This window comes from Cornus florida, unplaced genomic scaffold (assembly GCF_030987335.1).
Source record: "Cornus florida cultivar Cherokee Brave unplaced genomic scaffold, ASM3098733v1 CherokeeBrave_3.0.0_Hap2_Chr03, whole genome shotgun sequence".
In the NCBI taxonomy this organism is placed as follows: Eukaryota; Viridiplantae; Streptophyta; class Magnoliopsida; order Cornales; family Cornaceae; genus Cornus; species Cornus florida.
This window is the reverse complement of record NW_026775573.1, coordinates 6788575-6911577: the sequence shown is the minus strand read 5'-3', so window position 1 is coordinate 6911577 and position 123003 is coordinate 6788575. Positions and strand designations below refer to the sequence as shown.

General features: G+C 33.6%; 7 protein-coding genes across 9 annotated transcripts; 4 read left to right on the top strand and 3 right to left on the bottom strand.

Annotated features, from left to right (window-relative positions):
• Positions 1-9173: 9173 nt before the first annotated feature.
• On the top strand, positions 9174-12662 carry LOC132301008 (probable methyltransferase TCM_000331). The gene is made up of 3 exons (XM_059798306.1): positions 9174-9518; positions 12094-12174; positions 12522-12662. Exons 1-3 carry the CDS (start codon positions 9174-9176, stop codon positions 12660-12662), a joined length of 567 nt encoding a protein of 188 aa, XP_059654289.1.
• A 1408-nt stretch (positions 12663-14070) lies between these two features.
• LOC132298628 (uncharacterized) lies at positions 14071-14872 on the top strand. Its single transcript, XM_059795030.1, has 2 exons — positions 14071-14459; positions 14523-14872. The coding sequence occupies exons 1-2, from the start codon at positions 14078-14080 to the stop codon at positions 14870-14872; spliced, it is 732 nt and encodes a 243-aa protein (XP_059651013.1). The 5' UTR covers positions 14071-14077.
• A 30669-nt stretch (positions 14873-45541) lies between these two features.
• Positions 45542-47063, top strand: LOC132301007 (uncharacterized). Its single transcript, XM_059798305.1, has 4 exons — positions 45542-45728; positions 45886-46035; positions 46150-46208; positions 46725-47063. The coding sequence occupies exons 1-4, from the start codon at positions 45542-45544 to the stop codon at positions 47061-47063; spliced, it is 735 nt and encodes a 244-aa protein (XP_059654288.1).
• A 3143-nt stretch (positions 47064-50206) lies between these two features.
• LOC132299243 (benzoate carboxyl methyltransferase-like) lies at positions 50207-52296 on the bottom strand. Its single transcript, XM_059795749.1, has 5 exons — positions 52138-52296; positions 51921-52019; positions 51335-51742; positions 50990-51244; positions 50207-50820 (listed from the first exon to the last, which is right to left on the bottom strand). Exons 1-5 carry the CDS (start codon positions 52186-52188, stop codon positions 50458-50460), a joined length of 1176 nt encoding a protein of 391 aa, XP_059651732.1. The 5' UTR covers positions 52189-52296; the 3' UTR covers positions 50207-50457.
• Positions 52297-56985: 4689 nt separating this feature from the next.
• On the top strand, positions 56986-59889 carry LOC132299239 (heavy metal-associated isoprenylated plant protein 4). Of its 2 annotated transcripts, none has more exons than XM_059795744.1 (5): positions 56986-57070; positions 58114-58246; positions 58476-58630; positions 59086-59173; positions 59254-59889. In XM_059795744.1, the coding sequence occupies exons 1-5, from the start codon at positions 57050-57052 to the stop codon at positions 59688-59690; spliced, it is 834 nt and encodes a 277-aa protein (XP_059651727.1). In that variant the 5' UTR covers positions 56986-57049; the 3' UTR covers positions 59691-59889. The 2 variants fall into 2 exon arrangements, with proteins under 2 accessions (XP_059651727.1, XP_059651726.1); XM_059795743.1 differs by having other exon boundaries at positions 57001-57063.
• A 32704-nt stretch (positions 59890-92593) lies between these two features.
• LOC132298626 (AT-hook motif nuclear-localized protein 23-like) lies at positions 92594-93590 on the bottom strand. Its single transcript, XM_059795029.1, has one exon. It carries the CDS (start codon positions 93478-93480, stop codon positions 92677-92679), a length of 804 nt encoding a protein of 267 aa, XP_059651012.1. The 5' UTR covers positions 93481-93590; the 3' UTR covers positions 92594-92676.
• A 10017-nt stretch (positions 93591-103607) lies between these two features.
• Positions 103608-107632, bottom strand: LOC132299238 (putative F-box protein At3g16210). Of its 2 annotated transcripts, XM_059795742.1 has the most exons (3): positions 107335-107632; positions 105645-106690; positions 103608-104994 (listed from the first exon to the last, which is right to left on the bottom strand). In XM_059795742.1, the coding sequence occupies exon 3, from the start codon at positions 104992-104994 to the stop codon at positions 103858-103860; it is 1137 nt and encodes a 378-aa protein (XP_059651725.1). In that variant the 5' UTR covers positions 105645-106690; positions 107335-107632; the 3' UTR covers positions 103608-103857. The 2 variants fall into 2 exon arrangements, with proteins under 2 accessions (XP_059651725.1, XP_059651724.1); XM_059795741.1 differs by lacking the exon at positions 105645-106690 and having other exon boundaries at positions 107335-107628.
• Positions 107633-123003: the final 15371 nt, after the last annotated feature.

Genomic DNA, 123003 nt, shown 5'->3' with positions numbered 1-123003 from the left:
TTGCTTTTTATCCAAGAGAAAACTGCATTGTTGCAAAATGATCTGTCTTAGCTCTACGTTACAAGAATAATCTATCAATTTATCATATTTCATTTCATGAATTTTTCTACATTTCTGAAAAATCAGGTAATGCTTACCTAAAAATTAGGTACTGGTGACCTAACAATCAGGTAGATAACTTATCTCAATCAAGAGAGAGAATTTGTTATCTGCCATGTGCATATGGATTTGGATTTGATTTGGACGAGGACAAAGTTGTCACTAGCTTGAAAGTTGTCGCTAGCTTGGTTCCTCAACATTGCTGCTCATGTCATGTAGGGTTATAATGCTGTAGCAAGCCACTATACCTAATTTAAACCCAAAAGAACAGCCAACTAGTTACCAACTCTCTTGTAATAATATGACATCTATGGTGCAATCAATGGATAATAAATTACAATTCCTAGAAAGACATCTATAGTACAATTCAACCCCAAAATAACAATTTTTATCCCTCTTTAGCTATCCAACATGAGAAACAGCTGCTTGGTTCCATATAATAATTTGAAATAGCAATTGAAGAAAAGAAGATGAAGAAACAAGAGCTTGGTAGTTAAACCATACCTTGTCAAGATGAACTTGCAACATTATCTTCCCAATGTAATCCTAGTCCAGTAATCACCAATGGCCCTTTCATATAAACCTGTTTCCCTAAACTAGGGAGTCCTGGACTGGTTGAGAATATCCATCACCATATTGCTGTCAAACACCAAATAAATAAAAATGGCAGTCACAATGGGCAACACAATAATACCAGCCAAATTTAATTTACAGCTGAATTAGAACACGTGGTTAATATGAATAACAAGTGTGAATCAATCTTGAACTAAATTTCGTCCAATTCCAAATTCAAGCCACTAATTCGGTGCTCCCAAACATTGCTAGATATTTCAAAGTGACTCTATGTAACAACTGACAGGTCATTTCCAGTACCACAACCTTGTTTTCCTCTCTTTAAGGAAGAAAAAAAAAAAATGAAAACCATAAATTTCATACTGTTGACCCTAAAATCGGTTGGTTAGAGCCGATCTTAAATTGATGAGTTGCGGGCGTGCCAGAACCAAATATATGGTTCAATTGTGAGTTGTCAACTTATAGTCTCTTAGAGAATGTTGACTTCAGGCGATTATTGTAGATAGAGAACAAATAAACTCCTAAATGAGTTCAATATAGCCTTAGTTAAAAGGACTTTACCAATGAATAAATTATAGTAATAATATGAGAATAGAAATGGGAGAAAAACAGATATAGAAGGTGATAGGGAGAAGAGATAGAGAGACTGAGATATAGAGAGAGAAATAGAATGAGACTGAAATAGAGAGAGATAAAGATAGCAAGGATGTTATTTGAGGAAAGTGCTTGAGAAAGCAAACAAAATAATAATAAGAATTCTGAGGGTGCTGGACCCCTTGTACATCATGCCTCTCTGTTTATTTATAGAATAAATGGTAAAACAAATTCCTAAATGCAAGCATCCTAGTTATATTCTAATACAACCACATAATTATTCAAATTAAACTAATCCTAACTAAATACTAATTCCAAATAAAATCTAATCCTATCGATAAACCAACTAAAAATAAATTCAAACTAAACATTCCTAGATAAACACTAATTCAAAAATCAAGTAAACACATAAATCTTATCTAACATAAAGTTCAAGAACATTCTATCCATGTAGCATCCTTGCATACAACTTTATTTTGTATAAGAACTACCACGTCACTGTTCATGTATAACACTAATGGATTTTATTCCAACTAAAATGCTATTCCAAACCACATTCAATCCAATCACCTTCCATGACCCAGATATCCTTCTCGGCCCAAACTCCTAGCACATCATCACTGACCAGGCTTTATGTTCTTCGCCCATATTACTATGTCATTGGTCATCAAGTCCAATTGAAGCCCAAACCCAATTACCAAAATGGGTGTCAACAATGCCCCCCAATTTTGGTAGCCGTTTTAACCCTTCGGCTTCCAAAATTTAAATTACACCCATTGTATCAAGTTAATATACACACCATAGAACCACCCACTGTCATCATTATTCCAGGTTCATAAATAGCTTAAGCTGAACACTCACCCTCTATATTTGACTTATTAGAGGCTTTCTTTTCCTCCAAAAGTTCAAAAATAGTGGGTTGATACTTCTTCAAATACCTTCCATTTATTGGTCTTTCATGCACCTCACCATCCAAATCCTTCAACTTTATATGCACTTCTATGCAACACCAGATGAACTATATATGGTCCATTCCATGTAGGTGACCACTTGCCATAAGTTCTGTCTACTTTCTAGGTGGGAGAATTGTTTGCCAAACCATATCACCCTCTGCAAATGACTTGAACTTCACCCTTTTGTCGTAAGCCTTTATTACCTTTGTTGATTTTATATTTAACTCCATTGGCAACACAGCATCATGGCTAAAGGTTAACCTATAAGGAGTTATTCCTGTACTTGTTCGCTTTGAATTTCTATAAGACCACAAGGCTTCTGAAAAGGTTCAATGCCAACACCTCGGCTTGTCCTTTATCATTTTTTCAATGATTTCAATTACAACTTTATTCGAAACCTCAGCCTGGCCATTCTCTTGAGCATAATAGGGTGTTGAAGTTACTATTTTTACTTGCATATCACAACCGAGTTGCAATATTTCTCCTGCTCAAAATACAAATCCATTATCGGCAACAATTGTTTCTGATAAACCAAATCGGTAAAAGATATGTCGCTCTAAAAACTGTATAACAGTATTACTAGTTACTGATACATATTCCTCGGCTTCTACCCTTTTGGTGAAATAATCGGTAGCTAAAATAATCCAATGATGACCTTTGATGAAGGAGGATTAATCTTGCCGATTAAGTCTATGGCCCAACCTCTGAAGGGCCATGGTTTGACTAATAATTGCATCTTTATTGCTGGAATCCACTGCATTGGGCCATGCTTTTGACAATCTGTACAACCCTTTGCATAGGTAATGCAATCTTTCCTCATTCCAGGCCAATAATATCCATATCGGCGTATCAACCATTTCATTTTGATGCCGGCTTGGTGAGCTCCACATATTCCTTCGTGTACCTCTGCTATAATCTTTAAACCTTCAAACTTGCTAAAACATTGAAATAGTAGACCATCATCAGCCGATCTTCTATAAAGATCTCCATCCATAAGTACATAATCGACTGTACTTCTTTTTATTTTTTGATCGGCTTCTGGAGTTGGATGTGGTAAGAAAAAGATGTAAGGAATCCTCCAATCATCATCATCTAACTCGGCAATATCAGCAGCGAAGACCTCTTCTATAATTTTTATTTTTGAGGGATGCCGATTTTGGGAATGGAATCGGCTAGATATATATTCTAGCCGATTTTATTTTTCTGCCTTTACACGACTGTTGCTAGAATTATCCTGCTGAGACTCTTCACCAGGCTTAATTGGGAAGGTAAACTACTCAATAATTCTTTTCTTCTTTAGTTGAACCTCATACCGAGAAGCTCTGTCTGCCAAATCGAAGAGATCTTGAAACTCGACCCCATCAAACCTCTTGCGATGTTCAATGTCTAAACCGTTTAATGCCAACTTGATGCATTCTGGTTCTGGCAAACTTACTCGACATTTAAGTTTAGCTTTTCTGAACCTGGCCACGAAAGTTTCAACCGATTCGCTCGGCATCTGAGATAAACGGGATATGTCTGCCAGCATAGCCTCTATCTCTGTTTGGTAGAAATGGGTATGAAAGGCTTTCTCCATTTCATCCCAAGTCTGACTAGAGTTGGCTGGTAAGTTGCTATACCATTCAAACGCCGCCCCGGTAAGAGAACTAGAGAATAATCTCATCCTCAACCAAGGACTTGGGCCTGCTTCACCACATTGTGCTGTGAACCTCGCAATATGTTGCACCGTAGAAAAATTCTCTTCACCACTATATATAGAAAAATCAGGATACCGATAATTTCTAGGCAACTCATGGGCATCGACATGATCAGGATAGGGCTTTCTGTATACTGGCCGACCACGTTTGCGACCCTGTGCCACTTCGGCCTGTATTAAAGCCAAAATCTGAGCCCTATCGATCCCTGCATTTCTTCCTAGAGGATCATTTGGGTGCCGCGGAATGAATAGATTAACCCACTCTCTTTGTGGATCGGCATTTACTTGCCCCCCGGCAGCCGCTAGAGGTATCAATGGATTAACACTACCTTGGTTTAGGTTTCCTACCACTTCTTGTTGAGTCCTCACTGGTGGAATCGGCTGCACATGTGGATGTTACACATTTTGATTATGCTGATTATTCACTGGTGGATGATATACCGGCACAGTAGTTACTGCCGGCGGATCTGATAAGATTGGTGGATTCTCAATCGGCATGCCGAGTGTATGATTTGGCACATTGCCGATTATAATACCAAGTCCTGCACTTGGCGGTATAATGCTTGTTCGAGGCCCTTCGGATATATGTATCAATGGTGCCGTCATACGCTAGAATATGGACTCATCGATATAAGATACTTCAGCTTGATCATGCTGATTGTCTCGGCTTTGATTTATTGATATACTGGTATGATTCGGCACATTGCCGATTGTAATACCAAGTCCTGCATTTAGCGATATGATGCCTGTTCGAGGCCCTTGGGACATATGTATCAATGGCGCCGTCATACGCTGGAATATGGACTTATTGATATGAGATACTTCAGCTTGATCATGCCGATTGTCTCGTCTTTGATTTGCTGATATACTGGTATGATTCGGCACATTGCCGATTGTAATACCAAGTCCTGCACTTGGCGGTATGATGCCTGTTCGAGGCCTTTGGGATATATGTATCAATGGTGTTGTCATACGCTGGGATATGGACTCATTGACATGAGATGCTTCAGCGTGATCATACCGATTTTCTCGGCTTTGATTTGCTGGTACATTTGTTTCAAGTTTCTGACTCATCTTCTCCAACTGTGCATACATCATTTGGTTTAACTCCCCTGTCATCGATCTCATCTCATGAATTTGAGAAACCAAAAGCTGATTTGATTCTCCCATTTGAGATCTCACCTCACCGATCTGTGCTTGCTGGGCATCGAATTTTTGCATAATCGATTTCAGTACCCAATCTAAAGGAACGTTGGATGGAATAGAAGAGTTGGCATCATCGCCTACGCCGATCTGTGGATTTTCTTCGTCAGTATTATCTTCTGTATTCACGCCTTTCGAACCTCTTAGCTTTGGAGGCATCTTTACTATAACTTGCTCACCTGATGGGGTCCCACCGGGCATGCCAAAAATGTTGACACTAAAATTGGCTGGTTAGAGCCGATCTTAAATTGATGAGTTGCGGGCGTGCCAGAACCAAATATATGGTTCAATTGTGAGTTGTCAACTTATAGTCTCTTAGAGAATGTTGACTTCAGGCGATTATAGGAGATAGAGAACAAATAAACTCCTAAATGAGTTCAATATTGCCTTAGTTAAAAGGACTTTACCAGTGAATAAATTATAGTAACAATATGAGAATAGAAATGGGAGGAAAACAGATATAGAAGGTGATAGGGAGAAGAGATAGAGAGACTGAGATATAGAGAGAGAAATAGAACGAGACCGAAATAGAGAGAGAGAGATAAAGATAGCAAGGATGCTATTTGAGGAAAGTGCTTGAGAAAGCAAACAAAATAATAATAAGGATTCTGAGGGTGCTGGACCCCTTGTATAGCATGCCTCTCTGTTTATTTATAGAATAAATGGTAAAACAAATTCCTAAATACAAGCATCCTAGTTATATTCTAATACAACACATAATTATTCAAATTAAACTAATCCTAACTGAATACTAATTCCAAATAAAATCTAATCCTATCGATAAACCAACTAAAAATAAATTCAAACTAAACATTCCTAGATAAACACTAATTCAAAAATCAAGTAAACACATAAATCTTATCTAACATAAAGTTCAAGAACATTCAATCCATGTAGCATCTTTGCATATAGCTTTATTTTGTATGAGAACTGCCATGTCACTGTTCATGTATAGCACTAATGGATTTTATTTCAACTAGAATGCTATTCCAAACCACATTCAATCCAATCACCTTCCATAACCCAGATATCCTTCTCGGCCCAAACTCCTAGCACATCATCACTGACCAGGCTTTATGTTCTTGGCCCATATTACTATATCATTGATCATCAAGTCCAATTGAAGCCCAAACCCAATTACCAAAATGAGTGTCAACACGTACTTGAATAGGAGTTGGTCCTTGGTGTTCTCCCCTCATGAAGCTAACAAAGCTAGTCATGCGCGCTTTTGTCTCTTATGTTTTCTCTTGTGACCTTAGTGATGGTGGCACAGAGAACCTCCCCTCGGCTGTGAGGATGGAGATTCTAACTGATTGTAGCTTTTCTTCCAATTGATCTTCTCCCCAAAAAGTAAAAAATAAAAGTCTTAGAGTTATTTAATTTAATTCTAGGTGGAAATGGAATAGACATTTGTTAGATTAAGATAAGAAAAGGAATTCTCATTCTAAATTTTCGCTGGAATGCTTATTCCAACTTTAAAACCACTCCCCGAAATTACAAAAAGGAATAAAAGAAAAATGGAATGGTCATTTTATTTCATTTCTGAGTACCAATGGCAGCCTTAAGATTTTTTTAGTGTTTATGTAATGAAGAGTAATTGTATAACATAAACGGGAGGAGGTAAATGAAACCGGACCTCATGAGCTTGTCCATGTGTAATGCATTGGTTAAAATGAGCTGTGATAGATTCACCAAACTCGAATGCCGAACAAGAAAAATGGTTGATGGGATGTGTAGTTTCAGCAGTCAGCATTCAGAGTGCGGGCGAGGAGTACAAATCATAATAAACTGTGGTTGAGGTAGGGGACTTGTATGTGTGTGTGAGTGTCCATATATACAATGATCAGAAAGCAAGAACACAACGCAAGGATAAGATGGCAGTGGTAAACATTCTTCCCACAAATGCTGGTATGGGAGAAACTAGCCATGCCAGTAATTCAATCGCACATTCACATATAAATAATGTTTACAAGGTTTCATTCTTTCACCAGTTCTTGGAGTTGGCGTAAGATCCTCCAGCTGAGACCACTAGCTAGAAGACTGATCATGCACAAAATGGGTGATGTCTCCCGCACTCGACTCTGGAGTGATTAATGGCTGCACAATGGCCCATTGTTGGGTAGAATTTCCGATACAGCAATTGATACCAGGGTCAATCATTTCATCATTCCAAACTGATCAATCATCATTTCTTGCCCATTTGTTTCACCAATTTGGAGCTTCATACAGAGTAAGTGTCGATTCTACACACACAGCAACAATTGGGAACTTTTTTGTCACTTGGGCCAGTGAACATTGGAAGAGTAACTCACCCAAGAACACGAGCAGTAAGATTGCTCTCTCCGCTACAGTGTATCAAAAATGGCGCGAAAGGAATGCAAGAAGCTTTTGGCAATCACCATCTTCCCAAAATACAGTCACGAGACGGATCCACTCGTCATCCATTGTTGAGAAGCTCCACTATTCCAGTGCACTTCCTGATAATGAAGAATCAGCTGAGTGAGTGAATGTAGCCTTCCCATCCGATCCCGTCCGCCACCAAGACCGCCGTAGCGTGCTCCCAACGGCGATGCTAGGTCACCGGAGTTAATTGGAACATCCATTACCATTTATCAATGCCTAGCCCAAGATGTCACTGATGGCCTTAGTTGAATGGGCTGCAGTTGGATTCATGGTTGGGCCTGGACCTAGGTTCTGTTCAATGTTTGGTCCTAGCTATTGCAATCTGTTTGGCCTTTCCCTGTTTTGGGCCTTCTCCCTTTGGCCCACTCCGTAAATACTTTACATTTACATACAACATCCTTTATTAGTACCAACGACAAATCACGAGGAAGATTCCAAATTCATCCATGTATACAGTGGTTGGTTGAGTAGGGGGCTTGTAAGTGTGTGTATCTATGTATAGGCTACCTAGCTAGTTATATACAATGATCAGACAGCATAACGCAAGGACAAGATGATAGTGGTAAACATTCTTCCCGTGAATGCTGGTAATGGAGAAACAAGCTACACCAATAATTCAATCCCTCAGGTCTCTCTCCCTCTCTTGCACGCACAAATGTAATTAAATAGTACAATGCTACAAGCACGTATGAAAATTTTCACTTAACTATTAGAAAGCATGTCCATTTTTTCAGAAAACAGGGATACTAAAGGCTCGTCAAGTACTAGAAGAAATCCTCAGGGTTAGTTTGGTGTGACGAAATGAAATCAATTAAGAGGGAATGGGAATGGTTTTTATTCCATTCCCATATTTGGTAAGTTAAATTAAAGTTGGAAAGAGAATCAAGAGGCATTCCCGGGAATGACCATTCTCGCTATTTCATTCCCTCTCTTTAACAATGGAATGAGCATTCCATTCCCACATGGAATAGAATTAAAAAAATTATGACAAAAAAAAAAAAAACCGTTCATCATCTTTTCTATCACGTCTTTGTTCTTTTCCAATCCACCCCTTCATATCAAATCCGTTATACTCCTTTCCATAATTCAGTAACTTTTATATATATATATATATATATATATATATATATATATTATTCTATGCATTACGTATTGTACAAAAAATACTTTGCAATATAAATAGATCAAGAACATTTTTTTCCCTATATGATAATCACTGTGTGTTTTGAGGTAGTATTCAATTAATGGAAGGGGTGAATCAATTCCAATAAATAAATAAAGGAAGGATTTTTTTAAGTAGGAGATCTGTTATACAGTAACTTATACTCCTCTCCATAATCCAGCCTTCTTCCCCATCGCCATCATCATCTTCTCTAACACACAACCCAACCCAACCTCCAACACTTCCGTTCACTTACATTAATTTTTTAGTTAATTTTTTTATTAATGATAAAATTTATTTGGAGAAAACAATATAAATTTATTCCATTTTAGTTTTTACATTAGTCAAACTATTTTTACGCATTCCATGTTTGTAACCAAACAAGAGAATGCGAATGATGGGAATTACTAGTTTCATTCCCATTCCATTCCTAGTTTCATTCCCATTCCATTCAATTTCATTTACGCATACCAAACTAACTCTTAATGAAATGTACAATGAAAACTTCCCCAAGTGCTTTAAAATAGCAGGCTTGGGTTGCTCTTCAGGTCCAAATACCCTTTTGGCCATCTCCCAAATCATCGACACAATTCATGGTTTGTGCCAGCAAAATAATTGCAAAGCACCTGAATTTCAAGTGTATCTAAATGATCTTCCAGACAATGACTTCAACACCATTTTCAAATCACTGCCAATATTCTACGAGAAGCTCAAGAAAGAGAAAAGAGAAGAGTTGATGAGTCATTGTTTTGTATCAGGATCACCGGGTTCATTCTATGCCAGGGTTTTCCCAAACAGAAGCATACACGGCTCGGCCAAATCTGGATGCCGACTGGTGGACCCCCATAACCCGCCAACCCCCTTTCTTCCACCCCCCCCCCCCCCCCCCCCCCAAAAAATTCGGCAAATTTTCAGTACTAGTTACTAAATATATATATTAATAATTATTTTTTTATATAAAAATTAAATTGGCCCCCCATATTTTTGTAAAATATATTTATGGTACTAAATTATAGTTATTAATAGTAATTTTTCTAAAAACTAAAGTTGGTTCTTCAAAAAATTTGCAAAACTCTATTTATGGTACTAAATTATAGTTACAAATGGTGATTTTTATATAACTAGTTACTAAATATATATATTAATAATTATTTTTTTATATAAAAATTAAATTGGCCCCCCATATTTTTTGTAAAATATATTTATGGTACTAAATTATAGTTATTAATAGTAATTTTTCTAAAAACTAAAGTTGGTTCTTCAAAAAATTTGCAAAACTCTATTTATGGTACTAAATTATAGTTACAAATGGTGATTTTTATATAAAAATTAAAGCTTGTCTCTCTCAAATTCTTAAAAAAAAAAAAAAAAAAAAAAAAAAAAAAAAAATCTATTTATGGTTTACTTTATGATTATTGAATGTAGTTTGCGAATGAAATTACTTATAACACTTCAAATTCGATTTGACCTATGGACGAATATCCAAAGAGTCACGTATGCTTAACTCACCTAATATTTACCCAATCTGAAGAGACCCACAGTAGGCTATTTTTTAATGCTTACTAAGATGCGTACCTAATTTTGATTTCCCAATTAAATGCGTACCTATTTTTTAATGCTTACTAAGATCTTATAACTCTTCAAATTCAAATAAAAATTCTTATGATTATTGAATGTGGTTTATGAATGAACTTTGATTTTTTTTTTTTTTTTTTAGATATGGTTTGTGAATGAAATTACTTATAACTCTTCAAATTTGAATAAACTTATAAATTCCAAATATAGTAAATAATAATAATAATCATCATTATTATGATAATCCTTATTGTAACATACTTTATTTATACATGCAGTCACACACATATATATATTATTTGTTATGAATTAAAGAGAAGAAAAAAATACTCAATTGTTCTTAATTTGTTTTATTTTTCTTTTCATATCATTTATAAACAGATGCTCTTAACTAAAAAAAGTACTAAGTATTTTTATTTTTTATTTTTTATTTTTTAAATTTAATTTTATATTAATTAATTTGCCCGCCTCCCCTCAAATATTTTTTCCTGGCTCCGCCCCTGGTTACGGGGATGGAGCAGTTATGAGGATGGAGCAATCATGTGGGGAGGCAATGAAAACCTGTGTGGATTTCAGGCAAGGTCAACAAAGATAGATTAGCTCATGCCATTTTTATTACACAATTACTCCTCGTCACCTAAACACTAAAATCTTAAGGCTGCATTTGGTACACTGGAATGAAATAAAATGACCGTATCCAAAAAAAAATAATAATAATAATAATAATAATAAATAAATAAATAAATAAAAAATAGTAAGTTGGGTGAACGATATTAAAGTTGGAATCGGCATTCGAACAAAAAGTCAGAATGAGAATTCTTCTTCTCAACCTAAGAAATGCTATGCTATTGATTCCACCATAGATGTCATATTATTACAAGATAGTTGATAACTAGTTGGTTACAACTATGATTAGAGAAGCCCAAGGCAACTCAATGAATGACATTCATGTTCAACACACTTATTCCATGGGCTTTGGTGCAACTCAATGAAGTACTTCCTTTTTCATCTCTCTGCTTATGAAGTAACCTTTCAGTTTCAGCCAATCACCTCCTGCCACGTGGTGCACAATTTTGGGGTTAACACAACTAAATTAACCTCTTGGATTTTACTTCTGGTTTTGCTAAGGGTTTTGGGTCAATGTGGTTGGTAAAAGGGTAGAAAGGGAAAGAGAGAATATCATAACACTATTCACTCTGTTACACATTCATTCCCTTGGGTTTGTAATTTGGGTTTGGGATTGGGATTGTGAATTTGGGTTGCCTAAATGGATTCTACATCCCTTGTACAGTTACAGTTACAGTTACATACATCTATACAATCAACTTTACCTTTCCGAAAGACAAAAAGAAATTTGATTAAAATTGGTAGCTTATTTTTGCAAAAATGTAGTTTTCTCTTGGATAGAAAGCAAACACCCGAAAATTCTACGCTTCACCACCTGCCCTTTAAGATAAACTATAGAAGTCATAAACTTAGTTTAATTTTGACATTATTTAATGATTATATTCATCAAAGTATCAAGCACTGCTACATTTTTGCAAAAATAATCTACCAATTTTAATCAAATTTCTTTTTCTTTTTTCTTTTTTTTTATTTTTTTATTTTTTTTTAAATATAATAGTTTTGCATACCACATGCACAACATTAATGTTCAACACTGATACATTTTCTTATATTATGGAGGGGCATAGCATATGCCTACTTTTATTGTGCCAGAAGAACTTCATATAACATGTTAACATTGCAATTTTTTCTATTCATATTTGCCCCTTGTGAATGGTCATTCTTTGTTAAGGAACTGACTATGTTGAATTACTTCGTTTTCTCCACAGACAGATGCTCAGCCACATGACAGTGTCTCCAAAATGACAGTGTCTCCTCTCATAGTCAAACAGCAGTTTGTCAATGACAGTGTCTCCAAAATGACTAGCGAAAATTGGCTCCATAACAGCTCTCGTACGACTAGCCACATATTGCCCACTCTTATATGCTTGTGAAAAACAAAATGTCTGTCATCAACTTTGTTGCTGCAGTCCCAATTGACTTCAAAAACTTCTAGCTTGTCAAGAGTGAAGGACCCTTCCTTGTGAATCATAGCCATCACTAGGGGGCATAAAAGAGTACATTGAATAAATCAACTTCAGCTTCTTCAATGAACCCCTAAAACCAGAAGTCCTGATGATTGTGATATTTTAGAGACCAAAAAAGATATTATGAAAAATGAAGATAAACACTGGTTTAGTTGTGTTTTTATTAAAAGGAAATGAGCTACACCTCAGCCCCCATGTCGAGAAGTAATTTTGCCAGGAGTTCTCTTCTCGACAAGCTAGAAGTTTTTGAACCTGGTGATGTCCTGATTAGAAACAGGGAATCAACTTCTCTTCTCCTTTCTGTTTCTTGAGCTTCTCGTAGAATATCGGTAGTGATTTGAAAATGGTGTTGAAGTCATTGTCTGGAAGATCATTTAGATACACTTGGAATTCAGGTGCTTTGCAATTAGTATTTTGTTGGCACAAACCTTGAATTGTGTCAATGATTTCCGAGATGATCAAAAGGGTATTTTGGACCTGAAGGGTATAAGTTTTCATTTTACTGTATACATGTCATTGAGGGTGTCTTCTAGGACTGGCCCCGCCTTTAGTATTATTGTTTTCGAAAAAAAAATAAGCATGTGCTCTCATTGTTCAGTGACAATTTTCATACATTGTGTGTGTGTGTGAGAGAGAGAGAGAGAGAGAGAGAGACCTGCCTGAAGGATTGAATTATTGGCCTAGCTAGTTTCTCCATTACCAGCATTCATGTGAAGAATGTTTTTGACTTCCATCTTGTCTTTTGCTCTTGCTTTCTGGTCATTGTGTATATATTGCTCTTCGAGAACCTTGAACTTTAACCATTCGATTTATAAGCTGACAACAATCTTGGTGGTCAATTAATTTATACAAAGTTTATCACTTATACGACCATCTTATGAGAAATTACCTCTCTCTCCTTAATGCCAGATTAGAAGAAAATATGTTGTGGGTCCACCAATTTGGTGAGTCGAGGTTAGACCCTCGAGGTTTAGTGACCTGTTATGTCGTTAGAGTTCGATGATTCGAGGGTTAGAGCATCCGCATCAGCCTCTTCGAATTTTGGCTCTCTAAAAACGCCACATCAGCTTTTCCAAGAGCCACATCAGCAATTCCAAGAGCCACGTCAGCAGTTTTCACTCTCCAAAAACATGCACTCCATTAGGCTCTCCGAATTTTCGCTCTCCAAAAATAATAATAATAAAAAATTAATTTTTTTTTTTTAACTTTTCCTAAACGGCTATATTTTTAACGGCTATATTTTTAAAATTTGAATTTTTAACCGCTATATTTGTAATGGCTATATTTTTAAAATTTGAATTTTTATCGGCAATATTTTTAAAATTTAAATTTTTAACGGCTATATTTATAATAGCTATATTTTTAAAATTTGATTTTTAAACAGCTATATTTTCATCTTATATAATGAAACTCATTTGCTCATTCGAAAATCATCACTATAATCATCTCTCTCCATTGTAGGAAAATATCATCATCCATCTTTTTCAATTTTGAAATTCGAATGGCTTCGTCATCACAAGCTTTTCCTCTGGCAGACTCTAATTCTTCATCTTCCTCATCATCCTCTTCGGAAGGTGATCCTTTTGGGGCGTTGATTCAACAAGATCAAGACGAATTCTATAAGATTATGAATTCAGTGAGGCCAGAGATAGTCGAGCAAGTATTTCAAGTCCGTAAAAAGAAGCGATACATTCATCGTAATCGAGAGGGAAGCCACTATCAGCTAATGAAAGACTACTTCAACGAGAATTGCACATATACACCGGAGTACTTTCACAGGCGATTCAGGATGCGACGAAAACTTTTTCTTCGTATCCTTAATGATGTCAAAGCTTATGATGACTACTTTGTCCAAAAAAAGATTGCAACTGGTCGTCTGGGATTGTCTTCTATACAGAAGATGACAACTGCTGTTCGTATACTTGCATATGGTTGTGCAGCCGATCACTATGATAAGTATATTAAAATCGGCGAGAACACTGCCATTAAATGCTTGAAGGCGTTTTGTAATGCTATTGTTGCTGTGTATGCAGAAAAGTATATGCGCCCACCCAACAAAGCCGACATAGCACGGTTGCTTGAAGAAGGGGAGCAGAGAGGTTCTCCGGGTATGCTTGGCTCTATCGACTGTATGCACTGGGAGTGGAAGAATTGGCCAGTGGAGTGGCAAGGCACACATAGGGGACGATCTAGTAAGAATACTCTCGTATTGGAAGCAGTTGCCTCACAAGATTTGTGGATCTGGCATGCATTCTTCGAAATGCCGGGTTCACACAATGATATAAATGTGTTGGATCATTCCTCGGTATTCAACGGCATCATCAATGGCCAATTACCTCCGGTTAATTATGTAATGAATGGACATCACTATAGAATGGGGTATTACTTGTCTAATGGTATATACCCTAAGTGGGCACCTTTGATGCAGACTATCCCGCACCCAACCACTACAAAAGAAAAATTATTTGCTCAGCGACAAGAGGCAGCAAGAAAAGATGTGGAACGGGCTTTTGGGGTATAGCAAATCAAGTGGGCAATTGTGATACCCCCCCCCCCCCCCCCCCCCCGGATTTCCGAATGGGGTTGGCCAGGCCCATGCCCGAATACCCGAGGATATCAAAACAAATTGATAATAAACGAACACAGAGTACAAAAGAATAAAGAAGAATAAATAAAATGCTGACAAGAAACTAAAATGATAATCTAATAATAAACCTCATAATTTATTTCCATTAATTAATAAACTCTTCTGATACAACTGATCCTCCAAAATACAACTCGGGAATCCATACTGTGTGGACCCCTAGAAAATCCAAACTAAACAAATGACAGTAATCTAAAACAGGAAACTGAATCATAAAGGAACTCCTATGTAGCATCGGAAGAATGAAGTAGACTGATCCCCACTCAGCACGAACAACCTCTACTCGTGACGAACACCTGAAAAATAATGGTGGGTCAGGCCCACAAACAAGTTATACTCTACTACAGTCCAAGCAGAGATCCGATACACGTATACATCCTAGTCAATCCAACAGTAACTAGTAGTCCGTATATATATATATATACACACTAAAGGAACCTCACTAGACTATAGGGTTGTCTCAACCTGAATAGTAGGCAACATGCAAAATGCACATATAGTGGGCATGAGTACCTAGACCTACCACGGTACACAACTACACTATATCTAGCTACACATCCCTGGCGATATACGCACCCTAACCACTGATCCTGAGACTTAAGCTCATATCATGGCACTATACTTATATATATAAAATCTAGTAACCATCCTATTCAGTATAAATTAATCCTCCATAAGTCATTCAACTTGTTCATCTGACCTGACTTGAATATAAGTAGGACTTAACATTTTAGTTAATCCATTCCCTTATATAATAAATTAATTCTCCATAAGTCATTCAACTTGTTCAGCTGACCTGACTTAAATATAAGTAGGACTTAACATTTTAGTTAATCCATTCCCTTATATAAAATAGGTAGGACTTAACTGATAAGTTAATCCATCCCTAAAATGCCACCGCCCCATACCGGTGCATTAAACCACACAATCCAACAATTGATGTAACAATTAAGGAAATATATCAAACATTCCATAAATAACTATGATAAATATGATATCAAGTTATCACATAATATGAATGACTTATTATTTCTTTAAACTTCTTATATCATATGTGCTACACAAACTGAATCTTATACATGATGATATTTTATTATACCGTTAAATAAGGATTCTCTATATCCAATTCATCCTACACATTTAATCTCAATTGCTAAAATATCTTAAAAGATTAAATCAATTCGTTTGTTTAAAATATTCAAATAGCAAGCATCATTATGATTGAGTCTATTTAAATTTATTAAAACCCAAACCTAGTCCCTATTTAATGTTCAGGAATCCTAGGCATGTTTCTACGTTCCATCATTCCACAGATATGAAAAATATATAATTTAAACATGTAAAAATTCACATAAGAAATTAAATCAAAATCATGCATTTTATCAATTCATAACACAAGAACAGATATGAACCAATTTCATAAAACCTATATTCTAACCTAATTAAACATGCATAATTATTTGATTTTATGTGTTTAATAAATCCTGAAATTTCCTAGGCATGTACAGAAACACGAATCAAAGGGAAAGAGATAGAAGAAGAACTTGCCTTAAACTTTCGGATTGAAAGTTAAACTTCTTCTTCCTTGATCTTCTCTCTAAATGGTTTTCTCCTCATTCCTTCCTCTTTTTCCTTTTCTCTCTAACTCTCTCTCTAACTCTCTCTCTCTAGAATATATTACGTGATATATTTTCACTCCCTTTTCAACCTATAGTTGTGTATTTATAGGCTAAATAATAAACCTATTCCTTTTTCCAATCCAAGTCAACTTAATAAAGAAAAATAAAAAAATGAAAATATTAAAAGGTAACTTAAAATATGTTACGTATATAATCTATGTATATCCTTATTAATTAAATAAAAGATATACATTAGATTATTTATTAATACTAAAGTTACCATAATATTAAAAAGTAACTTAAAATATGTTACGTATATAATCTATCTGTATCCTCATTAAATAAATAAAATATATACATCAGATTATTTATTTATACCAAAGTTACCATAATATTAAAAAGGTAACTTAAAACATGTTACGTATAAAATATATGTATATCCTTATTATATAAATATATAAAATATATACATCAGATTATTTATTAATATTAAAGTTACTATAATATTAATAAATTACTTTCCTTTTTATATATATGTATATACATATATATCTATATATATATATATACAACTATCCATGGGTAATTATCCATACCCATCCAACCTCCTATCCAAGAAGTTTATGGGACCCAATTAGTTAGCCCATTACCACTAACCATAACCATAAAATAAAATAAAATAAAACATTTAATCATTTAATTTACAATTAATTACAATTAATCAAATACATCATTTAAGCACATAATCTAATTAAACAAATAATACAAATAACACCTAAACAAAATACAAATAACACATAGATAAGTAGCCAATTAATCAAGTAACACTTAATTCAATTAAACACATAAACAATTAGTCAAATAATCAATTAAACAATTAAAAAAAATACAATAAAAATAAATAAATGAATACCGAGACTATCCTTTTAAAATTAGGGGTATTACATTCTTCCCCCCTAACAAAATGAATTCCGTCCTCGAAATTCGCCCTTACTTCCTTCCATTATTCTTCCATTATGCTTGGAAACTGTGAGCGAAAAACATCCTCCTATTTCCAAGTAGACGCAACATCACTATAAGGGCTCCACTTAACTCCAATCTACCAAATGGTATACAGGGTTCCTATATTTTAAGAAACACAATAATCATACAATGCATAGGTTGTATCAAACAATAACGTAATCCTCCCATGTCGACAAGGGAATGATCTGCATAGCTCCAAGTGCCATAGAATATACGAACAAACTCTTATGCACCTAGCGCTAATAATTTAGTAACGCTAATTCATAGGCGACTGCCTCAATTGCGAAACGCAATCCTCTAAAAGTCAATATAATAAGTAAAATTGACCTTTCTCCAAAAATCGTCTTTCTTCCTACATAGAAAACAGAACGAGCAAACTACTTCCTGATAGAAAAACTCTAGTATACGAGTTCAACTATTTACAACATCCCATTGTCGCCTCCCAACCGTGCGCAGTTCAATACAAAAGGAAGTATCTCTTTCCGACATATTTTTAAATGAAATCGAGGTCTGATTGTACAACCCTTACTTCCATTTCCAACCAACAAATGAGAGGTATGCATTGTGAAAGATACAAAACCTCCAAAGTTGTCACACTAACCTCCTTGTGCCAATAATATCACAGACAAAATTCCGATAAGTGAAGTAAACACTTCCAACTGTCCATGAAAATCTAGGATATACGCCTCAAACATATCCTTTATGGTCTAATTTAATCTCTCAATTAATTCCTCCGTCTATAGATATGAAGTAGAGCTACTGCTCCAAAATCTTCATAAAGCTTATTCGAAATAGCACTTTGCATCTACTAATATGGACATCCACATGCTATAACACCACTATCACTGTACTATAGAACTACTATGAAGTTCTAAAATAAGCATCACTCAAATTTATGTCCTCAAGCGATCTTTCTCAATCCACCACTCGAATTCCATATGAAAAATTGAAATACCAAATCAATGTCGATCCTTCCCACTGATCGTCACTCTTGTTTAGTTCAACTTCCATATTTGTTATAAGAAGTGGCTAAAGATTCCTATGATATCCGATGATCAACTTTCCACCTTTGTAGCAGGTTTTACACTTAGGGCAATTATATACACGTCCCTATCCGTACCTGTTCACCAAAATTGACATTTAATGTCGTGATGTACTTTCTAACCATTTGGGTGTACCAAGAAAAATTATAAATTTTTCAGCTCATTCGCCCGACCGTCATATCACTATTTACAGAAACTACTAAATCCTCCTCGAATACCTTAAACTCCATCTGAGTAAGGTAACACCGTCTCCAAGGTCAGCTCCAATATTCAAAGTTGACCTTCTCAACTACCTTGGTAATAACAAGTGTTATTATTACACCTGCTATACATTCAACTGATAACTCATCAACGAACCGAAAGATTTAAATATCCTATCCGTTGTTGAGAACATCCAATTCTATCTTTACTTCCAACAGACGGAACTTGATGATTCACACTTTGCATCCATCTAAGCCGTCTCGTGATCCGTTCTATTCGTATGAACTGATATCTTATCAGCTCGATCAAAATAGACAAAATGAAACTGATTTAATTTTATCAGTCAACCAATATCCCATCTAGAATCCTGACCTTTGCATCAAATCAGCAATCCCTTAACTAAATCCGTGAAAATGCTTTGTCATTTCCACTTCAGTATAGAAAATAACTGCAAGAATCCAGTGATCTCTGATGGTCCATCTCTACTATCTAATAAATATTAGACTTGGAGATAAATCACTATGTCCCTTCTCCTGTCTATCGTAAAGCATCATGTTTCCACCAGGATAAAGAACTAAAAGTTGTGAAACTCAGTCCGTGCATCCTCCATCCAATTTGTCTATAGAAAGTACCGTTAGTCTGGTACCACCAGCTTTCGTTTGTACCCAACGTTTAAATTGAAGCATCTTCAAAAGCGAATTCTGTAACTAAATCTATCCACCACTGATCCGTGATAAACTTACCGATATTGAAAATCAATCGGTAATTCCATTTCTATAGTCAACTATGACTTAACTCAACAAAAGTTAACAAACTACGACCTTTCCATACATACTATGCACCTCATCTTTATATAAGTATTTGGTCTCACCATCTTGTCTTTGACACACCCTGCTTCTTTAAGACAAGTTAATGGCAATCCGACTTCTTTGTCTAATTTCAAAAGAATATGAAATCTTTCCATCCTCTACATAAGTCATCAATTTCCTTGCAACAGCTAATTGTTGCAAATTGTGACTAAAAAAATATTTCCATATTATTTATGGAAATGAAGAGACTTAGTTTCCTCCTCCATGTGCAACACCGGCAAATTCCTTTTAATGACACACCCTCTTGAATAAATTCTTGATTAAGAATTTACTGATGAATATTTATTCAGTCTCCTATCCTCACTCGGTGTCATTCCAATAAGTACTTAATCCCATACTAAATTCTCCTTCTGACTTGGTAACAACTTCTGAAATTTTCAAGAAGATGTTCAACAAATCCAGCACCTCTGATATATCATCATGGCGTTACAGTGGTCTTTATTTACCACTACCTCACGCATACCGAAACATTAACAATCACCAATATCATGGCATTGTAATATGATACGAATCCATACCTAACGTAAAGTATATCAAACTAATCGTTCTAAATTGTTTGACTCGTAGTGATGATTTAATTATCCCATCTCAAAACACACCATAATGACACACGTCCAGGTCCAATAGATTGGCTAGATTTATGTGTATCTACCAAATCCTACGACCGTATGCTCACAAATCTAGCGTAAATAACGCTATTACACCATGTTATTAAAACAATAATTGGCTGATCACACCTTTATGTCCCCAACTAAACCACATACCAAATCCTGAGTAAATAACAAAAAAAATAAATAAAACACGTATGATAAACACAATAGAACAAAATACATTCCTACTTAGGACATCGTTCTTTCTAGAAAAGAAAGTCTCATTTGAAATCAACACTACCAAATTGTTTCACAATTTCCTTTTATAGTTTCGTAGGTAATCATCCAACCTCGAAACATATCTTTTAAACAGAGCTTAAAAGCAACATATGTTTGCCTAAGCAAATACTAAGGGCTTAACCCTCATCCTCCCTACACGCTGAATGTAAACTATCTAACTTAGCTTTATAAAGCGAATTAGAACGTCACAACATAATACCAATACCTTCCTGAATGTGATACAAAATCATACGTTTCGTTCTGATAAGAACTCCATCAAATCCCCAATCTTCTGAAGAGTACTTCTTATATATCTCTTTTAGAAATGATAAGACAGTTTAATTATAGTAGATTAATCAATACCAATTCTACAAATAACATTAGCTATATAACCAGCAAACAAGATCACCCTCGCGCGATCATCCATCTTCCAAATGTAGTACCCTCTCTCTTGGATACGCTGAAATCTCCTCCATTAGGATCCTCTTTGGACTCTTAATCCCCGCTTATCTCCTTTTTGAGATCAACTAAAGTCATGTCGGCCCCGATATGCGGTGACCTATCATGCACATCTAAATCTTTCCTTGCCTTATACTTTAAAGTAGCTCCAAACGAACTTAAACCTTCTATCCCTAATTCTGCCTTCGGGCAACGAAATCGATAACATACTCCTCTACTCCTTTGGGTCTTTATTGCTTTCGCCTTGAACCCATCCATTTTCTAGTGCCAACCATTCTATGACTACAGCATATAATTGAGATCAGCTCCTCCTAACAAACCGTAAATAGAGTACAATGAATCCTAATACGGGGCTCTAAGTTTTAAGAGACGCAACGCGGAAGTCACATAACGAAAGACACTCCTAAGGACACATGAACTTGGAGTGCTCTGATACCAACTGTGATACCCCTCCCGGATTTCCGAATGCGGGTTGGCCAGGCCCATGCCCGAATACCCGAGGATATCAAAACAAATTGATAATAAACGAACACAGAGTACAAAAGAATAAAGAAGAATAAATAAAATGCTGACAAGAAACTAAAATGATAATCTAATAATAAATCTCATAATTTATTTTCATTAATTAATAAACTCTTCTGATACAACTGATCCTCCAAAATACAACTCGGGAATCCATACTGTGTGGACCCCTAGAAAATCCAAACTAAACAAATGACAATAATCTAAAACAGGAAACTGAATCATAAAGGAACTCCTATGTAGCATCGGAAGAATGAAGTAGACTGATCCCCACTCAGCACGAACAACATCTACTCGTGACGAACACCTGAAAAATAATGGTGGGTCAGGCCCACAAACAAGTTCTACTATACTACAGTCCAAGCAGAGATCCGATACACGTATACATCCTAGTCAATCCAACAGTAACTAGTAGTCCGTATATATATATATACACACTAAAGGAACCTCACTAGACTATAGGGTTGTCTCAACCTGAATAGTAGGCAACATGCAAAATGCACATATAGTGGGCATGAGTACCTAGACCTACCACGGTACACAACTACACTATATCTAGCTACACATCCCTGGCGATATACGCACCCTAACCACTGATCCTGAGACTTAAGCTCATATCATGGCACTATACTTATATATATAAAATCTAGTAACCATCCTATTCAGTATAAATTAATCCTCCATAAGTCATTCAACTTGTTCAGCTGACCTGACTTGAATATAAGTAGGACTTAACATTTTAGTTAATCCATTCCCTTATATAATAAATTAATTCTCCATAAGTCATTCAACTTGTTCAGCTGACCTGACTTAAATATAAGTAGGACTTAACATTTTAGTTAATCCATTCCCTTATATAAAATAGGTAGGACTTAACTGATAAGTTAATCCATCCCTAAAATGCCACCGCCCCATACCGGTGCATTAAACCACACAATCCAACAATTGATGTAACAATTAAGGAAATATATCAAACATTCCATAAATAACTATGATAAATATGATATCAAGTTATCATATAATAGGAATAACTTATTATTTCTTTAAACTTCCTATATCATATGTGCTACACAAACTGAATCTTATGCATGATGATATTTTATTATACCGTTAAATAAGGATTCTCTATATCCAATTCATCCTACACATTTAATCTCAATTGCTAAAATATCTTAAAAGATTGAATCAATTCGTTTGTTTAAAATATTCAAATAGCAAGCATCATTATGATTGAGTCTATTTAAATTTATTAAAACCCAAACTTAGTCCCTATTTAATGTTCAGGAATCCTAGGCATGTTTCTACGTTCCATCATTCCACAGATATGAAAAATACATAATTTAAACATGTAAAAATTCACATAAGAAATTAAATCAAAATCATGCATTTTATCAATTCATAACACAAGAACAGATATGAACCAATTTCATAAAACCTATATTCTAACCCAATTAAACATGCATAATTATTTAATTTTATGTGTTTAATAAATCTTGGAATTTCCTAGGTATGTACAGAAACACGAATCAAAGGGAAAGAGATAGAAGAAGAACTTGCCTTAAACTTTCGGACTGAAAGTTAAATTTCTTCTTCCTTGATCTTCTCTCTAAATGGTTTTCTCCTCATTCCTTCCTCTTTTTCCTTTTCTCTCTAACTCTCTCTCTCTAGAATATATTACGTGATATATTTTCACTCCTTTTTCAACCTATAGTTGTGTATTTATAGGCTAAATAATAACCCTATTCCTTTTTCCAATCCAAGTCAACTTAATAAAGAAAAATAAAAAAATGAAAATATTAAAAGGTAACTTAAAATATGTTACGTATATAATCTATGTATATCCTTGTTAATTAAATAAAATATATACATTAGATTATTTATTAATACTAAAGTTACCATAATATTAAAAAGTAACTTAAAATATGTTACGTATATAATCTATCTGTATCCTCATTAAATAAATAAAATATATACATCAGATTATTTATTTATACCAAAGTTACCATAATATTAAAAAGGTAACTTAAAAGATGTTACGTATAAAATATATGTATATCCTTATTATATAAATATATAAAATATATGCATCAGATTATTTATTAATATTAAAGTTACTATAATATTAATAAATTACTTTCCTTTTTATATATATGTATATACATACATATCTATATATATACATATACAACTATCCATGGGTATTTATCCATACACATCCAACCTCCTATCCAAGTAGTTCATGGGACCCAATTAGTTAGCCCATTACCACTAACCATAACCATAAAATAAAATAAAATAAAACATTTAATCATTTAATTTACAATTAATTACAATTAATCAAATACATCATTTAAGCACATAATCTAATTAAACAAATAATACAAATAACACCTAGACAAAATACAAATAACACATAGATAAGTAGCCAATTAATCAAGTAACACTTAATTCAATTAAATACATAAACAATTAGTCAAATAATCAATTAAACAATTAAAAAAAATACAATAAAAATAAATAAATGAATACCGAGACTATCCTTTTAAAATTAGGGGTATTACAGCAATAACGCAAGGACCAGTGCGTTAATGGGAGAAAGATGACTTGCGCCTCATAATGAAAACGTGCATCATCCTTCACAATATGATCATTGAAGATGAACGTCATGCAAATATTGGAAGATGGACTCCGCCACCGGAGGATGCAATCCCAATTCCCACTTTAAGTCGATGCCCATCAATTTTAGCCGCACACATATCCTCTCACCAACTTCAGATTCGCAACAGAGAGACAAATACGCGGTTGAGGAATGATTTGATGGAAAATTTGTGGAACCGCTATGCTGATGAAGATGTTTAATTTATGTTGTATTTTGTTTGCATTTAAGATGTTATGACAATTCGTGTACTAGAATTTTTATTATGTAATGATTTTTTAAGATTAAAAATAATGAATAGGAATAAGAAAATAAGTATTAGAAAATTTTATCGGAATAAGTAGATGAATTTGTAATTTTAATTTTTTTTTATATACAAAAAGTGTTAAAAAAAAAAGCTTTTTTATTTATTTTTGGCCCAAATAAATAAGGATTAAAAATAATGAATTGGAATAAGAAAATAAGGATTACAATTTAAAGCAAAAAAACAAATTTTAAGGAAAAAAAACAAAAAAAACAAAAGCTTTTTCAATTTATTTTTGTCCCAAATTAATAAGGATTACAAAATAAGGATTAAAAATAATGAATTGGAATAAGAAAATAAGGATTACAATTTAAAGCAAAAAAAAAAACAAAATTTAAGGAAAAAAAACCAAAAAAAACAAAAGCTTTTTGAATTTTTTTTTGGCCCAAATAATTTTTTTTTTCTATAAATAGTGCCTAAACAATATATTTTTTTATTTAATGAATTTTTTTTTTTCCCAAAAAAAAGAGCTCATTTGAACCTACTTTTAGGTTTTTTTTTTTTTAAAAAAATCTGCGACACTGTTTGGTGCACGGTTACACCACTGTTACAAAGTGACAAAAGAAAGGCAACCAAACGGCGCCGTTTTGGACCCATGAAAAACAAAAAAAAAAAATACCCCGATCGCGGGCCGGCTCGCTGAATATCGCAAGCCTCAAATGGGCCCTACCATTTTGAAGAGGCCGTTGGAGGACCAAAAGCAGATTTGGCTCGCGGAATAAGGCTTCCGCTAGTGGGCTGCGGATGCTCTTAGACCCTCAAAGTTTAGTGACTTGGTTAGATGTCAGGATTTTGTTAACTTAAGGGTTGAACCTTCGAAAAATATTGATTCACTTTTGGGTAAGTGCCACGTGCTTACAACAATTTTTTATTTTTATTTTCTTTTATGAAGTGGAACAACAATAGATTACACGCATGTACGTGGCTAACTTTTTTTAAGCTACTTATATGCATGCATATACATCAATTTAACATAAACGTGTAACCTTGAGGGTTTAATTCTTGAGTCATTAAATTATGGCATCTCATCAGGTCACCAAATTTCAAAGGTCTAATCCTCGAGTCACCAAACTCTGTCATCAAACTTCAGGGCCAGACACTCGATTCAACAAATTTTAATACTATACCAGGTCACTAAGTCTCGATGGTTCAACCATCGAGTGCCAAACTGATTACGAGTAACAGAGCCGAACCAATGTACGGTGTACCTCGAGCATGCCCAGACTTTTAATTCAGTGTTGACGGGCCTTCTCTCACTCTTACGACATTACTATTGGGATACTTTGAAAAATCTTTGATTGGTGAATGAAAATCTAGAAGATGCAACACACGTGTGGGGCCTCATCAATAAGATGGTGGATGTATGTTGTGACCGAAAGTCTTATCGTTAGACTTAATGTTCGGCAAAGTTATCGTAAGTTGTTAAATAAAGACAAATACATTTAATGCTTAGGATAAAGAAGTCCAAAAGACCTCTCTCAACTCTCGAGCTTGCCCCTCTCTCTCTCTCTCTCTGTGCAACTGCTAACTTGTATGTATGGATTTTAATTTTTTTCTCTGTAATTCTATTTTGTGATGAAAGTCTGTAATTCTATGTTTTTTCTATAATTAAGGTATGTAATTCTTGTTTTGCAAACTAAATCCTATTTGGTGAAATTTTTTATGATCTTTTTAAAATATATTGTAACGTTACCGATTTTTCCCGTTTTCTAATTTCTGAAATTTATTTAATTTTTATGGATTATTTTAATTCTTATCTCATTTTGCGTGCCACACGGGCCCCGAGGGGTGTTTTGTTCATTTGTTGAGCCGAGGGTTTTAGAAGTGTATCTTTAATCATTTTAAGTCAATTAGATATGACAGTATTATTTTTAGATTTTTGGAGGTTGAAATGATTTCTAGACTCGGGGACTTCTCCCGGTTTTGTCATTTTAAGAAAGGGGTATAATGAACTTTTCTCACATATATGTATACATCTATATCTATATTAAAGGTAGATATTTTGGGGGTGAAAATGTTATTACAATGGAAGACCATGGGCAAGGAGGTAACTTTGCCCAAAATTAGTTGTCCACAAGAATTGGACACATGGCATTTTTTTGGCCTTAGAACCAAATTGAAGATGAGCCAAACCCACCCTTTCCTGCTCATTTCCGGAATCTTCTTTTCCTCTCTAGTATTCTCTATCTCTATCTTTCTCTAAATCTCTATGTAAGCTTATATATGTATTACATGCTTCAACTCATTTTTTTGGGGGGTTTAAAGTGAGATTTGGCTATGATCATGAGGATAAAGTTGCTCATCATATTTTAGGCTTTCATTTGAGACCACTCTTGCTTGCATTTGGAAGGATTTCGAATTTTAGGAGGCCTCAAGCCTTGTTTGGCTTGCTTCATTGAGGTAGGGGAAGTCTAACTTACAATTTCCTATGGTTTTAGTGAGTTTCTATATGCCATGTTGCATGAAAATTTTAAGGTTATGAAGCATGCTTAGTTTGTTAAAAATTTTGGTTGTGATGTTGAGCATGAATTATGATGGCTTAATTGTTGAAGAATGAGAAAATGATAGTTTCTTGTATTTGTGCCAAACATGCTACTTTTCTATGAGAAAATGTAAAAGTATGATCTATGTTATCAATTTCTATGTTTGGATGTTTGATATCATAACTTAAAGGTAAAATATGACTTGTATAATGATGATTAGTTGTATGACATGCATATTCATGGCATGAGGGTGAGTTGAGAAGATGAAGATTAATGTGGAAAAGAGGGTTAGAGAATGAAATGGGGGTTTGTGTGGTAAGCCAAGGTGATGGTTAGGAAGGTGGTAGTGAGGTTGGGTTAGAAAGAAAGAAGGAGACATTGCATTTCATATTTGCTGGTACAATCTGTGAAATTGTGAATTTCATAAATGTTGAAATGATTTAATCCCATGATCCCTTTTTCTTGAATCCCATTCTCTGGTTGTGGCTCACAAGATTTTTAGGAATGTGATTTAGGCTTTACTCTACTGAGCAGTTGAGCTCACCCTATCAACATTAACATTTTTCAGGGACTTGGAAATGAGCCGGTAGTTGATGTGCATTCATGGACATTGATGTAGTTAGGAAATTCACTTATATCTCGTTTATATTAAAGTTTTGTGAATATTGGCTATGGAGGCCCCAACCTTGTATTTAATCCTTGGAAATTGTATAAAATGAGACTTATGTAATTCGATCTTTAAATGATGTATTGGAACTTGTTATGTATCCTACAAAATTTTTGTTATCAATATGTATTATTTTTGCAACATGTAGAATGATTGGATTCATTTTGTGTATGGCCCTTGGAGTAATGTAATTAAATTTTACTTATATTAAATCCTTTAGTGGGTTTTAAGTAACGTGTTACGATTTATGTTTTTAATGGTTGTTGTATTTTTATTTGATGTTAAATGTGAATAAAATTTCACATAAGTGTAGTGACGTGGGTGGTTGAATTACCAATGTTGGTGTATTTGGGTTATCACTGGACAGTGGGAAAAGAAGTGTGAGTTTCCCAGAACAGGTCGATGTGTAGCTTCCCATACGTCGACCGGTATCTTCACAATGTGGGTCATTGTGGCTCACGTTGCAAACCAGTCGACGTATGGCTTCCCATACGTCGACCGGTATCATGTCCCAAACCAGTCGACATATGCCTTCCCATACGTCAACCGGTATCCATTGTAACTCACGTTCGAAACCAGTCGACGTATGGCTTCCTATACGTCGACCGGTATCTCAACAGTGGGTATCACTACTGTTCACGTCCCAAACCAGTCGACGTATGAAGCATATACGTCGACTGGTTTCTGTTTCATATGTTATTGCTATTTTAAATTCTTAAATTACACTTTGGTACCCAAGTGAGGTTACAAGTAATTATTTTATAACCCAAATAAATGCAATAATTATGTTTTGACCACCGAAAGGACTATATTGCCCCGAACCTCTTTTTATCTATTATGTGATGCAAGTAAATGACTGTTTTACCCTTTGAGTCTCAATATATTGAATTATGGCAAATTGCTATCTTGCCCTTTTTGGACTTTGATATTTAAATTTAGCGTGAAATGACCCTATTACCCTCGGATGTTTTTGGGTCAGGTAAGGAACCGTTTAATGATCCGGATCCATGAGGAGCTGGGTCATTACATATATATTGTGTATATATATATATATATATATATATTGTGTGTGTATATAAATATATGGATCTGAAATCCACCCTCTCTCTCTTTCCCTGAAATAGTTACTGTTATTTTTTGTGCTACAATTGGCATCAATTTTGGAAAAGTTAAAATTTGGCCGACAATATAGTTTTGCATTAGAGAGCTCTTTTTCAAGCCCACATGCTATATTTTAGAAATAGCATGCAATATAACATTGCATCGGAGATGCTCTAATCTTAAGGGTTTAATTCTCAAGTCACTAAACCATGGCATCTCACCGAATCACCAAATTTCAAAGGCCTAATTCTCTAGTCACCAAACCCTGTCATCAAACCTCGAGGGCCTATCGATTCAAAAAAATTTAGTATTATACGAGGTTACTAAGTCTCGATGGTCCAACCCTCGAATGCCAAACTGATTACGAGTAACAGAGCCGAACCAATGGCGGATCCAAGAATTGTCAATGGGATGGGCTAAAATTAAACATAAATTTAATAACACAATTTCTTTAAGTAATTTTTTTTTTTATATAACATAATTTAGATAAATAAATATCTATCTAAGTTGTGCTCAACGAGTTTTTAAAGACTTGAATTCGTCGATAATAAACTCTAAGTCAATTTTACAAACAAGGTCCCGTTGAATGATGAGTTAAATTAAAAATACCTAAATCAAAAAATATAAATTAAAAATGCCTAAATCAAGCTAAATTGTAATTATGACTTAGATAGACTTCTCTAACTTTCTCTTTCTGTTAAGTTGCAATTTTAAAAAGTAAACCGACCAAAAATGAAAACAAGTTTAATTCTGTTTGGTAGCTTTGGATTCGTTAACAAACATATATAAATTTTTGCGCTCTCCTTAAACCCAAACAAGCAGTTTATATATATATATGTATATATATATATATGTGTGTGTGTATGTGTATGTATATATATATATATATATATATATATATATATATATACACACACACATAAATTTTACTTAATTTCTCAAAAAATATATATATATAAATTTCTGAGAAAAAAGAAATCAATGGGAGAATCTGGGAATTCAGAATTCCTCTCTCTAGAATACCGAACTGTGAATTGTGATTCGAGAATGATATTAGGACTAGGACTTAGCACTAGTTCATGTATTAGGGTTTGTGAGGCTTGGCTTGTTTTTTGGATTAGACTTTTAGTTTAGTATTGTAGCTTAATTGATTTGGACTTATTTGAGTGGACTATTATTAATAATAATTTTTTATTTTTTTAGACTGAGTTAAAATTACCCATAATAATTAAAAAATAATAAAAAATTTGAGATGAGTTGGAATCTAGCCCAACCCTACCCTGAATTCGCCACCTTTAATTCAGTGTTGACAAGCGAAATATGAAATAAGATAGGCTCCACATGTGTTGCATCTTCTAAATTGGAGATAGCATTTTTATAGCCCTAGGACCCTTTGGGTATTACCAAATGGTCCTTGTCATGTCACGTACTTTGTATTGTAGCTATGCATATAGGCATAATGCCACTAGGCTAAGAGGTCATTTGGACTTCCTTATCCTAAGCATTAAATGTATTTGTCCTTATTTAACAACTTACGATGACTTTGTCCGAACATTTAGTCTAATGATAAGACTTTCGATAACAACATACATCCACCCTCTTATTGATGAGGCTCCACATGTGTTGCATCTTCTAAATTGGTGAATGCCCAAACTTTTAATTCAGTGTTGACGGGCCTTCTCTCACTCTTGCGACATTACTATTGGGATACTTTGAAAAATCTTTGATTGGCGAATGAAAATCTAGAAGATGCAACACACGTGTGGGGCCTCATCAATAAGATGGTGGATGTATGTTGTGACCGAAAGTCTTATCGTTAGACTTAATGTTCGGCAAAGTTATCGTAAGTTGTTAAATAAAGACAAATACATTTAATGCTTAGGATAAAGAAGTCCAAAAGACCTCTCTCAACTCTCGAGCTTGCCCCTCTCTCTCTCTCTCTGTGCAACTGCTAACTTGTATGTATGGATTTTAATTTTTTTCTCTGTAATTCTATTTTGTGATGAAAGTCTGTAATTCTATGTTTTTTCTATAATTAAGGTATGTAATTCTTGTTTTGCAAACTAAATCCTATTTGGTGAAATTTTTTATGATCTTTTTAAAATATATTGTAACGTTACCGATTTTTCCCGTTTTCTAATTTCTGAAATTTATTTAATTTTTATGGATTATTTTAATTCTTATCTCATTTTGCGTGCCACACGGGCCCCGAGGGGTGTTTTGTTCATTTGTTGAGCCGAGGGTTTTAGAAGTGTATCTTTAATCATTTTAAGTCAATTAGATATGACAGTATTATTTTTAGATTTTTGGAGGTTGAAATGATTTCTAGACTCGGGGACTTCTCCCGGTTTTGTCATTTTAAGAAAGGGGTGTAATGAACTTTTCTCACATATATGTATACATCTATATCTATATTAAAGGTAGATATTTTGGGGGTGAAAATGTTATTACAATGGAAGACCATGGGCAAGGAGGTAACTTTGCCCAAAATTAGTTGTCCACAAGAATTGGACACATGGCATTTTTTTGGCCTTAGAACCAAATTGAAGATGAGCCAAACCCACCCTTTCCTGCTCATTTCCGGAATCTTCTTTTCCTCTCTAGTATTCTCTATCTCTATCTTTCTCTAAATCTCTATGTAAGCTTATATATGTATTACATGCTTCAACTCATTTTTTTGGGGGGTTTAAAGTGAGATTTGGCTATGATCATGAGGATAAAGTTGCTCATCATATTTTAGGCTTTCATTTGAGACCACTCTTGCTTGCATTTGGAAGGATTTCGAATTTTAGGAGGCCTCAAGCCTTGTTTGGCTTGCTTCATTGAGGTAGGGGAAGTCTAACTTACAATTTCCTATGGTTTTAGTGAGTTTCTATATGCCATGTTGCATGAAAATTTTAAGGTTATGAAGCATGCTTAGTTTGTTAAAAATTTTGGTTGTGATGTTGAACATGAATTATGATGGCTTAATTGTTGAAGAATGAGAAAATGATAGTTTCTTGTATTTGTGCCAAACATGCTACTTTTCTATGAGAAAATGTAAAAGTATGATCTATGTTATCAATTTCTATGTTTGGATGTTTGATATCATAACTTAAAGGTAAAATATGACTTGTATAATGATGATTAGTTGTATGACATGCATATTCATGGCATGAGGGTGAGTTGAGAAGATGAAGATTAATGTGGAAAAGAGGGTTAGAGAATGAAATGGGGGTTTGTGTGGTAAGCCAAGGTGATGGTTAGGAAGGTGGTAGTGAGGTTGGGTTAGAAAGAAAGAAGGAGACATTGCATTTCATATTTGCTGGTACAATCTGTGAAATTGTGAATTTCATAAATGTTGAAATGATTTAATCCCATGATCCCTTTTTCTTGAATCCCATTCTCTGGTTGTGGCTCACAAGATTTTTAGGAATGTGATTTAGGCTTTACTCTACTGAGCAGTTGAGCTCACCCTATCAACATTAACATTTTTCAGGGACTTGGAGATGAGCCGGTAGTTGATGTGCATTCATGGACATTGATGTAGTTAGGAAATTCACTTATATCTCGTTTATATTAAAGTTTTGTGAATATTGGCTATGGAGGCCCCAACCTTGTATTTAATCCTTGGAAATTGTATAAAATGAGATTTATGTAATTCGATCTTTAAATGATGTATTGGAACTTGTTATGTATCCTACAAAATTTTTGTTATCAATATGTATTATTTTTGCAACATGTAGAATGATTGGATTCATTTTGTGTATGGCCCTTGGAGTAATGTAATTAAATTTTACTTATATTAAATCCTTTAGTGGGTTTTAAGTAACGTGTTACGATTTATGTTTTTAATGGTTGTTGTATTTTTATTTGATGTTAAATGTGAATAAAATTTCACATAAGTGTAGTGACGTGGGTGGTTGAATTACCAATGTTGGTGTATTTGGGTTATCACTGGACAGTGGGAAAAGAAGTGTGAGTTTCCCAGAACAGGTCGATGTGTAGCTTCCCATACGTCGACCGGTATCTTCACAATGTGGGTCATTGTGGCTCACGTTGCAAACCAGTCGACGTATGGCTTCCCATACGTCGACCGGTATCATGTCCCAAACCAGTCGACATATGCCTTCCCATACGTCAACCGGTATCCATTGTAACTCACGTTCGAAACCAGTCGACGTATGGCTTCCTATACGTCGACCGGTATCTCAACAGTGGGTATCACTACTGTTCACGTCCCAAACCAGTCGACGTATGAAGCATATACGTCGACTGGTTTCTGTTTCATATGTTATTGCTATTTTAAATTCTTAAATTACACTTTGGTACCCAAGTGAGGTTACAAGTAATTATTTTATAACCCAAATAAATGCAATAATTATGTTTTGACCACCGAAAGGACTATATTGCCCCGAACCTCTTTTTATCTATTATGTGATGCAAGTAAATGACTGTTTTACCCTTTGAGTCTCAATATATTGAATTATGGCAAATTGCTATCTTGCCCTTTTTGGACTTTGATATTTAAATTTAGCGTGAAATGACCCTATTACCCTCGGATGTTTTTGGGTCAGGTAAGGAACCGTTTAATGATCCGGATCCATGAGGAGCTGGGTCATTACATATATATTGTGTATATATATATATATATATATATTGTGTGTGTATATAAATATATGGATCTGAAATCCACCCTCTCTCTCTTTCCCTGAAATAGTTACCGTTATTTTTTGTGCTACAATTGGCATCAATTTTGGCAAAGTTAAAATTTGGCCGACAATATAGTTTTGCATTAGAGAGCTCTTTTTCAAGCCCACATGCTATATTTTAGAAATAGCATGCAATATAACATTGCATCGGAGATGCTCTAATCTTAAGGGTTTAATTCTCAAGTCACTAAACCATGGCATCTCCCCGAATCACCAAATTTCAAAGGTCTAATTCTCTAGTCACCAAACCCTGTCATCAAACCTCGAGGGCCCATCGATTCAACAAATTTTAGTATTATACGAGGTCACTAAGTCTCGATGGTCCAACCCTCGAATGCCAAACTGATTACGAGTAACAGAGCCGAACCAATGGCGGATCCAAGAATTGTCAATGGGATGGGCTAAAATTAAACGTAAATTTAATAACACAATTTCTTTAAGTAATTTTTTTTTTATATAACATAATTTAGATAAATAAATATCTATCTAAGTTATGCTCAACGAGTTTTTAAAGACTTGAATTCGTCGATAATAAACTCTAAGTCAATTTTACAAACAAGGTCCCGTTGAATGATGAGTTAAATTAAAAATACCTAAATCAAAAAATATAAATTAAAAATGCCTAAATCAAGCTAAATTGTAATTATGACTTAGATAGACTTCTCTAACTTTCTCTTTCTGTTAAGTTGCAATTTTGAAAAGTAAACCGACCAAAAATGAAAACAAGTTTAATTCTGTTTGGTAGCTTTGGATTCGTTAACAAACATATATAAATTTTTGCGCTCTCCTTAAACCCAAACAAGCAGTTTATATATATATATGTATATATATATATATATATATATGTGTGTGTGTGTGTGTGTGTGTGTATGTGTGTGTATATATATATATATATATATATATATATATATATATACACACACATAAATTTTACTTAATTTCTCAAAAAATATATATATATAAATTTCTGAGAAAAAAGAAATCAATGGGAGAATCTGGGAATTCAGAATTCCTCTCTCTAGAATACCGAACTGTGAATTGTGATTCGAGAATGATATTAGGACTAGGACTTAGCACTAGTTCATGTATTAGGGTTTGTGAGGCTTGGCTTGTTTTTTGGATTAGACTTTTAGTTTAGTATTGTAGCTTAATTGATTTGGACTTATTTGAGTGGACTATTATTAGTAATAATTTTTTATTTTTTTAGACTGAGTTAAAATTACCCATAATAATTAAAAAATAATAAAAAATTTGAGATGAGTTGGAATCTAGCCCAACCCTACCCTGAATTCGCCACCTTTAATTCAGTGTTGACAAGCGAAATATGAAATAAGATAGGCTCCACATGTGTTGCATCTTCTAAATTGGAGATAGCATTTTTATAGCCCTAGGACCCTTTGGGTATTACCAAATGGTCCTTGTCATGTCACGTACTTTGTATTGTAGCTATGCGTATAGGCATAATGCCACTAGGCTAAGAGGTCATTTGGACTTCCTTATCCTAAGCATTAAATGTATTTGTCCTTATTTAACAACTTACGATGACTTTGTCCAAACATTTAGTCTAATGATAAGACTTTCGATAACAACATACATCCACCCTCTTATTGATGAGGCCCCACAGGTGTATTACATCTCCTTATCCTAAGCATTAAATGTATTTGTCCTTATTTAACAACTTACGATGTCTTTGTCCGAACATTTAGTCTAATGATAAGACTTTCGATAACAACAGACATCCACCCTCTTATTGATGAGGCCCCACAGGTGTATTACATCTTGAAGATGTAATACACCTGTGGGGCCTCATCAATAAGAGGGTGGATGTCTGTTGTTATCGAAAGTCTTATCATTAGACTAAATGTTCGGACAAAGTCATCGTAAGTTGTTAAATAAGGACAAATACATTTAATGCTTAGGATAAGGAAGTCCAAATGACCTCTTAGCCTAGTGGCATTATGCCTATACGCATAGCTGCAATACAAAGTACGTGACATGACAAGGACCATTTGGTAATACCCAAAGGGTCCTAGGGCTATAAAAATGCTATCTTTAGAGATTGTCACAAATTCAGCAAGATTCCTCTACTTTCACCAACATTTTTACTAATCACTCTGTTTTATAATATTCTATTGTGGTACAAAAAGAGCCCTGCAATATGAACGCATATAGGTGGCGACATAAGCATTTTCAAATAATTAATTTTGTTTTAAGTTTTCACTTTTTACCTAATGTTCGCTGCTCCCTATCTCTACTCTCTTTTCATCTCTCACTCCACTTGTATCTTTGATTTGTGATGTTAGTTGATTGTCATGCAAATGTTCTTTTATAACGAATTATATTGAGAAAATGAGCTACTGAGATGCAAATGTTTTTTTTGTTCTAATTGTAAAATTTTATTCAGTTATAAATTGATTGAGATGTAAATTACCAAGATTTATATCTTTAATTTCTAAATTCAGTGTTTCGGTAATTTGAACAGGGCCGATAAACCTGTCAATGGATCGAATTCTGATAAAATCGGATCGATCAAATCTACATTCATATCCGATTTGTTAAACAAACAGATTATCTGATTCGAATCACTAACGGATTCTCAAACTGAATGTCGTAATCCATATCCTATTTAGCTCGGATTCGGATCGAAGTCGGATTAAAATCATATTTACTAACATATATAATTATAAATCACCGACATGGTTAGGCAGAAATTACTTTCACAAAACCTAAAGGACTCACCTTTTGCAAGGAGGCTGGCGTTGGATTGGGAGCTTTCGGCTTCGATATTGAGGCCGCCAGTGGAACCTCCGGACTAATTAGCATAGGGTGATGGCTTCGGCATCATTTTGCCCTTCGTTATACACCGGAACGATCTTGATCACAGACAAAGACAGTCTTTGCTTTGCCCAAGACTAAACATTGTCTTCGTATCTGTTGGGCTTGGCCCAGTGTTCTAATTTCATTGTTTGCTTTTGTTTGTTGGGCTTGGTCCATCATTCGTGGGCTAGCCCTATACTTTTGGAAAGCCTTTTAAAGTTATTTCATCAATACAATACTTACTTACCTTTCGGAAAAAAGAAAAAAAAATTGAGAAGTATAAGTTATTAATTATATTTGATTTTTGTGTTAGTATTTAAAAATTATATTTTAAAAGAATTTTTAAAGTCAAAAGAGTTTTTCGGTCTATTTGACAAAACATTTGGTGAAAGCTCTTATACTACTCAAATAACAATTTTGTCTCTGAAGGTTTTCGAGATTGGAATCGATATCCCAATGGTTTCGGTATAAAAAAAATAATAATAAAAATAAAAATAAAAAAAAGGGAACGGCATTACAATGAGATCCTAATCTCAAAACGAAAAAGGGGGATATGGCGAAATCGGTAGACGCTACAGACTTAATTGGATTGAGCCTTTGTATGAAACCTACTAAGTGATAACTTTCAAATTCAGAGAAACCCTGTAATTAATAAAAATGGGCAATCCTGAGCCAAATCCTGTTTTTCGAAAACAAACAAAGGTTTGGAAAGCGAAAATAAAAAAGGGATAGGTGCAGAGACTCAATGGAAGCTGATTTAACACGTGGAGTTGACTACGTTGTGTTGTTGTTGTTGTTTTTTTTTTTTTTCACTATTACTTTTATTTTTCCTATTTTTTATATTTCTTTTTTTTTTTAGTACATCCAAATAAGCATTCAATATAATCAAATTTCATTCAATATGTGATATATAAAAACTGTACATTATGCTTAAAAAAACACTCACCAATTTCATCTCATTAATACAACAAAATAAAATATATATCAAAGTATGTTTATCAAAGCATCAACTCTGCAACAATTATATTAATAACGTCAAATAAATTGTTTTCACCATATGCTTAAAATTCCAAGTCACAATAGCCCTATGAATGAAATTTGTGATCGAACAAAATCTGTCACATATTTACCCTGAATCGATCTCATGGATAAACACATAATTTGTGATAATATGAATAATAAACGTATAATTTTTTATAGAACAAATTTTTTAACAAATTTACCATGAATCTCAAGAATAAATTATTATTATTATTTTTTTTTCACATTGTTACGTCGATCTATAAAATGAGCTAAATAACAAACTGAATTGTATTAAAAGGTTTCTACAGTGAATTGATAATAATTTGAGATGTTGGAGGAAATTAAATATTAACTGCTTTTATATATAAGTTCACCTATTAATCTAATTCAATTTACGGTTAAAAAAAAATAAAAATAGGAGATTTGTTTTCTTAATTTTTTTTCCTTTAATTCCCTTTATAAATTCAAATAGACAGATGTTAAAATAGTTGAATGTGGTTTGCCGGGTATAGTGTCTACAAATTCTGGTTTGATAGGGTTTCTGATTTGATTAAATAAATGACAAAACAATGTTGATGTGTAGGGCTTCTAATTTGATTAAATAAAGGAAAAAACAACCTTGATGATGGAATTATTGGATGGATATGAATCTTCTTTGCAATCTCTTGTTTGATTTAATTTCTTATTTGATTAGGTAGGGTTTTTAATTTGATTAAATAAAGGATTGGATGGATATGAATCATCTTTGCAATCTCTTGTTTAATTGATTTGATTTCTTAATTGATTAGTTTTGGGAATTGGGTTTGGAGCATGTTATACAAGGACGGGGTTGGAATAAATTTTTTTTAATAATTAATTAAAAAAAAGGTGTATTTGAGTTTTTAAAAGTTTTACAAAAACATTATTTTGGCTTCCATGTTTTTTTAAAAAAGCTTTTGGAGAAGTTAGGGGGCACCAGCTTCTTCAAAATGCACTTTCATGATCCAAAATATCTTTAAAAAATTTAGGGTTAATTTCACTCACACCCCCTCAGATTTGACCAAATATCACCTTCAAATATATTTCGAAAATAACTCTCATTAACATTACAAACTTTTTCTCCAATTTTCACTCACACCCCAACCGTTAATGGAACGAATCTGACACAATATAAAATGACTTAAATACCCTTTGCATTTGTCAAAACAACCTTCAGCATAAATAATAAAATTAAAAGACTAAAATAACCTAAAAAATTTGTAAATTTATAAATTACATAAATAGATATACACAGAGACATAGATACACACAAAACATTTGCCATCACCGTCGCCGCTGCCCACATAACCCCAACCCATCACCAATATATACACAGAGATATAGATACAAATAGAGCATCCACCATCGTGGTCGCTCACACAATCCCAGCCCATCACCAATATATACACACACAGATATAGATATAAACAGAGCATCCGCCATCGCTGCAGCCCACACAATCCTAGTCTATCACCAATATTTACACACATAGACATAGATATACACACAGAGCATCCGCCATCGCCGTCATTGCCGCCGCTGCCCATACAATCCCAGCCCATCACCAATCGTCGCCGCCTCCACCCACACAATCCAAATCCTAACCCATCACCATTCGTCGCCGCCGCCACCCACACAATCCCAATCCCAACCCATCACCAATCACCGCCGCCACCACAATCACCACTGTCCTAACCCATCACCAATCTCATTGCCAGAATCTGCAAGACTCATTAAACTCTTCTTTCAGCATCTTCAACTCAAGTTTGAGAATCTCGCTTTCTTGGCCGATGAAGTCTATGACACGTTTCGGTTTTGTGTCTATCCAAACATTATTTTTATCATATGTCGTCGGAATCTGCAAGACCCATCTGCCGCCATCACAACCACCACTAGCAACACCATCCGTCATCGAATTCTGCAAAACCCATCCATCGTCGTCCTCGGAGTGTCATCGGAATCTACAAATGTCGAAGTAAGAGTTACGAGTCTCTGTTAAACCAGCGGTGGCCGTCCTCGAAGTGTTTGTCCCTGCGTTGTTGGAATTGTACGCCTGGCCCTCTATTAATCTAATCCAACAAAGATTGATATGGTAATCTGATATGGATTGATATGATAATCTGATTGATATGGTAATCTATGACTTATCCTCCTCTGTTTGCTATAATTATGGAGGCGTGGAGGGATGAGAGAGAGAGAAAAAAGAAAAGAAAAAAGAGACAGAGAGAGAAAGAGAGGCGAGTGTGTGGGTCACTGGGTTGTGGTGGTTGGTGGGTGAAATAATAAGGGGTATATACGGTAATCTGATAATTGAGATTAAATGAGATTAAAAAATTAGGGGCAAAAATGTTTTTTATATATTTTTAACGGATTTTGTGACGGAAAAGTGAGAATGAACCTAAGTGATACTTATTTTTGAAAGATATTTGAAGGTGATATTTGGCCAAACCTGAGGGGATGTGAGTGAAATTAACCCAAAAATTTAGTCAAACACTACTCAAAACGGCTTCCAAACAAAACAAAACAAAATAAAACAAAACAAAAAAAAAAAAAAAAAATCCAAAGTAACATTCGAAAAGCCAATCCAAACGGAAACTTTTGATCGAATAGCTTCTGCTTTGAAAAAACAACTTTGCAACCATCATTTGTGCATTTTCAATTTTTAGGTTTCACGATCCTCTGTACACATGATATGTGGTTCTCTAATAGTGTAAGGGGTTCGATTCATAAGCTCCTTGGCTGCCATCGGTGTTGTGGTCCGGTGTTGTGTGTTTTTCTTTTTGTGTCAAATTCGGATCTTGTCTCTCATCATGTCTGTTGCTTGTGGATTTTCTCAATTTCGAATAGCCCTCGGTAAATTAATTATCTTCTGGAAGGTTTGGTGGTACTCTATACCGTTAGTTAATTTCTTGCTTATGCTTATATGTTTGTCTGTGACAATCTTATCTTCTCTTGTTATTATGGGTTGTGGGTTTGTTTTGATGTTATGCTGGATGTTTATATAATCTGTTGCTTTTCTTTTTTGGGTTTTGAGAGTGATGGATTATGTAGGCGCTCTAGTATGCTACGGATTAAGGAATCCGATGGCTATTGTGTATATAACTAAGGCTGGATTTGTCCAATCGGACCTTTTTGGAGCTCGTCCTTAAGGGTGGTTTTGTGTTTGGTGCATGAAGGGCTTGTTGATCATTTGGATACTTTATGTCCGACGAAAGATCAGTGTGCTTTGTTTTTTATCCAGGAGTTCGGTGGCCATTGTGGATACTGTTTTACGGTGGTTGGTTCATCGGCGTGTCGGCTACTGTGGTCGGGATTTGGGTTTTCGGCCTGGGTAGGCATGACGTCATGGATAATGTCTTAGACCTGTCCTTTGGAAGACTTCTTTGGGAGTTGGGTGGGCAAGGTCATGTGTGTATGGCAGTGCTATTTCAATCTTTTCTTGACACATTTTTTACTGTGGTGTCTTCGCTGACGTCTTGGAATTGTATTGCACAAGTTCTTTCTTGGATGTTTATGGGTGATGGCCACGTGTACCCTCGAGCCTTGTGTCTGATGCTTATCATTACTGTGTTTCTTGTGTTTCGTATCCCATGGGAAGCTAACCAAGTTTATTTGTTTTATGGGTCCCTGTGTTTGATGCATAAGGCCTTTGCTTCAAGTTGTGCTTATCATGGAAGCTAGCCAATCCAAACTTCTTAATACCCATTAAAGTTTTAGGTTGTTGTTAACCTTGCTGTTGGAAGGCTATTGTGTTTGGAAGGCTATTGTTGTTTTGGTGATGCTAGTACTTGATGTTTTTATATGGTCCTTTCTTTTTGCCCGTGTAGATGTCGTATGTCGATTTTTTGCCAGGATAAAATAAATAAATAAATAAAAATTTGCCATTTTCTTTCTAGTCCCCTCTCTCTCTATTTATATATCACATTTTTCTATTTTCTAATCGCATCTCTCTCTGTGTATATAGATATGTAAAAGAGAATCCGCTTGAATTATACCTAGTGATTAATAATTGAATTTTTTAGTTTATAAAAATAGAGTCAGACCTTATCGAAATATATTTTACTAGTTGTTTGCTATCGCTCACCATCTTCTACTGTTTTTGTGGTAAGGGCCTATCCAAGTTCCAACAACAATGTCTTGCTCCAAGTCTTTGATAGATTGCGAGGTAAGATTCTCGAAGGATTTAATAATTTTCAATAATAATAATAATAATAGTATTAGGCACAGACCTACCTGGGGACTAAGGGGGGCAATGCCCCCTCTGGAATTTTTTTTTTCTTTTTTGTATTATATACTACACTTTTTTTAAAATTTAAACAATCCCCCCCTCCCTGAAATTTCACAAATGCCCCCACTATATAAGTTCCCAAAAATATTATTTTATCTCCTAACTTTACTCTTTCACACTTTGGTTCTCTCAAGACTCTCATCTCTGCCTCCTGAACGAAAATTAGGGATTCAACCTTCAAAATTCATTACGGTGATTTGGTTCTCTCAAGACTGATTTCAGCACCACAGTACGGTCACTACGGTGAGTGTGATATACTTAATTTTGACCCTATTGTTTCATCCTTTGACCCACAAAATTTTATTTTTTTAGAATTATCCCAATTCCCATATATAAATGCATACACACATAAATTTATATAGAAAAGAGAGAGATTACCAGTGATTTGGTTAGATGATTAGTTTACTGTATTTTTTTTTTTTTTTTTTTTAAAGACGGAGGATTGAGATTCCGGAAAGGAATATAATAAGGTTTTGTAATTTGTAAAAAGTTCTCAAAAAGGGACTTTATCTATAAAAGGAAATTGTTTGTCGCCTCTAAAATTATGGTTGGATGATTGGATCATAACTTGTTTAGTTGCTTTAACTTTTAAATCTATAGAAAGTAGGACATTCTGTTCCTATTGTAGTAGCCATGTAATGACCCAAATCCGAGGGTCCGAATCACTAACCGGGTCCTTACATGAACACGAGGTCAACTAAAGACGTTACCATCATTTCCTGTGTCAATACTTAATATACATGTCATCCCAGGGTTTATAAATAAAATAAAATAAGTAAATAACAATAATAAAATGAGATCATGGTTACAAATATGTCAAAACAGTCCACTAACCCATCAAAACCTGTGGAGAAACTTCGTCCGCCACTTCCTTTCCGTATCCTGAAAAATATTAAAGTAATGGGGTGAGTTAAACGCTTAGTAGGAAGTGTCTGAGACACACTTCTTACGACCCCGTGAATCCACATAAGAAATAGAGTACAAGTAAATGGGATCATGCCTCGAGGAAAACAAGAAAAAACAATGATAATATCAACAAATATATACGTAAGTCGTTTAACCACCAAATGTACAATGTATGCCAATAAAATGCCTTGCCATGCCATGTCGCTATCCATTTATGAAACAATACCGTTTCAACTTCCAAACTGTTAGTGCAATCTGACCCAAGGCACCTCCAAGACATCACGAATGGAGGGTTGACTAACTATCCATGACCACAAGGCACCTCCAAGGCGTCGTATCCAGCCTAGTTAGCTCAACCATACTCCCTTCTAGACTACACTAACAACACGAACCGCTAGGCGTCCGGTTTTCACAAACACTTTTCAAAAAAAACTTTTCCCAAAAACAATTTCATTTGTTTTTAAAACAAACTTTTCTCTTTACTTTCCCAATGGTAATGTATGAATTATGCAAATCCTTCAATACCATAACAATATAGAAATTTCATACATATCATCCACATCATTCAAACATGTTTAAAACATGAATTTCCACAACTTCAATACATAAGGCATAAAATAAAGTTATTTATTTTCATAACTACAACATCACTTTTCATAGCAATTTAAAATCATAGGACATATAATACATCAACACTAAGCATGCTTCTTCACCACGAGAATTTAAACACATTCATAAGCTCACTTAACGCATAGCATGCCTTTATTACCTTAAATACCAACAACCATAACAAACATTGTCAAGATAATTACAATTAAGCATGCTTAGAGTCAAATTAAAGGAAAAATTCACAAGAAATTTAAGAAATTGTGAATTAGAGCACCCCTACCTCAAAATAATGAAAACCCCCAATTTGAACCCTAGATTTCAAATTTCCTAGGGTGCACCAAATGATAAATTACTTACACCCACTTGAAGATCTCGCCGAACTCTTCGATTTGCCGCAAACGGCACCCAAAAATTCCTAATGATGAAGAAGAAATCAAGACTTTAGTGTAAGAAAAGAAAAAAAAAAAAAAAATGGAAACTAGAGAGGGAGCTCGCTGCTGGCTGCGTGAGAAAGAGAGGAATAATCATACAAGGTCATTTGTAATGACCATTAAAATAGCGGGTCCCACAGCAATTTAAAATATTTTCTTTTCCTTTTTTTTTTTTTTTTTTCCTTTTCTACACCACACAATATATATACACATTTAATAATTCACATCCACATAAATATAATAAATAAGATGCATAAGGTGCAAATTGACCCAACTAAAAATCCCTGTACGGAATAGTTCCGGTAGCGGGTCCCACACGGGACCATCCGACCCGAAAAACAGATAAATGCAAAAATGACAATCCTTGCATTTCAAAGAGTTCTGAACTCAATGAAATGCCTCAATCAACTCTCGGACACACCCGGCACACCCCACGGTGTCTGGCACGTAAAATGAGAAAAGACGATAACACCATCGAAAAATTAGAAATTTCCAGAAATTGAAAAATAGTAAAATTTGGAAACATTACAAGCCAGTAGGAACTGTAGGATGTATGTAGCACATGGAATTAACTTTCTTTAATCTTTGGGTAAAGTAGGTTCAAAATTTTGCAATAAAGTTTTATTAAAGTCAAATTAAATACTGAAAAATTCTGTGAAATTTATTTATTCATTCATTTTTGTTATTTACAGCTATTTCGATTGATTGTTGGTGCATGTTGAGGCCCTTTGTACAATAACAACAATTTTGAGGAATTGGGAATGTTTAGTGTTACAACTTGCAAGATCAAGTTCTGGTACGCCCTTTGATTTATTTTTTCTAATAGCAATGCATATGCAATTTCTAATTTTTTTTTCTGTTTTTTTTTTTTTTTTTTGGTACAATGAACAACAACACAGACGCATAATTATTTTCTTATATGAAATTTCTTAATATTTAATTTCTTTTTTTTTTTAGTGCAATGCACAACAACATAGGCGCACAATTTGTTATAATATGAAATTTCTGAATTTTTTTATTTTGTTGATGGGAAATTGATCACTAAGAAACCAAACTAAAATGTCGTCACTCTCTATAGAAATTGATCAGTAATGGACAAATTTGTGACAAGAGGGTTGCCACCATCTCTAAGAAGAGATGATGGCTCTTCAAAGATATGTGATGTAGAGATCAACCTTGAGGATCTGGCTGCAGATCCTGGACTACGAACTCCGATATTGAATTACCATCCCGATATCCGAGATCAAATTCGGAGAGCATATATACTAAAGGCTCCTTGCCAACCTAAAAAATATCATTTTTCTTATAAGAGTTATGGGCAATGTTTACGACGATTCAACCCGGCATGGTTTAATGCATTTTCTACTTAGTTAGAATATAGCATAAATAAAGATGAAGCATATTGTCTATGTTGCTATCTTTTTAAACCAAAAATTGGAGAACAATTGGGTGGTGATACCTTCATGAGTGAAGGATTTTCTAATTGGAAGAAGGGTTTGGAAAAATTACAAAGCCACGTTGAAGGTACGAAAAGTGCCCACAACCAATGTTCCAGTATGTGCTAAGCATTAATGAAGCAGAAGCAACACATTCAGTCAAATTTCTTCAAGCAATCGGACAAGACACGAATTGCATATCAAACACGATTGATTGCATTATCTTTTGCGACAAGGTCTTGCATTTCGTGGTGACGTTGAATCTGAGGATTCAAGCAACCAAGGGAATTTTCTTGAAGCATTGCGATTTCTTGCGAATCATAATGAAGATATTAATGCGGTTACATTCCAAAATGCTTATGAAAATCACAAATTAACGGCACTTAAGATCCAAAAGGACATTGTTAATGCCATTGCATTGGAGACTCTCAATGTTATTATCGAAGATATTGGCAATGCTTTTTTTTCTATTCTAATTGATTAATCTCGGGATATATCAACAAAGGAGCAAATGGCTTATGTTTTACAGTATGTGGACAAGAATGAGCATGTAGTTGAACGTTTTGTGGGTCTAGTGCATGTTTCTGATACCACTTCCATCTCACTCAAGAAGGCGATTGATGTTTTATTTTCTAGACATGGGTTGAGCAATTCTAGATTACGAGGGCAAAGTTATGATGGGGCTAGTAATATGCGAGGTCAGTTCAATGGTCTCAAAACTCTCATCATGAAGGAGAATGAATGTGTTTGGGGCTAGTAATATGCGAGGTCAGTTCAATGGTCTCAAAACTCTCATCTTGAAGGAGAATGAATGTGCTTTTTACATTCATTGTTTTGCCTATTAACACCAATTAGCTCTCATGGGTATGGCAAAAAAACATGAGGATATTGTTTCTCTTTTCACTTTTGTTGCTAATCTTATAAATGTAGTTAGCGGTTCATGTAAACGTTGTGATATTCTTCGAGAGAAGCAAGCTTCTATAGTTATCGAGGCACTTAACAATGGTGAGATTTCAAGTGGGCAAGGCCTAAATCAAAACACTTCTCTTAAATGAGCTAGTGATACACGTTGGTTTTCACATTATGACACTTTGATTAACGTGATTACTTTGTTTTCAGTTATTGTTACTGTACTTGAGACACTTACAGATGAAGAGTCATCAAAAAAGAAGTTTAAAGTAAATCTTTTATTAGAATTTATACAATCCTTTAAATTCATATTTTGTTTGCATTTGATGAAAGCTGTTTTGGGAATTACAAATAATTTGTCAAAGGCACTTCAAAGGAAAGATCAAGATATTGTGGTAGCTATATCCTTGGTCAAATTAAGCAAGGTCCAATTACAAAGGATGAGAGAAAGTGGATGGGATTCTTTACTCAATGAAGTTTCTTCTTTTTGTGTGAAATATGACATTACATTTCTACTTCGTGGAAAACTATGACGTAAAGCTCATGACAAGTCGAATTTGCATCATTATCGTGTTGATTTGTTTTATTCCATCATAGATATGCAACTTCAAGAGCTAACTAGTCGTTTTACTGAAATAAGTTCCGAGTTGTTGCTTTGTGTGGCTTGCTTGTGTTCGGATGATTCATTTTGTGCTTTTGAAAAGCAAAAACTAATTCGTCTTGCTCAATTTTATCCAAAAGATTTTTCTCCACATGCTCTTATGAGACTTGGTGATCAACTTTAGAATTATATTGCGGATATGCGTTCTAATAGCGAGTTTGAAGGATTAAAAGGGATTGGTGACCTTGTAAAAAAATTGGTGGAAACCAAAAGAGACAAGGTACATTCACCAGTTTATTTGCATGTGACATTAGCGTTGATCCTACCAGTTACAACTGCTAGTGTAGAGAGGGCATTTTTTGCTATGAATATCATGAAGAACCGATTGCGCAACAAGATAGGAGATGAATGGATGAGTGATAGCCTGATAATATATATTGAAAAGGAAATATCTAGTGGCATAGATAATGAAGTTATCATACGATGTTTTCAAAATATGAAAAGTCGTCGGGGACAATTGTGAGTGTACTCAATGGAATGATTCAATGAACAAAAAAAATATTTTTGCTTATTATGATGATTTGAATTGTAAATGTACTCAATGGAATCCTTTTGTTGTTTTTGGGACGCGTTCTCCTTTTAAATGCCTTTAATGAATTTGCTTAATTATCGAAAAAAAAAAATTGTAAATGTGCTCAATGGAATTATCAATGAATGGAAATTTTCTTTTTGTTTATTAGGATGGTTTTATATATATATATATATATATATATATATTATTTATGTTGTTATTAAAAGGCCGCCTCCCTTATAAAATTTCTTGGATCCATCACCGAATGGTATCATACCAATTTAAGAGGACCCAAAGAGACAATTTTATAGATATGTTATTATTTTTTCCGTTCACAAGTCTCTGTATCTGCCATACGATTCACATATGAGCTTCACTCTATCAATTATGGGACTACTGAATAATTCCTGCTGACTAATAATTATGTAGCCATCGCCAACTCATCTAGAATTTTAAATAAGGGATTTTTACATCTAAATGGAGTTAGGGAGTCATATTTACTCATGGATGGAGTCAAAGTCTTATATTTTCACAAAAATGAGTTTGACGTAAATGATGACATGGCACATGAAGTTTTACTGTTTAAAATTTTTGTTACCTAAAATGCCCTTCTCCCTATTCCAATGCATTTACCTTATCACCCCTGTTTAGAAAACATGGTACCTGGAGGCCAAAAAGTGGTACCTTCAGTTAAAAAACGTGGTACCTTTAGAACAAAAGTGGTACCTTCGTAAAAGTGACTTGTTTTTGTAATTGAAAATGACATTAAACCCCACACCGCTAATTAAGTTGCACATTACATCCATAAACAGCTCCATTAGAACTAGCTAAGCGAGTGTTTAGAAAACATGGTACCTGAAGGCCAAAAAGTGGTACCTTCAGTTCAAAAACGTGGTACCTTTAGAACAAAAGTGGTACCTTCGTAAAAGGAACTTATTTTTGCAATTGAAAATGGTATTAAACCCCACACCGTTAATTAAGTTACACATTAGATTCATAAACTACTGCTGAAAAATTTATAAACCTTCTTATTAAATAGAAGAGCCTAACATGTATTTATTAAATAGAACAACCAAAATCCATTACTTTTCATTAAATCAAAATCATCAAGTGAAGTACCATGTCTACAAAATACTTTAAATCACCACGAATGTAAAAAAAGTTATCATCCATCCAATCTAATAAAGTCAACAAGAAATAAAAAACTAAATCACTAAATTTAAAGGAAGCAATCATCTTTTGCAAAATAAGAACACAATTATTAAGTTTGAACATTTATTAAGCCCCACTCATCCATACAAAGTCTTGATTGCAATATTAGCCCCCACTCATCCATACAAAGTCAAAAAAAAAAAAAAAAGGGGGGGGGGGGGGGGGGGGGGGGTTACTACATTTAATTGTATCACATTAACGAAAAAATTAACTAACCTTAAAGAAGTAAGCGAAACGGGAAAGGTGAAGGAGAGGAAATGAAAACGTGGACAAATTTTCAAACTCTTAAACAAAATGAAAAAACATAATTAAATGCATAAGATGAGGCATTCTAGAATTTTTAAACTGGGGCATTCCAAAATTTCAATAACACATCAGTATAATTATAATTGTATGTAAAGAAAAATATGATTCTAGACTGGGGCATTCCAGAATCTCAATAACACATTAATCTCTTTAAGTTATAATGTATAAGATGTATGTTTGAATTCATGATAAACATTATATTCTCATCATACAATTAATATATATATAAGTAGCATTCTACAATTAATTAGGACCCAGATCGATATCAAAATTCTAAATGGTCTTCATGTATAAGAGGTCTAGAGACCAAATTGTCTCTCTATTATCATTGAAAAATTCTAAAGATTTAATTATGACCCAGATCCATATCAAACATGATCTTTGGATACCATAATTTTTTTAACAATTGCATTATTGAAATAGTTATTCAAAAGTCCCAAACAGCCTTGCCGATTAAAATGGTGCGAAAAAAAAAATCTACCATACTAACTATTTAGATGTAGTATATGATAATTAAGAAATATTTGTGTTATTTATAGCGCTAATGGAGCGGTTTATGAATCTAATGTGCAACTTAATTAGCGGTGTGGGGTTTAATACCATTTTCAATTGCAAAAATAAGTTCCTTTTACGAAGGTACCACTTTTGTTCTAAAGGTACCATGTTTTTAAACTGAAGGTTCCACTTTTTGGGCTCTAGGTACCATGTTTTCTAAATACTCGCTTAGCTAGCTTGGAGAATATTTTGTGTTATTCATGGCGCTAATGGAGCTGTTTATGGATGTAATGTACAACTTAATTAGCGGTGTGGGGTTTAATGCCATTTTCAATTGCAAAAATAAGTCCATTTTACGAAGGTACCACTTTTGTTCTAAAGGTACCACGTTTTTGAACTGAAGGTACCACTTTTTGGCCTTCAGGTATCATATTTTCTAACTAAGGGTAATAAGGTAAATGCATTGGAATAGAGAGAAGGGTATTTTAGGTAACAAAAATTTTAAACAGTAAAACTTCATGTGCCATGTCATCATTTAGGTCAAACTCATTTTTGTGAAAATATAAGACTTTGACTTCATCCATAAGTAAATATGGCTCCCTAACTCCATTTATATGTAAAAATCCCTTTAAATAACACCGGTTTACTTGCTTGACTGTTGGTTTTTGAATCACAAGCTCCGATCAATAATTAATCAGCATGTAAATAATAAATTAAATAAAGTTGACATATTTATTTACGTATCAATTAGTAATTGATTTCTGCTCAGAGAACCTTTGAAAGTTGTGTGCATGTGTACTATATCATGGAAAAGCAATTTTAGTAGGGCTATTTTTTTGGTTGGAGTTTTCTAATTTGACCTTCAAAAGCTGTTTCCTATTTTATTGAAGCTATGGGAGGTCCTCTCCATTTTACTAGTGTTGCAAGACATTCTTCTTGTAAAATAGCTGTTTTTTCTTGGATACTGAGCAAACACCGGAAACTCTAGGTTTCATCACCTGCATGCCCTTTAAGAGATGAAGTATAGAAGTGATCATAGAATTAGTTTTTTATTTTAATTTAATGATTATCAAAGTATCAAGTACTGCTAAAATAAATTTTTTATTTCAAAGTACCACACGCACAATGTTAAAATACTGATACATATTCTTAGATCCTAGAGGGGCAGAGCATATGCCTGTTGTTATTGTGCCAGAAAAACATCACACACACACACACACACACACACACACACACACACACACACATATATATATATATCATACATGTTAATTAACATAGCATATTTCTAAATCCTAAATTGCAACACCATTTATTTGCCCTTTGTGAATGGTCACTTCTTTGTTAACGAAACAACTATGTTGAAGCACTTCAGTTTATCCACGGACTGATTCTCAGCCACATGATGTGCAAATCTTGCAAAGAGTTTGTCAATCACAGTATCACCAAAATGACTAGCCAAGATAGGCTCCATAGCAGCTCTTATGCAACTCGCCACAAGTTTCCCACTCCTATATTTGTCGAAAACAAAATGTTTGTCATCATCTTTGTCACTGGCGTCCCAATCCACTTCAAAAACTTCTAGCTTGTCCAGAGTAAAGGATCCTTCCTTGTGAATTATAGCCTTCACCTCATCCTTGTAGGGTGCATGAAAGGGCAAATTGAATGAATCAACTTTAGCTTCATCGATGAGCCCCTAAAACCAAATTAATGTGATTACTATGAGATTTTAGAGATCCAAAGGAAAATTATTGAATGACGATAAACATGGGCTTAGTTGTGTTTTTACATATGATTATTATGTATACATGGAGTCAAAGTCATGACGTTTCGAAAAAATGGATTTGTTTGTAGGGTCTACACACCTCAGCCACCATGTCAAGAAGTGATTCTGCTAAGAGCTCCCAGAGACAGCGACAATCTTTGCTCGTAGGATCTGCAATGCTTCTACAACGGAATGTTAGAACCATACGCCCTCCGGGTACTATTTCCTCTGCGCGTAAGCTTAGAAATGTTGAGAAATCGCTTTGAAATTGATTCAGGTATGCTTCAACCACATGGGAAGGACTTGTATTCGCCAAGTATATGTTGCCCTTGTTATTGTCCAGCCTTTCAGGAACCTGTCTTTTAGTTACATAGTAAAGCTATAATTATGTGACATAATTGACATTAATGCATGGTTATGGATTTTGAATGAAGATGCTAAGTACCTTAGAGAGCCAATGAACACTGCTAGAGGAATGAATGAAGTGTAAGCTTCTGCTCGGGAAAAGCCTGCCATAGAAAGAGCCCGGCGTTCCCGATACAAAACAAGGACTCAACTCTTCTCCCTTCCGTTTCTTGAGCTTCTCCTCGTAGAATTTCGGTAGTGATTTGAAAATGGTGTTGAAGTCGTTGTCTGGAAGATCATTTAGATACACTTGGAATTCCGGTGTTTTGCAATCATTTCGTTGGCACAAACCTTGAATTGTGTTGATGCTTTGGGAGATGACCAAAAGGGTATTTGGACCTGACGAGCAACCCAAGTCTGCTATTTGAAAACACTTTGGGAAGTTTTGATTATACATGTCATTGAGGGTGTCTTCTAATACTGGCCACGCCTTTTGTATTATTGTTTTCTGAAGAAATTAAGGGGGACACAGTAAATTGTCCAAGTGGAAAATAAAGAGTTATGATATATAGTCTGAATTTAAACTGTTCGAAAGGAAGGCAAGTACTGTTTAATTTAATTATATGTGAATGTATTTAGGAATATATGTGTGTGTGTGTGTGTGTGTGAATGTGTAAGAGAGAGACCTGAAGGATTGAATTATTGGCGTAGCTAGTTTCTCCAATTCCAGCATTCATGTGAAGAACATTTTTTGCTTCCATCGTGGACAGTTGTGCTCTTGCTTTCTGGTATGTCATTGTTCAAGAATGAAACCTTGTACTCTTTAATTATATATGTAAATGTATTTTGGAAAAGAAAAAAAAAATTTAATTCTATGTAAATTAATGTGAGAAAGAGAGAGACCTGAAGGATTGATTTATTGGCGTAAGTAGTTTCTGCAATACCAGCATTCATGGGAAGAACGTTTCTTACTAGTATCTTGTTATTGCATTGTGGTCTTGCTCTCTGGTCATTGTGTGTATATATATAGGATACACAATTATGCAGTGGCGGCTTAACGTTAAAACAATAATTCAAAGTGATCTCAATATATTACCCATGTATATATATATATATTTAGTGTATATTAAATATGTTTTTTTGTATTCTATTAATTTTTAAATAAATATAGTAACTGTTACTATATTGGTCAATTAAAGTTTCTTTAATGGGAAGTTTTATTTGATCAATACTCCTTTAAATTTTTCTCTCAACAACCTCACACATCTTCTAATTTTTAAATTTTCTTACATATCAACAATTATTCAACATTTAACCAACAAAAAAAACAATTGTTCAACATTATATTTCTTTTTGGATTCTCTCACACATCAATTGAGTACACAAATTGTTTTGTATGTTTCCTTAAATAAATAAAAAAATATTAATTTTATATTAAATATAAGAAGACCTATTTGCTTTAGTCCTCACACAAGACCATTATTATCAAATGAGTGTTTTATATATGTGTAGAGATAAAACATATATGTGCGTGTATATATATATATACATAGCATGCAATAATTAAGGTGGGAGTCTACATACTCTCCACCATAAATGTGCGAGAGACATTTATGGACAGTTTTGGACATGTGCCCAGCATTCTTAATTTAAAAATAATTTATATATTTTCGAACACCTGTACAAATTTTGACCAATTAATCAATGAGCAATTTTTAATTTATTTTGTTTGTTTTGTCAAAAGATATATAAAATATTAAAAATTATAAATAAAAGAGAAAAAATATGAAAGAAAAGTTGTATTATTTAAAAAATAATAATTATTTACTTATAAAGGTAAAGTTAGAATTATTATTTTATTTAATATTGTAATGCAAATGTTGAAAAGAGAATTGCGAATATCGCATTCCTTTCTTAAATAAAAAATATTAATTTTATTTTAAATATAAAAAGACCTAATTAATCAATTTGTTTTAGTCCTCACACAGGATCTAGGCGGCCTTGACCATTATTATGAAATGCGTGTTTTATATATGTGTAGAGATATAACATATATATATATATATAAAGTATGCAAAATTAAGGTGAGACTCGTAAGTTATGAGGAATTATTGACTAGTCCTGAACCATTAACACTTAGTGGACGAGTTAAATACAGACTCTCATATTGAAAAAATAGTCTCACAAGAGTGTATTAATAAATTACAAAATTTCATGATCAGTTAGTTTTCATTAAATTAGTCAACTACTATTTAATAATTTCTTGTAAATTACACACCATAAATGTGTGAGAGAAAAAATAAGTGTTGAGAGAGAGTGAGAGAGAGAGATGTAGCATGTGTAGGTAGGTTGTAGAAAGAAAAAAAGGGTAAACAGTGAAGGTGTGATTACTAATAATTCCTTAACAGCATCAATAAATAAGGAAGCCATGTAAATGTAGTGCGAAGCTGATAAAGAAATAGACATTAGAGAAGAAAGAAAGAAAACGTGTTTCTGTTCAGTTATAATCTCAATGGGGAACAAGAGATCTTATATAAAATAAACATACAATAATCTAAATAAGGTTTTGAGCTGTCATCTTGTGCTCTGCGTGGGCGTGACAGCATGTATATCGATAAGAATGTCATATATCTACCCTGCCATGCACCGCACCCATGGGGGCAATAAAATGGAGGTGTGGTGGTCAGATAGGGAGAGAGAATGAAAACCCGGCTTGGGACGGGTACGGGGATAGGTGCTCCAGCCCCTTTTATGTTTCATATTACCTTATTATCCTTATACATTATGAAATATACAAAAATATTTTTCATTACCTAAACACTAAAATTCTAAGGTTGCGTTTTGCACGTACGAATGAATGAAATGTATGATTTCTGGTCACATTGACGAGATTTAGACTTTCATTAAAGACAGATCTTATCACACACCTGCATGAGTAAACATTCCCTAAAAGAAAAGAGAAGGCCACGAATGAGCATTCCTTTTCTTAAGGAATACCATTTCAGTCCCTACAACGAAATAAAACAAGTCAGTTTTTTTAAAAGGAAAAACCTTCTATTGGTTGTTTTGATATATATATATATATCCAAATCCATCTCTCAGAGATCGTGCTTTTGCCGGAGTGCGTCTCCACCAAGTAGGTGATATTATCATCACTCTTGTTGGAAACGGGTATGCAAAATAGAAATTTTGGAGTAGATTCCGCTAATAGGTTTTTTACGGATCTATAAACGAATGTGTTTCTCTCCGCAAAGAGATAAACTTGGTATATTTATTTTTTCAAATTCGTTTTCGGGTCAATGAGAAATTAGCTCGTAAGTAAGGTAGTTGATAAGCCTAAATGGGTATGCAAAATGGAAAAAATATTGAAACTAATTGAAGTTTAAATAAGCCAAGTTTGGGACTTGGGTTTGGGTCTAAGGGCACTCAAGTTTTTAAGAGGGGGAGGACCTAGGCAAGTTTGGGTCCAAACCATTTACCACACACGCGCACGCCCTGCTCGCCTGACCTAACCCGGTCCAGGCTTGGGCTTGGACTTGATTGTAAAGTGTGGTTAATTTTTAACGAAATTGGACCTTTATTTTTGAATTAGGCTTATTTAAATGGGTGGTTGATTTTTGAATTTAAATTAAAAGTTAGTTTTTTCCAAATGGTTGCATCTATTTCCAAAGGGTGACATCTGTTTTCTAAAGAATTGCATCTGTTTCTAAAAAGTTGCAACTGGTACTGAACCAACATGACCCATGGTTGTACCCATACACGAAAAGGCACTTTGCGTAATATAAATATCCCCCCTTTGGGATCATTTGCTAACACACCAATTCAGAAATTTATTTTTCTTTCTGAATTATCTTCTTCTTTCTTTCTTCTTCTATAATTGTCTGTGGGTTCGAGTCCTAATCTTTGGGTTCGAGTCTTAGTTAGTGACTCCGAGTCAGAGTTCGAGTCAGAGAGTACTACACCGATCCAGTTCGCATATTCCTTTGGTTTGCAGTGCTACTACAGAAGAAAGACAAGTCGTTATAACCTGGGAGATAAACGCCACTAAGTCCGTTAACACCATAACCGGACGAATCTATATTAAGGATATAGAATAAAATTCTAATTTCGACTTTTAATTAGGTTCATTTATTTTATATTTTTATTTGATTATATTAAACTATATATATTATAAGAAATTATATATTTATAAATTATTATTTTATAATAATAATTATATATATATATATTATATTTTAAAATAATATTTAAATAAATAATACTATAATATATAACATAATTAGATCGTTTATATATATATATATATATATATATATATATTATATTTTAAAATAATATTTAAATAAATAATACTATAATATATAACATAATTAGATCGTTTTTTTTTGGACAACACCTCTCACCATCTGTATATATCATTAAGCACTCACTCTAGTTACACCCTATAATACCCCTAGACATATCCGGGGTTCACACCCAGCCAGACTGTCTTCCTCTGCCTGACCTTTCTCTCTTTATCTCATTTATACTCATGATTTTCAGACTGATACTTTGATACTATTATTCCATTTTTGCGGCCAGTCTGTTGGTCTGATTACTGTGATGTACATTATACTGTTTTTATTCTTAGATATTATGGATGTTTTGATCTTATATCGATATATCTGTTGATGATTGACTCCATTATCAGGTGCATTATAGTGACTTCAATGAGAGAGTGCTGCCCACATTAATCACATGACCCCCAAACTTAAATGGCATAATGTCCTCAATGTGCAAAAAAAACAAAAGAAATAGGAAATAGTATACCAATACAACTATGGTGATGAATGGGCAGGACACAAGTATCCAAAGTGGATGGTATAATCCCCCCAAACTTGGGATTAACTGTGGTCCTGAAAAAGATGGCACTAGAATAAAACTTCATCAAATAACAAATGGGATAATAATGGTGCACAGTGGGCATGCAAATGCAAGTGGGATAGTAAATGAAATTAATTTGATAATTGACTACTGCATGACAATAGCCTCCATCCGTCATGGTTGTCTCGCCTTTAATCAACATGGCGGCCCAGATTTGACGGCTTGACTTGGACGGCTGCGATCGGAATGATTGGTGTTAGTAAGAAAAGGGTTGCTAAAGTAGGGGTATTATAGGGTGTAACTAGAGTGAGTGCTTAATGATATATACAGATGGTGAGAGGTGTTGTTCAAAAAAAAACGATCTAATTATGTTATATATTATAGTATTATTTATTTAAATATTATTTTAAAATATAATATATATATATATATATAATGTGCAAAAAGAACAAAAGAAATAGGAAATAGTATACCAATACAACTATGGTGATGAATGGGCAGGACACAAGTATCCAAAGTGGATGGTATAATCCCCCCAAATTTGGGATTAACTGTGGTCCTGAAAAAGATGGCACTAGAATAAAACCTCATCAAATAACAAATGGGATAATAATGGTGCACAGTGGGCATGCAAATGCAAGTGGGATAGTAAATGAAATTAATTTGATAATTGACTACTGCATGTGTTCTGTCAAATGCATGTGTTCTGTCAAAGTCATTTTTGGCTTGTACTGCGTGTAGCACAAGAAAGCAAGAAAGGACCAAAAGAGACGTAACTAATCAACTTGAATGTCTTTAGAATTCTCATCTACCAAGGACTCTCTAATTAATGTCTAACTTTAAATTATTTCATACTCTCATCCACCAAGGACTCCCTAACTAATGCCTCAAAACAATCCCAGCTCTCTTTGTATACATTGCCAACTCAATATAATAATAGGTTTTATGAAGGATGGCAATGGGAAGGTTTGTGGTGGGCATCTCATTTCCCATTTTTATTCCTGTTCTTTTTCTCATTTCTGTTTATTTTTTTTTACTCTTATAACTATTCTAAAATTTATTTGATTTTTTAAAGTAGTCCTCATTCCTGTTCCATTTGCATAATCGGTTCTCCCAAACCGCCATAAATAGGACAGGACTGCTGGGGTGGGAATTTTTGTCATCCTTACTTGTGAATTTCTTTTCTTTTTTTTCTTTCACAAAAGCAAGGTTTAAAAAAAAAAAAAAAACCAAACCGACCTTTTCTTTTAATACTTAATGTTTTTAGTGACCTATAATGACATTTTTATTTCATGTCTTGAAGCGAAGTTATATTCGAAAAATGATGTCTTTGAATTGGAATTAGAGATATGTGTGACGGGGTTGCATGAGTGATAAAAGGATCAGGTCTTAATCCTAGGTTCGGTTCTCCCTCTTCAACTAATTACTAACCATTGTCCGGCTAAAAAAAAAAAAAAAAAAAAAAAAAAAAAAAAATTGGAGTTTGAGAAATTTTCGTTCAACACATAATAACTATACAAGGAACTGGGCCGGACCCGAGCAGGGCAAAAACAAGAACAAACAAGGCCGAGAAGGCCAACCCAAACAAATGAAGCCCTAACCCACATAACGCACTTTGATTCTAGAGGTCTTTCAATCAAGCATTTTTTTCTTTTGAAAACAATGAAACTCCAAACACTAAATTACTGAAAATTAAAAATTGGATGACAGGTAAGTGTATGGTTCAATTAGTCAATTGGATCACATCTAATTAATGGTACATTATGATAAGCCAACCCCATAAGTAAAGACATTGTTCTCTCCTTCATTCTCAATAAATTTATTTATTATTTTTCTTCTCTACCAAGTTTCCCTTAGCCAGTGAACTACCCACCTACTAGATTTTTTTTTTTTTTTTTTAAATGTACCAAAACCAAATACATTATACCTTTCCTATGGTTGATTAATTCTGATCTCTATTTGATCAAGATATTATTAGAGACTCATTTTGTGAGTTTCTTGCTCGTTGATCATCAGAGCTTGGTGGGTACAATGTCAAAAGAAGATAAAAAAGAAAAGGTCGAATCGGCGATTATCGCTGTTTACAAAGCTCATTTACACTGCCCAAAATGTGCATATGATATCAGAAAGCCTCTCATGAGAACCCCAGGTATGCTACTTCTTCATTATAATGTTCTTAACTTTATGTATATGATCGTATATAATAATACTCTTTGTATACACATCGCACCAGAAAACACTGAGAAATGTTAAAGGAAAAAATAATAATAATAATAAAAATAAGAGAGTTATTTGATTATGTAGAGAGCATGCAAATGGAAGTCCCACTTTTTTTTCTTTTTTTTCGTTTTTTTTTTTTTTCTCTCTCGATTAACCAGGTGTACACAGTGTTGACGTCAAATTTGAGAGTGGAGAAATTACGGTTAAAGGAACATTTGACGCAAAGAAAATGCATGAAAGAATAGAGAGGATCAGTAAGAAAAAGGTAGTGAAGGTCAAGGAAGAAGTTTCAGTATTGAAGGAAATCAAAAAGGTAAGAACACTTAACACAAATACTGAACAAGCTGCATGATCGATTTAAATAAATTTTCTAGATTATAAAGTAGGGTTTGATAATTAGAGTAAAATTTTATTTTAGTTAACATATTATTCTCATTTTTTATATAACTCAATATTGGAATATGGAAGAATAAATTTTTTAGTCCTTTGAATTAATAATAATAATAATAATAATAAAATACAGTTAATTAAGAATGTGATGTGTTTGGATGCCTATGAAAAAATAGTCCTATCAATCTGTGATTTCTAATATATTGGCCCAGTGTATCATATGCTTCCAACAATTCTGTGCACAGAATATCCAAATTACTCAATCATTTGTTATTGAAAAGTTCACATTAATTTAAGTGCATCAATAGAACGAAGCTCTTGTAAAAAAGCTTTGGCAAAATGACTAATTATGTTTTTTTCTTTTTGGACTGAATTGAGGAAACAATAAGGACAACAAAAATAAACGCTTACATGCACTGTGACCAGTGTGAGCGCGATTTGCGCACGAAACTACTCAAGAACAAAGGTAATTAAAGGAAATAATTGTATCAAAATTGTCGATTTTGTTCAAGAACAGTTCATGAGAGTTGCTATTGACAAATGCAGGCATTCATAATGTTAAAACTGACATGAAAGCTCAGACTCTAACAATTGAAGGAACCATCGAGTCCGAAAAGCTCTTGGCATTCATGAAGAAGAGGGTGCACAAACATGCAGAGATAATATCTCCCAAACAAGACAAGAAGGAAGAGAAGAAGGAAGACAAGGAGGAAAAGAAAGACAAGAAGGAAGACAAGAAGGAAGACAAGGAGGAAAAGAAAGACAAGAAGGAAGAGAAGAAGGAAGACAAGAAGGAAGAGAAGAAGGAAGACAAGGTTACAGTGGAAGTGAAAACAAAAGAAACCACGGAAATTATAGAGTTCAAGGAAGAGAAGAAAGTGGAGGCGAAAACAAAGGAGGGAAATGTTCCATACTTTATTCACTATGTCTATGCTCCCCAGTTGTTTAGTGATGAAAATCCAAATGCTTGTTCTATAATGTAGATATGTAGAACACTGATCATAAAGTGGGCATCATATGATTTGATTTATTTTTCAATTATTGCTTTTGACAAGACTAAATTTTACTATTCGACCCGAAAATTTGTACTTGATACATGGGAATTCCCCAAACCAAATATATTTTTTATGTGATGTGAATTAGAATTGAATTGTGACATAGTAGATCATAAATTAAGAAGGTTGATTGCGCATGTTATCTTATTTTGATTTTTGCTTGTTCGTTTCTTATTTTATTATACCGTTGAATTCAATTAAATGTTCTAGCACTTACATAGACACAATATTATATACCTTAGCTTACATTTCAGAATTGATCATAGAGAGAAAAAACTTGGAAAAAATTGAATGAATTGATGGCCATCTCAAACCCATCTTAAGCAATGATATAGATCACAAAGTTCTCATTCGAAATTTATACTATCTAAAGAATATAAAAAAATTTAGGTGAAATTTAGAAATTTATTTAAAGAATGTACTATATCAAGTGTTGAATAGGAATTTAAAATATTATATAAAAAAATTGATATTAACCTATATTTGAATAAAGCTTTTTTAGTACATCTAGTTATAGTCAGAGTTAACTTTTCTTGTAAATCTATTTTTTGTCCGAGCTAATTCTGTCTTTTTCACCCCTCCCAAGTTCCTAACACCTTCAATTGATACAGCAGGTTTTTTTTTTTTTTTTTTTGTCTCTAGTTGGTGGCCGGAAAATATGAAAAAGAAAGATTGAAAGTTTGTGAATACTCCAAATTCCAATTGGTGTAGTTTTGTATCACTTATGAGCTTCTGTTGTATATTGTTTTATATATTGAATAAAAGTTAAGTATTTAATTGATGTAAATAGAGTAGGGCTTTAGATGAATGTTGAGTATGGAGATTTATTGGGAGATAGAGAGAGGGAAGGAAGAGAAGAGAGTCCTGCTAAAAGAAGGGTTCTATAAATTTTAAATCGGAAAAAAAAATAATAATAATTTGAGTCGGGTTTAACCCGTAAGAAATTTAATAATAACCATAATTAAAAAATTTAAAATTTTGAATATGCATCTAAATTGTATTTAGCCACATCAGCGGAGATTATGAACTTTAGCGTCCGGAGAGGGCCAAAGTATTGTCCATATTTAAATTTGAGTTTATAGTTAGAAACCAATCAAATACATTGCACGAACCTACGACACATAGGCAATACACTAGAACATGGCATAAACGGTGTAGAGAGAGTTGAAAAGAATTGTAGATGTTTGTGGAGAGTAAAGAATATTCTAAAATAGTAGAGAATTTATAGTATTATAAATATCTGGAGTAACAGGTGAGGTTATTTAGGATGCCTATAAATAAAATTATAGTGTCCTTTGTGAGCAGCAACTCTTATGAGTTGAGGCTTTGAGACTCACTGAATAAATGTTTGAAATGTTTATCTCAATGGTTTAACTTGCGCGGAAATCACAAGAAAGTAGAAAATCCTATTCTAAGGGATGGAGCAATTGCTTGGGGATGTGATACCAGTATTGGGTGTTCGTGGAGCTGGTGGCTTTTATTATCTATCAAATTTAAACCAAATTACTTTTTAAATTTCCAATATTATAATAAAGTAATTTTTATATTTAAACATTCAAATGCAATATTTATATATGATTGATTAACTATTAACTATATCTTATTTATAACTAAAGATGATTTTTTATAGAATTTGTGCTCCTAAACTCAAGCAAATGTACTGAAGATGTGTTTTTCTCCTCACAAATGTACTGTATCCCAAAGTTCATCCTCCCAATGAGCATTATCACTGATATGGATAGCATCTTCAAGGCTTTCCTTAATTTGGTCCGGGCCATCGCTCAAAAAGACAAGAGCTAAAGTAAATTAGGACACTTGTTGTCTCCCCAAAAGAGCTGGTGGCCTTGGGTTTCCTAATTTATCAACATGGAATGAAGTTGCTATCATGAAGCATTTTTGGCACATCATTAACTCTAGAGATATGCTCTGGGTTTAATGGATTAAAACTTATCCCTTGAAAGGAAGAAACATTTGGAAAGTGAAGACACCTAGACAGTGCTCATGGAATTGGAGGAGGCTTCTTAACCTTCGGGCTACTATCCAACCTTCTGTCAAGGTCGAAATTAGAAATGGAAGCAATTCCAATTTTTGGTTTGACAATTGGAGTCCCCTGGGACCTTTACACCAACTTGTCTCTCCCCAACAGATCAGTGACACAAGCTATGACAGCAAGACCAAACTCTCTTCCTTTATTGTCAACTCCACGTGGCTGTTTCCAAATGCCATCACCACACTACTACCCAGAATCAACCTTCCAATACGAAATCCACAGAAGCAGGATAAAGTAATCTAGTGTCCTTCACCTTTATTAACATTCTCAATTACCCAAACAATGAAACACCTTAACCACCATCTACCTGTTGGGATTTATATGCTCCGGCATAGTAAATTCTTATTTGGATTATAGTGACATATATTCCTGATATTTTTGAAATATTTATATTTGATACAATTGGTGAATTCAATGTATTATGTTTTGATTCATTATAGAATTAATAGTGTCATCTTGATTACAAGAAATATTTATATATGTATGTGATGGTGATCAATACATGAATATAAATAGTAATTATAAATTGTTCATAGTCGGTAATTAGGGATGGATTCATAATTAATTAAGACTTGAACAAGATCCGCGTTAGGTTGTGATATATTGCGAGAATCGTCATATGCAATTGCTCCCTATTACAGTCGTGGCATTTGACTCTTAAGTATGAGAAAAGTATAAACTCTTTTATTAATTAATAATTACTTTGATTTGTTCGATGGATACTTCGGGATCCTTAGACCGACACTTTGGATAGTTATGTAATTAATAGTTAGAGAGTTATATTTTTAATATTTGAATCATTGCTACTTGTATTTATTTTGTATTAATTATGGTTGATCACAAAGTAAATTCGAAAGCCTTCGTGTGTTTTTAGACAAAATGATTTATTATATATTTATTTATTTAAATTATTATTTTTGTCAAACAAATGTTTTATTGTGATCGAGCCAAATATAATCAATGGTACCAAAATAAATATATTAATTAAGTAGTCGGATTGATGGTTTTATTTATCTGATAACTGGTTATGCATAGAGAGGTCAAAGTACAACATTGATTTAGAGGCTATTTATTATTTAATTGAAGTTCAATTAATTTCTTTTAGTGGAGTAGAAATTAATTTATGAATTAATTGAATTGGGTCCATGGACTGGGCCAATTATTAATTCATTGTAGCCAATAAAATAATAAACCCAAAAGATTCTCACTCATAGCCTAACTTGATATTGGAATCCTATTAGATTTGAGATATGTGAATTAGAGATTGAGAATGATTTATTATTTCCTTTTCTTTATCTTTATGTTGCCTATATATATACATGGTCTATGTATATTTTAGGTGTGATTTTTTGGAAGAAGGAAAAAGGAATATATTTTCTCTCTCTAGAAAATTAGGATTAGTGTTCTCATCTAATGGAGGCTCCCACAAGCCTAATTTTCCAAGGTCATTCATGGAGACTTATGAGTGATTCCAAAAGGCAAAATAATTACCAAGAAGATGGAGATTCAAGAATAAATCATCTTGCTAAGGGATCTACAATAAATGAGAACATTCACTTTAGAGGAAAGATTTAAAGGTTTACTCAGACCTTTGATGTAAGTATTTAATTTGTTAATTGAATGATACATCATATTTTATTTTTGCATAAAACTTGTCTCTATGTGATAGATCAAGATCTGTGAATGAAAATCCCTCGAAAAATTTTTAAAACTAGCACGTTTCCCAACAATGATATCAGAGCATGGTTTGATTCATTACTAGAGATCATGATTTTATCAAAATCATCATTATGGATCCAAATTATAAATATAAATTAATGTATGTTGATGTATGATTTTATATATTGATACAAGATGATGTATGTATAATTGTGAATGGATGATGATGTGTGTTTGGACCATGGATGAAGCTTATAGGTTAATTGAATGTAATATTTTCTTTGGATGAATGTAATTAAGGCTTTGATTTAGTCGTTTGAAAGTTCAATGATGTAATTTAATTTTTTCCATTGTATTTCAAATTGTAAATATTTTTAAAGCCATGAAATCTTCATCAAAGGATGCTATGAAGTTTCGAAAATGTCCAAGAGGGTTAAATTAGGCTTCAGAAATTTTCTAAATTTTTTTTGGAATTTTTCTGAAATTTTTTGGGCTTAATTTATATTTTCCGAAATTTATTGATTAATTTTGATCAATTTCATCAAACAATTAATATTTAAACAAGCATTTGAATACAAAAAGAATAATAAATAAATAAATAAATAATAAGCTGAAGGAAATTAAATAATAAATACCTATTTTAAAATCCTCAAATAAATAATAATTAAAAATCCAATAATAAAATCCTCCAATCCTCGAATACTAGTAATTAATTAAACTACAACTCGGGAATTCATACTGTGGACCCCTAATAATATCCTAACTGAAATAACTGAACCGAAATAAAAATAATAAGTAACTAATGAAGACGAGTCCTACGTAGAGTCGGAAGAGTGAATGGCTGTCTCTGCTCGGCACGAACAATCTCTAAGACTGGAACTGACGAACACCTGAAAAATAATGGTGGGTCAGGTCCACAAACAAGTTCTAATCTACTACATCCCAAACAGAGAACCGATACACGTACACATCCTAATTAATTCAACAATAACTAAATAGTCCATATGTAGATATATACACACTAAAGGAACCTCACTAGACTATAGAGTTGTCTCAACCTGAATAGTAGGCAACATGCAAAACGCATATATAGTGGGCATGAGTACCTAGACTTACCAGGGTACACAACTACGCTATATCTAGCTACACATCCCTGGCAATATACGCACCCTAACCACTGATCTTGAAACTCAAGCTCATATCATAGCGTATAATTATATATTTAAAATCCGTTCTATCCAACCATCAAAAATAAACTATCCAATTATTATTTTAATAATATGTCATCCAACTATTCCGTTGACCTGACACGAATGAGTAGGACTTAACACTATGGTTAATCCGTTCCCTTATTAAAAATAGGTAGGACTTAACTCTTAAATTAATCCGTCCCTAATATACCCCCATCCCATAATGGTGCATTAATCCATATCATAATCCAATAAAAGTTTCAAATCCAATGACAATGTAAATAATATTTACATCTAATAATCCAAATAAATATGATGTAATCATATGTACATCACTTACATTTAATTAAGCAAAAATAACAATTTTAAGTATCATGCAATTAATTTACCTCATAAAAAAAAAAAAAAAATTTAACATGCATCTCAATTGATTGTACTCTTCCACAAACTGATTAAATTCATTTAAATTCAATTAACTGATTTAAATAATTTAACTCAACCCTATTTAATTAATTTAATCTTTTAAATTAAATTTTATATCAGTTACTATTTACAAACTTATGCAAATTAATCCAAACTGATATTAATCATATCAAGAAAAAAAAAAAACAAAACGAAATTTCATTTAATATTAACTACTGATGCAGCCTTTAACTTTTGTTTTTTTCTTCTTCATTCGGCATGCCCATGTGTTCTCACACATACATTAAACTAATCCAAGTATTATTAACCATCTGAAGGGAAAAAAAAAAAAAAAAAGTCTCAATTAATATAACAACTGATGCATGTTTATAAAAGTTCCTCGTTCGACTTGCATGAAAGGAAAACACACAGAATTTGTACATGCATATAACTGATGCATGCTCATGCTAATTTGGTTCATACTAAACTAAAAGAATTCCTTGTTACGCGTGCATGAAGTAAACAAACAGAAATTCTAATTACCATTAAATTAAAATCTGTTTGTTTGGTTTTTTTTTTTTTAAAATCAACTGTCAATGGTTTCCTCGTTCGGCGCTTGTGAACCAAATTTAATTCCATCTGAATTATATAAATTACTCCATACTAAACCCATAATATATTACAACATAATTAAAACCCAAACTATAATACAACACATGAAAATTTAATTTATCAAAATATGAAAATTATTTCAAACCCATTATTAAAACACATGAACTGAATTTTTCAAATAAATCCATATAATTAGATTCAATTAATTTATTTAAAGAATCTAGAATTAATCTAACATGCATAGGGTACGAATCAAAGGAGAAGAGAAGAATTAAAACTTGCCTTTAGGGATTTGATAAAAACCCTAACCTCCTTCTTCCTTTTCCTCTTCCTTCTTTCTCTCTCTAAAATATAGTACGTGATATATTTTCTAACATCTTTCACAACTCTATAGTTATATATTTATAGACAACTAAAATAACCCTAATCCTTTTTCCATTCTAAGACAAACTAAAATAAAATAAAATAAAATTTAAATATTAAAAAGGTAACTTAAATATATGTTATGTATAATCTATGTGTACTCCTTTTTATATATAATATATAAATATATATCAGATTATTATTTAAGGACTTTCCTTATATATATATATATATATATATATATATATATATATATATATATATACATATACATGGGTAATTATCCGTACCCATTAAACCCCTTATCCAAGTAGTCCATGGAACCCAATTGATTGATCAATTACTACTATCCATATCCAATTCCTTAAAAATATAAAAATAAAATAAAAAAAATAAAAATAAAAATAAAACAATTAAATTCCTAAATAAATACACATCATCACATATAATTCAATTTAAACAAATAATTAAATCAATTAAACAAGTAAACAATTAGCCAAGAAAATAACTAAATAATTAAATGCAATTAAAACTATTAAAATAATACCGAGACTATCTTTTTTAAATTAGGGGTATTATACGGTCGCTGGCGGCGAAATCGACGGCGGAATAAGGGAGGCTAATCCGATGCGACGTGGTACACATGCGCTCGCACCGGCAACCCTTGGATCGTCATCATGCAGCGGTTTAGATCCTGTGTGGGCGCGTCTACAAGGAATGAGAGGCTCAGCCAATAAGCTAGCACGTGGGGATCACGCGCCAGCTAATGCATCTTTCCCCAGCGCGTGGTAGCGCGTGCCACGCGCTAAAGCTTGCTCCCGGTGCGTGTGACGCGCCTGCTGACCTCCCCAGTGCGTGCAAGCGCGTGGGGACTCCCTGCAAGTGACCCCAGCGCGTGGGGACTCTCTAGCACACTCCCCTAGCGCGTGCCAGCGCGTGGGGACTCCCTGCAAGTGACCCCAGCGCGTGGGGACTCTCTAGCACACTCCCCTAGCGCGTGCCAGCACGTGAGGATGTGCTGTTCACTCTCCAGGCACATCCAATGCATTGTTTTACCTCTTTTAGCGCGTACCAACCTCCTGCGGGTGTTTGGAAGCTGACGAAGGACCCTCGCGCAATACTTAGAGCAATTTAATGTTAAAAGCTGATTCCATTGGCCATTTTTATTTGCTTTATCTGTCATTTATTGATATATGTGATACATGGAATAGATAATTGTTTATTAATTATTATTTATGCATTGGATTCATGATATTTAATTAAATAACTTGATTTATATTAATTAAATTATGAAAATCAATTGGATTTGATTACTAATTAATTTGAGGGCACTTATTGGGAAACGAAAAATTATTTTTGTAAATTATTTTAAAGTGTGCCTCAAATTAAATATTAGTGAATCATTTAAAAGTCCAAATATTTTCTAAATTTAATTGGATTAAGATCAAGGCGTTTTGCATGCATGATATCATATAAATGAATAAATTGAAAACCCTAATTATTAATGATTAAAAATTGAGTGGGAGCGGGAATTGGCCTTCGTTATTAAAACCATTGTAATTAGATCTTCAAAAATAAAGCCCCACACATGATTTGAAGAGTCTTCATATTATAAGAATGGTTGTCTCGTGAAAATAAAAATATTAAATGTTCATTGTAATTAGATCCTCAAAAATAAGGCCCTACGCATGATTTGAAGAGTCTAAATTATAATGACTAGATATTTAATGTTTTATTTTTCATTAGAGTTTTAATAACGTTATACACTCAATCTCAAATCAATAGTCACTACAAGAAATGGTGATATTAGGGACAAAAAAAACTGTCCCTATAGGTGCCCAATCTGTCCCTACTACCTTTTTGGGACGGCTAATGCAACCGTCTCTATATATAACGTCCTAAAAGGGTTTTAGGGACGGACTAATTGGGACGGAATAAAACTCCGTCCCAATTGAGTATTAGGGACGGAAGATAATTATCCATCCCAATTGAGTATTAGGGACGGAATTTTATTCCGTCCCAATTGAGCATTAGGGACGAAATTTTATTCTGTCCCAATTGAGTATTTGGGACAGATGTTTATGCCATGTTCTAATTGAGTATTTGGGACGGATGTTTATGCCATCTCAAATTGGTATTTGGGACGGATGATGTATTTTTTTTATTTTTTATTTTTTATTTTTTGGCATATGCTATATTCGATTCATAGCCTGCTATATCCATCCATTCATAATCTACATGCTTTATCCATTCATAATCTACTTCTACACAAACTAAATTTAATGTCAACACTAATAATAACCATTAATTAAAATATATATAGGTAGTTCAAATCACACTTCCAGCAATTCTCAAAACAGTACCAAAAAACATCATATATAATCCCAAAAAATTAGTTTCTAATCAAAAACTTTTTTCACATTTTGTTTTGATTCTCCGCAAGACTAGCCACAGTTGCCTTCAAATCATTTATGAACTCCATCATTCCATCACATTTTTCTTCAGCTTCTAATTCTGCCACCAATTCTGCACTATTGGCATTCCTCTTACGTCCTCGTGCAGCCTTCTTTCTATGACCAAACCCACGGAAATAAGTACCCTTTCCTTTTCCAAGACAATTCTCCAATATTTGTTCATTCACTGGAATTGGACTACTAGCATCCACATTAATAGATTTCTTTGATTGGGCCACCATATTATCCTGCATTTTGAAATGTCAATGAAGTAATTTAATAGAGAAATTGATGCAACCTAGATAATTAATACATAGTAATTTCTATTGCTTTCATCAAGAAAACCAATTTTATTTGGAATTAAGGCAAAAGTAACGCACTCTAACTTTAAGGATGATGAGAATTTTAGTTCAAATAATTGAAAAGAGTGATATGTTTGCTATGCAGTGGTAAAAATTCCTCCGGTAACATCATTAACACACAAAACAGAGTTACACAAAGCACAGAGAGGTTATGGCAAAAAAATTAAAGGCCTAAGTCACATCTCTTCTCTACTCGATCATACATGATCAGTAAGAACAGCCAATTAAGTAGATCTGATGCTAACGAAACAATGCCAGATCTATCACAAAAAAAGTTGAATGAAAATGAGAGTTTTTCAGCATGGTTAGCTATTTGTGATTGTGTTGTGTCTGCTTGGCCTCTTGGGATTCAGCCTGCCTTAAATAGGCACCTAAAGCAGCTTTTCTGTTTATTTCACTTGCCCAAACACAATCCCTCAAACAGCCCAACTCTTGATACTTACGCCAATTTGGAATAATGCTGACTTAGTTGATAACGTGAGCCATGAAAGATGATGGAATCAACTTTAAAACCAATGCACAAGCATTATCGAACAAATAAACATTTTGTAACAATAAACATACCAAACACGCTTTCGAATATAATTCAAACCATTATATAACAAAACATTACTTCTTTTGTTTCGGGTTAAAACAAAACATTTTGCCATTGTTAATTTTTTTCTTTCTTTTTATTTTTTATTTTTGTCTACAATCGTGACTCCTAAAGAATTGGTCACACAAAAGATTTCAAACCTGAGACTTAAATCTTTATGTCTGTTAGCCAACTTTTTGAAGTCTCTTATGCCTTTGTTATACTCCTCACTACCCCTAGCATGACGATGAATCCAAGACTTATCCATGTAACTGGTTTAGCAAAAACAAAATCAATTATGGATACACTAGAATTGATGAATTTTGAATATATATGTGTATGTATAACTCTTTCAATTTCCTCATCCATGGTCCTATCCCATTAAGGTTCCTTTTTTGTTCCTTTTGTGTGTGTCATTTAAAAGACTGCAACATGATATTTTTTAATTTACAAAATTATTAAATGAAAACTACTCCAGCAAGTAATAAAGAATGACACATTGGTGCACTCTTAGCTAGAAATCAAGCATGGTTGCATTTTGTATTAAGGAGAAGAAATAAGGTGACTAGCATTTTTATCACTTAAAAGATAAAAGACAAATAATCTTTTACTCATTTTTAAAAGACCACTATCACTTGCAAATTTTAGAATTATTAATCATTTGGAAAAAGTAAACTTTTGTCATTACTTTTATATTTTCTTGTAGTGAATAACAAAATTATAGTAATAGATCAGCTAATTCTAACCCAACATAAAAAAAAAAAAATCCCATCCCTAGTCCCACAATCTTGTGTTACAACACAAATAACTTCTAAGGACTCTAACAACAAAACATACAATCAATCAATACACTCCAAACACTTAAGAATCCAGAATTAATAGTTAATATAGAATTACTTAGGAAGACCAAAAAAAAATAATTAAACATATAGAAGTACCATTATTAGATATAGATTTTATGCAATCATGATTAACTAGAATGGATCTCAAACTAGAATGAACACGAGATCATACACTCAATGAAAATAATCAGAATTCAGACCCATCCAACTCAGTATCAAAACACAATTTTTTTGTTTTTTTCTTGGGGTTATATATTTAATTCTTACACGCACAAAATAGATCATTTACAGGCAATGCAGCTTCAAGTTGAACAACACTGTGAAGTGTAAACAATGAACCCCTACTTAAAAAAAAAAAAAAAACAATCCATCCATTAAAAATCCTAAGCACCCATTGAAATATCCTTAAATAGCAGCTAAATGAATAACAACTGAAAAGCTTAGAGAGGAAGAAACAACAGTTATAAACCTTAGGGAGATAGTGCCAGGTATAAAAATCAATGAGAACTGTAAACCATCAATCATGTCCAACATAATGCAACTGGTTAGTTAGGGACAAATAACAATGAGAAAAGTACTTCCCCGTGATGGAACTGTTCACACACTTGACATCCATACGAATGAACACCAACCATCTATAAGCAAGAACAATAAGAGCCAGATGATAATAAAGTAAAACTTAGTCTAGTAGCAGCAGCAAAGCTCAATGACAGCAAAAATAGCACTGTAAATAGACCTCTAACGAATAAGAACAGAAAACCTTAAAGATTGTGTAGATACTCTTCGTTAGCTAGCTTAATTTCATATTCATATTTGATTGTTCAATCATGACATGTATTGTATATACTTAAAGCTTATATGTGCATGTTTGACATCCAAATGTTCTAAAAGCTCAAGAATTTAAACTTATCGATCACCTTCGAGGATGTGTTCCAAGTTCGCTCTAGACACAAGTAAACAACCATTTCTATGAAAATTTAAAAAGATTTCATAACTTACATATGCTTTGCGAGCATCATCATTAACCCATCCAATTCCTTCCTTGAAATGTGCATTCTTGTACATTTTGATGGCAGGTCCTAGGAGATGATCCTCATTCTCCTTTTTCGTTTACAGCTTTGCCACGCTTTGGAACTTCTCTTGAAGAACCTGAAAGATAAAAGTCTTGGTAAATGTGAATATAAAAAAATATCACCTTCCACTGCTGGACCAACTTTTAGTAATTATGTAAGGATCTTAGTAAATGTAAATATAAAAAAATTTCACCTTCCACTGCTGGCTGTGGCTGGGTAGATGTAGGAGCATTTTGGGCGAGTCCATTGTGAGATCTCATGGATCAACGAGGTTCATTGGACGCCATAGTAAATTGCAGCAAAAGGCGAATAAAATCTTTTATAACAAACTGATAAATTAGAGACTAACAATTAAGTAGGAGGGTGAAGGATTAAAATAACCAAACAAGAAAGAAATAAAAGGCAAAAAGACATAAACAACACATATTCTAAAAATGTTCAAGTACTGAGTACTGAAGGTTGTATTTTGTCTTCTTCTTTTTTTTTTCTTTTTACTTTCTTTTTCTTTCTATCACATGGTTGTATTTTGTTGAAACTTAAAAAAACTAAAGAGATTTCCAAGAGTCATACATTGGACTGGACTAACAGAGATGGGTTACTACTAAATTCTATTTAAACTCTCTCTTAGAAACCATATATGTATTGTCATCCAAAAAAGTAAAAAGAAGACTACAAAAAAAAAAAAAAAGAAGGCAAAGTTACCTCGACATTCAGTGTTCTCTGTTTTTTATTTTATTTTTTATTTACTGTATCTCCAACTCAAGAGGCATATATGGTAGCTAGAGCTCAAACTTATTAGAACCACATCCCCAACACTGTAAACAAATAATAATTAATTGATATAGAACTAAGGTTTAAGTTCGCTGAATTCCTTCTGATAATTACTATAAATTAACATAGAACTAGAGCAGGATCCTCTCCTCCATCATATTCTTTACATCAAGGTATTCTTGGTTGATCTGATGGAAGTACTTGAACGGAGAGGAAGAGCTTAAAAATTGCAGTGGTCAACAAAACTGCAAGCAATATTGACAGACACTGTGAATGACTAGGACACCTCTACTAAGTTTAAATTCAGATCAACAATTGTTGGATGAACTCGATTCTTATGAAGAAGACTCCTCATTAGGTCGATTCTTCGATCAAATTTACAGCATCTTAATATAGTTCTAGATGTAGAAGCTTTTAACTACTTCTGGTATTAGCTATATGCTGATAACTTCTATCTGTTTATTGTTTTAAAAGATTGATATCTTGTGTATCTAAGAACTACCAAATGGAGCTATAACTTGCAATACGAAAGACATGCCTGCAAAAAAAAAATTTGCTATAGATATGAAAGAAAAGCTTATGCTCTAAATCTGTTATTTAGAACTTTCAGTCGGTCTGAAACAAACAGAACTTGGCAGCATTAATTTGTAAACTTCCTGATTATTTAAAATTTAAAAGCTTTTCAGCATGCAGAAATCTTATACAATAATCAGACAAAAAAATTACAGCAACACACAGAAGGAAAATCTAATGTGATAGGCCCAAAGCCGAGAATCCCAAACCCCAACCCAACCCGAGACAAGGAAAGAAAGGATTATCTGTAACTCAAAACAAAATAAAAAATTGCTATTGATTTGAACCGTGAAAAGAGGCTTTCTGGGAAGCAATTCCGTAATGAATAGGATCGATTAGGAACTTTGTACAAAATAAAGATATTGTACAAAGTAACTAGGGATTTGTAACACAAAATAAAAAATATTACGGAAAAGGAAAAAACAACTAAAGATTTGTGTGAACATGTTAAAATACAAAACAAAAATAGTGAGGAAATAGAATCGAAATCTCTTACCTGCCAAGAAAAATCAAAATATGTTGTTGATATTCAGGAACATGTGATAGATCAATAGGCTTTTGCTGCTCTTGACAAATTAGGGCACAAATTAATTGAGAGAGAAAGAGAATAAATAATTAGGAATAATCGAAGAAGGTATGGAATAAGAGAGAAAAATGGTATGGTTGCAGAGAGAAGGGGTTGCTGAGAGTCGGCATCTATGGATTACATAGAGAACGCAATATGGCCATGGGGTTAGAGAGAGTTTTTGCGTTGAGGCTGCCGGGTTCAGAGAGTGTGTGCTGAAGAGTGAAGAAAGTGGGTTTTGTTAAAAACCCAAACGACGCAGTTTTTCTTTTTTTCAATTGTTATTTTATTTTTTTATTTGGTATTTATAAATGAAGAGAGACATGAATGATTGACACGTGTAATATTAATTAGGCATGGAAAAGCCTTTGTCCCTGCACATCTATTTTCCGTCCCAAAATCCAATTCCACCAAATTTATTTTCCCCCTAAAATTGTTGGCGCGTTTTTTTTGTTTCCTTGAAATAGGAGAAGTTGTTGGCGCGCATTTTTTGGGTTACTTGGGACGGCAAGTCTATTCCGTCCTTAAAACCTTCCTTTTTGAGACGGAATTTAATCCGTCCCAAATTACCTGTCCCAAATGAACTTATTTCTTGTAGTGAGTGTTAACTCCCCAACGGAGTGGTCTATACTAGGTGATTTTAGAAAGGCTAAACGAAATCGGGAATCATTTCATATGATAGACAAGGCATTGTTTTAAGATATATGGAAATGATGGGATTTGCCCGCCAATAGTAATAATGAACTTTGCCAACCGAATAAGTTATTAGCAAATTGGTTATCCGATTTTTCATGCAGTGGTTAAAGGACCCACATATTATTATTTTAATGGAAGTGCTCACCTAATAGCAAATGAATCCCAACAATAGTAATAATGAACTCCTCCATCAGGATAAGTTATTGATGTATTAATTGTGTGATTTATTATGCGACGGAGTTGAGGGACCCACATTAATTAAAAGGGAATATTCATCAAGAGTGATAATGAAATCTTATTCTATTGAGATTTATTATACTATGTGGTTAACAAACTCATTTTAATTTTAAATATGCATGATAGTATTAATAATTCACCTTGCATATTGCATGAATGCATTTATATTCAAATATTATATCTAATCCATTTTATCTGATTTAAAAGGATAGGTTTGGAATTTATTTTATTGTTTACATTATATTTTTATTTATTTAACTATGAATTGATTTGTTTTAATTGAAAATTTGTTTATATTTCAATGTGAGTTTATTTTGTTTTATGTGTATGTCTTATTTTAATTTAAATTGTTCATTGCTGTGGTTTAATTGCATTTAGTTATTTAATAGATTTAATTGTAGTTTTCCTTTAAGTGGGTTAAATTAGTTATTTTAATTAGGATTAAATGCTTTAATTGATTTAATTTAACTATTTAGGTGATTTAATCTAATTTAATATAATGGTTAATTATTTGAATTTAAGTGTTAATTATTTTCGTTTAATTGTTGTTTTAATTAGGGTTGTGTTTTAAAAAAAAAGTCATGTTATAGCCGTCGTAGGAATCTAAGTAAGTTGGATGGGCCGGTTAGGATTACAGTTGGGTCTTGCATTAAGCTAGGGTTTAGTAAAATCCTATAAATATATGTGAGATGTTTGGTTAGGGTTTTAGGAAAAAAATAACAAAACCAAGTATACGTCTGTGGAGGCAGAGGAGGAACAGAGGAACTTTTGCAGTAGGAATCGCCGGAAAACTTAGAAGAAGACGTAGAGATTTTTAAACAAAGGTCTCAAAGGCAAGTTCTTCTCTTTCTCCTTCCCTTTTGGCTTGTGTTCTGTGCACCTAAGTAGTCTCTAGGGTTTAATCAATTAATAAATGGAAGTTATGTGATTAATATATGTTATTGACGATCTGTTTGTTTTAAAATCAAATCTATTTAAAATTCATGCATGTCTGCTTCCAGTTTTGTTCCTTTTAAGCATGATGAGTTCTGTTGTAATTTAGTTTACTGTACTGGCTTTTAGTAACTGTAAGCAAATCATAGGGATGTTAATGGGATGTTCTAAGACCTTAGGTACAGTATTGAAGAGGAACAGAGGGGATGGAATAGAACTGGGGTTACATATTAGTTCCAGTATTGTAATTTAATCATCTTAGTTTAATGGCTTTGTTTAAATCTCTGCAATTGATTTCAAATATTGTAACAAACTAATGGGATTCTACTGGATGTTAATTAAACTCCCAAGATCAGATTTAAATACCAATTGAGTGTTAGGAATAGACCAGAGATGAAGAGAACGAATTGAAATAGAGCAGGAACGGATTGAAGCTTGCAGAGGGGGAAAGAGATGGCTTCACGGAGGAGAGAGACGTCTCCCACCAACCATAGAGCCGGCTCCAAGGATCCATGGAGCCGGCTCCATGCATAAAAAAAGGCTCTAAGAGCCTGCTCCTTAGAAACTTTGAGCAGGCTCTTTTCTGAAATTCATTTTTGATTTATTTTTAAGGCGTAAAAACTTTACTGTTGGAGCACTTGGGTTCATGAACAGTTTTGAAACTTTAATGGGGGTTTAAATAATTAGTTTAACATATAATCAAAGTCTTGAATTGCATAAAATACCCTCTTTATATTAATGGAATTAACAGTGCGCTAATTAACAACTTTGCGTGCAGTTATGGGCTGGAAGGTAATAAATTGTCTAGTTTTAATTTGACAATTTAGGATGCTAAAACATGATTCTAAATTAAGTTTTAGATGCATGGAGAAGTCTTTTAGTTAATAAATCAGATTTATGGATTAGTGTACGGCCCTGTGTTGAAAGGAATAAAATAGAGTACAAGTACGCAACTTAGTACGCCGGTACCGGATGGAAGGAACTAAATTGTTTAGAATAATTTTAACAATTTATTGGACTATAATATGATTATGGAATGGATTTTAAATGCATGATAGAGTCAATGATATAATAGATTTGATCTATGCATGTCTGGATGTTAGTTGTTGAATTATGAAATCATTCCTTACAACTATATGGTTTAAATGCTTGGATTTGATTGCAAATACTTGAATATTGGTTTTGGATTATAAATCGCTAAACGATTATATATATATGTGGAATTTTAATTGCTGAATTAATAGATTCTGTCAATTACATGGTTGTGGAAGATGGTATGAACCGGTATGAGACGGTATCATACTAGGGATGGTTTAGCTCAAAACGCATAAACCAAACCTATTGGATTTAAGGGAAGGATTGTAAAATATTGAATCCTAAACCTTGTTTAGTCAGATCGACTGATTAAGTTAAAAGACTATCTAGATCAATTGTGTTTGTGTATAGTCGGATCGACTGATTAAGTTGAATGACTACCTGGATTAAATGTTGATTGTGTTTAAGTCAGATCGACTGATTAAGTTGAATGACTAAACTGGATTAAAATTCTTATGTCAATTCAATAAACAATAAAATGGCATACCTTGGGTTAAAAGGACTTTATATATACGTTATGGCACCACGATATGGGCATGAGTCTCAGAGTCGTTGGTTAGGGAGCGTATATGCATTGGGATGCATAGCTGGATATGATGGTTGAGGTGTACCCTGTTAGGTCTAGGTATTCATGCCCACCTTTGGGTGCGTTTTTGTATATTGCCTTCTACTCAGGTTGAGACCCCATTATAGTCCAGTGAAGGTCCTATAGTGTGTATATATATATATATGGACTAGATAGATATTGTGAGGTATTTAGGTGTATCTGCGTATCGGGTCACTGTATGAATTGCAGTTAGATTAGAACTTGTTCGTGGGCCTGACCCACTCTTATTTTTCAGGTATCGGACGGTTCCAATCTTAGGTTTGATCGTGCTGTGCAGGGATTATCATTCATTCCACCGACGACGTAGGATGTCCTTTCATATTTTAGTATTTGGTTTTATGTCAGTTGTTTACGTTTCAGTTGAGATTTTTATTTAGGGGTCCACTAGATGGATTCCCGAGTTGTAATTCATGGAAGTTTTGGAAGTTGGATTTTATTAAGTTTTATCAGGCTATTGAGGATTTTATATTAGTATTCTGTTCAGCTTTTAATAGTTATTCTTATTTCATTTTTTTTCATCTGTGTTCGTTTTAAAATACTTTAATTATTTGATTTCCCTCGGGTTTGGGCCTGGGCCTGATCAACCCATGTCTCGGATCCGAGGGATATCACATTAAAGGACCCACATATTATTATTTTAATGGAAGTGTGTAATACCCCGATAATTTTAAAAGATTTATTAATTAGGATTAATTATTTTATTTTATTTTTCAATGATTTATTTTATTTTATTGAGTGCTAGATTAATTATCGTATTTTAATTAAGTTATATTTCGTGATTATGTATGATGATTGATTGTTTGTGTAGTTGATTATTGATTGAATTATTGGTGTGTTGATTTTATTGGTATTATATGACTTAGTTGTAAATTCTTGTTTGTTTATGTGCTTCATGTAATTAGTTATTTTAATTTTTGTATTTAATTAATTATCTTATTTATTTAAATTAATTGGATTGGGCTTAAGGAAAGTTGGACCAAAAGATGTGGTCTTGGGCTTGTATGAAACCTTATTGGGTTAATTAATGAAGGTCCGTGGTTATTTAATTATTTAAATGATCACTTTTGTATCAATTTTATATATATATATATATATATATATATATATATATAATTATATATAAATATAATTAATTAATAATTGTTATGGAAAGATATATATATAGATATATATTTATTGATATTTATAAGTATATATGATTTAATTAACTAATGAGTTAATTATGGAAGGAATATATATTTATATATAATATATGTTTATAGATATAAATTATTTAAAGGTTATTATTTTAATTCATAATACTAGTTGGAATAGGATTTGGAATTTAAGGTGTATAAAAATACACATAAAGCTTTAGGGTTAAAGATTTTACACGTTAGAAAAATAAAATAGACAGAGAGAGAGGAAGAAGAAGGGCTGCTGACAAGGAGGAGGTCGGATCTGAAAAGGAGGACGTCGGAATTGGAAGAGATAATTAAAGCTTGAAGCGTCGATATCGTTTCGAAACCTTCAGGCGAGTTTTCTCTATTTTTCCTCTTAGAACCTATAAGGATTTCATCTTAAGTATTAAGGCTCTAATTAAATTATTAATTTGGATTAATTAAAAGCATCAAGTTAATTTATTTTATTAAATCGTGTTTAGATATGATTATTTAAAAGTATGAATTATTATATATTTTTAATTTTGGATTATTGGATTTTATTTGTATATGTAGATGTTGGATATATATATTAAAATCAATGTATAGGTGGAACTATGACCTAAGGGGATTAATTTTGGTTTTTATATTTTCTGGAATTTTTCTGAAAAGTACAGAAAAATTCCAGAAAATATAAAAACCAAAATTAATCCCCTTAGGTCACAGTTCCACCTATACATTGATTTTAATATATATATCCAACATCTACATATACAAATAAAATCCAATAATCCAAAATTAAAAATATATAATAATTCATACTTTTAAATAATCATATCTAAACACGATTTAATAAAATAAATTAACTTGATGCTTTTAATTAATCCAAATTAATAATTTAATTAGAGCCTTAATACTTAAGATGAAATCCTTATAGGTTCTAAGAGGAAAAATAGAGAAAACTCGCTTGAAGGTTTCGAAACGATACCGACGCTTCAAGCTTTAATTATCTCTTCCAATTCCGACGTCCTCCTTTTCAGATCCGACCTCCTCCTTGTCAGCAGCCCTTCTTCTTCCTCTCTCTCTGTCTATTTTATTTTTCTAACGTGTAAAATCTTTAACCCTAAAGCTTTATGTGTATTTTTATACACCTTAAATTCCAAATCCTATTCCAACTAGTATTATGAATTAAAATAATAACCTTTAAATAATTTATATCTATAAACATATATTATATATAAATATATATTCCTTCCATAATTAACTCATTAGTTAATTAAATCATATATACTTATAAATATCAATAAATATATATCTATATATATATCTTTCCATAACAATTATTAATTAATTATATTTATATATAATTATATATATATATATATATATATATATATATAATTGATACAAAAGTGATCATTTAAATAATTAAATAACCACGGACCTTCATTAATTAACCCAATAAGGTTTCATACAAGCCCAAGACCACATCTTTTGGTCCAACTTTCCTTAAGCCCAATCCAATTAATTTAAATAAATAAGATAATTAATTAAATACAGAAATTAAAATAACTAATTACATGAAGCACATAAACAAACAAGAATTTACAACTAAGTCATATAATACCAATAAAATCAACACACCAATAATTCAATCAATAATCAACCACACAAACAATCAATCATCATACATAATCACGAAATATAACTTAATTAAAATAAGATAATTAATCTAGCACTCAATAAAATAAAATAAATCATTGAAAAATAAAATAAAATAATTAATCCTAATTAATAAATCTTTTAATTATCGGGGTATTACATTCTTCCCCCCTAACAAACGGAATTCCGTCCTCGGAATTCACAAATCCATGAAATAAAAACTTTGATTATTTAATTTCAAATTTCATTATTCCTTTTATCCGTGTGGAAATTAACCCATCCACACATATTCATTATTAGCAGACACATCACGTAATTAACTAATTCCATATTTATATAATTGATAAATATAAGTACACACTAGAGACCCTCACTGGACTAAAGCAGTTTCAACCGGATAGTGGGTATCTCATGTAAAACGCACACAAAGGTGGTTATGAGTCCTTCTTCTACCAGAGCCCACACATCCTTAAACCCAGCTACCCATCTCAATCGGCAATATACGCCTCCATCCTAACCACTGATCCTGAGACTCAAGTTTATATCATGGCCCATATATGTGTGTGTGTATGTATGTATATATATATATATATATATATATATATATATATATATATATATATAATCTATTATATCCACATAAAAGTAAACTATCCAACCATATTATTTCAATGGCATACCATCTAACTATTCCGTTGACCTGACACGAATAAGTAGGACTTAACGCTATGGTTAATCCGTTCCCTTATAAATATATAGGTAGGACTTAACTTCTTTGGTTAATCCGTCCATGAAATGCCACCGTCCCATACCGGTGTATTAAACCATACAATTCATAAATAAATAGGTAGGACTTAACTATTCCGTTAATCCGTCCCTAAAATACATCCATATTATTTTATTGGTGCATAAATCCATAAAACCCATACTTCAAAATTAGGGGAAGACTCAACGATTTACCAATACCTTCTAAATCGGTGTCTTACCATTTTCCTGATAAGACTCAATGATTTCCCATTAGGACACACTAACGGACTGAATATAGAATACAATGAATCCTAAACTTAAGCTCTAAGTAAAAGAGTACACAACGCGGAAGTCACACAACGAAAGACACCCTAGGAACACTTGAACCTGGAGTGCTCTGATACCAACTGTGATACCCCCTGATTTCGGAACACGGGTTGATCAAGTCCGCGCACAAAACCAGAGGATATCAAAACAATTAAAATTTGTTTTGTAATTTTTTTTATATTCTGGAATTTATTTTAGAATTATTTTTATTAAATTTTAAATTAATTCTATGCACTCTGTGTGAATCGGCTTATAAATCAGGAGATGGGTGATTCGAGGTATGATCTAGTGTGGTAGAATGCATAGTAAAAAGGTTACATCACTGATCTAGGCCATTGGAATAGTTTAAATATAAGTGGAATGATTCGGTGCATTACGGTGTACATAAAAGAGTGCGCATGTGAATCTGGACCATGGATTAAGTTTGGTCAACAGAAGATTGATCTGGTGTGGGTGCATACATGTGAGCTCAAGTGAGCTAATCTGGTGTGGGTGCGTTTGTGTGAGCTCAAGTGAGCTAATTAAGTGTGGGCGCGCTCACAGTAGTGTTTGAGCTTAGCCAATTATTTTGTCTGTTTGTGACATAAAATTAAAACGGTCATAACTTAGTCATCTTAAATCGAAATTGGGTCATTCTTGAGCTCAAATTCAAGGATTTTTCGTCCTCTTTCCAATGGTACCAATTTCATTATCAGATTCTTATCCTAATAAGAGATATTTACGTTTTAGTGAGACGGTGTCGGAAAACTATTTAAACCGGTATGGAGTATTTAAAGGAAACTATTTCTGACATATTTAGTTGCACTAGTTTGTGTAAATATAATAAATTAATAATTTGTTATGGAAGGAAGTGTATATATATATAAATATATATATATATATATATATAATTATTTATATATGGGTATATATAGTTTAATTTGTCTATGAGTTGTATGGAAGGATGAATATATATATATATATATATATATATATATATATATATATGTATATTGATTTTAAATAATCAAGGATTATTAAAGAAGGTGTTAAACACATATATACATTATATAACATATGTGTAGGTATATATATATATAAATCATTTAAGATGATTAATATTATCATTCTTATTTGGCATATCTTAATAGGCTGGTTGTTAAATTAATGATATGCGTATAATATGCATGTGATGGCTATGTATGATTTAGCGTATTGTTAATTTTAAAGTTAATTCATGGTTAAAGTGTGGGCATGGATGAATTGTCAAATGATTAAATATGTTACCTAAATATTTGTATGAATAGAATACATATATGGAAAGCATGGATGAATTGCTAATTAAATGTATGAATAAATATACCTGTGGAGGCATGGTTGAATTGCCAATGTATAAATATACATACACGGAGGCATGGTTGAATTGCCAATGTATAAATAAATATACTTATGGAGGCATGGTTGAATTGCCAATATATAAATAAAAATATTTACAATGGCATGGTTGATTTGCCAAAGCATAATTACGTTGTTATGTGTTAGATGATTAAAATATCATCTATGGTTGTTGTATGTATGGATTGGATTAGGGTTAGATATTCTTAAATGAGAATAGTTTAGTACTTACTGGTTAGTGTATTATTTTCCATTAATAAAATAATATTGGGGAAGACGTGGATGATTTGTCAAAACTTGGATTTTGGATATGTGATTTAAACAATTAAAATCATTATCAGGTTGGGATTAAATAGAGTATTTCTTTTATTATAATTTGTTATTTAAATGATTAGACAACTGACTAGGATGGGATTAAGGTCAAACGAGTTTTTATAAAATGAAATGGTAGATTGGTCTAGGTATGAATATTATTTTAATAATTATTTAATAGGTATGAAAATTTAATAAACCTATTAATGGATGTGATTAGTATAGTATATATAATTATATATAGACATGTATATCGTGCTTTATTAAAGTTAAAACTTTATTAGGTTTGGTTTTGATCAGAGATGATCTGCTTATTGGTTTTCAGAGGCCTGGTAGAGTGAACTTGCTCGTAGGGTTTAACCCACGATTTATTTTTCAGGTTATTAGAGGTTCCAGTCTCGAGGTTGAGGATCCGCAGCTAGGAGACTGTCATTCGTCTATTCATCTTGTGTACTTTTAAATAGTATTGGATTATTGGATAATGTTTTAAGGGGTCCTTGAGTTATGGGATTTCCGAATTGTAATTGTTGGAGAATCATTAAGTAATATTTATTTATTAGTTTTCTTCAGCGGTTTATTTATTCTTTATTATTCATCTTTGTATTCTGTGCTTGTTAAATACTTAAATTATTTTGATATTCCTTGATTTTGTGCGCGGACTTGATCAATCCGTGTTCCAAAATTAGGGGGTATCACAAAGTGCTCACCTAATAGCAAATGAATCCCAATAATAGTAATAATGAACTCCTCCATCAGGATAAGTTATTGATGTATTGATTGTGTGATTTATTATGCTACGGGGTTGAGGGACCCACATTAATTAAAAGGGAATATTCATCAAGAGTGATAATGAAATCTTATTCTATTGAGATTTATTATACTATGTGGTTAACAAACTTATTTTAATTTTAAATATGCATGATAGTATTAATAATTCACCTTGCATATTGTATGAATGCATTTATATTCAAATATTATGTCTAATCCATTTTATCTGCTTGCTTACATATTCAAGGTATTTAGACCTCATTTATATGGACTGTAAAAGGACTTTAGATATTTTATTCACAACGTAGTGGTACAAAATATATTTACTACTCCTTAACCTAATCTTTTTACTTTAAAGATACCCAAGGGAACATTAATACTTTTAATAAGTGAAATAAGACAAATGATAGGATTTGGTGCAATATTCTAGAGTTTATCTCGAATACGCTCCAAAGCTAACATTTGCATTATTTTATTTTCTTCAAGCATCATGTTAAAAATCAATGAGAGGTTTTGGTGAGATTAGATAGAGTTTATGCCTTAGTACTATGTTAGACTTAATTACCATTGAGACAGTCTAAGGAACTCCAGTAAGAAATCGTAATTTAAAAATGATTGTTTATTATTTAAAAATTGAACTGGAGGTCAATAAGGTTGACTTGGGTGGTAAGTTTCAAGTTGACATGATTATTGCCTTGTTACCAAACTCGTTTGACTCTTTTAGAGTGAACTAAATAAGGAATCAGTTTGAGTTTACACTTACTGATATTCTTATAGAATTGGTAACAGAGGAAGGGATAATCAAAAGTATAGGCGTTCCTATTAATCTAACCTAGTCTATACCATCTTCTTCTAGGCTCAAATGGAAGGGCAAAGTAAAGAAAAATGATGATAATAAGACTAGGTTAGCACAAAACATTGGTATCCAAAAGGTTAAAGGGAATAAGGCAGTGTAAGTTGAAGGCAAAGGAAACTATTTCTTTTGCTGCTAACTAAGACACTAAAGGACGAACTGTCTAAGCAATGACGTGGCATTAGAAAATGTATATTTAATCATTGAGCCATGTTATGTGGTTATATCTATTAATTCCTGATAGATAGATTATGGAGCTACTAAACATGTTTGCAATTCGTTGCAAGGATTTCAGGAATCAAGAAGCCTCGATGATATGGATATATATTTGTACTTGACCTAATGTCAAGGTTGTAGCTAAGTCAGTGGGAGTATTACATCTAAAATTAGAGAGTATGAGGATATTAGTATTAGAGAATTATCTTTATGCACAGATGTTAGACGCAATCTAATTCTTGTTTCACTTTTGGTTTATAAAAACTGTATTGTTATTTTGTAAAACTGGTTTTATAAAATTAAATAGATGTGCGATTACTTCTGGTGCATTAAAAGATGGTTGATATACTATAACCACAAGCTCTTAATATTTGCAGGATGTAGAAACTAATGTTGCATCTTCTAGATTGAATGTTAAGATAAATTTGTTATTCCTGACTCATTGTATTTTTAATGTTTATTATTAGGTTGTAATCAGTCAAAATGAGATTCAATGATTGGTCGAAGAAGGTTTATAACCTAGTGAGGCAGGGGAGCCTAAACCAACTTGTGAATCCTATATTGAATGATAGATAACCCTAAGGGCTTAATCAGCCAAATGAAATAGACATAAAGAATAATTGGAGTTGGTAAACACAGACACGTGTGGTCTTATGAACATCCAAGCAAGATTACATACGTTTTAGATAAATTTATCTGATATGACACGAGTCTTAAACTTTTGGTATATTCCGAAAGTGTCAAGACTGACGTGGAGCACAGATTAGGTAAACTTATCAAAACACTTCGATTTGATCGTTGATATGAGTATTTCTTGGGATAGTGTAAAGACTATATAGTCAATGAGGGTGTTGTGTACCAGTTTTCCGCAATTGACGCTCAATGGATTGAGGTGTCAAATAGGAATAACAGAATTCCGCTTAACATGGTTAGATCTATGAATAGTTATGCTACATTATCTCTTTTATTTAAGAGTTTAGCGTTAATGATATCAATGCGCATTATGAACTGCATTCCATCTTAGTCTGTCTCAAGGATATCTTTCAAGCTGTGTTTTTTACTAAATCTTAGTTTGAATCACATGCACATATGGGGTAGTCTTGCACTTGTGCACTTGATATGGACAAGTATGTTGGAAACAGATCATACGCATGATAGATTTGATAGCTACTCTAAAGTCACTATGATGGATTATTTTATGATCTTAATGATAAAAGTTGATTGTTTGCACTCACTATTTATCTATAGGAAAATCATATTATGAATCACATACCTAGTAGCATAATCTTAGAGAATATGGTATGAGTACCAGATGTACCACATGTGAACACACTTATTATAGAGATTGAGAATAATATATGAATTCCCTATTGATGTGTCAGCATCATCTAGTATACAGATTCCTGCATCGGTACATTATAGTATTGGGAGGATTATCATCCAATCTGACAGAATCATGTTTTTAGGTGAGACCTTTACGGACTTCCCTGTTAAACATGAGTCGGACCCAGTAAGCTACACGGAAACATGAACCGATATGGATACAGATCGTTTTGGTAAGTTACTATGAAATCAGAGTTGGAATCTATGTATTCTAATAAAATCTGGGATCTTGTAGAATTTTCTAGTAGGGTGATACCTATGGAAGGCAAGTTAATCTACAAAAGGATACTAGAAAATTTCTTAGTGAATAAATCATAAGTGTACAAGGGAATTTCATTATTTTTCTAATTCTATATATATTGTTGACATCCTACTCATTTATAATGACGTGGAAGCTTCGTTATCAGTAAAGAGGTAGTTGTTCAATTATTTTGAAATGAAGGATTTTCAAGATGTAAGCTGTATTCCTAGGATCAAGCTTTTGCAAGATCAGGTTAAAAGGAAAATAGGCTTATCTTAATAATCCTACATTGATAAAGTTTTGACCAGGTTTGGTATGCAAAACTCAAAGACTGAGTTCTTGCGTGATTGATATTGTTTGCTCTCTTTAGTAAATAGTTTTCCAAGACTAACAGAGGAGATTGAGCAAATGAGACTGGAACAATATGCTTCGGCATATGGGAGTCTCATATATGCTATAATATATACCAAACAGGACATCCGCTATATAGTAGGGATAGTTAGTGGATATCAGTCTAATCCTAGACTTGATAACTGGTCTGTTGTGAAAAATATCATAAAGTACCTTAGAAGAACCAATGATCTCATACTCATTTATGGATGTGATGATATGGTTCTAGTTAGGTATGTTAGTTCTGATTTTCAATCGGAAGTAGATACTATGAGGTTCATGACTTAGTGTATGTTCACTCAATGGAGGGGAAATCAGTTAATAGATTATTAAGCAGATTTCAACTGCTGACTCAAACCTGAAGGTGGAGTACATTGAAGCCTTAAAGGCAGCAAATGAAGCTTTTTAGTTTGATCTCACTGATTTAGAGGTTGTGGAGCATATTAGCCTGCCTATGCGACAATAGGCAGAAGTAGTCCAAACTAATGACCCAAGGTTCCATAGAGGAACAAGGTACACGGAGAGGAAAGTATCATGTCCTACATGATATTGTCCGGAAAGAAAATATGCTCATGGCGAGAACATTGCATTGGAACACAACTTTGTTGATCCATTAACAAATGTGTTATCGATCAATAATTTTGATCATCGCCTAGATAACATTGGAGTTAGATGCAATTTGAATTGGATATGAGGGCAAGTGGGAGCTGTTGGGATTTATATGCCCCGGCATAGTAAATTCCTATTTGGATTATAGTGACATATGTTCCTGACGTTTCTGAAATATTTATGTTTGATACAATTGGTGAATTTAATGTATTATGTTTCGATTCATTATAGAATTGATAGTGTCCACTTGATTACAAGAGATATTTATATATGTATGTGATGGCGATCAATACATGAATATAAATAGTAATCATAAATTGTTCATAGTCGGTAATTATGGATAGATTCATAATTAATTAAGATTTGAACAGGATCCGCGTTAGGTTGAGATATATTGCGAGAGTCGTCGTATGCAATTGCTCCCTATCACTGTCATGGCATTTGACTCTTAAGTATGAGAAAAGTATAAACTCTTTTATTAATTAATAATTACTTTGATTTGTTTGGCGGATACTTCGGAATTCTTAGACCGACACTTTGGGTAGTTATGTAATTAATAGTTAGAGGGTTATATTTTCAATATTTGCATCATTACTACTTGTATTTATTTTGTATTGATTATGGTTGATCACAAAGTAAATTCGAAGGCCTTCGTGTGTTTTTAGACAAAATGATTTATTATATATTTATTTATTTAAATTATTATTTTTGTCAAACAAATATTTTATTGTGATTGAGCCAAATATAATCAATGGTACCAAAATAAATATATTAATTAAGTAGTCGGATTGATGACTTTATTTATCCGATAACTAATTATGCATAGAGGGGTCAAAGTGCAACATTGACTTAGAAGCTATTTATTATTTAATTGAAGTTCAATTAATTTCTTTTAGTGGAGTAGAAATTAATTTATGAATTAATTGAATTGGGTCCATGGACCGGGCCAATTATTAATTTATTGTAACCAATAAAATAATAAGCTCAAAGGATTCTCACTCATAACCCAACTTGATATTGGAATCCTATTAGATTTGAGACATGTGAATTAGAGATTGAGAAGGATTTATTATTTCATTTTCTTTATCTTTATGTTGCCTATATATATATATGATCTATGTATATTTTAGGTGTGATTTTTTGGAAGAAGGAAAAAAGAATATATGTTCTCATCTAATGGAGCCTCCCACAAGCCTAGTTTTCCAAGGTCATTCATAGAGGCTTATGAGTGATTCCTAAATGCAAAACAATTACCAAGAAGATGCAGATCCAAGGAGAAGGCATCTTGCTAAGGGATTTACAACAAGTGAGAACATTCACTTTAGAGGAAAAATTTAAAGGTTTACTCAGACCTTTGATGTAAGTATTCAATCTGTTAATTGAATGATACATCATATTTTATTTTTGCATAAAACTTATCTCTATGTGATGGATCAAGATCTGTAAATGAAAATCCCCCAAAAAATTTTTAAAACTAACACATTCCCAGCGTTACCCACCCTTCCATGGGTACAGCTGGTTTGGACTAAACCATCAATTCCAAAACATTCATTCACATTATGTGTTGCTATACAACATTGCCTCCCAACTTTGAACCGAAGATGCACTGCTCCTGCTCACATCAACGCTGCAATATGTGTTCTCTGCAACAATGAATTGGAATCCCACAACCACCTGTTCTTCAAATGCAGCTTTGTCAAACCCTTGTGGACATTTAAGATGTGGTTCCATATTCTGCCCTCCTCATGGTCGAACTAATTGCTTAGGCATCATATCGTTGGAGGAGAAACTCAGGATTCTATAGCAATGCAGTCTCTAAATTGGGATTGGCATCACTCGTTTACAACATATGGAATGAACGCAACAGGAGAATTTCCAAGAAAAAATACCTCCATGCGAATTCAGTTCTTCATCAATCCTTGGAACCAGTAAGATGGAAGTTGCATTCAGCGACCATCACGGACTCCTTGAATGCTAGAAAAATCGCTGAAGGATGGGAGCTCCCATCTCCGACCACAAGACCACCGGCGAAGCCGCCGGACGAGGAAGAAATTGAGGAGATCTTCTCCATGAGCTTCACTGCATAGTGTTGTAGCCTCTAACGGTCTATTTTTGATTCTTGGGTGGGCATGTTGTAGATTGGGCCTCTGGCCAAACAAATCTTTGAGCTTGTAATGTTTTGGTTAGCATGGGCTAACTACTTTCTTGTATTTTGTTGGTTCATATATATATATATATATATATATATATATATATATATTACTTGAAATTTACCTTTCAAAATAAATAAATAAAACTAATAAAAAATAAATAAAAAACTTAAGCAAATGGTGGTCAAGCTTTTTAAGACAAACTACCATCTTAATCAGTGTATCTGTAGTATTATTGACAGTAAGACTCCATGTTTTGGGTGTGACAGTGTGAGTTATCAACCCAACGTTAATACTTAAATGAGTTTTTTTACCAAAAAAATAATAAAAAATAAAAATCACTTCCATTAAAGAAGGTCCATACTATCATTGATATGAAAATTAACCAATATGGGTTGAAAATTTGAGACGACGTCATGTGAGTTCACATGAATGAACTTATTAATATTTCTGTTATGTGCTATTAATTATTTAATTGGCTTGTGTTTGAGGAACAAAAGTATTAGCATCGGAATAATTGAAGTGTACTAGACTAGGTAACGATTGATAATTCAATTTAGTATTCAATTTTGAACGGTTTGATTAAATGTGTTTGATTACACAATTTAAATATCACTAAAAATTGACAAAATTTTAAGTGACATAGATATCACTTATTATTGAATGCGAAAGCTAAAAATTTAAAAAGATATATATCAAAAAATATTGATTTTTTAATTATCACTTAAAATTTTTTGGTTCGTACTTAATTTTTAGTTTTATAAAACATTAAATAGTGTTTAAGTTCTATTATAACAATGAAGCACTGGAGCAGTCATACAAATCATGAAATTTTTTCGTGATTTGGGTCTTGAACGATTCCTGATTCTCTTTCATAGGCCAAATTGTATATATGTGATAACATGAGTGATTTTAGGTTATTTTCTGGCAAATAAAATTTTCATCTTTTCCCAGAGTCCAAAACAGAGTGAATTACTCTAAATGAAATCCTCAATTGGATTAGAAAAAGTGGACAACAAAATGATTCAACACCAAAAAAAAAAAAAAAAAAAGAAAAAAAAAGGGAAATATGCTGCCACATTTTTTATGATAAAGATCATGAAAAAACTTTTTGTGTTTATCATTTTCCAATAAGAATGTATGTTTATGTTTAAAATTTCATGTACTTGTCATATGCATTACTTTCTATTATACTTGACAATTAATTATTAAACACTAATGCTCATGAGTCTTGAAGATATATATATAAACTCTACTACATGATAGAACTAGAATCCAGTACTGGTTGGTTTATGGCAGATTATAACAGACTTTGATGTTCTTTCTCTAGAGCCACATGATCGAATCACCTCCACCCGGTGATCTAAGAATCCAGATTAATTAGTTAAATGCCATTAAACAAGCATAATTAGTACTTTTGACATGCTAATTAAGTATTTAAAGAACAAGCAATTCCCAGTTCGATACTACACGAATAAACAGCCTGGAAGTTGGCAGAGCCATGGTGTAAAATTAAACCATTACATACATGCACGCAAAATGCACAAACAAGCCAAGTTATGTGAAAGAAAAAAGCAAACCAGGATTATGACTTCTTTGATCCGAAAAGGACTTAAAGAGCATGAACCAACAAACGGATTAAGAGAAAATAAAGAACAATCACTGTGTATTATTCACTAATTAACATCCTTGTTGATCAAAGAAACATTACTTTTTCTGTTATGTATAGGACTAAGTCATTTAGAGTAGGTATTAATATATATATATATATATATATATAATGCTCAAACTTGGCATGGAAGATTATGTATAATTCAAACAAGTGCAAGGTTTGGTGCATGTGTGTGTCAAACCATCACTCAACCTTAAAGTAATAAATTTGTTGCCTGACTTATCCAAACACTGGTTTCCAAGTTTTGGTAGGTCAACTAAGCACTATCTAGGACATATTTATAGCATCCTTCCTAATTTTTTTTAGGGGAAAAAGATAACAATAAGATATACAAGTGTGTAAAAGGTTGTAGCAAAAAATAGACAAACAAAAAAAGTAAAAATATACGAACAGATATATCAATTCTTGTATTGAGAGAACTAAATTTTGACTTTATTCTCACACATTTTATATAGTCGGGATACGCAAGCAACATAGATAATTCTAAATTCAATCACACAATCTTGATTTTCTTGTATTCTTACATTGATCAAGGGGCCTAGTCTAAGAAATAATAAGATTTTTTTTTTTTTTTTTTTTTTTTTCTCTATTCTCAAGAGTAATTAGTGTAAGTTTGTTCCGCTATACTTGCCAATTTTTGCACTTGCAAGAAGTGTATAAAAAGGATGTAGCTTAGAATTCATGGATTGTTGGTGGTACCATACTCAATTAAGTTATCAAAGTTAGCTGATCTACTGAGGGGAATATGTATATTAGCTATATGGAGTGCTTATGGAAATATTTAATATTTGAATCTTGTAAAACATTCCTTCCAACTTTACATATATTTTAGATGCAAGTTGTTGCTAAAAATTCATAATTTAGAAAGAATGAAAAGGATGCATAAACGATACAAATATGATTTCTTAAAGTTATAAAGTTAGCTCTGGGCATAAGGTTATGGGAAGAGTCGGGTGTACATCATCTTAACTCCACATTGAGAGAGTGTCTGATTTTGAACATGTAACCTTCAGACTCCAAGTTATGAAATACATTATATAATATAATGAAGGAATAATTACGAAACATGGAATTTTAGAGGCTAATTTACAAAGTCGTGGATCTTTTTGAAAGTAAGGACATGAAAAAGTACTATTTCTCGATCTGAACTATCCTTAATATGTTAAGGGTCACTTTTATGCACGTAAACACCATCATTAAAGTTGTATAATACAAGGAGTTTTTTTTTTTTAATTCAAATTACCTGACTAGGATTGTAATTAAATCCCATTCAACTCTTACAAATTTAAATCGAAATCAGTCTAATACCATAGAGTCATCTAAGTTCTATTTTTGTCAATTGGCATGAAATTGAATTAAAATTGGTCAAATGAATAGCAATAAGGCTAAATTAATTTGGGCAAGAGGGCCAAATTGGTCCCTCAAGTGCTAATCGGTTGACAAGTGTCATATTAGGGTGTAATTAACACTGATCCCCCGAAAGAAAGAATCATTTACAGATAAAGAGAGAACGTGAAATTGGCTCTTTATGCATAATTTATTCACCATGGATATCAATATCATATTCCATTCAAAAGAACACTAGATCGCGCATGATTTATCTTTATTCACTATTATATTTTATTCAAAAGAACACTAGATCGCACATGATTCATCTTTAATTTAAGGAGTTAAATCCTTAAATTTTGCTACTTGTTTTCTTGTACATTTTTTTAACTCTATAATGAATTTGTACCTTTGATAAAAGTTGTATCATTAATTCATTATGCAAAATACTGTAGTGCTTAAAAGCAATTAATGATTATTAATAGTTGCTCTCAAAAGCTAAAACCTAAAAGCATTCTAAAGAAAAAGTCATGATCATGAATTCCACAAAGAACAACAACAAGAGAGTTTTTACAAATCAATAGATAATTAAGTTAAATCAACACAACAAACAACTGATTATACAAAGATGGGAGATAGTAATAATAATCTGTTAATTACTTCTCTGACCTTTTTTTCCACCTACAAATTAATACGGCGGCCGCCCACCGGAGTTCCCTCCCCACCCGTCCGCCGGCAACCCACTACTCGGCATATTCAGCTGCAGATTGAAGAAAGGAGAGCCGGACAATGGATCCGGAAACGAATGAGAGCCACCGCCAACGCCAACGCCGCCACCGCCGCCGCTGGAAGTTGGCTCATCTTCATCCAGTGGCAATCTTTCGTAAGCCACATTACTAAAAGAAGCTGAAATGACAATAACGGGTCCAGAGGCAATCAAAGCACCCACAACATTCCCTCCCACAACCTGTCCTTGTCCACCCGCCAAATATATAGTCAGACTGGTGGCGCCGGGCGGAGCTGGCGGCGGCAGGAACGATCCCGACAGCGATAGTATCTCGAACCGTCCGTGCAGCGTCACCACTCCGCCAACCGCCGCCGGCTGCCGGAGAGTCACGTTGGTCACTGTCCCACTTCCGGTCAACACACATATCCCTTGCTGCCTCTTCCTTGCAAAATTGGCCACCGACTCGAACACGTCGCACCCACTGGAAACCTCCAGTATGTGAGCCCGGAGCGTGTTCGGGCTCTCCCGGGTTATGATCACCGGCGGTTTGGGCTTGTTCTTTGAGCCAGCTGGCCGGCCTCTTGGCCGGCGAGACATGACATCGCTTGGACCGGTGTCGGAGTTGTCGAGGCCGAGGCCTTGGTGGGTGGTTTCACCGTTGTCGCCGGAATACTGAATTTTGTCATTGAGATCTTGGGAATCTGGTGGTCTTTGGAGGTGGTGATGAAGGAAGTGAGAAGCTGAGCCTAAGTCTAAACCAGCCATAAACAACAACAACAACAAAAGAGAATAGATATCAAAGAAAAATAAACTATGATTTTAAAGATATAAAAAACTGGGTGTTTTTTTATGGTTTACAAGGTAGTGGTAGCACAAGAATTCAAACCCTAGAGAGAATAGAAAACAAAGGGAAACGGTGCATAGGGAGGAAAGAAGTGTGGGAAGGAGGGGAGAGAGAAAGTGACAATGAAGCCACTATGCAACCAAATTAAAGTATTATATATAACATTATATATATATATATATACACACACACACACACATACACATACATATGTATATACATAAAAAATTTATGATGAATAGAAACATTTGAAGTTGAAATATTTTAATGGGATTTAGGTTTAGATAATACATTGTTGACAACAAAGAATTGGAATTCTGCTCTTGTCACACCGCGACAACTTTATATAATTTATGTAATTAATAATTATTCAACATCGACAACTTAAAATATCTTAGATTATTTATACAATAATTTTGCTATGTAATATGTTGCGTGGCATAAGATATTGTGTCTATATGGACATAGACAAAGTAATGCTAATTAATTTGAAGTTTGGAGTTCCCATCTAAATGATAGTAGTGATACTATCACTTGGCTGGTGGATCGAATTATTTTTTTTAAAAACATCAAAAGGAATTTTAAAAATTGAATAACTTTCTTTTTCATTTTAAAAATGTTATGAATTTAAAGAAAACTTTTGATCAGAAGAATGTAGTGAATATTCACATGCTACAATTTCCCTATATTCACGAAACCCAAAAGTTCACTTTAAATCCATGTTAATTTTTACTAGTTGAAGTTTTATATTTTTAAAAACAATAAAAGAATATAGAGACTAATAAGGAAAAAGAAATCGACAATTTTGTAATGTTAAATACACATCAAATATGAACTTTCGATTCATTACATAAAAATAAAGAATAAAAAAATACACATCAAAAGTCCATTAAACAAGTAAGGGTTTTTTTTTAATCTTTCCTTTGGATAAGCATCAAACAAAAGTTAGGTCGTTAGTTTTATTTCAAGGGTTATAACCTGTAAATTCTTTAATAAATTGAGAGATTTTATGCAATTACTCCTATTTTTATTTTATTTTTTTTCAAAGAAAAGTATCATGATATCCAATGTCCGAGAAAAATAAAAATAGCCACCCATACTGGTAGTGCTCAGTCCAACGCATGCGAGAAACGTTAATATGCAATCATTTTGATTGTGAAAAATAAGTATATGTGTGTCACTTCTGTGACCTAAAAAAAACCTTTTATGTCACTTCTGTTACCTAAAGTTATAATTTTTTTTTTTGTTTGAAAGTAGGATTAAAGTACAGTAGTATAAGTAAACCGACAAAAAATACAAGAAATCAAACAATTTGTTTTTTTTTGGGTACATATGTCCCATGAATAAAACGAGGGGACAGGCTAGCATGGGTTGTTCTGCTGCGGCGGACTGTCCTCACCGACCAATGCAATCAGCCGCCAAACCACCAACTCTTTCTTCTCACGTTAAATCTCTTCCGTCAATTATTTCAATGTCTTCTTCTCATGTGTAACATTTGAATTTTTGCAAGCAAAATTTATTTCTGTTAAAATTGAAACCACGTGTTCGATAGTTGGATAATACCGAGGAAAGTAGAATCGTGGACAGTGTTATCATTTGGAATTATTTAGAATTTTAGATTCTAAATAAATTTCTTAAAATTAATATTAAGAGACACAGCTAGTTGTGAGAGAAAAGTTTCACTTTAAATTAGGGGTGTCAATTTATATACGTGGGTCGTGTTCGTATCGTGTCGATATAAGAATATTATATTAAATAGATAAATTTTAAATATAATCCATTTAATAATCGTGTCAAAAATTTTTAACACTAACCTAATCCGTTTATTAAACAGATAAATATGTTAATCCGTTGTTTATCAAAATGAGACATTTAATATTTAATCAAATATTAAATAATAGAAAAAAATCATAAGCCATAAACAAAGTTTATGTTGAAATGACTTAATTAAACAGATAACATTTTATATAGGTCATATTCACGATTATAACATATTGAGTTAAATAATTACATGGGTTGAACTCCCCAACCTTAACCCGACACGGTTAAGTAAACGGGTTAATTGTGTCAACCATTTTATGACCCAAACCCGTTTATACCAAACTTAAATCCTTTTAACTCGTATCGTGTTCGTATCGTATTATTGTACCGTGTCGTAATTTGTTACTCCAACTCCAAATCAATTGTAATTGCATTTTGAAAAAAAAAACAAAGAAGTGTGTGTTGCATTTTAGAGATTAGAGAAGTAAAGATTAATTAACATCAATTGGGCCTAATTTTGGACGTCTAGAATTATTTTATGGATGGACAATAAATATTAAATCCTTAAATCACTGTCACTTGAGATCGATGTTATTGGAACAATTCTATCCATATATGTTATCATAATGTCGGTTTAACAACCTTATAGTTTATTATAGCATGTATCAATGTCAATGAACCATATAATAATAAAGCATTTAATAAAGTAGAAACCTCATGATTTTTATATATATATACACACACACACACACACTGTAATTGGGGGTTGAAAGATTGATAGGTTGCTTATAAGTTAGAACAACATCCCTCATAGAATTGGTCATGACCTAAAACCAGAGTGGAAGTCCCCATTACCCTATTTACTGTCCATAAATCTGAATGAATCCTAGGAAAGTACTTGATCTGCAATAAACGTACATAGCTAACTTCCACAACAAACTAACAAGGACAGATCTGAGGCCATTGTCCCTAATCATCTGATACCCATTAACCCTAACCCTAACTCTCTCTTCTCTCTCCCCCTCTAGCTCTTTTGCACTCGGATACTCTCTTCTATTGCACTCACATCCTTTATGTGTTGTTATGTACTGTCATGAATGTCAAAATAAATAAATAAATAATTAAAAAAAAAAATTGATTTGTGCCTTAATTCACTCTCATTCCACTTGATTTAAATCCTGATAAGTTTGAAAAATGATGGTTGAACTTGATTCATCATTGTTTCAAAAAGCTTGATTAGGCTCAATTCAACTAGTTTAATATACATTACTAAAACAAAGTAAAAATTAATGTCATTATTCATTTGACTCAATTATTCGTGTTCTGATTAGAAAGGTATACGTTATTTATATTCATAAACCTATACAAACTCTATGTTAATGTACTTAATGTTCATCAACAAATATAAAAATAAACGAATATATTGTTATATAGGTCTATAAAAATAAACGAATATATTATTAATGTATTTATGAACCCGCTCTATTCATTTACCGTCTATAATATATATATAATATTCTATATATCCGTGTATACGGCGTGTGGAGAAGAGAGATGTCACGTGCAATATCAAAGTCAAACGCAGGGAAGATTAAAGCCGCTGGCCACGAGGCAGCAGTCACCTTCATTGGGGATCGATCAGAGGTCAAATTGACCGTAAAAACTGGGCAATGAGTTCACATTTCCATTATTTAATATTATTATTTTATTATTTTTATTTTTTGAAGTTCAATGAGTTCACAGTGATTTCACTTGTCTTTCTGGACTTGGAGTCACTTCCGCAATGAATTGGATTTTTCATCATGGGAATTGTAATTTGCAGTCACTGTTTTCTTTCCCAATAAAGTATTACAAGAAAGATGATATAAATATACTGAATTTACTACCTTCATAAATAAAATTTCGTTTAGTCAGAAAAATATATGATGTTTATAAATTGACATTAATTCATATGATATAAGTTCTCCCCTCCAAATAAAGAAATTGAGTGTTTCGTTGGAATATTTTGGAACTGTTTCTTCTAGAATACTCAAAAAACTTTCCAAATTAATGTCATTGAAAATTTGCTATTTTTTTTTTTTCCCACAAATTTTGTTAATTTTGAGTTTTTTTTTTGGAATTTTAATCAACTGATATTTTGAGTTAATTTTGAGTTACATTTGAGAATAATGTTTGAAACTTAAATGAACTTTCATTTAAAAAAAAAAAAAAAAAAAATTACTAATAAGACGTATTGATTCAAATGAAAACATATAAAACGTAGTGTACTGCTGGTTAAAACTCTGGAACAGTCAAATCCCCCGCGAATATAGGGCGGCCTGACCTTTTGCGTAACCACTAATATAGAACACCATACCCCCAACCAATCACTTTACCAAATCACTCATGCCTACGTCATAATATTTCACCACGAATGTCTTCTAAAATTGTTGAATTCAAAAATATTTATCTTTATCCAAGCCTCTCACCTCCGCAATATGAATTAGGATCGCCTCTTGAGACGAAATTATATGTTTGCATCCGCAACCGACTTCGCAAAATATAATACATCACTTCCGAATCAAATGTAAAATTATTGTTGCATAAAAGATACAAAAATAAGAAATATTACACAAGTGATATGAAATATAATAATGATATGAAATTATTATATATACGATGGAAAGTTATTGTACGTGTTGGTGCATGCCAAGATTTAGGTTCTCAAAATATATATATATATATATATATATATATATATTTATTTATATTTTTGTATATATTTAACCTAATTTAAAACCAATGTTTCTTAAATGTTATTTTGCTCTTAAATTCTTCCCAAACATCCATTGTCCAAAAATTATCCTTGACGTAATTGTATATTGCTTTCAACACAAAAAAATATAAATATGTTTTTTAAAAAAGGTGGTATATAGGGAGCCTTCACTATAAATCATGCATGTTGATTATGTAATGACTCACTCTTTCACGTGATACGATATTGTCGAATTTGAATTCAAACCCGCACCGTTTTATTCTTGGGTTTTACCTCAAAATGCCTCGTACTAATTGAATCAATTAGAGTGTACAAATCTGACATATATAGTACTCTCACTTTCCACATCCAAACAATATGCACATGTAGCTTGTCCAGTGTGATAGTATGTACCTTTTGCACCCGCCTATAAGGTCATCACAATCATCTCCCTTGGGGCCCAATTTCGTCATTGACCACACTTCATACTAAGTTAGGTTCTGATACCATTTTTAATAACATACTCCATCGCATTCGCTTTGAATCCAAGCTCGCACAGTTTTGTTTCTGCGTTTTATCTCAAAAGATCGCATATCAATTGGAGTATAAAAATCCTACATATATTGCACTTCCTCTTTTCACTCTCATAAAATTTAAAATTGTACATTTGTAGTTTGCCCAATGTGATAATCTGTCAGTGTCTCTTGCATCCCTCCACGATGCAATCTCTCACAAGGCGGCCACAGACCCCTAAGTTGTGCACCAGTATTTTTCAATGCTACTAATCAATTTAACAATGAGTTTCACCTATTGTTTGGTTTATCCAGGCCCTCTACCTTGCATCAAAAAACAGACGTACATGTGATCTAGTAAGATGAATTGTTTTATTTATTTATTTACTTAAATACTGGCACCCATTCATAATTGATTTATACTTGATGGATTATTACGAGTACGAATGTGCTAAACTTGGGAGGCGCGGGTATACAAGAGTGTAATTGTGAGAAGGATCAGAGTCCAAGTGATGTGGTGGCTTACGAGGAGTCGAGGACATTGCATCTCAGTCCACTTACATGAAAAATTTGATGACTTGTGCTAAGACAGTTGAATGTAAATTGACACATAAGCTAGTTTTGTAAGGATTTGTGCCACAAAATTATGGGAATACATCATCTCCAATAATTACTTATACGTAACTAACGGATACAAAAATGTTACATTACTAGCTCGTTTGTATTATTAAATGGATAGATAGAATGATAATGTTACACATTTTATGATATTTTATCAAGTTTGAAGGAAAAAATTATTGGAGGGAATCCAAACTCTGCAGCATTTATTGCATACCTAAACGAATGTCACTGTTTCTAGACTTTTTCATAATTGTGTAGATTGAGGCGGGTATTTACAGAGTATTAATTATATCTACCTAGATCTTTTAGAGATATACTACGTATATATTAGAATAGTATATTCTAGATAATTATAAAGGTTTAAAGAATATGTAAATAAATAGAGTATTCTATTCTACTTTTTTTCCGGGATGCTTATATAAATGGTGGTTATTATTAACTCCAACCAATTTTCTTATTTCTAACTAGTGTTTTTTTTCGCATACCCTCAATTAACGATAAAAAAAGAACTACTTGTTTGCAAGATAGTTATACGATGGAGGAAATAGAAAATTCGTAACTCTAATATGTAATGAATGTTGCCAGCGAGCAGTCTTTTCGTCTCTCAAAGAAGATCCGATAAAAAAAGAACTACTTGTTTGCAAGATAGTTATACGATGGAGGAAATAGAAAATTCGTAACTCTAATATGTAATGAATGTTGCCAGCGAGCAGTCTTTTCGTCTCTCAAAGAAGATCAGATCCTAATAGAAAAATTAAGAGAGGGATTCCTACCTTTGTGGTAGCAAATCACGGTCAGAACAAATAGTGTAACTGCGTTAAAAAAAATATAATAAAATAAAATTCTATTTTAGCATTCCAAACATCTTATGAAAATACTCTAAACCAATTTAACAAAATTGAAAAAACTCAACATCAGCGAAAAAAAATGCAATTGTCCATCTACTAATTGAAGAAAATAGGTTAAAAACATATCATTCACAAAAATAAATCCAATGAGAGAAATTCTAATTATTTAAATTTTATATTAATTTGTTTAATTTATTTCATTGATATATAATTAAAAAAAAAAAAAAAACGAAGAAATAACTCCTTCATATTTTGTATAATAGAATACTACATTTTGTGAATTAATATATCCCTTAAACTATTTACAAATATAATTTTTTTTTATTAAATTAGTCTGATTGATAGTCTTTCCGACTTTATCGTGATTTGAAAATTTTATTCAATGTAACGAAAACATATCTAAATATTACGCATGTATCACACGAATGGTCCAAATATACAGTAGAACCGACATTATTGTCAGCACCTTGTATCATTTCATTATTAAATGCTCCATTATAGTCTAATGGAGTTGGGCTAAATTTGTCGTGTTTTGGCTGAGCAAATTAGCTAGTTTTCTTGGTTATCTCAACTACAGCGTCACCATCGACCAATCAAACTGCGTCTTGGACGCAGGATAAGTTAATTAACTTCCTCCTCGAATCAAAGGTGCCCACCATGTTTGTGAACTAAACAAATATTTAATAGAGTATTATTGTTAAATGTTACAAGAGATTAGACATTAGATATTGGTTCCACCAAACGTTCTTGCAGATTTTAAGCAAGTCGGGGTTCCCTTTATAATAATAATACTCAAAATAGCGGGCAAATTGGACCTTGAGGTTCACATCATTAAAGCAAACCTATGGAATAATAAATATATATTTCGGGGTTAACAAAGTTGTTACAAATATTTTAATAAATACTGACTAGCAGAGCAGCTCGTGTCTGGTGAGGCCAATTATGTGTTAATGCTTATGAGTAATATGATATGTATAATAAAATAAATTAATGCTTTAGACCTTGGGGAAGAATCTTCTAATTAACATTCATTCATTTTCAATATTATACGGACTGTACTCCTTTGATCATCGTCCAACAATGAAATAGCATTTTGTTAATTATTTTAGTTGCCGAGGAATTCTAGAGCTATTAAAAAGGGTAAAAAAAAGAAAAGAAAAGTAATTAGTGTCAAATTATGATAGTGTCTAATAACACATTAATCTATTTCTCTCTAAGGGTCAGGCTTCTATTACAATATTAATTCCAAAACAAGAATACATTTTTAATACTTCAACTTTGAAAGTCAAATATTAAATAAAAGTTGTTCCGAAAATGTTTACGGAAATAAATTTATTATGAAGACGTATGATAAATTATCATCATTACTCATATCATGCACAAGAAACATCTTTTCTAGTTTTTTATTTTTCTAAAAAAAAATTTGATGAAGACAGGGCTGCCTTTTTATTATTAATTTTTAAAAAAAAAAAAAAAAATTCCCACAAACTTATCTCCAATTAAGTTTATGCCAAGAGGTTTTATGAGCACTTAGATTCTCGTGTATAGGCTTTTTTGGGGGGCCAAGTTAGCCCAATTTTTACATGAAATAAATTATCAGTCCTACTAAATTGGTGTATGTCTGAAACAAGCTTAGCTCTAAATATATGGCCCAAACCAACGTATTCCAAATTTAATCTTTGTGCTAGGTTTGGGCCAGTCCAGACATTGACCAAGTGCAAATTATTCAAATGACTACTCAAAGAAGAATGATCAAGTCTTGTCCAATGATCAATGCATTTTCCCACAGAAAGAGGTGGTATGCGTGTCCCTCAAAGAAAAAACTTTCTAACTAGCCCAATGGTATAACCTCTCCGTTCTCAAAAAGGAGGGGAGAATTCTTGCCCGGGTGTGGGGCAAATGAGTGTGTGTGAGAGTATGTTTTTGCCAACTCTCCAAACCAGTTTTAGGAATCAAATAAAACCCTCCTAAACAAATTCATCCCATGACGCAGTTCATTATGCATGCCACTTCGACCTCACAAGTTAAATTTATAAAAGACTTGTCCACTCTCCTGTCTTTTAAGTCTCAATGCTCAAACCTCCCAAAACATATTCTGGACGAGGAAGCAGGTGCATTATTTCAGCTTCAACATCCATAGCTAGAATAAAACCACGGACAATAGCCGAAGGAGTCCAATAAAGATATCCTCCAACAAATAGTGCAGTATCAAGGAAATACCGTTCGTATTTGGATTATGCTTCGTATCAATAAGCCTCCGTGGAGCTTCAGCACCCACAGTTCAGCACCCACAGTTAATATTGCCCGCTTTACATTCATAATCGTCAACAAGAAAGACATGGACAACTTCATAGCATCTGAAATATCATATAGGGTAAAGTGCATTAAATCCCCCTGAACTATTAGGGTATGTACAAGAAACCCCCTGAACTATAAAAGTTGCAAAAAACCCCCCTGAACTATTGGGGTATGTGCAAGAAATCCCCCTGAACTATAAAAGTTGCAAAAAACCCCCCTGAACTATTGGAGTATGTGTAAGAAATCCCCTTGAACTATAAAAGTTGCAAAAAACTCCCCTGAACTATTGGAGTATGTGTAAGAAACCCCCTAAAACTATATATTTTTTTGCAGTTTACCCCATCCGCATGAATTAATTGACTGAAAGGGACGATGAAGCCGAGGAATTTGTGGTTGGGATCAGAGTTATAGATGTTTTCTGAGGAGTGTTTGGATAAGCCAAGGAATCTATTGTTGGGATCGGTGGGTCTCCTGTCATAGCTCCATCATAGCCGTTGCACCACCCGCCAGATCCGTCGACCATATATATTGCACTTCTTTGCACCGCCCATCGCCGTCACCGCCTTGCCTGCCGGTCAGCTCACCTTGCTCGCCGGTCCATTCCACCGTCCATTCCAAGCTCACCGGCCCATTCCGCCATCTCCATAGCAGAGCACACCGTCGTCCGTGTTTCGAACACACAGTCGTCCACAGTTCACCGTCGAGCCCCCTTGAGCTTGCCGCCGACTCCACGGTTCATGGCCTAGTCAACCGAGCTCTCATCACAGCCGAGTCCTTCGCGCACAAGCCGCCATCATCCGAGACCGAGCCATCCCGCCGACCTCGGATTTCTTTGGTCTCTTTTCTTTCTTTCTCTAGCTCTCTGTTTTGGGTTGTGTTGGGTGAAAAGCATCTTTTGGTAAGAAAAAAAAAAAAATGTAAGAAGTGTATAAGTTAAAACGACGCAGTGTGTTATAAGGGTAAACTGGTCTTTTAAAATTTTCGGTGCCGGAAGCTGATGTCATGGAGGTAAATTGTAACAAAATCATAATTCAGGGGGTAAATTACAACAAAATCATTGTTCAGGAGGGTTTTTTTTGTAGTTCAGGAGGGTTTTTTGCAAATGACCAATAGTTCAAGGAGGTAAATTGCAACAAAATCATAGTTCAAGGGGGTTTTTTGTAGTTCAGGAAGGTTTCTTACAAATGACCAATAGTTCAAGGGGGTAAATTGCAACAAAATCATAGTTCAAGGTGGTTTTTTGTAGTTCAGGGAGGTTTCTTGTAAATGACCAATAGTTCAAGAGGGTTTAATGCACTTTACCCTATCATATATAAATTCAGAAACATTAAAAAAAGTCCATATTTATATCAAAGGAAAAGGTTGAACAGAAACAATAGCTTGTAATATGCAGACTAAATCTTCTATCCTGCTTTTGATGAGCAATCCAAAAGCCTGGGATGGGTGGAGTGGAGATATATAGCAAATTCCCAATTGCTGACCAAGTTGTTGACATGGAACCAAGCTGTTGATATAAAAGGATAGCTAGCATCCCTTCAACGAAACCAAGCTGTTGACATGGGCATGATGCGAGTTCCTGGATAATACGTCATATTTCCCCCCTGTAAATGAAGTAATTTCATCTGTCTTGATGTTATAAACAATGTAATTTCTGTATGGATTTCCAGAACGAAAGATCACCAACTCTCCATTTTTTAACCAGACAATAGGAAACATATTACACCATCCTAAATTGCGCTGAGGAATTCTACTACGCGCGCCACGTCGACCTCTCAAGTCAACTTTAAAAAGACTGGTCCAGTCTCCTGTCTTTAAATCTATCAATGCCCAAGCCTCCCAAACATAATCCGTTACGCCGAATATGAAAGTGAGTACACTTTCCCTCACTAAAAAATCACCAGATAAATTGAAGAACGTCGGAAGTGGAAGCTGGTACATTATTTCAGCTTCAACATCCATAGCTAGAAGATAAGTAGCAGCATTAGCCGTAGAAGTCCAATAAAGATATCCTCCAGCAAATAGTGCAGGATCAATGAAAAGCGGATTAGTATTTGGAATAGGTTTAGTATCAATCAGCCTCCACGCAGTTTCAGAACCCACAGTTAATATTGCACACTTATATTGATGGTTGTTAACACGAAAGAGATGGACAACTTTGTATCTCCTGACAGAAGGATCATATACTAAAACAGTAGGATTAGAATATAAAATAGGTTCTAGAAATGGAGGGAGGGTAAGTAAATGCTTGGTAATAAGATTTGCAACACAGAGTAGAAGTTCATTCTTGTCGTGACGAAACAAAACTAAGCCATCACAAGTAGAAAGAATATGGGTAGAGAATCCATATCTTAATTTTCTTAACCTAACATTGCTATTGTTAGTCTCCGCAATATAGATCACTTTTCGATGCTCATCGTGTTGCACAAGGAGGAGTTTCGTTGATCTTTGAAGGTGTGCATTAATGAAATGGGGGTTGTTGATAATGTTATACCACTCTCGGCAAACATATCTCATCACATTGAACAGAATCTCAGCACGAAGCAAAACCAAGATGTTGAATATGATCCCTTCAGGAAGATAAGGTATGTTGCTTACCCTCGATCTTCTACTTGAAAAAGAAAGTGTCCTGAATTTCTTCATAATATGATCGACTCCGGCCATCTGCAATACCAAAAAGGCATTAAAAATTAAAAAAAAAAACGCAACTTTAGATATGGTTCACAAAAAAAACTAATAAAAATTCCTAACATGGAATTCAAAAGACTATAGAATCAAAAAAGAAAAAACAAAAGGTACCAAACAGACATACCAATTTACTAGGACAGTAGCACATAAGAAATTTGTAGTAGAATCTCTCTCAATTGACTTTCCTTGGTTTGTGGTTCAATATATAGAAGACTCTTTCTAAAATAAAAGAAAGACTAAAGTTGGAAATTTAATGTTGTTACATGTGCAAGAACCCATTCAATGATCATAATCATGTCTTTAGGGAGGGATTTGATTAGTGATTTGGATATTATGGTCTCCTAAAAAGATTTAATTGAGACCAATAAACAAAAATTTAGCTAGAAAAAAAATTAAGATTGGATAGAGTTGCAGAATCCCCAATCAATGTTATGTGCTTGTAACTGCATCAAATTTTAACATTTTAGTGATTCGCCTGAGACTATGTAATAATTTCGTTTAGTCATGAACACATATTTATAAACAATATTCACATACACATGTAAATATATATACTGATCTACACAAAGTCACTAAGTTACAAACAAACCTATATACAAAAAAGTAACAGGTCCATAAATACGTACATTGGAAGAAGCTAGCGTTCATCATCATTCAATTTCGTCCTTAAATCATTGCGATGCTGTTGTGAGGAACAATCTTTCATCTCTACTCCATCTAGAAGGTGAATGTTGTAGAGAGAAAAAAGAGGTGATGCTTTGCCAGAGAAGATGACGGCGGACAGACAAATAGAGGAGGGGCCGTGCGTTGGGTTTTGCTGAAGGGATAGCCGGCATTGAGATAAATTAGGGGTTAGGGTTTGTAAATATTATATTATATACATGCGCTTTTATGTTATCTTTCAAATTTAATTATCTTTAGGTAGAAAAAAAATTATTTCTATTTAGAAAATATGAAATTTTATTGACTTTAAAAATTAAGCCATCCTCCCATTTGGCGTAATATTTTATAATTCTAAATTTATCATCTTTAAAAGAAAAAGGGAAATTAATTATCACTCTCTTGCATTAAAATTAATTAAAGTGACCATTTGATTTAGACAGTTGTGTCTGTCGCGTCAATCCAACACCTTTCGGTAGGTCAGGTGGTTTGACCTTTAAAAGCATAGCTCATATGAGAATTGTGTCCAACCATTTAGATACCAAGGGTGGCCAAGATGAAAGGTGTCATGTAAACCTAGTGAACTCACAAATTATTTACACTTAGTGGTTATTTATTTACTATGAAGCACGGACACAGGATAGGGGTATGACACGACACGGACACGGCGACACAGAAAATTTCAGAAAAATTGCACACGGACACGGGAGGATACACCTAAGAAATAATGTATATATTCAAAATCCACAAGACCATAAATCTAACCTCCCAAAAGAAATACTACACACAAATACTTCAATTCTATCAATTAAGCAATTAAGAACCAAACAAAGTCATAAACAAAAATAGATAATTAAGGCCGGTGCAGTTTTCATAAACAAAAATAGACAATTAAGGCCGGTGCGGTGCTAGCCCAGCGGGAGGGCGTCTATTGTTTGGGACCTCTGGCCTGTGCTCGAAACCCACCAGCATCATATCCCCTCCCCCTTTAACCTCTAACTCCCTGACCCTACTAACATTGCCAAGTCAAAAAAAAACAGACAATTAAGGTAAATTTCCAACATGTTCAGCATTCTTCATTCATCACCTAAAAGTGATAAGTTCAATAACCAAAAATCTACTTCATGTGCATCTTTCATCATTGATAAAGAAGTACAATAACATAACACACAAGAGAAAGCCAAAAATAGAGTTTGCACACATCTACAAAAATAATTATATAATTGTTCTGTCTACAAATATAATTGTTCTGATTTCTCTCTGTTTTTCCAGCTAGGATCTAAAATTTGATTTAATTCCAGTACTTTGTCAATGAAACAATGTAACTGAGTCAATGAGAATAATCGCACATTATAATGAGACCGAACACGGTCCTTGCTTAATTTAACTGAGATGAATGAATCAATTCAAAGATAAAAAGAACAGAATCATAAAATTCAGAAAACGTAGAAGTTGAGAATCTCAAATGTAAAAAAGGCCAAGTTCATTAGTTCATCTCTGTTACAATAAAAAGATAGACAACTGTGCTCTTGACAAAAAACAAAACAGAGAGTCTTGTTCCTGTACTTAGTGTTTTGTTCCAAACAGTGGGTTACTTAAATATGCACACAGATAGTTGAAGAAGAGTAGAAAGGAAGAGAGAGAAAAGAAGCCTACTTGGTGGAGTCGCCGTCGAAGACACCGGAGAGAGAAAAAATCCTGTGGAGAGTTGCTGCCGCTGGTAGTCGACGTTGGAGAGAGTTGCGGAGGAAGGGAAAATTAGGGGCTAGGGCACAGTCGCGTCTATTTGGCGCATACAAATTTACCATTTGGATTTTTAATAGCACTCCTATGGGTTATGATTCCTAAATTTTTTATTTTTTAGTTTTTTTCTCTCCGCACACGTGTTTACATGCGAACACGGGTCAACTTAACATAGAAGAAATAATTAAAATAACGTTTTTATCTTATAAATTTATATTTTAATATTTTATAATGGTAGGACATATTTATATTTTAATATTTTATAATGGTAGGAGTGTAGACACTAAAATTTAGTGGGCTTTGGTTTTAATGAATGCACCTATTAAATATAGGCCTAATGTTTAAATAAATTATTTAATTTACCAGGCTTGGTCCACTTAAATTATTTAATTAGCCCAGCCCAGATAATTAAATGAAACGATAATTATTCCTAATAAAATATATTTTGAATAATTATCTTTAAGGATAATTATCACAATATAACCAGCCCGGCCCAGTTATAGTTTTATCCTTATCAGGAAATGACACGTGTCATCATCCTATTAATCCAAGAAGCCTATAAATAGAGGCTTGAAGGAAGAAAAAAAGAGGAGAGGATTCAGAATTCAGAAGTCTACAAATTCAGAATTCAGAAGTTCAGAGACTCAGAAATCCAGAGACTCGGAATTCAAACACAAATTCCGAATCGAAACCCAAAAGCGAAGAACATCAAGCACATCCAACAACGTGCCGTTCTTTATCAAATTCCACAGTGATTCAAGAACAAGCTCGTGCAGCCCTTGGATCCAACCAACCAAAAATAAGGAGATCGAATCAGAGGACCATTCTTTGTTTGTAAAAGATATTACAAAGGACTGTACTCCACATTCATAAATTAATAAAATTCTATTTTGCTCCATATTTTGTTTCTATTGCAAACTTACAAAATTTGTGTGTAGAAGGAGATATTTAATTAACTTACCCGTTGACGAGGAAAAACTCTAAATGAAGTTAAATGGGTGGAAAAGGTGATAAGGTGATAAATGCCGTTAACAACATAAATTCAAAAGGTAGTTCTGATCTGATAAGTATGAAATTTAAATTATCGACTAAGGCTTTCCTTAAAGATTGCAACCAATTATCAGCCCAGTTGGCTATTAAAGTAAACTCTTATCAACCAATGAGGTATGGGCAATATTGAACTCCAATTCATGAATTACTTATTTTTATTCTGTAAACTGACTTAGCCATCGGAGCTGTTTTGGCAGGCACCACACCGGTGTCAAGAGAAAAATGTTGTCGTTTCGGATCGTTGTAGGCTAATCTTCATCAGTTGGCGCCGTCTGTGGGAACTTGGAATAGTTCTCTTTAAAAAGGATTATGGTCTTACGATTCGGATTTGAGCGCGGTGAGGGAACATCGTTGCAGGCCTCTAGTGAGGAGGAAGTGCAGGGGGAACCCCCTCACATCCCAAATGACCTAGAGCGCGTCGCAGAGTTGGAATAGCAAATTCAAACCCTGAATCAGGGAATGAATGAGCTGATTCGGCAAAATGCGATGATCCTTCAACGTTTTGTTCCCCCAGACCCACCTCAAGGGCAAGGTCGTCACCATAACGAAATCCCACCTCAAGATCAGCCCAACCTAAATGCTGAGGAGTTTCTTGCAGAGCATAGCCAAATTGCTGATCTGCATAGGGTGGCAGGTCACCCATCTCCCCCACGTAGCTCTAGGCCATTAACCTCGACCTACGTTGATGAACGGACTGAGGAGGTTACCCACATCGACCAACAGATCCAGAACCTCAATGCTAAGATGGAAGATGTGATGCAAGCTATGAAGGGAAAAGGCTTCACTACCACCATAAACGACCTTGTTCAAAAAACAAATTTGCCATTTAGCCCGATTATCATGAGATGTCCATTGCCTAGCAAGTTCAAGATGCCAACACTTAAAAGCTTTGATGGGACTCATGATCCTTTTGATCACCTGGAGACTTCCAGGCACTTATGTATCTCCAAGCTATACCAGACCAGATAATGTGGCGGGCCTTTCCTACTACTCTCAAAGGGTCGGCACGGGTCTGATTTAATAAATTAAAACCAGGCTCGATCGAGACCTTTGCAGAGTTGAGCAAGGGATTTATAAGTTATTTCATTACAGGTCAAAGGCACAGGAGGCCGGCCACTCACCTGCTCACCGTGAAACAACAGAAGGAAAACCCATTATATAGGGAATATCAATCGGTTCAACACCGAAATGCTGCAGGTGGACGAAGCTGATGACAATGTAGCACTTACCGTATTCATGGGAGGACTGCATACATCTAGATTCCTTTTTTCCTTGTTAAAGGAACCTCCAACCAGTTTGGCAGAATTACTGGTCAGAGCCAGGAAACACATGAATGCGAAGGATGCGATGAGTGCGCGAAAGGGGAAAGAAGGAGAAGATAAAAAGACGGATAAAAAGAGACCACAGCCTGGTGCCAAGGACGAGAAGGAGACCAAATTCAAAAAGTCTTCAATCAATCAAAGCGAAAGGATATATCGTTACAGGAGCTCAAATAAGTACTCCAACTACACCCCGCTCATTATGTCTATAGATCAGGTTTTAATGCAAATTCAGGATGATCCCTCCCTGAAGTGGCCATCGAAGCTGAAATCTGATCCCTCAAGAAGGCCTCGAGACAAATATTGCAGGTTCCATAGGGATCTTGGGCATATCACGGAGGATTGTATCGACTTAAAAGATCAGATTGAGAATTTGATTCGAATGGGTCACCTGCGAAGGTTCATGGCGGGAGATGATAGACAAGGTACTAATCCCGCACAAGGGAGGCGGGACAATCATCCACCAGAACAACAACCAGTATGTGAGATCAGAGTCATATCTGGAGGGTATGCAGGAGGAGGTAAAACAGCCACGACCCGAAAAACTTACGCAAGAAGAGCAAGAGCAAAGGTGAATGAGGTGGGAATGTTCAACTCTACATCAAAAACACTAAGGTATACTGATACTACCATTATGTTTTCAGAGGCTGATGCCAAAGGGATCCAGCAACCCCATGATGATCCTCTAGTTGTCTCCATGGTCATAGCTAACTACACCATAAGGCATATACTTATTGACAATGGGAGTTTAGCTGATATAATATTTTCCAATGTATTCAACCAAATGATGATAGGCCGGAAAAGGTTACGACCCATAAATTCTCCTCTCGTGGGGTTTTCAGGAGATAAGGTATATCCATTGGGAGTAGTTACCCTTCCAGTGACTGCAGGAACCAGCCCAAAACAGGTCACTTTTATGGTTGATTTTATAGTGGTGGATTGCCCTTCAGCATATAATGTTATTCTTGGGAGGACAACCCTAAACTCTATTAAAGCCATTATTTCGACTTACCACATCCTCATACATTTCCTGACAGAGCATGGGGTGGGTGAGTTGAAGGGTGACCAAGCCACCGCTCATGAATGCTATCTCACTTCTCTTAGAGAAAAGATGTCCCAGGAAATTATGATAATTGAAGGGTTAGAGGTAAGAGACCAGAAGGAGGTAGAAAAGCAGAAAGTTCGACGAGCCGAATCGATGGAAGACCTATTGGAGGTGAGCTTGGATGATGAGGCTAAGAAAAAAGTGAGCATAGGATCCTTGCTTCAACCTGGCATAAAGGGTGAACTCATTCAATTTCTCAAGCAAAACCAGAAAACTATGATAATTAAAAGGTTAGAGGTAAAAGACCAGAAGGAGGTAGAAAAGCAGAAAGTTCGACGAACCGAATCGATGGAAGACCTATTGGAGGTGAGCTTGGATGATGAGGCTAAGAAAAAAGTGAGCATAGGATCTTTGCTTCAACCTGGCATAAAGGGTGAACTCATTCAATTTCTCAAGCAAAACCAGGATGTGTTCGCTTGGACTCACGAGGACATGCCCGGCATAAGTCCGGCCATAATACAACATTATTTAAATGTTCATCCCAGCTTTAAACCCATCAGACAGAAAAGAAAGACATTAGCCTCTAAACGAAACCAGGCTATATCGGAAGAGGTGGAGAAACTCTTGAGAGCTCACTTTATTCAAGAGGTACATTATCCTGACTGGTTGTCAAATGTGGTCCTCGTAAAGAAAGCCAATGGGAAGTAGAGATTATACATCGACTTTACAGACTTGAACAAGGCTTGCCCAAAAGATAGTTTTCCTCTCCCACGTATTGATATGCTGGTGGAGGGAACTATGGGACATAAACTGCTGAGCTTCATGGATACATACTCTGGATATAACCAGATTCCAATGTACCAACTGGACATAGAAAAAACCTCATTTATTACTGATCAGGGTTTGTATTGTTACAGGGTCATGCCATTTGGGTTAAAAAATGCAGGAGCAACATACAAAAGGTTAGTCAACATGATGTTCAAGCAGCAAATCGGACGGAATATAGAAGTCTATGTGGACGATATGCTAGTGAAAAGTTGGAAGACTAAAGATCACCTGGCAGACCTGCAGGAAACCTTCGAAGTGTTAAGGAAGTATAAGATGAAACTCAACCCCAGCAAGTGTGCTTTCGGAGTTGCCTCAGGGAAATTCCTTGGGTATATAGTGAGCAGAAGATGAATAGAGGCTAATCCAGAAAAGATCCAAGCTGTTCTGGATATGAGGTCACCCAAATCCACGAAGGATCTCCAACAACTCACGGGGAAGATTGCTGCCCTAAGTAGGCTGATTTCTCGAGAAACTGACAGATGTTTACCTTTCTTTAGTACCCTCAAAAAAGCATTTGAATAGACACCAGAATGTGAGCAGACGTTTTTATAATTAAAGGAATACCTTTCCTCACCACCACTTCTATCAAGAGCAATACTAGGAGAGGACTTGTATTTATATTTGGCTGTCTCCTCATCAGCAGTTAGTTCAGCTCTAATGCGAGAGGAGGATGAGGTTCAAAAGCCGATGTATTACACAAGTCGGGAACTTAGGGGTGCCGAGGAAAGATATCTGAAAATGGAGAAATTAGCATTTGCCTTAGTCATGTCAGCTAGGAAACTCAGGCATTATTTTCAAGCTCACAAGATAGTGGTATTAATGGACCAACCTCTAAGGCAGGTTCTCCACAAGCCAGAGACTTCAGGTCAACTTATGAAGTGGTCAATAGAGTTCGGGGAGTTTGACATCCAGTATAAACCTCGAACTACAATAAAAGCTCAGGTGATAACAATTTTGTTGCTGAGTTCACACCTTCCCAAGAAGACCAGATTAACATTTCCTCAGATTCAAACGGATAAAAAAGCTACTTGAACTCTATTTGTTGATGGGTCATCAAATGCGCATGCTAGTGGAGCAGGGTTGATCATCACCTCCCCAACAGGAGAAAACATTGCATATGCCTTTTGGTTTAGCTTCAAAGCAACAAACAATGAAGCAGAATATGAGGCCCTCATAGCTGGGTTAAAACTGGCAGAAGTCCTTGGGGGTGGAGCAGCTCATAGCATACACAGATTCTCAGTTGATAGCAGGACAAGTCCGAGCAGAATACGAAGCCAAAGATGAGAAAATGAAGGCCTACCTGAAAAATGTAGAAGAATTAAAAAATCATTTTATGAGATTTTCAGTCCATCAAATCCCACGTGAAAAAAATGCGAATGCAAATGCTCTAGCTAGATTGGTTACCGCGTTAGATCCAGAGGTGAACAGGGCAATACCATTAGAGTACCTGGATAAGCCGAGTACACTTCAAGAAGTTCAAAAGGATGTACAACAGTTGGTGTTCAACATGGGATGGGCAGAGCCTATCATAAAATACATTAAGGATGGAGAACTTCCTGAAGATATAAATAAGGCCCGAAAAGTCAAAATTTGAGCAGCAAGGTACACCCTCATCAAATGGGTGCTATACAAAAGGGGTTTTTTTTTACCCTACCTGCGCTGCGTCTCAATTGAGGAGGCAAGGTACATTCTAAAGGAGATACACAAAAGAGATTGTGGTAATCACGCTAGAGGCAGGTCTTTAGCACACAAAGCTATCCAATAAGGGTATTATTGGCCTACTATGCAAAAGGATGCTACGGACTATGTGAAAAAATGTGATAAATGTCAACGGTTTGCCAATGTTCCAAAACAACCACCTGAAGAGCTGACTCCCATAATGGGTCCATGGCCTTTCGCACAATGGGGAATGGACCTTATAGGTCCATTGCCCATGGGAAAGGGCCAGGTCCAGTATGCCATTGTGGCTATAGACTACTTCACCAAGTGGATAGAAGCTGAGCCACTAGCAAGTATTACAGAGACAAACATAAGAAATTTTGCTTAGAGGTCAATCATTTGCTGGTTTAGAATCCTAAGAGTGTTTGGCACAGATAATGGAAAACAATTTGATTGTATAAAGTTTAAGGATTTCAGTGCTCAACTAGGGATAAAGAACCATTACTCATCACCTGAACATCCTCAAGCAAATGGACAGGCTGATGTGGCGAACAGATCGATACTTTAGATGATAAAGAAGAAGCTTAAGGATAAGAAGGGAACATGGCCTGAAGAATTACCCAGCATGTTGTTGGCTTACCGTACAACTGCAAGAACCCCCACAGGGGAAACACCATTCCTAATGGCCTTTGGAAGTGAAGCAGTTGTTCCTGCTGAAGTCGGTGTAACCAGTTTCAGGACTGAGCATTACCAGCCACGAGCAAATGAGAGAGAATTACTATTGAGCTTAGACTTGATTGAGGAAAGAAGGGAGCAAGCTCAGATTCGAATGGCAACTTATCAACAAATGGTGTCTAGATACTATAATGCCAAGGTCAAGCCAAGAAGATTTCAACTTGGAGACTTGGTACTTCGCAAAGTCACCCCAGTAACCAAAACCCAAGGGGAAAGGAAGTTGTCTGCTAATTGGGAATGACCTTACAAGGTTAATAGCACCAACAGACCGGGGGCATACTGGCTTAAAACTTTGGGAGGGCATCAGATGGAGCACCCTTGGAATGCTGAACATTTAAGGAGGTACTACCAGTAAAAGATTTGTGTGGCTGATTTTATTTATTTATTAATAATAAGAAGAGCGCTTTATCTTCTAGTAATGTTATGTTATCTCTGAATAATTTCACTTTCCAATAAAAAGGGATAGCATGTCTTCTTCCAATGGTGTTCTTTAATATAATGGTTTTTATTATGATCTCATACATTTTTTAGACTCTTTTACCATTGATAATACATCAATAAAATAAGCACAAAATATTTGATAAAAGGTGAAGTTAGGCTACTTTACCCCCTTATTAAAGGGGGAGCTGAGTGAAGCTCGTAAAACTCATTCCCTTATTAAAGGGCAAGCTGGATGAAGCTCGTAAAACACATTCTATATATATGTGTGTGTGTAAATATATGATGTCTACTTCAATATTAAAAGTTAAGGGGTAAAACACGAAAGTTCAAACAACACCATTTTATGATAAAAGACGTGCATTTCTACTAGTAGAAGAACGACGAAATCTCTATCACTCTCCAATTGAATTGAAGAAAAGTTTAGTCTTGGAAAATCAGAAATGGCCTGAGCTCGAAAAGCTTCAAAACCGTCGATATACATCCTAGCTTGGGCCACTTTGAAGCTATGGGAAACCTTGTACTCATCAACAGCTGATGACCTAGCCAGTGCTATCTTTCTAGTAAGTCTTTCCACTTGAGATTTGAGTCCTTCAGCCCTAACTCGTTCTTCTTGAAGGGTAGCTTCAGCTTTGACCCGCGCATCTTTCTCTACATTAAGCTCCATAGTAACCAAATCAAGTTGATTTTGGTGCTTGGTATGGAGAGAGGGCATCTCCTCACGGAATGATTTTTCCACTTCCACAGCTCGAGATGATAAGCAGATAGTACGCGTGATGCACTACAAAAATGCAAGTTACAAGTTAAAAAAAAAAAAATGGTCAAAGTGATCAGGAGCTAACCTTGCCAAGATCATGGAGTAACATTTTTGCCACCTTAGATGAAGGATGAAAGCTCAATCGAGTCAAATCTTCCTTCACTAAAAAATTCTTTGTTCGTTCAAATGAAAAACCTGGGCTATCCAAAACTGATGTGCCGAAAGTGAAAGGCTCCCCAATAGGATGAGACACAGCATCTTATATAGCAGCATTGACTGAACCAACATATTGAGGTGAAGGTTGAGAAGACGAATGAGAGACGTCAAATACTGGTATGTTCCCACTAGTCATAGTCATAGTTTTAGACTCACGCTTCCTTTTAAGAGGAGTGGTAAGAGAGAGATCATTTGATTCCCGAGCTTGATCAAGAGTTTTCTTGCTGAATTTCTTTAACACACGCAAAAAAAAAAAAAAAATGGAGGGGTTCAAAGGCACTGTTTATTAAAATGTTAGCTAAGTTAAGGTCCAATCCCTATTACACATTGCATTATTTCTTACAATTCGCCATAAAGGTCACTGTTAGTTCTGGTTAATAATAATGTATTAACAAGATTAACTCCTACATGTGTGTAAAAGTTAATTCCTAATCAAATATGCGTCAGGTCATATTTAGGAATTAGCTATTTATGTGTTTGGAAAGTTATATAATCAAATATGATACTTTCTATACATATTTAATCCATATTATGACCTGACAGTAGAGCAATCACGTACACACATAGCTAATTCCTAAATATGTGTTCGGAAAGTTAATTCCTAAATATGTGTTTGGCAAGTTAATTTCTAAATATATGTTGGAAAAATTAATTCTATTTTGAACTTTCCTTTCTCACACAACATAAAAATAATAATGATAAAAGGCAAAATAAAATTCTAGGCATTTACCATCTTTCTGGAATTAATAAAATTAAAATTTCCAAAAATAAATAATACATATATATATATATATATATATATATATATATATATATATATATATATATGTAGCATATACCGTCTTTTGTACAGGATGATTCAAAGGCAGGTTTGGGACCCAAACCGTGAACAAACAAGGCCTGGGCAGTTACCAACATGGAAAAATCTGACACTTCATGGTCAATGGCGTTCAACACTTTTTCGAGGTCGCGAGACGAAGCATCAGGCACAAATTTGAAGTCTGAAAAATTAATAGATAAAGATCTAAAGCAATTAAATATTGTCAACAAAAATAAAGTACCGAACTTACCAGAGGAGTTTGGATCGCCCCATACACAAGGAATAGATTTTCCTCCTCTGAAAAAAAGATTCTCATGGGGAGAAAATTCCCAATCGTCACCAGAAACATAAAAGAAACGGTTTTTCCATTTTTTGTTGTTAGATGGTTTTCCGATAATGAGTTCATTCTTTTTATCTCGGGTTGAAAAATACAACCAATTGCCCATCCTTTTAGGCAAGTAACAATGGAGAAATTGGGCAACTGTTAACGAGCCGTTGCCACAAGTTCACCAAAGAACCATGCAGCCCAACATTGCTCTCCAGGCATTTGGTGTAAGTTGAGTGGGGGCAAGGTTAAAGTGGTTAAGAATCTCTCTGATAATGGTAGGAATTGGGAACCGGAGACCAGAAAAAAGAGCGAACTCATAAAAGCATATTTCACCTGGAACAGGAGTACAAGTTCTCTCATTAGGAGTCGGAAGCCGTAGACGAATAGTCTTGGGATTTACCAAAGTAAGTGAACACTGCATGTCTTGCACTTTCTCTACGAGTCTTTTGCGTGGTGGAGACGAGCCGTACTCGGATCCTTCGTCCTCGCTGTTTTCTTCATGCAAACTGACCACCTCATGTGAAGACATGGTAGGATTTACAACAAGCCAAAGTATGTCGAAAATTTCGCTCACTGACTGATACAAGCGTTTAGCCAGTGAGCGAATGATTCAACGAACTGAAGCGACTAAAATATAGGAAACGAGCAAAAAGAAAAAAAGATTGGTGATCCAAAGAATCCAGTATATATAGATATATATATATATATGGAGAAGTTCTGCTACGAAAAGAAAAGAAAAAAAAAAAAAAAAAAAAAACAAAGTTTGCAAGTCTGCTAAAATTTCTTCACCAAACAGGAACGGCAGAGTTATTTTGAGACCTTACTCAGGTACGCCTTTATAAAGAATTGAAAAGTAGGATTGAAATTCAGTCTTTTGCTGCACAAGAATTCTAATTGTTTTAGAATTCAAAAAAGGAAAATATACATATATATATATATATATATATATATATAAATTATATATGTATATATATTGCACTGGAGTTCTAATTGTTTTAGCATTGGATTAAGCACCACTTAGTAGAAATTGTTTCCTGTTTATCATCAAATTTATCTATTAGAGTATTTTACATAATCACGTTCTTGCTTGTAAGAGTTTTTTCTATGGGAATCGAACCCACGAACACATGAATGGGCAAGTAGTGGTCGCTCTCTTTGGTGAGTGGGCGTGTTCCAGCTTCAACCTCTTTCCATATATATATATATATATATATATATGGAGTATAATCTTAGATCTTAGCGACGAAATTGGAACTATAAAAAAAACTCCTCCATTCACTCTTATCTAATTTGCAGAGTCACATATTGTTATTTTCAGCATAACCAATTCACTTGTAATTGGATTGAAACTAACCTTCCTCTTTCATCCGGGCGCCACCAAAACTGAACTGATACAGTGAAGGCTAGGCTCGATCATTGATCTTGATTTACTCTGCCCATTCATCACTCACCACTCACCACTCACCCAAGTATCAGTAGTCATAAAGAGTGTAACTCCTTTGAGTAAGAAGGGATCTACTACAAATGGGTTCACACCATGAGGGACAGCTATTTGGCCACGTATATGATGGCTGAGTCTTTATTTTAAGAGTTTAGTTGTAATGAATTCAACTACTCAATTAGTTTGGTGTTGATTGTGTGGGATAAATTTCATCATTTGTTTATTGTTATTTATTAAAGAGTTATTTAGAAAAGTAAAACAACCTAGTCCTGAAACTAACATAAAGAAATAATTCTTCTTTTTTTTTTTGCTCATGACATTTACATATTAGAAAGTGGTGAGAATTTATAACACGATCCCAATTATCGGCAAGCCAGAATTCGGGATCGGGGAGCAACTGATGGGAAAAAACTCTAAATGAAGTTAAACGGGTAGAAAAGGTGATAAGGTGATAAATGTCGTTAACAACATAAATTCAAAAGGTAGTTCTGATCTAATAAGTATGAAATTCAAATTATCGACTAAGGCTCTCCTTGAAGATTGCAACAAACTCCCAGCTCTCCTTGAAGATTGCAACAAACTATCAGCTCGGTTGGCTATTAAAGCAAACTCTTATCAATCAATGAGGTACGGGCAATATTGAACTCCAATTCATGAATTGTTTATTTTTATTCTGTAAAATGACTTAGCCATCGGAACTGTTTTGGCAGGCACTACACCGGTGTCAAGAGAAAAACGCTATCGTTTCGGATCGTTACAGGCTAATCTTCATCACCTGTCATTTTAAGAATCATAACCGATTAGAATTTAGAAGTGCAAATGTGCAAGAATACTGCAATTAGCGCTCCTCCTATATATATATATATATATATATATATATATATATATATACACTACATGCGATCCACAGTTTTAACTACTCGGTTTGTCCCACAATACATGTCTTGTATAAGGAATTCAACTTTTTATGGTAGTAAAATTTTAATAGTCTTTTATTATATTGATAACACAATGAGTTTAACAATTGAGTGATATTAGTGGTGATAATTTAAACCCACTATTTAATAAATGTTGAATAGTGAATAACTGAAAAAAATGAAGTATGAGACAAATATTTTTAAAAAATCAAAAATATAATTGAATTTGTGACTTTGTGTACTTTGATTATAAAATGTAATTAGGATAAGTATGTTTCCTTTCTTTGGTTAGGAGAGAATTCGATTTCAAATATATATAGGTTATAAGTGATAAAGTTTTATAGAAATTAATTTTCTTTAAATATTTCCTTATCTAATTAGATTTCCGTTAATTGCTAACTTATAAGATTTATTTTAATTCGTAACTTATTTTATTATTTAGTAAATTATTTTATTATTTAATCTATAAATGATTTTAAACATCTTGATTAAATTTTAATTAAACAATTACCTATTTAATTTGAATTGATAATTTATTTAATAATTTGAAGCAACTTGATTGAATTTAAATTGAACAATTTCCTATTTAATTTTATTTGGTAAGTTATTTTATTATTTGGTAAATTATTTTATTAAATAATTTCCTATTTAATTTTAATTGGTAATATATTTAATGATTTGAAATTAACATCTTGATTCAATTTCAATTTAACAATTACCTATTTAATTTTAATTGGTAATTTATTTTCTTATTTGATTAAATAATTATTATTTTATTTTAATACTTAACTTGTTTTAATAATGATTTGAAACATCTTGATTGAATATCAATTAAACAATTACCTATTTAATTTTAATTGAAAATTTATTTAATGATTTGAAACATTTTGGTTGAATTTCAATTAAATAATTACCTATTTAATTTTAATTGATAATTTATTTTATTTTTTATTAAATTATTTTATTAAATAATTACCTATTTTATTTTAATATGTAACATGTTTTAGTTGTTTGAATAATAATTTGAAATATCTTGATTGAATTTCAATTAAATAATTACCTTATAAAAAGTATTTTTGTAATTTGAATTTTATTAGGTAATTTGTAATTTGAATTTTATTAAGTAATTTGAAAATGGTGATTAATTTTATTAGGTAATTTTTAGAGTTTTATAGAAACTCTTTTATAAAAACTATTTTCATATTAATTAATAAATATTTTTTTTATAGATAAATATGTAATTTGAAACTCTTCTTATAAAAAGTATTTTTGTAATTTGAATTTTATTAAGTAATTTGTAATTTGAATTTTATTAAGTAATTTGAAAATGGTGATTAATTTTATTAGGTAATTTTTAGAGTTTTATAGAAACTCTTTTATAAAAACTATTTTCATATTAATTAACAATTTTTTTTATTTTATAGATAAATAGGTAATTTGAATTTTATTGGGTAATTTTTAGAGTTTATAGAGTTTTTTTTTTATTTAAAAAAAATGACTTTTTTATATCAATTAATAAATATTTTTTAATACTAATAAATAAATACTGAAATACAGATACTCTTTACACATTTAATAATAGTATAGATATAGATATAGAAAATAGATTTATTAGGTAATTTGTTATTTGAATTTTATTAGGTAATTTGAAAGTGGTGATTGATTTTATGAGGTAGTTTTTAGAATTTTATAGAAACTTTTTTTATAAACTTTTTTTTATAAATGTACACATAAATTTCGTAGTCTGCAAATAAAATAACGAAAGATGGGGCAATTTACGAAATTTGTTGAATTTCTATCTGTAATTTTGTATTTATAGAATTCTCAATTTCTGTACTCCTTCCTCCATGTCTCTATTTTGCCCTTATTTATAGAATTCTCAATTTCTGTACTCCTTCCTCCATGCCTCTATTTATAGATGATAACATGTGTCCTCTCATGATAAGGAAATAATCATGACGGGGCGGGCCGGTTATATTGAAAGTGGTGAGTGAGAGAGTATAATTTTTTTTAAGAAACAAATAGATAAATAGGTAATTTGAATTTTATTATGTAATTAAAAAATAAATACTGAAACATTGAAACACTATCATAACTGGGTCGAACTGGTTATATTGAAAGTGGTGATTGAGAGAGTATAAATTTTTTTAGAAACAAATAGATAAATAGGTGATTTTAATTTTATTAGGTAATTTTTAGAGTTTTTTTTTATATTAATAAATAAATATTGAAATACTGAAACTTTCCACATTTAATAATAATATAGATTTAGTATAGATTTATAGAAACTCTTTTTATAAAAACTATTTTGTTAATTTGAATTTTATTATGTAATTTGTAATTTAAATTTTATTAGGTAATTTGAAAGTTTATATCAATTAAAAAATTATAAAAACTATTTTGTTAATTTAAATTTTATTATGTGATTTGTAATTTAAATTTTATTAGGTAATTTGAAAGTGGTGATTGATTTTAGGAAAAATTACATATAGGTAGACATAGTAGCCTAAAATAACAAAATAGTCTAATTTTAAAGTCCATTTTTCAATTTGATTAGATTAAACAAAATAATTACAAATACATCAACAATTATAGTTATGGTCCAAAATATCCTTAAAGCTCTTATTTTAAAATACTAAAATATCCTTAGAATTATATAATTCTAAAATAACAAAAAAGAATAAGGAACTATTATCCTTCTGCCGGACAATAGCGTTTGGTTGGCCCTTCGCTCCTCCTCTCCAGCAAGAACAGAGTTGGCCTTCAGACTAGGTAGGAAAGGTGTGTGTTGTAGGTGATTGCGATGGGACGTATTGCACTATCTGATTCATGGTCAGGCTTGCCGTAGTCCTCTACAGGATGACAATTATCTTGACGAACATGGGAATGGCGAAGTCGTAGTGGGGTCTGACTTCTGAGGGTTGCACCAGCCACCATTGACGTTGGGCACGGCAGGGCGTAGTTTGGCGGGTAGAAGTTAGTGACAGTGACGAAGATGGATAGGCTCCCAAAGTGACACCAACTTTGCCCATTATTGGAAAAGCACAATACTCAGTTGTACTAATTACCATACCCACAAGCTCCACTTGCAGACACACAACAGAAACACCATAATGGTTCAGAAACAAATCAATTTTTGTAGTTTAGTAGTTTGTTGTAGCTAAGTTACCAAATTCTAATTTGTGTTTTTTCACTTCTACCACAAAAAATATATTTTTAATGCTAGACTTTGAAATCGAAAATTTAAAAGTAAAATGCAAGCAATGAGATTGAGTGGTATTATTAGGCTAGGATGAGTAACCGAAGCTAAAGACTTGACCTCTTTTTAATAAAGGAAGTAAAATGCTGACTTCATAAGCGTCCATAAACCGAAACAATTCATAGAATGCTGCACACAGCTATGTAACAAGTGCCAAAAAAAAAAAAAAAAAAAGGTATGATCAAAGGCTTATGACTGGATCCATTCATGACCATCCCTCCATTTCAATCTTTCTCAGCTTCCTTATCATATGCCCAACTAATCTTCCACCCTCCTTAGTTGGTTATATGAGGGATTAAATGGTGGCAATTCATGAGTCTGCTGCAAGGGAGCGTTCTGGAAAAATTAATTCTTTGGAAATTGTTTTTGAGCTTGCAAGAACACCACAAGGAACAAGTCTTCGGATTGTAAAGAATTTGAGAGTTTGTAAAGATTCCCATATGTTCACCAAGTTTGTATCCAGAGCATATAACATAATAATTATGATCAAGAACAGAGTTAAATTTCAATTACTTCAAGAATTATGTTCCTGCAAAGATGATTAGTGAGAACTCCACAACAGTGTAGATTAGTAAGTAACCAAAGTTTAAAAAGGGTGGAATCTCGGGTTAATTTAGTATCTGAGTGCCAGATATATTAAAGAAGTCTGCCCTAATAATTATATTAAAACACAAGATTTTCTGCCATTAAAGAACTTTTAATATGAGTAAAAAAAAAAACCAAGGCAATCTTCACAACTTCCCCATTACTATTTATCAAAACCATCCCAC

What these genes read in the sequence shown, in the direction of transcription:
- LOC132301008 (XM_059798306.1), top strand. Translation starts at nt 9,174, where the DNA reads ATGTACAATGAAAACTTCCCCAAGTGCTTTAAAATAGCAGGCTTGGGT. An exon ending in CCAAATCTGGATGCCGACTG is followed by an intron (nt 9,519 to 12,093) that starts GTGGACCCCCAT and finishes TTTTCTCCACAG; the next exon opens with ACAGATGCTCAGCCACATGA. An exon ending in AGCAGTTTGTCAATGACAGT is followed by an intron (nt 12,175 to 12,521) that starts GTCTCCAAAATG and finishes TTTTATTAAAAG; the next exon opens with GAAATGAGCTACACCTCAGC.
- LOC132298628 (XM_059795030.1), top strand. Translation starts at nt 14,078, where the DNA reads ATGAAAGACTACTTCAACGAGAATTGCACATATACACCGGAGTACTTT. An exon ending in GGAGCAGAGAGGTTCTCCGG is followed by an intron (nt 14,460 to 14,522) that starts GTATGCTTGGCT and finishes TGGAGTGGCAAG; the next exon opens with GCACACATAGGGGACGATCT.
- LOC132301007 (XM_059798305.1), top strand. Translation starts at nt 45,542, where the DNA reads ATGGCTTATGTTTTACAGTATGTGGACAAGAATGAGCATGTAGTTGAA. An exon ending in TGGGGCTAGTAATATGCGAG is followed by an intron (nt 45,729 to 45,885) that starts GTCAGTTCAATG and finishes AACACCAATTAG; the next exon opens with CTCTCATGGGTATGGCAAAA. An exon ending in TATCGAGGCACTTAACAATG is followed by an intron (nt 46,036 to 46,149) that starts GTGAGATTTCAA and finishes CTTTGTTTTCAG; the next exon opens with TTATTGTTACTGTACTTGAG.
- LOC132299243 (XM_059795749.1), bottom strand. Translation starts at nt 52,188, where the DNA reads ATGAATGCTGGTATTGCAGAAACTACTTACGCCAATAAATCAATCCTT. An exon ending in CCAATAAATCAATCCTTCAG is followed by an intron (nt 52,020 to 52,137) that starts GTCTCTCTCTTT and finishes ATGACATACCAG; the next exon opens with AAAGCAAGAGCACAACTGTC. An exon ending in GTGTTCATTGGCTCTCTAAG is followed by an intron (nt 51,245 to 51,334) that starts GTACTTAGCATC and finishes ACTAAAAGACAG; the next exon opens with GTTCCTGAAAGGCTGGACAA.
- LOC132299239 (XM_059795744.1), top strand. Translation starts at nt 57,050, where the DNA reads ATGGCAATGGGAAGGTTTGTG. An exon ending in TGGCAATGGGAAGGTTTGTG is followed by an intron (nt 57,071 to 58,113) that starts GTGGGCATCTCA and finishes GTTGATCATCAG; the next exon opens with AGCTTGGTGGGTACAATGTC. An exon ending in TATTGAAGGAAATCAAAAAG is followed by an intron (nt 58,631 to 59,085) that starts GTAAGAACACTT and finishes GACTGAATTGAG; the next exon opens with GAAACAATAAGGACAACAAA.
- LOC132298626 (XM_059795029.1), bottom strand. Translation starts at nt 93,480, where the DNA reads ATGGCTGGTTTAGACTTAGGCTCAGCTTCTCACTTCCTTCATCACCAC.
- LOC132299238 (XM_059795742.1), bottom strand. Translation starts at nt 104,994, where the DNA reads ATGGCCGGAGTCGATCATATTATGAAGAAATTCAGGACACTTTCTTTT.